The sequence below is a fragment of the Thunnus albacares genome, chromosome 18 (genome assembly GCF_914725855.1).
Source record: "Thunnus albacares chromosome 18, fThuAlb1.1, whole genome shotgun sequence".
Taxonomy (NCBI): domain Eukaryota; kingdom Metazoa; phylum Chordata; class Actinopteri; order Scombriformes; family Scombridae; genus Thunnus; species Thunnus albacares.
The window spans coordinates 16,801,088-16,945,266 of record NC_058123.1 but is presented as its reverse complement, the minus strand read 5'-3'; the positions used below and the strand labels follow the sequence as shown (position 1 = coordinate 16,945,266).

The window sequence follows — 144,179 nt, the reverse complement described above, 5'->3', positions numbered from 1 at the left end:
TTTTTTTTTTTTTTTACTGTTTTTCATAAAAAGCTCTTGTAATACATAACAAAATGCCAAAAGAAATTTGAAATTCAAATATATTTACATAAATGTTGCCCATTCATGTGAATAATGACACCAAACTGACTGGTTACTGTGTCAAAGGCAGCAGATATCATTGCGTCAAAGGTTACTTTTAACCTAAAATGAACAATAAGGTTGTTGGGAATTGTGAGGATATTTTTGACATGTTAATATGTCAAATGCTTAGCAATGTGTGGTTTGGAGACAACAAATGTAAGAGCTCTCTCAGCTCTTTTATGTGTTGTGATAATGAGGAGAGCTGATCATGTATGGTAAAATGATGGTTGAGCTCTGATATCCGTCCACTGCAGTACTGATGTCTACATGTGGCTCAATCCAGTACTTAAACAGGTTAACATAGTAGACTCGATGAGGCTTCCTCTTTTTTACCGTGCTGGGATATATGTTCACATAAAGTGATGCTCTTGAGCAAGTGGTCTGGGTAGGGATGCTCTCAGACCGACAGGCCTTCAGGCTTCCAGCTGTGGAGGAGCTCAAATGTAGAGAAGCTGGTAAATAGCATGATACTTCCTAAATGACACAGAAAACACAAATATTATCTTCATTCACTTCCACAGTAAACCTTTCAGGAGGCTAACATTTAGTCAAGACATCCATCTGCAAGACATCCAGTGGTAAAGAAGACTTCAAGGAGCTCGCACCGTCTGCTATGAACAACAAGATAAAGCCTGGCCCTTGGTTAGTCAGGATTACCTTTCATGCCCATATCAGAGAACAACATTACCGCTATGTGGATTATTGCCTAATATGTGAAATTTACCTATGATGGGGACATTCACATAAAAGTAGATGCATCAATAGCTGAACACTGACTGCTCATTTTCACCACTGGAGGGCGACCTGAGCCAAGTTTAGTGAGACGAACATGGCACCACAATATCAGTGGTGTGACCAATAAACTGTAGTATTGTATAAACTAATTATTTCAACCACTGTTTACAATTTATGTGCACCAGTCTACCTTTTTTTGAATAGCAAACATACAAATGAAGCTTTTTTTAGATAATAAAAAGATAAAATGTAAGAAATTAAGAAAATCTCTCATGAATACAATGTTAATTCAGTATAATTAATTACAATTATGTTTTTCCCCTAGTAGGCAATATGTCAAAATTATGATTTAGTGTTTCATATTTCAAAACCTGCATTTTGATTTCTGTGCTGTACAGCAAATTTGAATTGAACTTTAATTACTTTTAAACCCCAATAAAACAAAATTCGTGCAACAGCTCCACTGAAGTGAATATTACTACCCTTAATAGGAAAACAATTGAAAGAGTATCTTTTTATAAATACATTGGTTTCTGGCTTGATGACAAGCTGTGCTTCAAAAAACATATTAATGAACTGACAAAGTCCTTTAAAGCAAAACTGGCATTCTTTTTATGGAAATAAGGCATTCATTACCCAGAATTGCAGAAAGCAAATTGTTAAGTCAACCTTTTTATCCGTTATGGACTATGGTGATGTAATTTATATGCACTGTCCTGCCTCTACTCTTAAATCTCTTGATGCGGTCACTCTGTCCTAAGGTTCATAACTAGGGATGGCTTTAGAACACATTGTTGTATACTATACTATAGTATATATATGTATACTATACTAGAGAAAGCTGGGTGGCAGTAATTGGTAGTGACAAGAGAAAAGCACTGCTTTTTATTTATTTACATTTATTAGAAAACTTCTGGGGTATCTCAACGTGTCTTTTTAACTACAGATCATTGGCAAACTGCACTAGGTCCCAAGAATATTTGGTCCTCGAAAATCATCATATTAGTACTAAGATTGGGAAACTGGCTTTTAAATACTTTGCTCCACACAAGTGGAACAATCTGCAGAAGCTTGTAAAATTAGACAAACTAATCCTTTTTAATTCAAATCTCTTTTGACTGACATTGACATTTATTGTTTTTTATAAGTACTGTAATCATGGCGTCCTTGTAAAAGAGAGCTTGGGCTCAATGGTCCTCCCTGTTTACACAAAGGTCACATATATTTGTGAATCATCATTATAGCCAAGAGTCCTAATTTTTGGCACTGTGCTAAAACTAGACTATAAGTTATAAAGTTACTCATGATGTTTATTTTATCATTCTTTCAAAAACAAACAGAACAAAAACAGAAAAACAGTGTTCATGTTGAACTCTTTTCCTACCAAGTGTCTTGGATACTTTAAGTGGCAGGAATTTCTCCCTCCTCATTGGTTAAAGCCGCCGTGACGCAATATCTCCGCCAGCTGGAGTGTTGCTGAAGCGGCGGTGTGGAGACTGCTGTGTCTGTCCGGACATCAACGTCGGACCGGTTTCATATTACCCTTTATAATAGTTATACATCACCGGAATAACCCGTCCATTTTCACCCTAGATATTAGATAATATAACTGAACAATTAGCTTTTTTAATGCATCTTTGAAGTCCAAGCTGCGTCGAGCACTCGCATATTTTCTTTAAATAGTTTGGTTGTATAATTTTGGACCTTGCCACGTATTTATGAGATACCTACACAACAAAGTCACCTAGAAGAAGAGGATGGATATCGCATGGCGGCCGGTTTCAAGTAGGTGTGATTAAAGCGGATGCGCAAAAGCATGAGCGCTTGATTTTATGTGCTTTGGAGTCAGTTATTCACTCCTATGTTGATTCTATTGATTGAAATCGTTTGACTCACTTTGTCTGGGTTTAAGTCTGCCTATGTGTTTAGTGTGTGTGAGAGCAAGTGTGTGTGTGTGTGTGTGTGTGTGTATGAGGGAGATATAGATGCTCCTATCATAGATGCTTCTTTGACATGTGTGCACACAAAAATCTCTTGATTTTTTGCAAGTTGTCCTACTTCAGCCTGTTTGAATATTTAACTTTCGTTATGCAAACCAAAACACACACACACACACACAAGAATCTGACTAGACAGTACAGCTATCATTGATGACAGTCTTCTTCTCCGTCTGCTCATATTTCTTTTACTTTTTAGATTTAGGTCAAACATCACATCTGATCTGATCATGTTTAACAAGTACTGAGTTCTTACTGAAACTTTTCCTCACAAGAATATAGATCAATATGAGCTGTAAAGATGTCGTCTCATTACAGAGAGACCTCACTGATAACGAGCAGCAGCATCATGATCTGAGTCTGTTTCCAAGCAGATCATCGGTGGGCCTCAGACTCTCCCAGACAGAACCACGAGTCCCATCCCTCATGTGAGATGGCTGACTTGATGTGACAGACATTTCCCGGTGAAATAGTTCAGCTAATCACAACCATCTCAGTGTGCTCCAGTGCTCAGAGGACAGAGCTATTTGGCATAGATTTTTGTGCCGCAAGTTCAGGGCCTTCCTTCGGAGACAACACGCGAGAGTCGTATCCGCTTTGCAGGGAAACCGTTAGTCCTCTGCAGACAGTTAGTCAGTCACACTGGCCTACTTTCTTGTGGTATTGAACGGTTGAAATTAAGCGGACAGGATGAATCAAAATTCAACGCAAAGTGCCCCCTCGAGGATCATATCCCTCATATTACATTACTACATACTAGAGACATTAGCCTTAATAATCAAATGATAACTGATAAATGATTCAATGACAAGCTGGGAAGTGTCCTTGAGCAAGACACTGAGCACCAAATTCAGGGCCTGTGATTAAAAGCCTGCTGACTCTGCCTCTTGTGAGAAAGAGTCATGCAATTAACTTGACTTACTTGACTTAAGCTCTTTGCTCCTCTAGGGAGCATAGGCCATTGACAAATTGTTGACGCTTCTTTTGAGATCTCCCCAGTTGAGCCCACTCCTAGACATTTCTGCCTAGACACCTCGTCTCCAGCTGTTCCTCTTTTCCTTGTTCCTCGGGGGTGTTCGTCAGGTGATGTTTGTCGCAGGTTTTCCGAGGGTGTGTCCAATCCAATTCCACTTTCTCCTTCGAATTTCTAAGTCAGTGGGATCCTGGCTGGTTCTTTTCCACAGGTGCACATTGCTTACTTCTCTCCACCTGTCTCTCCACCAAATGCTTAGTATTCTCCTGAGGCAGGTGTTAATGAATGTTTGCAGCCTATTTGTTGTGTGTTTTGTTGTTTTCCGTGTCTCTGATCCATTCAGCATCACCTGCTACACATTGGAGATAAAGATGCATATTTTGGTATTGACTGATATGTGTTTTGAGCTCCAGATCTTCCTGAGCATGTTAAACACCACCTTTATGCAATTAAGCTTTTTTTCAGAAATAGCAGACCCCAAAATGCTTGATGGCTAATCACATTTAAATAAGAAATAATGTCATGTAATTGCATCATATCAGGAGGACTAGAAATAGACCAACTGTATGAAATGTATGCAATGTGTGGGTGTGCCAAAATTAAAACCTGGCTCAGGTGTTGCAGAAGGGGATTATACTCTATGTCTGCATTTGGCAGCATTTTTAAAAAAATAAAAATTAAAAAAATTGTTGTTGAATCAGTACTATGAAGAAGGTTCACCACAGCTACCTTTCAAAAATTATGAGTTTTATGGATAAATGATATCCTGTCTTTAAGCAGCATCATAGTTCAGTATTCTTTATTCTACCAGCTTTAAAAGGCAAGACAAGGAGAGTGCTCTGGTCCTCTGTAATGGCACATTCAGCTGTTGAGAGACTTTGTGCACAATATACTTAAATATCTAAAAAAGAGGTGTTATTTGGCTGCAATATGAAATTCTAAATCATCTCCTGGTTCTGTTTTAGTATTAACATTGCACCATAAACATAGATTAACCCAGTTTATTAGGGATTCATGATCAGAAGCTACTGTATTGCCTTGGGGTATTACTGCCTATGAGCGTGTTATTGAAGTGTTTACTCTTTGTTCCCATGGCAGGGATGTTGTTTACTGTAGCAATGTAGTGATAAAGAGGATTACCTCTTCATGGTCATCTGCAACAGATGTTTATATTGTTTACACATCATACCCAGACAGTAGCACAACAACACTGTCATAAGACTGATGTGTGCAAAAAAGTGAAAGACATCTGAAATATTTAATTTTATGAACATGATTTTTCAATCTAGTTTATATACACAACATAGCATCAAGACTATGTAACAGTATTGAAGGAGATATCAGTGGATGCTGTATGTTTTTTTTATTGCTGGTAATTTAAATCAATTGTTTAATTTGCATGCACTTTTCTCTCTTCTTCTCTGTGGTTGAATGTCATAACATTAAACTACCCGCACTTGCTGATGTTTAAATATTTCATGTGCAGAGTTTGCAGATGCTTTGTAATTACTTTTGTAAAACTTAATATATTTCATGAAAGGATGACTATCATTATTATGCAACTTGTGTTTACCTTTTTTATTTCAAGCTGGAGGTCTGTAAAATCAGAAGAAATGCCTAAATGTGATAGAACACTTTCAATTAAGTAAACTGATGTGAAAATGTATTTACTCTTAGCAGTGCCAGCGGAGCATCTCTGCAGTGCAGCTGCCCTAGTTACAGAGCAGCTGAGTAACTGTGATAGCCTGTGGTTGGACCAGGCAAAGAGAGGAGGAGTTTGTTAATGGTTGACTGAATTATGGAGGGTAGGCTGCGCTGAGGGCCAGAAGCCGACAACACAGTAGGAGTTTGACTGGAGGACCAGTGGTGTGAAGTGAGGGAGCAGACAGTGCTAGCCTGCAGTCGTGCTTTATGTTTTTCTATTTTGGTTTCTATTACATGTAATTTTTTCTCTGAAGACTCCCCTTACCTCTCTGACTAATCGTGTTGCATATTCAAAAGGTCTGGCACCTTAATACACAGAAATTGAAGGCAGCTAACCACTAAAATCTGTAACTGGGTCCCTGAGGCAATGAGCCTGTCTCAGCTTCTACAGCTAGAACGGTCACTGTATAATTTGACACCCACACAGGCAATGTTTACACCTTAATCTGTGTATGTGATGAGACCACATTTAGAAAGACCAGTGTGGCCAAATAACTGAGAGAAATCAAGGAGAAGGCCCACAGGGAGATCAATATAAACACTTCATATGCATACACCAACAACATGATTTATATGTATTATATGTCACGTTAAAACATATCTGCATCATCCAAATGTACAAATGGTGCATAATGGCACCTCCACTCTACAGTACACAAGTCTAACCTTTTCTGCAATCCCCTGTCCCTTCCCTTATACAATTGAGTCTAATACTTCTCTCAACTTTATTATTTCATGAACTTGAGCTTTTTACTTCTCATTAATATATTGTCATGGAGCAAGTTCAATGCATTTTCCATCACTCTGGATGACCAAACTGTATTCAGGCTGAATATACAGCAGTAGTAATAACTTAATGTTCCATGTACCTAGAAAACTTGTGAACATGTTTCTTCATCACTGATACCACATTCAAAGCATCTTTATCGCTCTTAAAAGTGAATCTATTCTATTCTGTCCTTGCAGGATTTAACTTCAGGATCATGGTGTCGGTTGCCATCATCCAGCTTCCACTAGTATGATTGGAACCACCAGTCTTTCAGGGGACACCCTGATAGCGTGCCACTTCCCTGTGGTTCAGCTTCCCACTTGGCAACTTCCCGTCCAGGCCCTGTGCAGCTCAGCCAAGAGGCCCAGTCGTCTGTGCTCAGTGGGCCTGACTCGAGCTGTGTCCCTCCCAGAGCGAGACTCACTCAACCGGGAGCACACCTTCACCGGTGGCCGGAGGCCTTTCTCTAGCAGCTACAGTAGTCTCAATGAGGACCGAACAGAGGAGGAGGGGGCCAGTGACAGCAGCGGGAGGTACGACTCCATCTCGTCGCCAGAGGAGACGAGTTCCCATCTGAAGAAGGAAAGCTGTAGTGCTAGAGGTGGTCTGCGGTCACACAACTCATTCCTTCCCAATACAGAGCTAGATGAGGAGGAGGAAGATGAAGATAGTGATGGAGATAATCTACACAGATATCATGAGGACTCATCTTTTGTGTTGCATGGAAATTCCAACTGGCCACTAAACAATGATACCAGAAATGATACAATATCCCACAAGGACATGGACAGTGAATGGGGCAATGAGGGGACTATGTTGGCGACTGAGAGCGACCAAGAGTGGCTCTCTAACCAGCCTAACCAGCTGGACTCGCTGCAAACTGAATGCCAGTGCTTTCATGTGACCAGATCTGGCATCATGATGCTGGCTTGTGGAGAGCAGGACTCAGACAGAATGGGGGATAACATGTCCTGCTGCATCCACAGCCAACACAAATGTTCCCCAGAGTTGTTCTCCAACACTCAAGCAGAGTATGTCAGTGACTCTTCTTGCAACAGTTCTGATGGCATCTTGGTTAACTTCTGCACCATCTATAACAAAAGCAACAACCCTGCCACGCCTCATGACCTCAGCAGCCCGGCAGTTCACCCCTCTCAGTCATCTGAGGGATCTGTATTCCTCAACCTCCAACCTGTTCCCCAGACTCCGACTGCAGATGTTCAACAGGATGACACGACAGTTTATGCGCCCCCAAAAGAGGAGGTTGACCTGGCGCCCTCGTCTTCCCATTGGTCTCCTCAGGGTCTCGACTCTAACTGCAATCTTTATTCCCTGGAGCCACTACCCCCGGGGCTCTCTTCTCTGGAGGTATCAGACCTGGCCGCCTGTCTACAAAGTCAGGCAACATTGGCCATAGGGACCAACCAGAAGTACTACAAGCTTGTGACTTGTGACCTTTCCTCCCAGTCACCCAGCCCAGCTTGGTCCAGCCTCACCAGCTGCCCTGAGGGTCAGGGCAGAAGTAGCCCTTTCGCTCCCTCTGAGCACCTGCTTGTCAATCATAAGAAAGACGGACAACACAAAGAAGTCAAGAAGGTAATCTTGGAATGAAACAGCCCTCCTCCTTCTGCTGAATTAGATGATGGGTATACCTAGCATAGACCTTTAGATGTAAAATACAGAAATAATATGAGTCTCATATAGTGGTATTTGAAAAATAAGGCTCGCATTTATGAATAGAAGAAAAAGAAAACAATACAATTGCATAAAATACACTAACAAAGGCGTTGTATGCACTGTTTTATTAAGGATGAGGATCATCATTCTTACAAGTGTAGAACAGGAAGTTACTGCGTTTGACCTAGAATTAGTTCTAGCACATAACCCCCTGGTAAAACCAGTACAGTTTTACACTTTGTTTTTGTAAGGATTAAACAAACAAGATCATTTTGTGTAAATTAATGAGTTTTAGAGTTTGAAGGCAGATTTTTTTTTTTTTACCTTTGGACCAGTGGCATTGCCAGAAATATTGTCATATGTGGGCTTTGTACATAATCGAGTGGCACAAGTATGCGTTACTGAGCCTGAGATAAGCCTGGGAATTCAGTTATGTCCTAATGTTAAATCATCTTATTAGATGGCCTCACAGTGCAAAATGGCAAGGCTTGGGTCTGGGGATGCAATAATGTCATCATAACGCACAGTGAATTCTCTTTGGAATGAAAATAGTGAACAATTGTGGAGGTGACTTGTCATAAGTAAACTTGATTCCTGACAATCTTCTTCTATGAGCTTGATTTGATGAGACTTGTTGTTGCCCACTCGCCACTATTCATACAATTAATTAATTCATCACTTGAATGGGTGGCACACAAACCCAGACCTACCTGTACCTATTTGTCCCCTTTGGACAGAGCCAGACTAGCTTTTCCCCTTTGCTCTCAGTCTTTATGCTAAGCTAACTGTCTGCTTGCTTTAAATTCATATTTAGCATTCAAATATGAGAGTGAGATCAGTCTTCTCATCTCAGCAAGAAAGCCAATAAGCTATTTAAGTTACACAAGTTTCCCAAATTGTCAAACAGTTCCTTTAATGAAGCTGTTTGTGCAACTTGTAAACCCTTTTAAAACGGTGCCTTATTAAAGAGTGGTATCAACATGTTGTGGGAAAATGCATATGAGATTTGGTTTTGTAAACTTAAACAGTTTCATGTTTTTTTCACCACCATCAGGAGAAAGAGGATCAACAAAAGGAAATAAAGTTCTCCTCTGCACAGTGCAGCACCGGGTTTGACAGCTCACAGTTTCAGACCTATGATTACCAGGTTGCCACCACCTCCACTGAGAAAGCCCTCTGCAGGAAGAAACATACTGACAGCATCCAAAACCACTCCCACACGCCTGGTTTGCTGTGCCCTAGACATTGTAGCCCACATAGCTGTAAATGCCAAGGTACAAGTGCTGCATCCACACAGCCATCTGTGACTTTGGACCAGGAACATTGTGCCACTGATGCTACTGAGAAGGGTAAGGCAATGTCTAAGAGAGAAGTGTGATGTTTTCTTTGTTGCTTGGTTTTATGAGTGGGAGGGTAAAATAAGCAAAGATACAACACCAGAAAAATGAAAGAACAGGAAACAGGAACAGGAAAAATGTTTTCTTGTCCTCTTCTTTCTTCTCAGGAGCATGTGCAGTTGAAAATCCAGTGGTACGCTACAGTAAAGCCCAGAGGCCAACCTCTCTGCCCATCCAGCCCTTTGTTCTGATTCCCAGTGAAAAACCCCAGGCCCAGACCCAGCACTTGGGCTGTCTTCTGGAGCAGTACATAAATCAAAAGAGCAGCAAGTCTGGTAGCTCCCAACCAAGCTTCAAGTTCAAGGGCAAAAGAAGTCAGTGTTTTTCTAATCTTCAGCTATCACCAATGGGCAGCCAATGCCCCATCTTCCTTGAGGCTCCTTCGAGCTCTGATAGCTGCTCCACCTGCACGCCAAGCCCAGAGCGCTTCAGCCGCAGACACACATGGAGCCAGTCCAGCAGAGGCCATGGACGCCCAAGTCCATGTACATCAAAGAGCAGCCGAGATCCAACTCACACCAGCCCAAAGCCCAGACTGGTTCAGATGCAAGATAAAACAAGCCCATACTCATGCAACACTCAGACTAACTCTTTTATAGATCTGACCTCAGCCCCAAATCCGTCCAAACTTGTTAAAATTCCTACCTACCAGGACCTTATCAACCTCACCCCTGAGCAGAGCCATGCCAACACTGAGCCCAAAACTCAAAGTCCAAATCAGACCCACAGCTCCTACCATTTAGTATTCTCTCACACACCACCCACTTTACCCCTAACCACTGACGCCCATCACCCAAACCTGCAGGTGTCCCTGTCTCCTCCAAAAACTCCACAACCTCAAAAGAAGTCCCTTCAGTATCGCGCTGCACCTGCAGCTGACTCCGGCTTTTTTCACGGTAGTTTTACAGCTGCCCTCTCCTCAGTTGCTCCTCTCTCCTCTTTGAGTTCTTTGCTCTCCTTGGCTGCTTCTGGGCTGCATCCACAGCAAACCCAGGATTCTGCTGGGAAGCAGAGTCAGAGTCAACACAGCGAATCTCTGATCCTGAGTGACAGGCCGCCCACAGAGTTCTGCCTCTCGCCTGATACATCTTATGAGTCTATGTCTATCAGCCATCTTCAGAGGAGAGGTGAGACTCAATTAATGATATGATATCAGTGTGCATAAAACATGTGAAGCTGAATGGAGGAAAAAATGACCAACTAGTGATTTAGTTCCTCCTTGATTGTCTATCTGGTGATGAGCTGTTCTGGAGAGCAGCATTAAAAACTCACTGTGCTGCAGCAGTGCCTTCAATACCCTGAAGGGGCTTCCACTCAAACATGACCTATTTTTAACTCTCCCTGCACAGGATTGGCTGAGCCTTCTGCTCTGTAGCCTATGTGTGTGCGACTGCAAGCTCCAAGAGAGGACAAGAAAGAGAATGATGCAGTAGAAACAGTGCTAATGATTTATAATACAGCTAATCATTTTGCTCTAGTGCTACCATATGGGCCTCTTGGTGCGAATTTAATTATATAAATGTGAACCTTTTGAGGTGGACGATCAAAGACAGAGACATTTGCAGCAGCAGTGAACAGTCAGTGTGGTGCAGCACTGCAGGCAGCTTCAACATGCATAAAGAATTTACCGTGACATTTGCAGAGGCTAGCCAGAGATGGAGACAGAAAGGCAGGGAGAAAAGCAAGTCAGTGAGGATCACTGCTGAAATGGAAATGGAGGACTCTTTCATCTTCAGTTCTCTTTCACATTTGCATTCCTCTAATGTGATAATGAACCCTGAAAGCCGTCTCTCATATTTTTATGTGTTTGACCCAGTTAGTGAGGTGAAAATCTTACAGTTACTGTTGTTTATTAATGTGTTCTGAAAGTTAAAAAAATTGTGTTTCTAATATAAATAAACATGTTTCAAGATTTTTCTCAAAATGAGTGTCTGTACCTTTAAACAAAGCGGATAGCATGAAGGAGATAGCAGCACAACAATGAAGAAAAATGATATTTCTAGAAAAATCTTGATTTAAGTTGATTTATCCTGAAAACAGATTATAAGTTATCACACACACATTAGCAGATATATTCCACTTAGAAAATATGACTTTCAGCAATGAGTAATACATAGAAATGTAATAAGATCTGTATTTCTGCAATGTAACATATACTGTCATATAAATATTTCTGTTTTTTGCATCAGCCAAAAGAATGTATAAGGCATTAATTACAACTTCAGCTCCATCCATCTGCTCCTTTGCTTGTCCAATGTCTCTAGGTCTGCTGAGGTCTGTAAGCAGGGCAGTGGATTTGATTATGGCTCATTTTGGCAGCAGCAGAGACCCTGAAGAAAAGGTATGAATTGGCAGAGTCAGGCACCTTGAATTATGGATCACAAATGAAAAGTGCCATTAAAATTACTTACAGTCTGGGATTGGACTTGATTAACTTGTATCAGCAGGAAAGATACTGTATTATATTATGTTTCCTCATGCCACAGATGCGTCTGGGTAACAGCTCTCGGAGTCCCACAATTGCTGGTCTGGTCCTGGAACACTTATGTCCAACGATCCAAAATATTTTAGAAGACGGTCTCAGGGATCATAAACTGGATCTCATCGTCGGGCAGCGCCGCAACCACTCCTGGAATGTGGTGGAAGTCTCTACTAGGATCGGTACATGCAATTAAAGTATAATGTAGTGATCATGATTCAAAGGAGCTGTCATGAATATATTTCTGGATCTGTTTGCCAAGCAGTACTAGATGGTTGTTTGGCTTGACGTACTGGTGGAGCAGCATTGTGCACACTGTGATCTCTTTGATTAATTCTTTTTTTATGTCTTTGTCCATTTCTGCTACAGGTCCGTCGACCAGGGTCCTGCACAGCCTGGTCTCTAAAATCAGACAATGTCCCCAGCTCACCAGCCACTGCATGAGACTGAGAGCCTTCATCATGGGCCTGCTTAAGTATGTACGAAATTACTTCTGATGACGCTAATGATGCTAAAGAATGCTAATACTATTACTGTACTTACAAGCATCATCTGCTAATGACTTGCTTTCTTTCAGCTTGAGAGCTTTGGAATTCTGGCTCAGTCACCTTCAGAGTCAAAAAGGTTAGTGCACATTCAATTTTATTTTATTTTTTTCTAAATAGCTGTTACAATTTTCCTTGAATGTAAACAAATAATTGATTGTCTGTCTTTCACCGTCTCTGTAGATGTGGTGACGACATACTACCATTCTTGGGGGTTCCTGTCCATGTCACTGGGTCGGTGTCAGCCCTTGTTTCAGGAGCTGCTACTTCTGCTGCAACCTCTGTCTGTGTTGCCCTTTGACCTCAACTTGCTCCTGGAGCCCCGACTGTTACGTAACAGGCAGCTGTGTTCTGAGGAGCAGGGTGTTTCTCCACCTCCACCGTGCTCTGCCCTCTTAGTGACCAGCTGGCCACAACTGCAAGCTGACAGAAAGGCGGACAACAGCCACAGCAGTCAGTCTAAGATTTCACACCAGACATGTATGCATCACCAAGAGTCTCCCAGTTCCCAGAATTCAAGTTGCTACAAGCAGGGATGTGGAGAGATGCATGTGAACAGGAGTCCATTTTTAGCCCCTATTCCAGAGTGGTGGCCAAAAGAGGCTGACCTCATGGATGGTGTGGTTGAAGGGGAGGACTGTAGCCACAATTATGCAGATACTTGGTCTCAAATAAGTATGGACAGCAGGCCAGAAGAGAGCAAGGGAGAGAAAGACAATGGGATCCCAAATGTGTCACCTTGTGTCCAGGTTGAGAGTCCTTGTCAGGGTGGTCTGCGCTGGGCCAAACTGTTTGGAGGAGCTGATTCTTCCACCAGGACAGAGGAAGTTTCTCAGAGTCACAGTGGAACACAAACCAGAAGGTAAGAAACAATACAGACTTTGTGGTTTGATTTTCACACTCAAACTTTAATTTGTATACTTCCCGAATCTTGAGTGGATTTCTTTTTTTTGTGAGAATGGGATCTAGATTGGAGGACTTGACACCGTAACTCTCTACTCATAACCAGAACCTCTCTGTCATTGGTTTTATAGGCACAGGCGACCATCACAGTGGCTGCATTTGGACAGATCGCAGCTTGGACTTTTGGCTCAATCCATCAGGTCCATGAAGCTAAGAGGAGCTCAGACTGACAAAGACAAGGACTGTTGAAAACTAAACCCTCTGTGCGTGGAGGACCGAGTGGAAACTATTTACTGTGATAACTGCATGATAGTACATAGTCCTGCAAAACACAGTGCTCGATCTCACTGCTGCACTGATCAGGAAGCACTTATTTTACAAGATTAACAGCTTTTGCAGTGGCCCTTAATCATCAAGCTTTCATGAGTTTAAAGGTGGACTGCTGCACCAGCTATTCATAAATCCATTTCTAAATTTGTATGAGCAACATCTTAGTACAGACTTTAGAAATGTGTAAATGGTTGCTAGGAAACTGAAGCAGCACAAGCTGTAACATAACTGCCAAAAATGACAGTTTTAGGGGCCAATCTATATTTTTAACTTAAGTGCTATTTTTTGTAAATGTAGGTATCACTTTGTTTTACTTATATGCATAAATGGAGAAATATTTGTTTCAGACTATTCATGCAGTCTAGAATTAGTGGAAAATATGAGATTACACTAATCTAACTGAGGCTATTTAGCTACATTATTAGCATACAATAACATTTTTCAGTTTGAGGTATATTCTGCTATTTTTGTGAAATGTAATTTAAAATCTTTTCAGTTTATCATTATTAAACAGCATGTTGATCAAGTGTCAGGTCAGATGTGTTTGACTCTTCAGTCAAAACTGGTCAGATATTAGCAAACTAACGTTTTGTCAGTTGGTTCAGTAGCTACTCAGCAGTTAACTGTGGCAGTTACTGGGTTGTATATTTAACACTAGTAATAATAATCTCTACGTAGGAAACTACTTTGTGTGGAGCATACAAATCTCTACTTATTGAACGGTCCGTGTACATTTTAACTGATTTCAGCACTAGAATGACACGTACATTATAAATAGGCAAAGCTTGAACTTATGAACAACTGGTGCCAAGACCCTCTGATCTTAAAATGTCTCTCTGATGTTTTATCAGTGAACATTTGTGTTCATATAAGGTGTGAGATGAGCTTCATGAATGAGATCAGGCAGGTGGCTGAGGACCATTTTGATTTCATTTTGATTTAACCTGGAAAAGTCTCATTGAAATTAAAAATCTCTTTTACAAGAACATCCTGGCCAAGACAGGCAGCAGCACAATAAACAGGGTTGAAGACATCAAAAACATAATGATTTACAATGAAAATAAAGAATAAATTACAGAATCAGAAAATATTAAAAATATTCATCAGTATTTGTTGCAAGTCATCAACATCAGGGATCAAACAGGGGTAATATGAGTCAGTCAAAACATCTACAGCCAGATGTGCCTGCCTCTAAGTCATCTAGAATTACTTTAAATGCATCCAGTGAGACCAACTTCTGAAGATTCAGGTAATTTTGCCATTGATTCCAAGCGGAGGGAGCAACATACTTAAACGCCCTTTTTCCCACTTGCTTGATGAATGAGGGCCAGTGCACCTATTTGCAACTGCACACCCACCAGAATAACCTTGAGTAGGTGCTTCTGTTACCTGTAACTCTCCTCTATATTTCCTGTAGGCGAATATCAATCATATATGTGAATATTGACCTGCTGTAGACTATGGGACACATTATCCATTTCTTATATGTAGCTGTCAGTCTTTCCACAGCTGTACCTTTCATTTCACCCCCGCAAGCAATACATTCTTATTAGTGCCAAATATGCCACACACCAGCCTTTTGTGGTGGATTGTCAGTGATTTTATTTCCAGTAAACTTGCTTTTTTGAGCAAACTCACAGCATGGATTTACCATAGGTGCATGAGTTAACAAGAATACAGGTAGGTGCTACAGTTTTACTAGATCTCCTAACTTCCTATTAATGTTTTTATAGCTGTAGAATTAGGTTTTGGAAATTTTCTGGCACATGAATTGTGTGGTATTGTCTGATATATACAGTAGTACGTCTTCCGGTGAATTTTGTTCAGTTGCACAAATACAAGCCACCTTGTGGCTGTTTCAGGTATTTAACTGTGTGTCAGGTACATTTTGATAGACCACTAGTAAGATAAGAGGGATGGGAAGAATAGAAAATGTGTTCTCTGCATTTGTTAATGGAGAATTTCTAATGTTCTGAAATATGTGAAGTCTGTGAAATTATTCCACCCAGCGTTGTTTTATCCTCAGTCTCTGAATGCTTCCTCTAATGCCCAGTGACAATCAACCTCTGTCAATAAAGATTTAACATATTGATTACCTGCCTTACTTTAATGTACCAACCATGTACAAAGGTTTACTCATGTGCCAAATATTGTTGCAGTTCAGCACAAATTGTTTTCATGGAAATGTGAGGACTTCAGATTCGACTCATGTCACAACTTCATAATGCTGGTAATCATTTTATTGAGGTGTTTTATGACTTTGCCTGAAGGGTTCTCTTGATGCTGCTCTTTTCCAGTGCATCCTTGGAAAGTTGACCAAAGGTATGTCCATACATGAATTGGTATCCTGTGGGATGGTGTAGAGTTAGACATGCTTTAACATGAACCTTATCTGTGGCAATTTGTTCAGTTACTTCCATAATTTAGCTGATCACATGATGACACTGACACAGACCTGGTATATGTCCTGTGAATGATGGCACCACACCCCTGTTTGATGGATAGATTGCGGGGATGGGAGGTATTGTACTGTCCTTCCACTCTGGAATGTGTTTGAAGGTGGGCTCAGCCTGCTGCTGCTTCCCAAACTGGATCAGCGCCCGGTTGGTAGTGATGGGGTAACCTTTGCCAATTAGGAAACGAGATTTCGGCACGTGCCCTGTAAATCCTGTGAAAAGACATCACTTAGACATCACATTTTTTGCCATGTTTATCCATGAAAAAACAAGTTTAAAAGCTGAATTACTCAATATTTTATACTAACCCAAATAAATAAATTTGGATTATAAAGAGGTGACAAATCCACGGTGAATATCATCCAACTCTGATGCTCTACACAGCATTTTATCCTCTTTAAGCTTATTGTTTTGGTTATGTGACAGATTTTACTGTATTTCCACTACAAACCCCACGTGGTGAACAAGATTGCAGCACCAGTTTATAACTGTTTAAGTCTTCTGTGTTGTACCTGAGATGAAATACTTGTGTGGGTTATCATCGTCCATGAAATATGGTTTTCCAAGGGGGATGAAGGGCTTCAACGGTTTGTAGATCACTTTATTGGAGATCGCTGTCAAAGGGGGTTTTGGCCTCTGGATCAAAGATGATGAAAAGATGACATTTGAGAGCCATTAAAACATGCATGACTCTGATATATGATCTCTATGATCTCTGCTAAAATGATCATATGACACGCATGTTTAAAAGCCGTAATAGAAAGGTTATGAAAGCAACAAAGATTCTACATAACAATACATAATTAATGCGAAAAACCCCAGAATTAATGTAAACCTGCTTACGTAATAGTGATATCAGCAACTTAGTGCAGGTGAATGGAAATCTGAGATTGATTGATTATGCTGCTTAAACATCTAAAAGAGTCATTCATGTGAATCTCAGAGACATAATTGGTGAATCTGTGTTTTGTTGTACTGGGAAGCTGTTCAGTCCTGCTTCTTAGTCTTTCTTCTAAAGGTGGATTAGCCTACATTACAGTGAACTGACACTGAGCTCCACCATGGATAATTAAACAAGAGTGAACCTATTCAGAGGTACCGTGTCAACATGTGCGTATGTGTGTGTGTGTGGGCAACACAGTGACAGAGTGGTAGAGCTGAGCATATGTGTGTGTGTGTGTGTGTGTGTGTGTGTGTGTGTGTGTGTGTGTAAGAGAGGAGATACTTCAAACTGTTGGTTGGTGTAGTTGACAATAACTGGCAGTTCTGATGATTTCCGTTGGATCCTTTCATGCCTTTCCTGTTGAAACTCAGACAACGCTTTATGACATGTTTCAGAGTAGCTGCAGGCAAAGTAGTTCCGCCTTTTTGGGATGAAGCCTAAAACAGCAACAAACAACATCAAAGGGTCAGTTTCTCCAAATTTCTAGAGAGGAGGGTTTTAGTTTGATATGCCAGGGTTTTGAGATGCGATTGAAAAGATAACACAGCATTGTAAGATAACATTTAAAAAATTTAACAGCTACATATCTTTCCAGAAACAGCGTCCTATTTTCTTTGACACATTGTATTTCGAAAGAAAAAGGTTCACAACGAGGTCTGTATATTATCCAGAATAGCTGTGACATTGTGTTTAGAGGGATATGTTGTTAATCCACAGATGAAACTCTATTCATCTGAATTGTACTGGCGAGGCATCAGAAATCTTGACAATAGATATATCTAAAAACCAGGAACTGACCCTTTGAAAAAGCTGCTGTACATGAACACAAAAAGGGACTTTACCTTGTAAATCACCACTGGAAACATTGCAGCAAGTGGTTGTATTACTGCATATTTTACACCAATTAGGATTTATCAACCACTGTACATAGTGTATATGTTTAGTTAGTTTCACCCTGAGTCCTTCTATGCAGCTGTTACTTAATAATTTAACAGTTTGGACACTGATTATTTGGTCTTGTGTTGCTGTGAAAACTGACATCAAAGTTCTTATTGACAGATTTCAGTTATAACTGACACATATTGTGGTTTAGCGTTCAGTTATTTCACATTAGGTAATCAACAGCTTGGGAATTAAAATGTTACCAAACTTTGTAGATGTGAAAATAAAAATAATTTTCCATGCGGTGTTCAGTTACTTTGTTGACCCCCTGTGTTAGTGTGTGATACCTACCTGTGAATCCTGGTATCACCTTCCTCATGTTACTTTCAGGGTTGCTTCTCAGTGTCAGACCAGGGTCACACTCTGTGGAGGGGATGTGACCTGTGTGGAGGACCAGGCGGTTGGAGTGGTTCACCTCAGGATTGGTGAGCAGTTCGGCTGTGAGCTGGCCGTAGGACTTCCCCACATTGTACTTCAGCTGCGGGCAATAGCCTGCGTACCTGAAAACAAGAGAGACAGAGTCTGGTGTAAAAAACAAAGTCATCGTGGGTTTTGTGCCTCAGCAGGTTTGGAGCTTGAAACAATAAGAAATTATTTAAATATACAGTAGATATGAGTTGACTTGATTTAACAGACAATTTTAGAGAAAATAAAGAGGATTTGAGGAAGGAATTGTGATTTATGGAGTTTGTAGTGTTGTTTTATGGGGACAAATGGACCCTTGTGGGTAAACACCTCAGCATTATAGTACTACTGTAATCTATTGCAGTGAACTATTCTGTAGGTCTTTTAATTGTGTGTACAAAACAGAAACACTTTAGAACGCAGCCATTTATGGTGACACCTTGAAATAAAAAAAAGTAGCAACCATTGGTTAAACACAACTCTGAAACAACTTAAATTTTTAAAAAAAGGGAAAAAGGAAGGGCAATTAGCTACATTATTAAAATTTCAATTCACATACAGTACATTAGTTACATTATAATCCTGTGCAATCAACGTTACATATAGTATGTCTTTGTAAAATCTTAAATATTAAAATATCATAATTTCTCACTGATTCTCGTGTGAGGAGGCTCGGACTTACCCTGGTATGTAATGTGGGTCGGGTGTCAGCAGAACTTTGCTAAATTTAGGGGCGTATTTCTCCATATTTATCCCCCTGAAGGCTCCAGCAGCTCGCCGTCCTGCGGTGTTTGCTGGTTGCTACAGACAGTCAAACACAAACAAACTGATGCATCGAAGCTCAGAGTCATGAAAGTGACGAGAGCAAGAAAACTTTTACTGCAAGGAAAAAATGCTATTGTTTCCTATTGCTGTACTTAATAATACAGTGTGGGAATTAAGTCTGTGCTGTAGTCTAATAGCTAGATATATTGATTATTAGAACATAAGTAACTGTTCTATCACTCAGTCACACATTTATGTTTATAAATTCATTGTCGCAGGAATACAGTAGTATATCACCACTGGGATTTAAGGTTTTGTTGATTCAGTTGCTTCCTACTAATATTTAACAGTAACATAAGAGCGACGTTTCCTCCTCAGAAAGGTTCCCAGAGTGATCAGAGGGTCTTGCTGTTATGTGTTAGGGTCTGTTATGTGACAGACGCATGAGCCACCTTTACATTGCATTATAATTTGCATAAAAATATAATTAATAATATATATATGTGTTTTTTAAATTTTTTTTTCAAATTAGGTGTATAAAAAAATGAATGAAGGAAACAACCAATTCAAACGTGAATATTACCATGACAACCCATGGACGTGGTATCAAAAAGGGCTACGTTCCTTGACCGGTTCTCACTGTTAAAAAATGTTATTTTTAAGATTTTGTTTTGAATATTTTATGTATGTATTTTTTATTTGTGATTGTGATGTGATTACTGTTAAAAATGGAGAGGGTGACTTTTTAAATAGATAGATAGAAAAATAGATAGATAGAAAGATATTCTTGAGAAATGCTCAACGACGACCCCTAGCGACCCCTGCAGTTTGTGGCATAATATAAGGAGGGGGAATGTTAACACAGACTTATGTACATATGGGTGGGCTTGTAAATAGAAATGTTTATGAAATTAAAAAAAGTAAAAGTAAATAAATGAAGAGTCCCCCAACCACGACCCCCTGAAAAGTTTTAATGACTTATTCTTCATTGTTATTCAGTCAACAGTTATACTGTACGTTATCATATAAAATCATGTCAATGTATTTTTTTCCCCTACATGTGTCAAAAGCCTCTCCCATTGCCAGAAATACATTTCTGGTGGTGAGATATATTCACTACTTCAATTAATTTTTTTGTATTGAAAGTATTATTTTTTTAATAAAATGAATTGAAGATATTAAGTCTATAAATACTGGAATTAACCTACTTTTTAAAATTATTATTCTTTTTATTGTAGAATATAACTCCTATCAGATCAATCTCCACAATACACAGGACATGAGCTCTCTATCCTGAAATGTGGAAAAAGATCAACAGAAACAACAAATACTATTCGTAGTTTCTTACAAATAACAAGTGGTGTGCTGGAAACATAAGTTTTAAACCTCAAATATACATGGATTGAGTGGGATGAGGAGTGGAGTTTTTACTTTTTTCTGTTTTCACTTTAATTTTCAATTGGCTGGTTTGTGGGTATGTGTGTTTGTGAATGGATGTATAGCCATGTGTATGAGTGTATAGAAAAAAGACAAAAAACAAGAATATAAGTCAGTAAATAAATCATTAAAGTGGAGGAACTGTTAAATCACAGATAATAATCATTGCGACTGCAGCAGACTGCAAAATGATTTCTTTAGTTTTGTGGTTCCATGATTGTGAATAGACTCGTGTGTTTGATCTGATGACTGTCAGTATTCACCTGGAGAATGCAGATCATATCAGCCCACAGGAATGTCCATTCTACACATTCCTATAGTCTCAGATATGTCTTGGTTTGTTCAAGTGACGAAACAGAGTATAGAGTTTCAGCTTCTTCTTACAGTCCCTATTCACACACATACCATCATACTGTATATCCACTGTAGGATTTTTACCATATTATGTTACCCTTCTCATACACTCTCTCAGGAATAAATGAGTTATGGCATGTAGGTCACAGAAATTAGTTTCCATCTCAACTTGTGGGAAACATTTCAAGGGCAGTTCTAAGACTTGTTTTATCTTTAATATGTTGTTACTCCCTTTACAATACCTCTGTTTTACAAAAGAACTATCTACAGTTTGTTTGTTAGAGTGCCATCTGTAATTACACAGAATAACCCGGGTTAAATTTATGTGACCGTGTCGAGGCTTGTTCTTGCTATGTCTTGGATTTTTTTTTATAGGTGTGAGGACAAATCAAACATTTCAAATAACACAGCAGATGAGTCACTCTTTTTCCAGTACTGGTGACAAGAAGGAGCGGGTATCGACATGCAGCTCTGTGCTGTGACAGGACAGATGACAGGGAGAGGCGTGGTGAAGGAATAGAGGCGGATCAAGGGGGATGTTTTGAATTCTCCAGCAATCACCAGCTCACCTCAGCTAATGACTATGTGGGCTGTCTTAACCGTTGTTCATTTTCCCGTTGCAGTTGCCATTCAGCCGCAGACGTGTGACAGACAGAGGGGGAAACCTTTGGAGATGAATCTCTACAGGAGCTTCGGGAACCTTATGGAGGCTTGGGTAACTGAGGGAAACCTGTGTTCTGACCCAGAATGGCTTGGAAATCATGATGAAGACTCTGCTGCATCTTCAACTGACATGGGGACAAATCTGCGCTCTGAATCGGTGGACTCTGGAGTGGAGACACCCAGCTCTGACACATCTTTTCCTGCTACATCCTGCTCCATCTCCACAGATAATGCAGAAATAGACACATTTACTCAGACTTCAACATCCCAGTCTCCTTTGCTCTCCTCTTCTGTGCCTCCCTTTTCTTCCTCTTCCTCCCCGCACATCTGTCCCAGCAGAGCCCAGGAAGGATCTACAGCCTTGCACCTAAAAGTGGAGCAAACCCTCCAGAGGGCTGACTGTGAACGACTAAAGGACAACCCAGAGCCTGTTACAGTTGATGAGGTGCTCAGGCGACGGCCTCGAACATCTTTTCTATCGAAACGGCAGACATCAAACTTGGCGAGAGGTCAGAGGTCACAGAGTTTAGGCCCAAGGAGGACAGTCAACCCATCAGTGCCAGTCAGGCAGATGTCAGAAATTCACAGACGGCCGCTGTCTTTGAGTTGTGGCAAGCAGGCAGCTCAGACAAGATCAGAGGTGAGATACTGTTTATGTTGCAAACCAAACTGTGTTCAAATTCAAAGAATTCAGCATTTTTTGTGGGGAAATGCTGAAGAAACACAAAGATTTCTACACAATGTCTGATCTCTGTCTGTGAAAATACAAAACGGATGTGCTTATTTGGAACCAGTTTCAGGGTTACATCAGCTTCACAGTAACATGTATAGTCTTGCTTGTAACTGGGAAAAGGGAAGCCTGAAAGAAAGTCGCACAAGGGAAACTACCATTAATGGGTTGCAACACTTACTCACAGAGTTGCTCTCACATTGAAAGTAGGACAGGCATGTCATTACTCACACAAAATCTCTTTTATGGCGACGACCTGTTATGGGTCCGTCTGCGGTGCAAGGGATCGTAAACCAGTCTGCCCAGGTGACTTTACGCTCACGTGCATGACAGGAATGGACGGAGACATGTGGGGGAAGCTGAGCAGTCTGCAGTGTTTTAGAGAAATATGACAGACATGTCATTAAGTAGATAGCGGAAAACAATTAGTCTCGATTTGAAATGTGATTTCAAACAACACCGGTGACCTGTTTCATATTTGTCATAACTAACTGTGTTTAGTGTGAAAGTCAGGTCATGCTGACCACAGAGGTGTTGAAAGAACTGGATTAATTGTTCAACTTGTATCTAATTATGTTCTCAATGTTGTTTTAGTCCTCGGGTATGTGAGAATACTGTACTGTAGCTTTTCTTGTGTAAGAGCCAGAGTTCTGAGGCTTTGAGGAATACATTTCTGAGAAGCATATAATGCCAAGTAGGCATTACCCAATTACAGTATATAATGTCATTATATCTATTATACATTCCTTATTCTGTTCAAAACTCATGTGATGTGTGCAAGCATGCACTGTCAGTCAGACTGATGTGGATATTCTGACTAAACAGCTTGAGGATTTCATTGTAACAACTTAATAATTTCAGAGAGTAATATGAGAAAAAATAATACAGCCTCTAGTCCATATCTTTTTTTTATTACAAATACCAATAATCAACATAAAATCAATTGACATTTGCTGGTTTCAGCTTCTCAAATTTGCTACTTTTCTTTGTTTTTCATTATTATTAATTGAACATCTTTGGAGTATTGATTGCTGATTTGAGGGCGGCACCTTGTCCTTTTTTGATGAAACTTAGCTTCCTTGCTGCTTCTGGGAGAATGTGATGGGTATTTTCCATTTCTCATTAAAAATTCGTCTGTCACTTGGGCACAACAATGCTTTGAGCTAAATGATAACATCAGCATGCGAACATGCTTGCAATGAAAATTCGAGCTGAATTCAGTCTAGACCAAAGTGGTGGACTGACCTACTGACCAAATTTGTCAACTACGGAGACCCATGTTGCACTGCTGTTAATAATATCACAGTAATTTTTGCATTTCTCAAACATTTGAGAGAAATGCAAAGCAGCAGTGAAGACAAACATGGACTTTCAAGTTGAGTAAACATATAACCATTGTATTTTTATTTGTACCCTTCATGGTAGCACTTTTCTTGCTTAATGATCCATCCAGGACCTTGGTGAGGAGGCGAGGACAGCATTGAGTCCTGGGCTCAACTACTTGGAGCAGGTATGCCAAATGTTGGAGGAAATTGCCAGGCAACAGATGCACAACCGTGCTTTACAGATGGAGATGGATGCCCTGCAGGAACATCAAGACACACAGGTGAGCCAAGACATTCAAGCATCACATCTTTGCAAGACAATTTAGAGGTTGACACAGATTCCACAATGTGCTGATTTTTATGACACGGCCCTGTCAAGCTGGTGATGACAAGTGTCGTCTTGCAGCCCCAGGGTTCATATGAATTAAGCTATAAAAACAATGTCATTCTCATCACTTGACTCTCTTTAAGGCTCCTGACACCTGTCAGGGTGTCTCTAAAGCCCTCGAAGAAAACATCTCCTCCTGTCAAAGTCTTGAGAATGAAGGTGACGAGCAAGTTTCCTGTGAACCCCATCAACAGAAAGATTATCCTTACAGAAATTTTCGTCAGAGATCAGCTTCATACACGTCTATTGAAACACTGCATTCAAGTGAGTCATCTTCCACCCGTCTTTCCATTCTCAGCTTATGTTTTTGTATATTTATTTTATTTTATATGGGCATGGATTGGCAGGATGTTCTTGTGTTTAGCTATATTATTGTGTGTGTGCTTGGTGCAGGGAAATTGAAAGCAGACTGCAAAGGGCAGCACCTGAGTACAGATGACCTGCTGAAAAAGACAGAGGAAGACGGTGAAAAGCAGGTAGAATACATTCAAATATAACACATATTGTACCAAATAAACACAATCAAAATACCAGCCAAGGAATATTCGTCATTTTGGTCCACAAATGTTTCAATGTTTCTTTCAGGAGTGTAAAAAGGGAGAGACGAATAAAACGAACAAGAACTGGAGGTTAAAAATTGGGTCTTTGAGAAGAGATGATTCTGGTTTGAAAGATACAAAGAGGTGAGATATTGTATTTATAAATGTAACCTCTAGGGGAGCAGTATTATTAATCTCATATGATGCATGATGCTCTGAGGAAACGTGTGTGTAGCTCCGACATGGCAGCCAGTCACACTGATGCAGTGGTCTAGAGTTACAGTAATTCTCAGTAGATGCAGGGGTTTTGGTGGGAGTTCATTTTTAGTCTGTGCATCCGTTCCCCTTGAACATTCTGTCCTTTTTTCATGAAACTCGGCCTCCATACTGCTTCCTGTTTTCTACAATGGCTTGCCTCAACTCTGTTTGATGATTTTATTATTTATACAGCCAACAGATGCAGTCATCTGAGAAAAACTCCACCCGGCGACGGTTGAGCAAGCTGTTCAGGAGACGAAGGAAAACTCTGCCTGCATGAATGGACCACACTGTATTTCTTGTGATGTTTGGACATTTTGGTTTCAGTTCTGAAGAGGAGAAAACTCTCTTTTAAATAGGCGAAGCACTCTCACTGCTTTCATGCTGACTTCCTATTCAGCCTGTGTGATGTATCAAATCTGCCATGTTTATTTATTGTCAGCTGTACATTTGCAATCTTTTATTTATACTGATAAAATATGTTACTTTCTAAAATACTCTGACAGGGAATGAAATAAACATATAGTTTCTCTGTAATTTGTAATTAATAGCAGTGCAAAGCTTGATTAGAAAACTTCAAACTGGTATCTGTATTTTTTCCTGGTCAAAGCTGCAAGTTTGTAAAGAATACTGGTATGAACTCTACAGTATTACAAGTCAAATAAAATAAAATGTCGAAATATAGCAAAAAAAATGCCCATTACAAGTTTCCAGAGCTGAGTGTGGAAAGTCTTCAAGTTGCTTGTTTTGTTTAACCAACAATACAAAATCCAAAAGATATTCAATTTATAATCATACAAAAGCAGTTACACATTTTAGAAACTGGAATGAATGTTGCTTGATAAATAACCTAAACTGTTGATTGTTTATAAAAATTTTCAGTTGATTGACCCTGCCTAAATGAAAGTAACCCTCGGTGTTTGAAGCATTAAAGGAACAGTGTGTAGGATTTAGTGGCATCTAGTGGTGAGGTTGCAGATTACAATCAACTGAATATCCCTCCCCCTTCCAAGGATGTAGGAGAACCTATGGTGGCCACGAAACTCATGAAAAATGTTAAAGGCCCTGTCTAGAGCAAGTTGGTTGGTTTGTCCATTCTGGGCTACTGTAGAAACATGGCGATGCAACATGGTGGCCTCTGTGGGGCTCATTCTAAGGTAATGAAAACACAATGATTCTTATTTTCAGTTGATTATACACTGATTAAAACATATAAATATTATATTCCACTTCGGCCATGTCTGTTCCACTAGATGCCACTAAATTCTACAAACTGCACCTTTGAAGCCATTGAATTTACATCTTAACTGGAATAGAAAAAAGTACATTAAGGTTTGGCCTCATGGTAATTGGTAGGTTTTAAGAGGTTTTAAAAACCCAAATCTTTAAAACCACCCTTAAATTGTGCTGAAAAACTATTAAACAATACCTCAATATATTTTAATTAATTATTTAATCCATTAACTTTCCCCTTACAATTGATATTTTAAGGTAAAATAATTAAGGAACTCAGGCTCATACTAGTCCAAACGGATTCTGCAGCCATAATCACTGTAAATTAACATATAACAAGTGCAGGCCACACAGAGGTACTTTTATCATTTATTTAATCTTTATTCACCTAGGTTGGGGGGATAGACCTCCCCTGGCATTCCCATGTAAAGAGATGTCAATGACAAACACGTCCAACCAAACGAGAGAGGGTGAATAGGATTCCAGTCCATACATAAAATACATTTATTTACTATTTATTGAACCACCAGCATCCATAAGTCCCACACAGCATCCGTCTGTGCTATTAAATATATAGAGATAACATCTGTGGAGGGATTTATTTACTGTATGTGTGAGAAAGGAGGGACTGGCAGAGAAAGGAGAGCTTATAGACGAGAAGAGTGGTGGGGGAGCAGCGTCGAGTCACGCCTGCAGTGTCCCCCCTTGTCTACATGATGCCACAGGAGGACAAGGGGTTGGCGATCTGGCAGGTGCAGGCTGACTGGCAGTATTGGCGCACAGTCTGGTAGCAGCTGCGATCTGCGTCCCCGCCCCACTGCACGGGCCCGTTGGGGTCCGAGGGCAAGCGGCTCAGGATGCTGGTGTTGATGGCCAGAGCAGCCAGGCCATAGTCAGTGAACAGCACTGTCTCGCGCCGGCACGTGGGGCAGGAGATGAACTTGTACTTGGGACAGGACTCGTAGAGGATCTGCAGGCACTCCTCACACACCGAGTGTAGGCAGGAGAGGATGCGCGGACGCTTGCCGGCGAAGTTGTAGGTGTGACCGCAGGTAGGGCAGTCCAGGGGCTCGCAGGGCATGACGGGCCCCGACGAGGAGGAGGAGGATGTGGAGGAGGAGGTGGAGGAGGAGCGCAGCACGTACTGGTTGACTATGACGTCTTCCATCTTATAGTGGAACTGGTGGTAGCAGATCTCGTTGGCACTGGTTTTGCGCTGCGCCAGGAAGCTCTGCTCCCTGCGCGTCATGGGGGCCGGGGAAGACACCATAGGTCGGGGAGAGCCCGTTATGTCCAGGTTCAGGTCGCTGCAGGCCTGGTTGACGATAATCTCACCCTCACCTCCACCGTCCCACGCCACTCTGGGGGGCGGGGCATAGCGCGGCTGGGTGACGGGCACAGGGCACTCTCTGGGGAACTTCTCCGACTGGATGATCTTGACGGTGTCCATGGGGATGGTGACGGGCTGACGCCTGAGGCAGGACATTCGCACGTTGTTGGAGGCGGAAGAGAGAGGGGTTGTGGCTCTAAACAGCGCTGGACGCCCCTGCCTGGTTCTGGACTTGGGGACAAGGTTGGGCTCTTTCTCTAAAGTCAGCCATTTGAGGGAACATGAGGACGGATGGTTGCCTCCATGTTTCCCTCAGAGATCCCCCCCTTGTTTGGCGTTACTGTCAACCTGAGTCCTTATGAGGGGATGACAGATAGAGCAGCTTAGCCAGAGCACCTTATTCTGTCACAGCTGATATGTACAGATGATTCAACAGTCCAGCTTAAAGTATTTGACCAGTGTTGACTACTAAAAGGTAGTTTTTTTGTTGTTTTAACTCACTTACGCTGATATTCCTGTGCTGTCTTTAATGGCTATTTTCATAAACTTATATTCACACAAAAGGACAGACAGAACTGTAGCACAAAGTTATGTTCTCACTCAGTGATAACACCAATAAATAATCTCATATGCACACAGATGCACACATATATACATACACTACAGGTTGGTGGATATCTGCATTCACAGAGTGGGGGGATTGAGTGCAGGTAGTTCAGAAAGGTCCAGGAGGTATTGTCTTAAACTATATCCTGTAGACTGCAAAGGGAAACTCTTGCCTTCTTAAACTAGCCTTTTATATGTGTTTCTCGCTTAAACGCCCGCTTGACTTCCTGTTTTCGGCTGCGTGTGAGTTACACCTCGACTTGAGTGCGTGAGAAAGAATGAGTAACCTCCAGTCTTTCTCTTTCTTTTGTCCAATTTGGTCAGGTGACCCTGTTTGACCCTCTCAGTGGATTGTTGATAAGAAGGTGGGAGGAGGTCTTTTTTTGGGAGGTGTCGTGTAATGCTCCAGAAGGCTGTTGGAATGACTCCTTCGCTCCAAGGCTCCTGAATTCCTCAGAGGTGGGAGTTAAGGTTGTTTTTTTTTTTTGACTTTCAGACAGTCCTCCCAACTGAGCAGAAGAAGTGATAAAAGTCTGAAGTATGCCTCTGTGCTTGTCTCCCTTTTTCAGTTTCTCAGACTCATAAAGTGTCCTCAGGATTCCTTTGGTCCATCTACCTGCGAAAACAGAAAAAAATAGGGATATATAAATATTCTAGATAAAGTAGATTTTGACACATTTAATATGGAAAATAAATGGAATACAAGTAAAAAGGCAAATTGGCTGTGAGATTTTTGTTTTCTGTAATGACAAAACTCGCTGTTCACATACTCGTTAATGTTGTATTTCCGTGTATTTTCAATTCCTCAGTGGTTTTTTTTTAATGGAAATGAATCAGCCTCATACAGTAGAATTCACTAATCCCAGCTGTATAAAGTGTCTTTGTCTTTATCTGATAAGCAGCAAGACTCACTGGGGTGGTGGTGGTGGTGGTGGGGTGGGGGAGTTTATAATCTATTTCCTTTTGCGTCTTGGCCTCGATCCAGGTGTGTTTCTTTGAGGGGTAGATAATTATCATGTTGCCACTTGCTCCGGGGCATAGCACAGCACAGACACTACGCCTTTCTTTTGACTAAACACAATCAGCGTGCTACAAAGTCTGAAGATTATGGTGATATGTGTGGTGTATTTAGGCATAAGAACACAGCACACCCACTGCTCTTCTCAAGTCTGAGCACACCCATTCAGAACACTTAATACCTAGTCTATGACATTGCAGATAAGGACAAACAGAGATTGCAAGTTCCTGGAGCTGCTGTCTCCTATTGCCTTTTTTTTTTTTGTTGGTAAAAATACAGCAAAATACTGAATGTTATGAACAACATTAGTGATGTCCTTTGTTATGGTGCATATACTAATGCAATACACAGTTTTATATAGATATGTAATGACAAGGAAATATGCATAATTCAAGCTGACAGAATTTTCCTCCAATGTCGCTTTTCACTTTTCTAAATAAACAATATACAAATTGATGATTTATTTCCAAAAATTCAGAGAAATAGTTAATGTTACATGACTAACAAACAAACAAACAAACAAGGAACTGCCACACTGTCTGGGCAGAGCAGATGATTGTGATACTATTGCGATGTTGTTTGTCATATTTCATGCTTCCTGTCAACACTCAGTCATCTTCCGAGTTGCGTCAATTTGACTCTAACGTGTGGGAACGGGTTACAATCTGTACTGTACTGTATGGAGGGTTTGTGTCATACTGTGTGTGGGTTTTATCAAAAAGAACAAGTGTATGGTTGAACATTTTTAGCTCGACCAAAACAATAGCTGCCAAACGGCAGAAGAGGGAGGATGACACATCGTTCATTCTCCACACGGCTGTCGACAGCAATGATTCATTAGAAGAGGGAAAAAAACAAGGAGGAGGTGACTTACATGGTGAGGAAGAAAAGAGAGAGAGAGAGAGAAAAGAGAGGAGAGGGTGCACAGCACTGGTCCTTGTTTCTATTTATGGTTTGTTTATCTATGCACCTCTCAGTGGTTTCCTGCCCCCAACCTCTGCTGAAGATTCACACTGAATGAGAGAGATGGACCTAACAGGCGGAAGTGCTTTCACATGATGCATGTGAGCCATATTTTGGGCAAGCAGGTAGACATTTGTTTTTTCCCCTTTATCCTTTCTCGATGAGTCTTTCGACATATTTGCACACTCCACATTCAAACACACCGAGCTGTTAACAAGAATCACTCACAATCTCACCAAATGTGTCCCTCTAGCAGCTGCAGCGCTGCAACACTTCCCAAAATAGCCTCTGTTTCTTTCTCATCCTCCTGCACACACAGTAGGTATTCATACACATTTGATAAGGCTGAGCGTTAGCCACAAGATAACATTAAAAAAAAAAAAAAAATCCATCTAAAATTCATCTATACCTTTATAGCGATAATGTGATGATATTTAGGAGGGCATAAAACAAGAAGAAGAAGAATCTTCTTAACAGTAAGTAGTTAACAGTAACTCTGCCTGTAAGATCATGAAAATACATCTTTACTGTATCACAGTATTATGATAACCGATAATATTATGATAATATTATGAAATCTGAGACAATATCCAGTTTTATGTCATGAAACAAACGCTGAGCCATATGACTGAAATTATTATCATGATATTAATAAGATTAATTGTTTGATATTGATATGTATCCTTATGGCAAATGTTTTGCAAAATCACATAAAAAATGGATGAAATTGATGTTCAATGAATAACATGCGTCAAAACTATTCACAAATAGAAAAAGAAAACCTTCAGCAACTAATTTTGTCACAAGTTTTTAAGTAAAACTTCCTAAGAATCATGAATTTGGAAACTATAAGAAACAATAGCATCATATGGTCATGTTGTGATAATCATGGATGGGTATAAAAACCTCAAATTCTTTTGTTTGTTTGTTTGTTTGTTTGTAAAATGTGTCTATGGCACTGTGTATCTAAAACTGTCTGGCATCGAACATCTTGCCAGGTTCTTAGTCTTGTTTACTTATTCTTTGATCAGATATTCAATGATTCAAATAACAATGTTGACACCTTTAGACTGTATTTTATGGAGGCAAAGTTTTGCTTGTGTTTAGACAAAACTTAGCATTTGAGAATTTAGGCTTCATTTAGTTAAATAAAAAGAGTTTGTATTCATCAAAGTTAAGTATCGATTTTGGTATCAGAAATCATATCAGCAATATCCCCAGATTATACCATATTATACTGATGTTTCACAGCCCTGTACACAGTTATATACATGTGCAAGAGTGTGACTTTAGGTCTGAATTCAAACTATACCAAGTGATGTTTTGAATTAGAGCTAGACCAATAAATCAGCCTGCCAGATATATCAGCTGATGTTATTGCAGATGTATATGTGTATATTCATATTGCATATATACTGTAGAGGCAGATAAGAGGAAGTCACAGTACAGAAATGCCAAATATATGTTGGAGGAAAATCAGAAATAGTGTCGCTGTTTGTACACCAGAGGAAACTGATTTAAATTTTATTTTTCAGCTGCTGGGTACAGACAAATCTAAGGGACACATATAAAAAATGTCTATTTATTTTATACGTTTATGTTAAAAAAACAGTCAGCCAATAAATCATAATCTGATTTCTTTTCTAATATTGCTAATGATATTGGCCAAAATTCAAATAATGGGATCCGCCTCACACAGATACTAGATGTCCAGACTCATTTTCTGGTTATAACAGTTTGTGAAAATGCACCGGTGTGATAGCAGCAGGGGTCGAGCTGATAAAGCATCCAGGCTGCATGAGGAGCCTTTGAGCCTGGGGGAGATGAAGTAGCTAAAATTACCTTCTAATTTGGTGACAGTGCTATGAAAAGGGCTGATAACGGATGCAGGCTGCCTGCTGATGGGCCAGCTTTGGCGCAGCCTTCTCATAATCGACGGAGTCCTCTCCGGTTATGTAAGGAGCTCATCTCCGACCCAGCAAACATATTAACAGAGTGTAAACTGCTGCAGCTCTCCAACAGTCTTTACATTTTTGCATGTGTGTGTGTCTCTATGTGTGTGTGTGTGTGTGTGTGTGTGCATAGCTCTGGGTCCTCTCCCTGCAGAGGAATTATTACACTAATGAAATCATGGCAGGCATTTGACCTCGTCATCACGATCAAGCGGAGGAAGAGGAGAGCTGACCACAGAGATGTCAGATGAGTCTCGCTCAGCATCAAATTCCTCATACCATTGAACACACACAGAGTTGCATACACACTATATCAAGACACACACACACAGACATCCAAGAACATTCTCACCCTCAGACGACTCCCCATCACGTACACGGCACCACCCTTTACATTCCAGTGGACACGCAAACAAACACATAGCAGACTGATATGAGATAGTACATTTTTAGATGTGTATACTATCAGTCATGGTAGGTTTATTCCTGACTGATTAAACTGATACACACACCTGAAAAGAGGGAGAAAAACACACACAGCTCTAACTCCGAGAACATTCCTGTCATCTCATATAACTCATTTCATATCGTCTCTTTCATACACACACACACACACACACACACACACACACACACACATTCACACATAGGTCTGTCGATTACCTCATGATCACACTGGATAGATTCCACCTGTGCCGATAGGAGAGCAGGAGAAGGGCACCATGTTCTGAATGAGTCATACCGTAGTGATCATGCGCATCAGTATCCGCCTGTCTCTCTCTTCTTCTCTCAATGAAAATCTGTCTGTCTCTATCCATCTCTCCTTCTCGCTGTCCATCCATCTATCTATCTATCTATATGAGCCATCTGTTGGCCTGGAGAGCACAGAGGCTGCAGGTCTTTGTGCCCCTACACCACATACCAGCAGTGTGTTAGGTATGCCAGCTATGTTGAGATGTGTATCCACATTCATGCCTCGGCTGGTGAAAAAAGCATCAGCACATCTCTTCTCGGACCTGTATGGGATATTATGTTGTGTTTTGATTGCATAACATGTTACGACCTTAGCGTGATCTGAGGACAAATCCCCAGATTTACTGTATGTTTTCTGGCTGCAGCTTGCAGAGATTCAATGAAGTATGAAAATGCAGTGCAGGAGGATTTACTTTAGTAGCATGTTTTGCTATTTGAAATGTGTATTAACTTTGGTATGAAGATGTTTGTTTTTAATGTTCCTCGCATTTTATATTTGTTTATCATAAAGATTTATGTCATGATAATTAAGGCTGAAATTACACCTTTAAATGCCTTTATTTTTCTGTTAAATTTCTACCATGGATTTTGCTTACAATTCCATAGTACATTCACATATAACTTACAGGTATAGTGGGTTGATGTAAGACAATTAAAATGTCAAGATTTATATGCATGTATTTTTTACCCAGGATTCAGCTACAGAGCTGATGTTTGACTCTAAAGGGCTGACTGTTATATTTACAGTCGATCCATCAGGCTGTGATCACATGCAAGTATTCCATAGGTTTCTGTATGATGACAGTCTGATGTCTGTGTTTCTGTATGGGCAGAAAGTGCTTGTTGAGTATGAGAAGGAGGTGTTGTTTTTAATAATTCAGCCCGCTGTCATTCATGGCAGACATCGGCCATTTTGCCTCGCAATTCATTACAGCCAAGTGCTCTTTGTTCTCGTCTGTGTAGCTCCCACGGCAACATGGCAGAGCTGCACACGGGCAGGAAAATAAAAGCAATAACCATCATCGCTCCACCTGACACAGACCTCATTGAAGATTTATGAGGGAAAGGTTCAGCAAATGCCCAGCTCTTCAATAATTATTGATTAAGGTGATTTATTTATTTTTTAAAGGAGGCTATCTCAGCACAGGGTTAAGGTGGACGGCATTGTTGACGTTCTGCAAGCTGAGGCTTAAGAGGTGATGAGATAGAGGTGAACTGGCCAAAATATTTGGACTGTGTGAGATGGAGCAGCTTTAGCATGTGGGAGGGGTGTGTTCAGGAGCAGCAGTTATGCAATCGCAGCATGGCGTACTCAACACTCTCACTGCAGCGCCAATATATGGCCAATATGTAGATGCCTTAGTGCTGCTGACAGCTACAGAACAGGCCGTTCCTTCCCTGTCCCTATCACCCCCACCCCAACTCTCTCCCCTCCTTCCTCCTGCCCCCACTGTCTGTCTGTGCAGAGGTCTGTCAAATGTCATAACCACTGGAGACATGACACCCACAAGATACCATCTACACCTCAAATGACACATCATCAGGGTCTATTCACAGTTCCTAAGCCTTGTTTGTGATCGATGCAGATAAGTAGTTGCGCAGGTGTGTCTCTGTGAGTAGACATGTGCGTCTCCATTCATGCATCTTCGGGTTTGTGTATCTGCAAAATGGACGGCCATGATGCAACAACCATGTAAATCCCAGCTTAACGTAACAGAAGCAAAAGGCAAACAGGCATCTCTGTCTATTTGATTCTCACACAAAAGAGAGCTAGAAAGAGTGGGATATTGTTAGGAAACCCACACACAGGAGCCACACCTCGCAGATCTGGAACATACAGATGCACATGCAGAAAATACAGCACACGAAACAGATGCGAAGCCTTTTCTCATCCTCACCTGTCTGCTTACGCACTTGTTTCGCTCCAGTCCTTCCTTGCCTCCTCGCTCCTGTTCCAGTTATTGAGATATTGTCGCCGTCGACGTTGTTGATGCTGAAGATAAACCAAACCTCTCAGTCTCTTTTTCTCACTAGATGGGAGGATGCTCTCTTCTGTCCATTTGATTTCTAGCAGGATGAACAACAAGCGGCAGGGAAGGGAGGAAAAGATGGGGGAGATGTAAGATGGAGGAAGCTGTTGCAAGGTGGATGCGTCATGTCTCGGGCAGCTTTCATCTCTTGTTCCTCTCCTCCTCCTCCTCGCCTCTGTGGTACCTTTTGTCCTTCACTCTCCCACCCTTGCTCCTTCTCCTCTGAGCTGTGGCTGAGCGTCTCCCTTTGGTATCTCTTTCTCCATCCCTCTCTGTCTCACCCTCCTGCTGAGCCTGTCAAATTATTCAGCTTATTCTGTGCAGTGACCTGAGCTTCTGTGCTGTTCGTTCTCTTTTTCTTCTGTTGTTTTTTTTCTGCTCGTCTCTTTCTTCTGCTTCAGGTGGACGTTTATCTCTCTTCTTCTTCCTTCCCTCTTCTCTGCTGTTATCTCTCCTCTTGTCTCAGCCGCCGTTCATTACTCTTCTTTCTCCTCCTCCGTCTGCTCCAGTCAGTGCACCTCACAGTCAGACATGCGCAGTGTTTTCACACATACATGCACACATACACACACACACACTCTCTCTCCCTCTCTGTCTCTGTGCTTCTGGCTCCCTCCTTATGCATGTTGCTTGTTTTGCCTGCTTGCTCACCCCCTCCCCTCCCTCTCTCTCTCTCTCTCTCTCTCTCTCTCTCGCTCTCTCTCTCTCCGGCCTTCCTCTTTCTCTCTCTCTGGCCTTCCTCTTTCTCTCTCTCTCTCTTTATCCCTATCTCACATACTCGCTCTTTTCTCTCTCGTTTGCGCTCTCCCGCTGCAGCACACACTGCAGTGCCTCTGCAGGCAGGATCACGTTTTCTAGTTGCCAGAGAAAATATTTCAGCCAATGAGAAACATTAACAATGCTCCCCACCCCCCACCCCACCCCCGACTAAACACACATATGCATACACACGCACACGCACATGCACATGCATACACAAATATGCACACATCCTTCCGAAACATAAAAGATTTGCACCCAGAGCCATGAATAATACTTAACACACACACACACACATACCAGCCAGGCACACAGGAAATACAGGAAGCTGGTGCAAATAGATCTAATCTACAGAGTGCGGCACAGCTTGGAAGGGAAAACAAAGCATAAATTCACAAATTAGTTTTCTATCAGGCTGCTGACTGGAGGCTTCAGGAAAACAGATCCCTCATATTCAACACTGACCACATCTCATTCATGTTTACAGAAATGGATTCCTCACAAACCGAGCCTCAAGGAGAAAATGTTTATAACACAGCAGCGAGGTGCAAAATTTTACACTGTTGAGTTTTTATAAATTCACCCAGAAACTTGAAGGAAGCATCCTAAGCTCCTGCCACAGATCTGCACATGCAGTGATGTTGCATAACGAGGATTTTAATAAGTTTTGTATCTGCTCAAGCTTTCATGCTGACCAATATAAATAATCCTCAGATCCACGCAAAAAAAAAGCAGTGATTTTGTATTTCAATCAATGTAAGAGGGTTACGCTTACATAATGTGAGCATCAAATGCATCATGTAATGAGATGCATAAGAGCAATAAGTCACTGAGTATAACAGAAAATCTGAACACCAAATAGCTCTTGTTAAAAGGAGTTTTAGCACTGAGTATATTGCATGTATTAGTTCCATATACTTGATCTTCTGTAGATCTTCAGACTTCTGAGAAGTAAGAAGTTTGAGAAAGAGCTGTGGTCAACACATCATTGCTGCAATAAAAGTTACTCAAACTCAGACTATGTTGTGTGCACTTTTGCAACTTTGGTGTGAAACTGGAAGTACATGTCACATTCAATGTCAAGCCCCTGAAAATGTGGCTTCAAATCTTAAAGATTATCTTCAAAGAATTAAATATTCATGAATGTTTGTAACAATGAATTATATAGAAGGCATTACAGTAATGTGATCACTTTTTTCCAGGAAAAAGTAGTGTGAGGGCTTACAATTTATGATTCTGTTTATGGGTTGAGCTTGTTTGCTGTCTTGATGGAGGGCTGATGTCAGTTTAATCTCTGTGCCTTCAGTGGACAGACTGGTCCCTGATGTGTTATCTTTGCACAGCAGCTGGAAATGTGCGGAAAACAATAGTCTTTGCAAGAGGAGAAATACGCCTGCCAGTAACTCCAAAGTCATTTTATTTCAATGCTGTGTGTTCTTAGCTGCCCTGCTAACATTAGCTAATGGTTAACCTGCCAGTTAGTAAATACATCCCAACTGTAGACTGGCTGCTTTTAAACCACAATGTCTCCTTAAACCACAATGTTTCTCATCTTTTAAATACAGATGTTGCGTGTGGTTTTGGAGTTGTTAAAAGACACCTTTGATGGAGCTGATGGCTGATGGTTTGAGGGACAGAGGTCTGGCAATGTTAGCAAAATGTAGAAAAATTCTTATTGGTGCACTGGTGCATGACATCATATTTTTCTAATTGAGTCCTGCCAGCGAGAAGAGCACAAACACAAATACAGAAATCTTTCATGTGAGTTAACCAAACCTGATTGAACTTTGATGGAAAGTTATGCGTTCGTACTTACAGTTAGAGGCTGACTGAGAGGCCCTTTAATTAGCTTTTTAACTCTAGCTTCAAGTCTTAAATGTACAACTTTGTTACAAATTAAAAATGAGTTGTACTCAATAGCAATGTTTTGATTTTTTAATAAAACTTACTAGATGATTGTAGCTCAAAAATGAATTCTCCAATAAAATAAACAAAAACAACGCCCTTAGCATGATTGGATACGTCCTGGGTGTGTCCAGTGATTACATCTTGTTCTTTTTCAGCTAGCTAACATTAACAAATGAAACACCGGTCACCAGCCAAATGGTGGTAGCATTTAATCTGTTCATAGATAGTAATGTAGCTTGTAGACTATCAAAGACAAATAACAGCTAATCCACTTAATACAATATATCAGCACAGAAGAAGCATTCAGCATCCAGCTGCATCCAGTCTTGCTGCGAATCATTGATCTGAACTAGACTTTGGATTTTCTCTATGTGAAATTCTAGCTCCTAGAAATCCTACAAGTATAAGTCACTCATAAAAATACTGGTGTACAACCTGTGGAAAAGCACTTTTTTCACAGTGTGAGAGACATAAAAAGCACTTTCAGCAGGGCAGAGCGTCTGTTTAAAAATAGACCAAGAACTAGAATGCTGTTATTATAAACTTTCTGCAAATGTCAAGAGACCAAAACATTATATACATGTGTGCAGGCGAGCTTTATGACCAAGTGCACTCAACTGGCCATAAACTGAGGTTTAAGGCGAAGTCAAGGTCCTTGGAGTGAGCATGTTGTTTTCTCTTATAAGAATTTTTCCACTGCTGTCTTTAGAGTTGAAGTGCAGTTCAGTTGTAGCTATAAGAAATTGAAGACATACAGTATGTAATTGTAGCTTCTAGGACAATAAGACTTGTCACATGAAAAGAGTGCCAGACATGCCCTAAGGCAGACTTCATTCAACAAGGTCTAATTTCTACTTTACATTCTTCCATAAGCCTATTGTCAGACGATGGACAGACTGAGGAGGAAGGGAAATATTTTGTCGTTTAAGAAAACATTTAGGTATACTTGGTATTTTGGCATGGTATTTTTTAACATGTGTAAAATCCCTCTTGCAAGGCAAAACCAAGACCAAAACATGCAATAACGTGTGTGTATTAATTTGATTTTGGGGACCATAACAAAAGCATAGATCTACAGGTGGAATATTTTAAAGTACGAGGAATATCAAAAATGACACTATCACTGATGGCAATAGTACTACATGCTGATACTCCCCACCCCCACACACCTGACCTGGGGCAACATATGAATGGGCTAAACTAACATTAAGTGTGGTTATTTTCACAAGGATATCTACATTTTAAAAAAGTGCATATCATCTGAGTAATTTGAAAAGTACTATAATCACATAGAAATTATGTGTATAAGATTATTTTTAAAAAGTCATCTTTTTTGTAAAGGTGCAATATGCGACATTCAGCCCCACTAGATGTCAGCAAACAACTATTTGCTATGTAAAGATATAGTGGAGTAATGGCGTCCTGAGCAGTGAATGAAGTCACACTCTTGTGTGTGTTGTAATCTGAACCTTTCTAATCTTTGTTTTGGAAGCCAGTCCAGCCACGCGTAGGTGTTAGTGCATGTGAATGTGCATGTTAGTGGATGTGAGTCCCTCCCTGTTCTCCCCACGTCTGTCTTAATATACTGTATAAAAAAATAATTGTATGACATTTTTTTCAGGATTTGAATGTTGCTTGTGTTGAATTTTTTGAAAGTGATGTTTTATTCAGACAACAATGCACAATTTCACTTCCAGTATTATTTCATCACTGCTTATAGGGGTTCTCACAGTTTTACATACCCATGTATAGTTTCATGAAATCTAGTCCTGCCACAAGCCATTGTAAACTTAGTATGTTGCATATTTAAACGCACAATATGTAATTTCTGCCACTAGGGGTCTCTCAATCAAAACAATAACAAAAGATGTAGTGTGATGATGGTGTGAAGTAATGTGGGATCATGGGAGTTGCTGTCTTCAGTGTTAAACAACCAACTTCTCTAGGATAGGATTACCTCAGTGTTCACCATTCAGGATGTTTTTACCGGGAGCCAAATTATCCGCAGAGGTCTCCTCCTCTCCAAAACAAACAGATTTGGTGATTAAAACCTGTAAAAACACTGAATAAAGCAATTTCACATTAAAAATCAGTGTTTCTCCGACGCTGTTCGGTGGACACAGTATGTCTGATAGGGGCTGTGAGCTGAGCTGCTGCTAATGTTTGCTCAGCTTGTTTCTCTGATAACTTAAGATCTAGACGTTCAGCAGGTTTTTACCATGAGTCTAATTACCTGCAGAGGTCTCTTCCTCTTCAAACAAACGTACACCAGGAAAAAACTGTAAACAGTGAGTAAAGCAGTTTCACATTAAAAATCAGTGTTTCTCTGATGCTTTTTTGCGGAAAGAGGACGTCCAGGAAGGGTTGCTAGCCGAGCTGCTGCTAACTTGCTTGTTTCTCTGATAACTTAAGATCCAGACATCTAATGACTTAAATCCTTAATCCAGTTCAAAGATATAGTTAAAAATGACCAAGATCTAAAAAGTTTATCAAAAAAATGTGGCTTAAAACTGAATAAAAGTCAATATATGACAGTATGCATATGCGTATACTCTGGTAGACGCCATTGTAGTGGACAACCACAATGTCAACACATGCATCATCATCATCATTTTTCAGATTCAGATATTTAGGGTTGCATCTCACCAAAACCATTTTTTGAATGGTTTTGGTTAGATGCAACCCTAAAAATCTAAAAAGAGGTGTAGATTAAACACGACAAACAAATAGTGTTATCACATGTATGTCATTTTACTCTTATCCCCAATTTTAAAAGGACATTTTGTTGACATGTTTGTCTGTCTTAATGGTTCTTTATTGTATTTTACCTCTTCATCGAAATATTTTGAAAGACGTTACATGCTGAAAATTACTACATCCACTGTGGCCACTGTGGCGTGAGACAGCTCAACCTCTTCCTCAAAAAGACTCCACAGTTAAAAGCCAACCCAACACTGCAAGCTTACAAAGAACATTAAGTACATGTGAAAAGGACCTAAAACTTCTTCATCATATAAAATTACTTTATCATTATTAAAAATGCCATCAAAACTTTCATTTTATTTAAGCTCCTCTTCTTCCAACAATGACTCACTGTCATACTAGAATACATCACAATCACCAATTTTCAAGGAATTCAAAACATGTCTGGTTTCATTATTCCTCAGAATGAGTAAGGTGGCTGACAGATGGTGTTTGGCATGCAGCACTAAAACAAAAATGTCTCATCTGACTGTTGAGAGTGAGACAAGCCTCCGTGACGGTTGACCTTTGAATGTTACCTTACTCACCACGCAGGCCAGCACAATATCAGCACCAGACAAGAGATATAAGGTAATATGCAGCTGGTGGAGAATAACTGAGTCAGGGATAAAAGAGATAAAACTGCAGGGAACAAAGGAAGGAAGTCCAAGGCAGAAATCATAAATCATTCAACAGTAGTGCATATATTCAAGGCTTACATTAGTGCTGTTCACTTACGTACATTAACCACAGAAGAGCAAGATAATGCATCATAATGGGAATGACTCACAGGTCTCACACAGTATATTAAAAAGTGATCATGTTTGTTTGTTATTCAGCGTTTATTTATGAAGTCAATAAAAGATAGCACAATATACAGTAAGAGCTGATTTTACCAGAAATTTAATGTGTGATTAAATAAACATCAAACCAGCAAAGAACAACAGTGACCCACTAGAGGGAAGTAAAGAGAGTCAGATGGTGCTTTATGCAATTCACAGCCCTTCTTTCCTGAGATGCTTTTATTCATTAACACCTAAAACAACATACAGTAAGCTGCACAGATTTAAGATATGATAGCAGTCATGGACTTTGAGCACACACAACGTGAAAAATGAGGTTTAGGTTGAATGAGGTAGCACATACCGTAATTATCTTCTATCTTGTCACACATCTATTATGTGTTACAGGTAATTTACTGGTATTTGTTTATCCCTTGATCTCTCTTTTCTCATGTGTTTAGGCTCTAAAACACATAGCCAACCTTGTCCTTTCTCATTACACTTACACTCATAAAAGCAACAATACAGACAAGGAAGAAACTCATGCTTAACACTGGAAGACCTACAAATGTGAAGGGTTCAGAACAATGTGTACAGATGTGTGAATGAATGTGTACTGTGTTAATATATTACAATACAGCTTACTGTGTTACTTCAGAGAAAAAGAACAGAAATGAAAATGATAGAAAATGACATCCCACAAACACTCTTGTAAGAGTCTTGTGTAAAGTAATGAAATATATTGGGAGTTTTAGATAGACTTTATAAAAATATAATTTTACAGCATGACCTGGAGGAGTTCAGTAGCCACACACAACATATATACAATAATAGTTTTTACAGGTTGCTAAATTTTATACAAATTTCCCTGAAATTTTCTGAGTAACTTGCAGGTATTTAACTGTTAACTTTTAGGACATTTTACTGAGAGGGTTATGCAATTTGTTACAAATTATAAGAAAACACAGAAAAAATGAGTAACCACTCATTGCATTTGGGTTAATGTGTAGTTGTTAATTTGCAAAAAAAAAATCTTAATAAATTAGACTCTTTCTTTAACTGACAGAAAATATATAGTTTTCAGTGTGTAGTTTTGTGTGTCAAACACTATACTAGCATATTAGTAGCTGCTGTGTAACTGTTAATTCTTAGGATATTTTTTGAAAGAGTTGTGTATTTGGTAGTATACAGGAAATGTGCTCATTTTAGAGTTTTTTTTAAGAAACAACCCAATTTGCTAGTATGTAGTTTGACACACAAAACTACATACTGAAAACTCAGTATTTTCTGTCAGTTAAAGAGTCTAATTTATTAATGTTTTTAAGCAAATGAATAACTATGTATGAACCCAAATAAAATGAACTTACCAACTAAACCAACTCAACACTTTCATCTGTTTTTTCTTTCTAAATATTCCAGAAAAAACACCCTCTCTGTAAAAATCTCTGTTAAATACCTGCAAATTACTTAATTTACAGGATATTAGAATAAAAGGGACATGTAAAATAAAGCGTTACTTAATGACACAGAGTAGGAGGATATACATGTGCATTATCTTATTATAGAGGGTTGTGGGCTACAGTTCTTTGGTCATAAATTACATTCGTAAGTGCTGTCACTTAAATATAAATTATCCCAGAGCAATTGGAGTCAGTCAGTATTCTTTAAGCATAAAAACCATGACAGAAGACAGCCACGCCCAGGAGAATGATGGCGTTGGCGTTGACAATGTTCCTCCATAGAGGCTTCTCTGTGGTGTCTGTGAGCTTCTTCTGCAGCTCTGCCTGCTCCTCTGCACTCAGCTTCGGGGCCTTTTTGTCCTCCAGGCCACAGAAGCACATCAAGGCCTTCTTGCACAAGCCTGGCTCCTCCTCTGGTTCTGTGATGGAAGAGACAAAGGGAATGAGGAAGGTCTGCTTGTGCATGTGTACAGTACATGTGTGAATGCATCTATATTTCCACTGTGTATGTGCTTACCCTCCATGCCCATATAGTCGGAATCATTGTTATCAACCCAGTCTTCTTTTTCAAGGTCCACCCTCTCCTCCGTACAGTTCCTCAGGCTCCAGCACAGCCTATACAACTACACAAACAACACGACACATGGGTGGAAACAAATTATTTATAAAGATGGTTATGGCATTGTCTTCCACTGAGTGGTCATATTTGGGGAAATTAATGATTTATCCAGCCTTATCTCACAGAGGCCACATACATGCTTGTCGTCGATTGGTTTGGTGACGAGAGAGACTCCCAGGATGATGATACAGGAGATGACAAACAGGATGATGGAAAAGTAGAGATAGTGAACTCCACATATGATGGTGGGACAGTTACTGGGGTTAACACAGCTACCTGTCCCATAAGCAAACTCAGCAATCATCCTGGACAGGCCTATAAGCAGGCCAATCATGAGGCCATAAAACGCACCCTGAGGAAAGAGAGAAGTAGGAAACACTGTCAGTTTAGACATAAACACATAGACTTGAAGGTTCACACTGACCATTAGAAGATCCCATTTCAAATACGCTTACAATGTAAGTGATGGGGGCCAAAATCCCAGTTCAGTTTACCTGAAGATATTATTAGGCGTCAGCCATCTTGTTTTAGGGCAGACTTGAAAAACTGTGAAAGAGTCTACAGCCATGCTAGCAGTACTCTGAGGCAATAGGCACAGCTGTGCTTTGAGCTGAATGCTAACACTAGCATACTGAAAACATGCTCATAATGAAAATGCTAACATGCTGGTGTTTAGCAGGTTTAATGTTCACCATATTCACTATCTTAGTTAGCTTGTCAGCATGCTAACATTTGCAAATTAGCACTGTACACAAAGAACACCGGAGGGTACTGAGAATGCCATTAGTTTTACTGGCATTTTATCATACATTAAAGTATTAGACAAACTGAAACTGAAATAGTGGATGATTAACAACAATAAACCAGAGTTTCAGGATGCAGCAGGAGCATTGGAGGGAGAGGTCAGTTGAGGCAATAATGACAGCAGCATTAGTAAGAGTGAGTTTTTCAAATCTTAAGAACTTTCTTACAGACTTGTTTGAATGTGAGCTGTCATTGTATGAATCTGCTGATAACTGAAACTGATCAGCTGATGGCGTGCATGACTTCTGGGTTTTTCCTCAGTTAATGTGACAACCATAAGAGTGAGAAGCAGATTAACATAGGGTACATGTTCACACCACACTTTTTTTTTTTTTTTTTTTTTTAAAAAAAGGCCCTTTGACCTTAACAGCACTTTTCCAGATCGTATAACATATGTCCATGTTGCTTTTTAACTGTCTCTAACTTCTTTACCGTCAGAAGACACACTATTACACAAGAACTCAGAGGACGCAGTAAAAGTAAAGGTTACCAAAGAAAGACCTTTGGCCTGTAATTACTTAAGATCCTTATAATGAACTGCATCTGACCTCACTCAAAACTTCCATGTTTTTAAATGTAACAGGCATTATCATTTGCAATGTCCAGCATTACACAAGAGTAAAAGATGATGTGGGAACTTACAGACTCATTAACACGTTTGCAGAAGATGGCAAGCATGAAGACAGCTGCAACGGGTGGTGTGAGGTAGCTGGTGATGGACTGGATGTAGTCAAAGAGCTGACCACTCTGGGCTGACTGTACCACAGGGATCCATGCAATACTCACACCAATCAGAACCAAAATGAACACCCTATACACAAACAAACACACATGTGGAGATAGTAGCAGGCACATAGGAATTTTAACAATCATCAGAAATCATATCAAACAAAACACCACTCAACACTCTGTGTAGATTCATGACCAAAACTTTGTGTACGCACAAAGCCAGAAATATGCATACTCATTTTTTTGTGCCGAATTTGCATGCCATTTCACTGATTGTGTTGCACTGGTGAGGTTCTCCGACAGCATAACAGCTGTCATTACGTGCCGCTACTACGCATGGCTGTGCGGCTCCTCATAACATCCATATCATTAATTTATCACATGGACTATAAACCATTGTCAGTAGTGACACCTCAGAAATGTAATAAATGATTTGGTTGTAGCACTCTTATCTAAACTGAGGTATGACACATCTAAAGATAAAATAAATAAAATGTTGACTCCTATGTTAATGATAAAGAATGATAAAATTAATCACATAAAGTAATAAATCAATGTTGCATTTATAAATGTGACACTATCAGTGCTGCTGGTTATCAACCAAAACTAACAATGTTTTACTAAAACATTCTGTTACTCTTCTTATATTTCATCTCCACCTCATCACATCACCCTCAGATTGCTTTAGAAAAACATGTGTATGCCTGGTCTGAAGAATACGTGAAGTGCGCACATTCTGTGTTTATAAATCCCAGTTTATGTGCGGGAAATGGCATATGCATTGTTTTTGTACGTACACATCGTTTATGCATCTGGCCCCAGACGTGTTTTACCTGCCAGCGATCATGAGTTCCTTTTCACTGGCGGTGCGGCGAATCTTAGTGTAGATGTCCATGGTGAAGAGAGTGCTGGCACTGTTGAAGATGGAGGTGAGGGAGCTCATCAGAGAGGCCAGCATCACAGACAGCATGAGTCCTCGTAGACCTGAAATAGATAGAATAACAGATTTAAAGAGGGGCGAAAAAGGCAGATAAGCTCATAAGACAAAGGTCTTCAGCCACCCACCATCGGGCATAAGATCCACCACCAGTTTGGGATAAGCGATGTTGGTGCAGCCCACACTGGCCCCGCAGTATTTTACACATTCATCAGGGTCCACACATGCCACCACATCTGGAATAAGATCAGCAGGATGTTAAGAATGATTTAAATCCACCATTATCTCTGTGGTAAGATGAGTTGCATCAGCAAACACAAGTCACATGATGAGCTTCAGCAACTAGAACACACTCACCAGCGTAGAGGATCCTGCTGATCATCCCGGGGAACACCATGAGGAACATAGGCAACAGCTTCAAGTAGCCACATAAGATGCAGCCAGCCTTAACGTGAGATAAATTCTTGGCTGAGAGGCAGCGCTGGACAATCACCTACAGAAAGACAACATGCCACAGTTGAGGGAAAAAAAGTGCATTGACACAATAAATGGTAAAAGTGATGGGTATATGGATGGAAAAATGGTTGAAGTTAAAATTCTATTTAAAAGTTCAACATAAAATATTTGCAAGACAATAAAACATTAAAGTTAAAGAAGCCAAATTGGGAATGCTTGCTGATAAGTATTCTCTTTTGCTACCTGAACAGGCATAAAGTAGACTGATCACATTGTGTTAATGTGTGTGTTGAATGTCAACAGTTCAATTAGCATCTAGTTCTTCACCTCAAGGATAAGGCTGGTGATATCCTATATTTTGTTATTGTCAACAAATCCATTGAAAAGACCAAAGCCAATACTGTGTCCGTCCGTCTCTTAGTACTTTACAACTTCCCCAGTCTTTCTGTTGCGCAGCCCTAGGTCCAATTGTTCCTACCAAGTATCAACTATCACAGCTTGAGGCTGAGGCCAATGCTCAAGCCAGCTCCAGGACTTACACTGTGTCGGACTATTGTTGCAATATTTTGGTAAGTTTAATGTTACTTGATTACAATACCTGCCTGGTTAGCACAATTTAGCTAAAGTAGCTAATATAACCAAAGTGTGCACGACTCGATGTTCCCAGTAAGATGGTGTTTGCTTTGGTCCAAGGAAGTGGTGCATGTTTCCAGAGCATGAAAGGCAACTCCCCACCCATTTATTTGGAAGGTTGCAGGCTATCGGTGTATGGTGTGGCACCAGTGTGAATCAATGATGTGTTTTTAATAGTCTTTGGTCAACAATGGAGGTCTATGGCACAGTGGACTAAGCTACATCTTGCTTTGGTTACACAGGCAATACTTGGTAGTAGGATCAATTCACTGTTGGTCTCGGACTTTCATGGGTTTTGTTGACAGTAAATAAAACAAGATATCACTAGACATATACTCTTATCTGTGTCATTGGGTTTGTCACACCAAGGTCTAAATAAAAGCGTGTCTGTGCTGTCTGGCAAAAACAAAGCAAGATATAGGTGCATAAATGTGTGTACAAATATGTAGGGATTAACTGAATGAGTCTGTGTTTATGACCACTGATAGTTGATAGCACCAGTAACAGTGGTCACACAAATGCCTAACAGTGCTGCCCATTTGCTTGACTGACCTGATCAGTGCACCAGTACCAGGTGGCCTGAATGGTGAGTCCAAACACCAGGCCAGGCCATGGCAGGTCTCCTGTGATCGGATCCCTAAAAATATGGAAAGAGTCTGCCCGAGGCTCGTAGCAGCTTTCACTGATGTTACCCGTGATGGCAGGGACGGCGGTCATGTAGCGGTCCATGAAGTTTTCATAACCTCCCACCTCATGGAAAGCTGTGGACAAGTGTGTAAGTTAGACTAATTTACAGTGATTTGTCCCCTTGTAACAACCAATATAAAAGCAAAACAGCAAAAGAATAAAAAAAGAAAAAAACACATTACCAAAGCCCATAAGGATGAATGATCCAACAATCATGATGACAGTCTGTAAGGTGTCTGTGTAGATCACTGCAGCCAGTCCACCTGAAATACAACATGTGATGCCATCAATTTATATATTCTGCATTCAAAATCATTGCCTGTAATGTACATAACTGAACTTAATGGAGAGAATACAATCAAAATAACTGTGTGCATGATCCAATTTATTACACCAAATTAGGTATTCAGTGTTAAGTGGTGTTATGTAAGTGCTTTTCCACTGCTCATCCTGTAACACTAAAGTACAGGTGTGGATGCATTGTTACAAAACAGCAACAGAAGGCCAATTCCTGCTTATCACAGTCCATGGGTAATTAACCACAATAATAAACCACAGATAAAGTAACCAGGGAGAGGGAGTGTGTATGTCTCGTCTCTACTTATAGCCCTGAGAAGACTCAGGTGACTCATGGTGACATTCATAAAGTTGATAAGACCTCTTACTTTGGTAAACAGGTACAATGTTCCGTGATTTCAGTGGAAAAGGAAGTGAGTGTATCCAAAGTGGACAGACCTGTGACGGTGTACAGCGCAGTAATCATTAGTAGCAGGACAACAGCTAGGTAGATGTTCAACCCAAGAGCCTGATTGATAAAAATGGCGCCAGAGAACATATCTGCCTGAGTGGAGCAGAGAGGAGAAAATGTGTCATTTCAATCAATTGCATGCGACACTGGTAAAATGTTGAAACAGAAATATGGCATGAGAGTTAAGATGCGACTTACTGAGATCTTGGTGAACACATACAGGAAGAGGGATAGCACAGAGAGATAGATGCGAATACGCTGTCCTCCAAACCTCTTCTTCAGATACTCAGGCATTGTGACCACCTAAACACATCCACATGAGAGTTTTACTTTGTTATGTGTTTGTTTTACTTACTTTTGTTACCTCCCAGTTGATTGGGAGTTCATTGCTCAGTGGGGGAGCTCTTAAAGGGGACATATCATGCACATTTCCAGGTCTATATTTATATTCTGGGGCTCTGCTGCAATATATTTGCATGATTTACAGTTTTTTTTCCTGTCTCAAATAGGCTGTTTTAGCTCCTGTCTCTTTAAGCCCCCCTCCTAATGAGCCCATTCTGTTTTGATTGGTTAGGAGCTGCCTCTCTGATCAGGACACTATGTAAACAAGCTATAGTAGTAGTTTAGATTTCACTTCTTTTTCTAGTTCTTTACTCAAAATGGAAACATCTCAAAAACAACTTTACATGTTTGAGCCGAAATCCAAAGCAACAAAGGCTAAAGATGGACAAGGATGGCCATTTATGGGCGTGCCCGAACAATGTGACATCATCACAAGGAGGAAGGCCGAGGCCTGGGTTTTGACTTTCAGGGAGAATGTTTACATACGTAAGTAAGTTTTGGAATTTTGCCCATGTTTAAGATAGAGATCCGACATTATAACAGTATGAAAATAACAGAGCTGTTTACCCCAGCTTTAATGTAGATGGGCACAAAGAGCCATCCCAGAATGACGACCACTATGAGAGCCTGAAACAAAAGAGCACAAACATGAATAATCAGTGCTGCTATTTGCTAAGAAGTACCTAAAGATGAAGTTGACTTCTGTGTTTGTTGTGGGTAATCTACAGATTTATCAGCTTACCTAACCGAGAAAACTGATAATATCTGTGTCACAGGTTAGAAACACATTTATGTAAGAAATGATAATGATATAATTGGCACATCAGACTACTTTGATTACTCACATTCCATTCAAATCCACCAATGGCTATTCCTGCAGCTGCAGCAGTCCCAGCTATTCCTACAAAATGTCCACTGCCAATGTTGCTGGCAAACAGTGACGCTCCGATCTGTGGAGTGTATGGTTATATTTGTAAAAACATACATATATAATTTCTAAGTCTCACAACTTTTTTTTTGGAGTGAATTTCATTACAAGAAAGAATGACAAATATAATCATTATAACAAAGAAGATTCCAGCTGACTATGCATTTATGATATGCCATGTTGTCAGTATAATGAATAAGCACACAATTATTAATATGTTATTACTCTATAAAATGCTGATGTTAACACAAAAGGCTCATGAAACACTGCATCACACCTTTTACCAGTTATCACAAAACAATAAAAACTTGTTATCATGAGCCGTAATGCTACTTTATTGCTTCAAGGTTACTGTAGTTAAGAAGATTAAGAAAGAACTCAATCTCAATAAGCATGAAAGTAAGTGTTTGTCTGTTATTCTGAGCAGCTAGATGCTAGATACTCACTGGCCACCACACCATACTCCTCCCCGCAAGGAAGAAGCCACCAACTGTGGATCGGTTGGTGCGGACCATAGCCTGTAACAGAGGGGGACATTTTAGATTATCCTTGAATGCATTTGCAGACTCTCACACACTATTCCAACAGTCACTGCATATTTGTTAATGATTGCATACTAACAGTGAACAAAAGAGTGGAAGAACATCACAAAATCTCTGCATACAATTCATCATTATCACTGACTGCACACATACAGCAAATCTTATTTAAATAAATATTTGCAACCTGAAATGTAAAATGTGTCTCATTTACTTCAAAGTGCTGCTGTAAAGATGCTACAAACAACTGAGATGCCTCTTATCTTAGCAAATATAATTATTATTTTGAATTCTCCAAAATATAAATCATTACATTTTCCTTTTGTGGCTCAATACAAACAGAATTCGGTTTAATTTCTAAGACCGAAAACTAAACTACAACTCTCACAACCATATAACATAACATAATATAACAAGGATTTAGATAATGGTCAACGAAAAGGTTGAACAACTCACCCATACTCCGACAGCCAAGACAACCACAAAATAAATCACAATGACGGATATATCTGCTGCATTGTTAAGGGCCACGGTGGTTGTGCCGTTTCTCGCATTGGTCCTTATAAAGGAGAATCCAAAATAATCATGAGACATTTTGCTGAGAGGGTGACCAGAGAACAGGAGTGTTGGTGAAGTCGCTCCTCTTTGACTGACGCACCTGTCAAAGACACTTAATGTACCTTTGGTCCTGCAGGCAGGTGGAGGTGGGTTTATGTGAGAGTGGGAAAGATGGGGCGCAGAGAGAGAGAGTGAGAGAGAGAGAGAGAGAGAGAGAGAGAGAGAGAGAGAGAGAGAGAGAGACAGAGAGAGAGAGAGACAGATAGAGAGAGAGAGAGATAGATAGAGAGAAACAAAGGGGTGTGTTCATCTAACAAATATTGTGAGTGTATTGTGTGTGTAGATATTGTGTTTGATTGAAAATGTACTGTAAATAGTTGATTCATGAATATGGATTTGAAAATGAATGTGCTAAAATGTTTAACCTTTCAGCAAATAATGTTGTTAATGATCAACCAACAAGGAAATATGTTGAGCAAAGAAACAGAGGAGTTCTCGTAAAACAAAGGACCTACAGATAAACTCCATCAGCAGTGCAAATCAGTTCACTACAATTCAATTCCAACACTTACAATCAAGTTATAAACAATTTCAGTAAATTAGAAAAGTTTCATCAAACAGCAATTAAGAAATTAAGATATTTCACAACTGAATAGCTGCCTCCTTGTAGAAGATCGTGTTACCATGAAACCTCTGTTACATAGTCCCCAATTGCCCTCTCACTGCCCTCTCGCACTGACTTTGACACCTCTGTCAATGAGTAAAATGGCAATATGCACGGTTGTTGATAACAAATCCCACTGATATTTGGAGCATCAGACGAAATGATGTTAACACCATAGCAGAGTAATCAAGGAAATACTGAATCATAAATATAAATAGATTACTAATTTTAAAATATTAAGTTCTGCCAACAAGGAAATATTTTCTCATTCACTGGAAGTCTATGTCAAACAAAAAATCCCCGACATCACCCCACTCACAACAACAACTTAACTCTTTATCCTCATAACACTCAAGTGTTTATCTGTGTATTAATTATTAATCAAAGGCCAGTATTTTGGGAAGGGTGCAACAAAAAATAAAAAAATAAAACAATAAATACCGTACAGGTATAAAGGAAGCAGCAGCCACTAGGTGTCTCTATAGGACAGTGAAACTAATCTGAAATAAGGCGACTTAAAGCTTGTAAATAAGGTAAAGATATTTAAGGGTACAAATCTCACTCAAAAAGTGAGTCAAAAAGCCCATTCACACAGGTATCTTCACTTTTGCCTGATCAGGCCTCTTCTCAAGACTGACAGCTCTCTCTCACTCTCCTGATAGTTTTGCTGCAGCTGTTTGGGTGGGACAATTTATAATTTTACCATTTTTATGACTTCCATGTGACATCATATAATTCCTAGCATCGCTGCACCCAACCTTGACTAAAGGTCTAATTAGCAAGAGGAATTAAAAACACCTGTGTGGGTGTTCAAAGGCCTTTAATAATATATTTGCTCTGCAAGAAAATACCAGTGAAACATGATGTGTGTACTGTCTGCACGGACATGCATTTAACAGGTGTTGGCATTGGGAAATTAACATAAAATTGTTTGTTAAAAGTCTTGTTATAAACAGCAACCCAGAAGAACACATTGGTTACTGAAATATTAAATTTTCACTGGTTCAATAAAGAAAATGAACACTTTTCATGATATGAGAGTGATAATTAGTATTTTACTCTTTGTTTCATTTGGTCATATGGAGGGTTTATAGATTGTGTGGTAGTTAATGTAATGATAGACAGGGCAAACATCCACTGAGCAGGACCACACCTGTAACACACTGCACAGTTACAGGTTGGAGATTAAACGCCCAAAAACACCCATTGAGATTTTAATTGAGCCATATCTGTACACACAAGCTAAACAATACATCTTAGAAATGTGAAATATCCAAATCATGAAACAAAGTAGTCGTGAGTCCACAAAACCTCAGTGGGACAGGTGATGGATACAAAAAACAATTAAACTAGATACAAGGAGTAGCATCACACTGAGCCAGAGCCCTCATTACTTTATTTAGACATCCTAATCATAACCTGCTGTAATTAAGAATGCAATTTAGTAATTAACCAATGTGTTAATAGCCTTGAGTAAACATCAACCAAAAAATACTGCTATCTAATTTGCATTAAATTAACAGTGATTTGTTTATTGAAGGCTGTTGTATTGAATTCCATTAAGTGTATCTTATAAACTCACTTAAGCCTTACTGAGCCCACTGTTGTAAGCCCAGAATCCAATTTACTTTCAACATTTGCGTCATTCCTCACCACCTATGTCCCAGTGTTACCAGACCGCTTCGACCCAGTGAGTTGGCTGCTTGCAGCTTTATTTATCATTATAATGCTGACACCGGTGTCCAAGGTTATAGTGCTCTGTCACGGCCAGAAGCTGTGAGGAAGGAGGAAAGGAGAAACTAGAGAGAGAGGAATGAAAATGTGTTTGCTTTTGTTAATGAACTTGCATTAAGGAAATTAATTGGATACATGATAGTTATACTGTATGGTAGAAATATAAAACCAACCAATAACTGGATTGCACAAAAATGCCATCTCAAGCATTATCCCCAAATCAGAAAGAAAAAAATGTAGATGCAACATAATTTGTTTATTCCCCAGGGGAGGAAATTAAACGCACTTGTGGTTTCACATTTATTCAGAAATCAGCCTCAAGAAGAAGTAAGGAAAAAGGTGAGAAGGTATAATACTTGTGTAAACATTGTTATTTGTGTTCACATCAAACATGTCAAACCATTACAGTGACAGAGCAACTACCACCACAGCATTCTACCTAAATGCCTGGATGGTGAGGAGAGGGAGCAATATAAAGGAGTGATGGGATGGGAGAGTTATCAGACTGGTACTGTTACAAATGGCTGCTTAAAATCTCTAAATGGGGACAATCAATATTCACTTGAATGAGAATCAATCACTGGAATGAGGCCAGTGCTCTGCGTTGATTAAGGCTCAGTCACACTCGTTGATTTCAGCCCTGATTTTAAACCCAAGAGGAGACTCTGGCCTTCTAATAGCTCCTGACAGGTCCAGATTTTTTCTGATGTTTTTTGATTTTGCGTGTCCCAGTTTACTTCTGTGTTCACCAAAACTGGAATCTGAGTATAATAATCCTGGCAAGAGCTGGTTGGTGTTTAAAACACAAACACAGAGTCGATCACATCCCAGGGTAGCAAGACCACAAACAAACACTGACTGATTAGTGCAAGGCATCGATCTCTTACAGGAGTTCAGTGCCTATACAGTAGTAGTCTACATAAAAATGTGTGAATATATTGCAGTTGTCTTTGGCAAACAGAGCAGCAATTGAGGCTCCTGTGGTCAACACAGAAACAATTGTGTCTTATGAGCTTCTCCCTGTGTCTACATATCTGTATGATTCAGGAAGTTCTGGCAGAGGGGCCCATGGACTGAATCAGCTAAACATGCCTGCAGGCCTGGCCTTCAAGGCAGACCTATAGACAGTATTTATCTCATGACTTCAGCACCAGTAGTGAGTGCTACACATTGTGCTTTGGTTTTATTATAACAGCAGCCTATTCAGAGTAAAAGCCAACAAACTGAGATGATTCTTTTCACAATGTCTAAGTTTGCTTATTTGTCTGTTTTATTTCCCAGTATGTAACTTGTGAATGCAGTCATGTGCATTCAGCTCTCAAATTTTGAACACACGCACACACACACACACACACACACACACACACACACACACACACACACACACACACACACACACACACACACACATTGGTAATTTAAACAAGACATTCCATATTTGATTTGGTCGCACACCTATCAAAGAATCAATGGAGCTGTATTTGCTGAGTGCTGAAATTGTTCAAATGAGAATGTGGTTAAATTGTATTAGCATGTACAATAATGGACCCCTGTTTAGCATAGAATATGACCAGAATAGGTTAGTATCACATCTTACCTTATCAGAAAGTGCAGTAAAAACACACTGTAAAACAGCTAAAACAAGGGAAAAAAACTTGTACTTTGGTTATTTTACAGCAAATGAACAGGTTTCAAATTTACATTAATCTTGATGTTGGTGACCCCTCTGGTGATAAGCTGTCACTGTTCTGGTGGTGAGCACCTAGTGCATGCACTTATTACAACATATTACAATAACAAATTTCAATCAATCATTGGTATACAACTAATAAATGATAACAAAACATAATATACCCAATGACTTTCTCTCTTTGGAAAGGGCATCTATAGAGGGCAACAAGTACATTTAGTGCATTTAGTTGCTAAATGCATAAACATACTTTCAACCTTATTTTTAAACATATTTTTGTAAAACTATGTCATAATGTTATTGGTTTGTTGCATTACCTTGCTTTTTGACTGTGTATCCAGTTAAGACAATAAATAATCATGTTTGGGTTGTTGAACTGAGTGACAACTGCTTTTATTAATCATATGGTTATTTACACAATAATACTTAAACTAGGTAACTAGGTATTAAATAAAATATTTAATTCCTTAGTGGCTCATATGCATACAGTATCTGGATGAATCAAAAGAATAAGAAGAGCCTGGCTCAACAAAAACTAGAGATAAGTCTTTTAAATCACATCCTGATTTGAGAAGGCTCACTTTCAAAGTAGCAAATATGTATCAATAGATTGACTAAATTATTGGATTTATCTACTGTGTGACCAACTAATAGTAGAGAGTAGAGTTCACTTGTAGGTCAGCATAACTCATGTACAGTAGTTCAAGAGTTGTAATCACAACACAATGTCTGGGCACAGCTCCATGTCCAGTAACAGAGGGGCATTGTAACCGCAAGTCATGACAAAGACTGAAGGGTTTTCACCCAGGGAGCTGTTGATGTCATACAGGGTAGTTGACACGGGTGAAGGGAGCGCTTCAGGGTGATCAGCTGGAAATTGCACATGGGCCATGCAGCAGTCATTAGAGGTGAAGCCCCCCTGTACGTCAAAACCATAATACGATGCCCCCCTTCCTCTGATCACACTGGGGTTCTCGTGAGCAGAACTGTGGGAGCTGGGACTTAGCAGATGTCATTGTGTGTCTAATGCTCTTCTTCAGCCCCCATTGGTATGTGCTGGGACTCGGTCCTTCATCAACTAACAACTACTCTCCGTCAGCTGTGGCCGTAACAGAAAAGGGTGGAATCAACTCATTAAAGCGGCGATTTCCACTGAAGGGTGAGAAACTAAAGTGGAATAGACTTTTTCACAGCAGTCATTCTGACATATCAAACACAGGTGTGACTGCCAACATTGTTATTAGCTGCATTTCACTGCAGTAATTGCTGAAGCAGAGATATCATTAATGTCATTTTGTTAGGTGTTAGTTCCACCTGTGCTTTTCCTGAAACAACAAGCCAAAATGTCTGCTGAGAAAAAGTCCTGTGAATCTGATTTGATCTGCGAACAAAAATGCTCTGATGCTGGCCTGGCTGTCAAAATCCAGGTAAGATTTATTAAGAAAAAAATAAAGTAAAGTACAAATTTCACTGAGTTTTGAGTGAAAAAAGTGAATCAGTCAAACATAAAATTTAAAGAAACCCATCTTACTCTTGGGTTTATTGCCAATATATTACCTTGTGTCTTAAAAACTCTGGCAGTTGAGGCAAAGTTTAACTTGAAAGTTTCATTTGCACAACAGATACTAATGAGAAACATGCAGTAGAGACATGCAGCTGATGCGCTTGACAATGTTATCTTTTCTTTTTTTTTTTTTTTAATTGGCGCAAAGACAAAACACTAAATCAACATATTAAACTCAAAAAGCTGAGCTGCAGGTCTTGCTCCACAGTATTTTATGTAATGTTCTACTGGTTGTGTATGTTGCATATTCTTTTCTTGCCCTGTGAGCCAAAGCCAATTTTCCACTCTGGGGGACAATAAAGTTGTATTCCATTCCTCTCTATTCTAAATAGTGACTTGACAGATACAACAAAGATAGAAAAAGAGATAAAATATGCAAGAACAGACAAAGAACAATGGGCTGATGTGTAGAACATGTAACATATACAGTACATACATTCCCAACATAACATAAACAAAACAAACCAGACAAAGTTGAAACTACAACAGTAGTTATAATAGACATAATAGTATTAGGCTAAAATAATAGCAACATATAAAACAGTTACTTGACAATATGATCTCAATATAATTCAACTTAGCTCTTTTCCCCGTGTTGTTACTGTTTGGGGTTCACTGCCTTAGAGTGTGTAACAAAGAAGATGGGTCTTGTGAGATAATTTCTGTAAGGTTGTGATGAACTTGGAAGTCCAAAATATCGTGATCAGAGTTGTTAGTGAAGTATTGTATTGTATTAGACAAATATTGTAGTCCACCTTCATGAGCAGTGTAGTCTCAGAGCGACAAAGAGCTGGGAGAGATTATCAAGAGGCAGACAAACATTGGATTGCATTACAAATAGTATACTTAGCTAAATCTTAATGTTACCTTTCCTGGTGTTGTCTGCTCTGCACAGATGAAGAACTATGAAAAAATATCACTTTTTCTGTTTTAGTTTTTTAGCACCATACAAGAAACTTTTAAGGAATATGGTATCCACAAGGTGGCACAGTAGTACAGCACTGCCAGTATGGTGCGTCACTGATTTTAAGGTGTGAAGGCGTGAAGACACTTTAAGAGCTCTGGTAGCACAAAAATAAGATGACATTACAAGATACACTTAGTTTGAGGTCTATAATTATGTACAGTATATGTCAATCTTGATTCATTCAATCAAGTATTGCCATATCTATGTTTAAATGGCAGGTCAGGGGTTACCTTTCAGAGGATGTACTGTTGTGCGGCAACTCAGCATCAGAGAAAGTAAGAGAGATATTCTGAATATCTTTATGCACTCTGCTTCCCTGTGTGTCAAATTCTCCAATCTTTTTCTTTCTGGGAACTGCCTTTAAGAAATGTGGACTGTGTTATATTTGAGAACATGTACCTCAACATGTACCACAACAACAGATGGGGTGAGATTGCACTTTAAGAGTTTGTAGCTTTAGCCTGCAAGTTTCTGTCTGGCTGTAGTCTGCCTGCTAATTAGTCCCAAGAGGGTCCAGAAAGGTTCAGTTAAATTTACAGGGATTTTTTCCCCCTGTCCTCTGTTTTGTTGCTATGAAGGAAATTAATTCCCCATAAGTGGAAACAAGTGGAAAACACTGCCGAACGTCTTTATGCAGAAATATCAAACAGAGTCAACTGTCAGGTGGTCAAGAAACATGCAACACATCTTCCTGGTGTTAGAAGTGTCTAATGCTAACAGTAAGAGAAAATCTTTGTTTCCATAACAACACTAGTTACCTCCAAGAAAAGCCCACGAATGAGTGACTGAAAGACTGAAGCGTGGAGCCAGGAGTGAAGCCAGGACTGCCATAATTAACATGCATGGACTAACAGCAGAAAGTTGAAGTTTAGCTCATGCTTTATTGAAAGTATTCTCAAACAACACATTTAACTTTACAAGAAAAAACAACAACTAACCAATGAGTTTGCCATATATTGTATCTCAGTAACTTTCTAAACTCCAAAAAAGAGCAGTATAACATACCCTACAAAACAGGGTAAAACTATGTTCCCACATCTTTTTATTCCATGCAGCTAAAATCAACAGTGTCAACAAAGGAAAAAGTAAACTTCATCATAGTCAGGAGACCATTTACTGCTTTGTCATACCAGTCAGAGTATAAGAGATAACTTGTGTAATGGTTTTGCCAAAGTCACCCTGATTCAGTCTGTTAACTACAGTATCTTAAACGAAATTCACTCATGTTCTCTAAACAGGAACTTCTTCTATGCCTCCTCCTTTTAAAGCTCTACCCCACCTCTTTTTTCTTTGGGAAATATCACCTAATTTGAGAATTATTTTCAAGGTGTCTGATACAACCTTTTAAACCAAGGCAGTGCTTCTATTGAACCTAAAACATACAGTATGTACCCAAACTTGCTTTTCACCTGCCATTGAATGAATGGTGAATTTCTTACCATTAGTGAAATACTATATAACCTCCACTGTAGCAACATGTGTTACGCGTTATGATGTGGATTATACATAAATGTTGAATAGTTTGATTAACCAAGCACCCTGAATTTAATGTGCTCTGAATGCTTGGTTTTATGATTTTAGTTATAATTTCAATTATCTATGCATTCATATAAGATCTTTCTGGTCTTTCTTAACAGGTCTTTCTGTAACAACCAGGGTGTATCTAAATGATCACATATAGGCTGCATTGTGTTTGCACACTTAATCACAAAATCTAGTTTCATAATAACAAAGTTTCCTCTGTCAATATGCTGCACTTTTGCAAGATACATACATGTTTTTTTCACATCGTAAGACATCAAAGTTCAATGGAAGCTGCTCCATTTCCTGAACATGGAGGTGAAAATAGTGATATCAATCAAAAATAAATCAAAAATTTAATAAGAATATAATATTTCCCCTGAACAATCTGTTTATCAGAAAACCTACTTTTGAATGGAAAGTTATTTAAACTTGGTTCAGTTTGTTGTTCTGTGCATTAAAACATGGTGTTACGTCATTAAAATACTTGATCATTTTACATTGAAAGACAAATGGCCAATGCAAAGGCTGCATGACTACATTAACATGTTGGGGGCCCCTGTAGCAAACCTGATCCCCCTTATTCCTCTCATTGTCTGTGGATTGTCTACAGGATGTTTCCTGTCACCATCAAGTACCTATATCAATTCAAGTCAAGTCAGTTTTATATAGTTGCGCCAAATAACAACAGGGCACTTTTCACATAGAACAGGTCTAGACTGTACTCTTTGCACCCATCAGTGCAAACAGCAGACTTTACATGGCAGCTTAATTGTAATTTTTCTCCAATCAATACCTCTAATCAGTGCACCTTGTAAGAACAAAATAACACAAACCAAAATAATAAGATTAGGTGGTAATTCTCATTGTGTTTGCCTTTTTTTAACTTTTTGATTTGTCATTGCAGGAAGTGCACAGGTGGAACTAATTCTGTTAACACTGGCTTAACGATGGCCTCCCAAAAGATGGGATGTTGAGCGAGCACGAACAATAAGGAATGCAGCTGTCATTATTTTATTAGTTACACCTGTGCTATTTCTGCTATGATATATCAAAATGTCTGCTGTAAAAAAGGCCTATTTGTAATAATCAGTTATATTACCATGAACCATCTGGCACACTGTAAACCTTCGTGGAGCTTTTGTGGTCCCTGGGGGCCTGAGACCCCAGTATATTAGTCCACTTTGTTGGTAATCCAGCCTAAAAAACCCTGTAATCCATAAATTCAGGCAAGAGAGAAATTGTTTGGTTAATTGTTTGGTCTAAAATGTCAGAAAATAGTAAAATATTTCACCATTTTCAATATAATTCCAAGATGACATCTTTATATTGCTTCTTTTGTTTGGCAAATAGTCCAAAAATCAAAAATCATGTTCAGTTTATTATCACATAAGACAAAAAAGCAGCAAATCCACATGAATATTTAGCATTTTTCCTTGAAAAATGAATTAAATGATAGTCAAGTTATTGATCTGCAGTCTCTCCTTTACAGGTGACTAAATGACCTTTGAAAATAGCATTTCAAGAAAGAGATATTCAGTGTCATACACAAAAGGTGAATATAATAGAAACTGACAGAATTTTGGTTTTTTGTGTGTAAACTGATCTGTGACTTGAGTGAGGGCTGTAGGGAGTGTTGGAGATGTGGGTGGGATAGTTGTGGATCAGAATTGGGCTGTGGTGGGAAAAGGACAGGTGATAATGCTGAAGGTGGAGCTAATTAAGGTGCTTAACAGCAGAGAAAGTGGTGAATAGGTTGAGTACCATGCCTTCTCCCTAATGTGTGCTTAGAAAGCCTCAGGCTCCCTGTGACCCTCAACAGGATAAGCAGTTTAGAGAATGGATGGAGGGATGAGTGTAGCCCATACTGAAGAAGTATGAAGTTGCTCAAAATGGAAATGCACCAATAAGCGACTTCAAAACTGTAGTTAAAGGGGAACTGCTCTGATTTCACACATCAAAGGCTGTTTACAGGTCATGGGGAGTGCTACTACATATGTGAAAAAGTTATATAAAGCCTTTTGTTGCCCCAGAGGGAGCTGTGGCAAGTCTGGTAAATTTATCAGCAAAAAATATAGGGGTGTAGAGTTAAAAAGAAGTGAGGTTACCAGACTTCAGCAGCCTACTCTGCATCTCTGCTTGAGGCTAGCGGCTCAAGGCTACATTAGCCTCTACTAGCTTAACACACCAGACTCTACAACTGAACTGTCCATGGTTGAGTTGTATTGTGGGTAATGTAGGCGCCAGGTTTTGTCAAGAATAAGAAATGTGTGGATTAAAAAAAATATGATATCTCTGGTTCTGGTGCATCAATTTTGAGACTATTTGTCTCAAAAAGTCCATTGTAAGACTGACGATGCTGAGTGCAATGATGAATTGTTGCATTACTCTTTTAATAAATGTTGTACTTACTGACATTCACCTTTGGTAGTAAGATACCAATAAAAGAATGTAACTAAGAATGTTTGATTATTCCCTGCTCTCTGATGTTTGATACTCAGGGCTTTGGAGCAAAATAGAAAACATTTATGAATTATGGAAAAAAATACAGATTGCACTTAAGGCCAGAAAAGGCCTTTACAGACAAATCTGTTGTGTAATTAAGTATCTATTTTTAAAGACTTACCTGGTGATTACCTTCAAGAAAGCAGATTTCCAATGGAGATTTAAATTGGATTTTTGATCAAGAAAAATAAGCTTTGTTTAATTAACAAAAACATAATTACTATATTAAAAGCTGTGTTTTGGAGCATATGGGAACCACAGATCTGATTTTGAAATTTGAAGTTATGTTGTGAAAAAATAACTTGGAAGCATGGGAAAATCTGTTTTTTCCAGCTCTACTATATAATCCATGTGAATATGTCAGGAGAAGAAAGAAATGGATGGGAAGCAACGAGTAAACAAAGTTTATTTGTTTCAAGTGGGAGTCTGTAATAAATGCATTTTTTATTATTATTACAAGAGGATAAATCAGGACTTCGATGATGAAAAAGGTCAGGTTAGATCATGTTAGTGATAAAGCATTAGAGGCATTTTTAGACTGGTGTAATAAAGTATGGCAGGAGGGCAGATTGCCCAGAATTTAGAAGCCCGTAAGGCTATTAATTATAGGTGGACTGCTCCTCTGAATCGCATCTTTGTGATCTTTGTGAAGTAATGGAACATATGACAACGAAAGGACTTACAGAGCTTGGAAATGAATCATGTATTTAAGTGGGGTCACGAAATGGATGGTCACCATGGAAATAGCGATAAATAGAAGACAAATTGGGAAATAGTTGCAGCTGTGTTCCTGATGTGGATGAAAATTAGGATTTATATGGTTTAGTTATTTATCAAAAAGAAATTATTCACAATTCAAAACTTATTTTATTTACCTGGACATAGGATTTTTATTCTGGTCACCCTGTTCAGGAGAGAGTATGAAGAATTTTGATTGCTAATGTTAAATATTTGTAGTTGACCAAAAAGGGCTCCTACAGTTCAAATAACATTGCTGCCAGTTCTGCAAAGGGGGGTAGTATACCTCATCCCTCTTAAACCGGTCAATGAAATTTTGGAAACACTGCAGTGGAGAAACAATAAAAATAGTGAAACTCTCTCTGTCCTTCATCAGAGGTACAATTAAATTGTGTATAAGTCCTCTCTCTTCTTCTGCAATGGTTTAATGGCACCCGACTGGTGAATCTGGGGACGTGCTACCAATTGTTCAACTCCTAATATTTGTACAACAGTAGTGGATGGAAACACGCATTTTCTTTTGACGATTTTATGGAAACTCTGTTAAAATTTGTGCTATTGGATAGAAAATTGGCTTATGAGGCCCATGGTCATTATGTCATCTGTTCAAAAATGATTAAAAATGAATGTGTATTAATCCACTGCTTAAAATAGTCCACAACAATTTCACTATTTACTCCTGTTAGAGTAACATTTGATAAATACTAAAGTGCTCACCTGTGTAAAGAACCTAATAAGCCTCTTTTTAATAACTTTATGACTGAAACTATGTATTTGTGCCATCTTTGGTATGAACCAGTGGGCTTGGGTAGAGAAGTCAGAAAGTATTCAGAGATGGACAAACACATTGATGGAAAAATATAGAATGACACCAGCCTTATCCTTTAGAGTGATGCATTGATTCAGTTGTTTCCCAATTTGCAATACAGCTAAATTAACCAAACAAAAAGTAGTATTAAGTTCTTCATCTGGATGGCCCACACAGTTTCTAGAAGGGCAACAATTAAAAGGGTGTTATGACTTTGACTAGGAAATCTGTGATTAATGTAGAGCAACTTTTGCCTCACAGCTTTAACCCCTCCCTGTGCTGTATAAGCTTAACAAGGGCAGGCCAGTGATTTGATTTTAAGCACATGCAAGTCAATATGTCAGTCAGTCATGAAAATGATTTACTAGAGGACCACAGCAAATCAGGGTCATGCTCATGTGAAAGTGATGTGACAAGTGATGCTTGGAGCCTCAAATGCTGTCAATAAGGGAAATACAGTGTGTGTTTGTGAAATTTATATAGCACAGCAAATGACAGGTGGAGTCACTAAAGTCAGTATATTTGTACTCACCCTGATAATGACTGCAGGCCATTTGGCCAACATCCACACACCTAAAAAGTGTTTGTAGGTACAGTAATTGCCACTGACCAGCCACAAATTATGGCAATTACGTAGCTAGCATTTAGGAAATGTGAACAGACAACATGTTGTTCCTCCACAGTTCTTAGAGCTGTAGAAGTATTGGATTTCACTAGAGAGCAAGCTGTTCATAAAATCACTGTGCCAAGACAAGGCTTTTTACAGCCTTTGCTTAACAAAGAGCAGACTGGACTTAAAGTGCAGGCATCATGAGGCTGGAGAGACCCAGTGGAAGTTAGGTGCTTTTTATTTGCCACCACTACAAGAAATCAGTAGGCCTCAGCTTCACCTCCTGAACAAGCTTAACAACCACATGTCATGCTGTCCTGAACTGATAAGCAGATAACTTGACCAAAACTAACCACAGAAAATAAGGTACTTTCAGGACACATGAGGTGATATTTCTGAACCCATTATCTACTACCACAGTAACTTGTGCATAACAGTGACACAGTATTATCTAATCTGCTGTTTAGTTCATTTCCAGTATGTTAAAGCAATACAGTAGTGCTCCAGCATTCCGGTAATCAGTGTTCCTATTGCCCATATTGGGTGTGTTGGTGTGACTGCAAATACACTTTGAGCCTCTTTGTCTGTTTGGACAGTCTATCCATTATGTATAGTCCAGCCCAACACTGCAGATGGCACTGAGGTTGGACTCAGGCCTGAGGGTGTTAGTTTATGTATTTGCTTGTGTTTGCTTGCAAGTGGTCTTGTTTATTGTAGAGAAAACAGTTTAAGGTATGACAGGGCAAAAATGTCTGTAAATTTACAATGTTAATTAGTGTAAAGTAGAGCTGCAACGATTAGTCAGTTAATAGATTGGTTGATTGACAGAAATTTAGTCGGCCACTTTTTTAATAATCAAATAATCATTTCAGTCCTTTTTTAAAGCAAAAAGGCCAAATATTTGCTGCCTCCCTCTTCTCAAATGTGAGAATTTTATGCTTTTCTTTGTCATACATGATAGTAAACTGAATATCTTTGGGTTGTAGATTGTTGGTTGGAAAAAACAAGAGATCTGAACATGTCAACTTGGGCTGTGGGAAATTTTAACGGCTGTTTTTCAATATTTATGGACATTTTATAGACCAAATGAGTAACTGATTAATCAAGAAAATACACAGTAGATTAATTGATAATGAAAGTAATTGGTAGTTGCAGCCCTAGTATAAAGTTAGAGTCCTGGCCCCTAAAGAGCCTGGTTTGATCATGCCTAATGCTCAGTACCATAAAATATGGAAACTGTTACATGATGGTGTACCACTAGTTTTCCATTGGTTTCTTTTTCTAACATTACTCAGCTGTTCACACCTCAAGTGAGCTCTGAAGTCTAAGTGCCTGCTCACACCAGAAATCGGCTCCAGGAAATTTGCGTGTCCTCATAAAATAAGTGATGCTGGATGGCACATATTTATGTTTTCAAAGTTGAAAAAAAGTTTAACTCTATGAGTAAGCAACCCTCTGCAAGTGAATCCACTGATCATAGGGATTCAATTGAAATGAATAGATTTTGGTCAGATATCTATAAATGCTGGTGTGACCGAGCCCTAACCCTCTTATTTGTATGATTCAGTCTATATTGGCCTGCCATCCCACCCAACCTCTACTGCTGAGTTAAAAATCAGTCGCAGTCATACCCTTTGCTTCAGTAGAGGAATGTTGGCACGTTTTTATCTGATACCCAAAAGCACCATGAGATGGACTTGATCAAGGCTTTAGGCATCACCAAAGGCCTGGTAAGATAGGCCATTGTTTTCAGTACATCCAGGCTTCAGCAAGGAGGGCTTGGTTTGGTTTTGCTCATCAGAGCAGCATAACAAATTCTTGAAATCCACTGCAGTTATCTTGCTAGGCCATACATTCTACTGCTGTATACAGAGGAGGCCCACATCAGAACAAATGGCATTTTCTGAGAAGCTGATGGAGATGTTATGTTCATTGTATTTGCCAATAGAGGAAGGCTATAGAGTGTTCACTGTCTGCAGGGCTGGCAGTCTTCTGGCATATATGGCTGGCACAAGAGGAGAGCTAACAAAATGACAACAGAGCCTGCAGAGAGGGTCTTGAATTGGCAGTGGATAAAAAGAAATGATTTCTGCACAACACACATCACTGTGATTGTAACATTCATGCACGTATAAACCAGGAGGCAACAGTAGACCTAGATTTTAAACCAATATGGCCATTCATTTTTGACCTGACACACCAGATGGTTTGTTACACAAAACCATCTCAGAAGTCGTCCTTGGAAACTGTTTGGAAAAGGACAGGCACTTTCAAAAAATACTTGGCAGGTGATTGGATGAATCATCTGTCTATTACCGTCTATCATCGTCTTACCTTGGAGGCAGCTGGATTCGCGAGATCAAGAGATCACATGAGAATCCTCTTTGGACGCTGATTGGCCCAAATCACTGGTGGTTTGGACACAAGCACATAGCTTGAATCCTGACATAAGATGGATTCTTGCGTGATGTCGTGATCTTATGAATCCAGCTGCCTCGCAAGGTAAATTCATTTTAGGTGTTTATCCTCATCGGATTACTACCATAGGATGCTTTCCTGTGGATTGTTAGATATTTTTAGCTTTAGGGTTGGCAATGCCAGTCTGTTGGTCAACTAGTCAGTTGGTCCACCACTTTGGTCCTGAACTGAAATATCTGAAATTTTGTATGGACATTCATGGTTCCCAAATGATGATGATGATTCTACTGACTTTGATGATTGATCCCCTGACATTTCCTCACCACTAAGTTCACATTGATGTCCCCTGCAGGATGAATTTTAATAACTTTGGCGATCCCGAGACTTTTCATCTAGCACTACCAACAGCCCAAAATTTTAACCAATCCAATACTTTGGTTTATTATTTCAAAACTAAGGACAGTCCCATCAGCCATAGGTGTGCTTTGTGTTTAGTGCTAATTACTACCTATTAGCATGCTAACACACTAAACTGGTAAATGTTATACCAGCTTAGTATGTTAGGGGCATGTTAGCATACTATTGTTACATGGTTGTAGACTCTTAGTCTGGTTATAATTTGAGAAATAATAGTTGATTCTTGAACTTGTTCTAAGCAATTGCCAGCAGTGCTTCTGAATATGGTTATTGCTCATAAAACTACTAATATAATATTGACTACACTTCCAAGACATGTAATGTGTTTTTAGCACAGCTTCCTTTAAAAAAGCCACTAATCTGGACCATCACGTTGAGAAATAAACAAACAAACAAAAAGCTTAAATTAAGATTATTCAATATTGGTAATACTGAATTTCTTAGTCTTTCACTGGCCTGGCTGCAACTGGACTTGTACCTAACAAGTCCAGTTTCTAGATAGATAAAACTACACACAGTGATAGCAGGGAGTGCCAAAGAAAGGCTTAACAACATTATATAATGGATGTCAGACGGGTCAAGGGACGGTTTTGTGTAGAGAACAGTGGCTCTAACTGACTCGAAGACAGATGGTTCACAGCCAGATGTCAGGGAGGGGTTGATGATATCAGTCAGGAAGTAGAGCAGATCAGCAGCGACGGTCTGGGAGAGAGAGAGAGAAGGGAGTGGGTTCAGGAGGGCAGAAGTTAAGTCTGCTCATGGGAATTGTTTTTAGGACTTCATTTAGGACTGGTTGAGGGAGACATTAAGCTCATGTTAGAGGGGTCAGAGGAGGAGACAGTGACCAGAGGGCAGCCTGGAGGATGAGCCTCAGCTGTCATCACTCTTTTTGTAAAATGAACAGAGGAGGGAGGAGTAAGTTGAGCAGGGCTGAGATGAGAGGAGCGGATAGAGACAAGCTTCTGTGGGTCAGAGGCAGAAGGGTGGAACGTAAAGCCCGTAAATGGCAGATTTGCCAGCAGATAGAGGCAGAGAAAGAGGAGATGAGTTACTAAAACTCCTCCAAGAAAGACAGACTTGTGGAATTTTCTCCCAGCTGCCCGAAGGCTTGTGCATTTGAGTCACCAGGCAGTTTACAGCCAAGGAGCAAGTGGGAGGAGATAGACAAGCTTTGAGGAGAGGGGAGAAGGTCCAGGGAGGGGAACTGAGGACATGAGGAAGCAGAGAAATCACAAGATATACCTAATGGGGGGAATGTGAGGAAACCAGTTTGGGGGGGAGGGGCGGGGGGCTAATATGGAGAGGTATGTAAGTGCTGGTCAACAACATGAAAAAGGTCAAGAAGCAGCATGGAGACCCATCTTTTCTATCCTTCTATTCTTTTTAACTGTTTGAATGATTAAGGAGGACTAGAAATAGACTGGGATGGTGGGACATGCCAGGGATAATAGATATTTATTGTTTCAGAACTGTCATCATAGGGCCAAGAATTTTCTATTTGTGCCCACAGTTGTTTGTGAAGTACTTACATAATTTAGAAATGCCCTCAAACCCTTCTCCTTATTAGATCGATTTCTTGATATTGATGACAAATCTGAGGTTGGCCTGGCCCTAGTTTGAATCTCACATCTATGGACAAAGCTCTTTTGATGCTTCCAAAATCTAAAAGTAAAGAAAGAAGTATTTGTGAACTCGGCTCCCAAACATTACAGCAACATGTTTTTCACCTGTAGTTCATATCAGGACAGATTGCATCATGAGCTATCTTTATATTTGTGTTTTATTCCCTTTTTACCCAATTCCTCTATATCTCAGTGTCAGGTTAGCAGTTTGGTTGTGTGTCCTTGTTTGACGTTTTTTTCTTTTTTTATCTTTTTTAAATGGCAGATTTACTTTGCCAACTTTCTCCCACAGCATTATGTCACATGAACCCTGTTAAACATAATGTTAACCACGATGTTACTAAAGATATCCCAAAATGTTGAGAACATGGACCATTTCTGCACCAAATAAATACACAAAATTGCTTTTTTAATCATTGCTCATTGTCATATTTTTTGAAGCAAAGTTTCTGCATGTTCCTCGTAATCCTGGCAACGTCCGCAGTCTTATTCCTTTACCTCACTTTTACTGGGTCATTCTGGAGTTTCATGGTACAAACAACCTACGTAGTCATTTAATTTGGAGGACTTGTTAGTCTGTTACAGTATTAATGGAAATCATTAGTGAGTGTTTTTTGCAGTACATGTTGTTCTTATGCATTTTGACTTTTACCGTATGAGTAAATATTCTTACTGAAACTGTACGTTGTCTGTTTGTCTGTGTATCAGTGTCACATGTATGAACTTCTCTGCATTTATTGCACTTGGTCACAGTTTAATGTGATTCTGTGAGTCATACATATTTTACTACTGCGTGCACAGCTTACATATAGTCTGGTTGATGTCCTTGTACATGTTTTCAGCTTGAATTCAGTTGTTTTCAGTGTAAGGCTTGTTCACATTTTCTTCTTTGTATAATACATTTTCTGCAGTAAAATACTGTTACTCAGATGTAATCCAGTTAAATGATATTATTATAGTTTTGCCCTGTTTAAATTGGGAATTGAATGTTATCAGGGAGACAGTATTGGCCAGATTATCTAGAATATTTGTGCTCAGTCTTTACTATAACAGTGAAAATAAATTCAGTCTTCTGCATTTAGTGTTTGTGTTAATTCCTTGCAATTTCATTCATTAATTGACTCCTGTGTGAATTACTCCCAGGTGGTGAATTTTCAGTCTTATCAGTTTAACATCAGTAGTTCAGCACCACCTTGTGACAAAACAGTCTGGACAAAAACCCTGTCCCCACTGCTGACCAATTTGTCCATAAAATTTCACTCAAAGTCACTTCCTGATCTATTTGAATGATTAAATAGAGGAATTCCTCTTTTTTTATTTTGTTTTAGCTGCTATTTCCCCATCCTGTAACTCAGTCATTTTTTATTGTTGGCACCAACTCCTACAACATGACAGTCACAAGGCATGATTTCAGCAGAGCTCTCCCTTCTCAGCAGTGGATTTTATTTATGTTCATCTCTCAAACAAATTCCCACTGTTGCTTAAATCAATCCACAAAAGATTACCCCCGTGACTTGGAGACGTTTTTTCACACAGTGATGTAAATAAAGCTAAAAAAAATAACAGGAAAAAAAATCATCAGCCACACTGTACTGCAATGTTATATGTCTGATGTACTGAAAGCCTTATTACTGTATTTACACGTGAAAAATATTCATAACCCATGAGTATAACAGATAGGTAACAGGCTGGCCTGGTGGTTAGAAACATCATCATGTTACTTATCTCCTCTGAACATGTTCATAAACACCTACTCACTGTTTATGCAGTAGTTAAGATTTGCCAAAACTTCACTGCATAAATATTGCATAAAATAAAACTAATTTTTATGATTAATGTGCGATTTAACTGTTTAAAGACTGAAAAATGCAAATAAGCAAACAAAAGAAACCCCCTATACCCTTCAGCAGAATTTTAGGGTCAGTTGGGGTTTATACACTAATTAGAGTGGAATCTGTACATCGCAGCATTGTAAAGATTCACTCAGGAGTAACTTAATTGCATACTTTATGTCCAAATTATTCTTGCCCCAGCAGCTACGTTGTATACCGGGGACAAACACTTTTTATGTCATGATTTTGGACACTGTGGATAGAAGCAAGGATTTTGGACGCTATGTTCCACTCCAGGTTGCAAATCATTTGACGCAGTGTAATTACGAAAGTATAAGACAGATTATGTTTATGGCAACAGGAGTCCATTGTCTATGAACATTCCCATCCCAAACACATTGTAAGCACTTTTGACACGACCACCCAAAAACACATTTACTACACCATGAAAATTTGCATAAGTTGTTTTATTCATAGTTATTGTCCTTTTTATATTTCTTTTTAAATTGTTTTGTCTTTTGTTGAAGTGGACATCCCATAAAGTCAAGCCTGAAGCCCTTAGCTGAGTTGTTTGCGCGTCACCCTCTTAACTGAAAAGAAAGGGTAAGAGGAGGAGTGGAGTGGGGTTTTCCTCCTTCTCTTTCTCTCGCTCTCTCTTTATCTCACTTACAGTATCCCAACTCAACTTTTATTTTCATTTGCTTGAACAAAGAGTGTACCTTACAGTATATTTACACATCATACTGACTGACTGTTTACAATTTTCACTTAGATAATGCAAGGAAGATTGAATTTTCCCGGTTTGCTTCTTCGTTTTTAGATTTTTCTACAGTCTTGTTCTCCTTTGATTCACTATCTCTTCTCATGCTAGCTTTGTAGTGAGGTTTTCCTTCTCATCATTGCAATCATCACCACCACTATCATCATCATCTTTTTTTTTTGTTTATCATTATCATAACATTATCATCACTGTTATATATTGATATAACTCTTTTCAATAGATTCCTCTCTGACAACTGTACAATCGTACACAGTGTTTGACTTTTATATATATTTTTGGGAATATATTATTTAAACCTAAGAAAAGAGGAACATAATCCCAAAGAAAATATATTAGTATCCCAAAGTAACAAAATCATGCATGTTTTAATGTATTTGTCCATAAAAACAAAACAGAACAAAAAATTAACATAATCGATGGGATCTGGTTTTATTTACAAACTGATCTTGGCACTGTTTTTGTTGTCTCTTGCTGGAAACTGGAATGATCATAAAGAATACTTTTGACTCTACCAAACATAACACTCTCCTGGTATTATAAGTCAGTGACCCGCTATAAAAAGCAGGTTTGAGAGACATGATCTTTTTTTTTTTTAAAGCACAAAAAAGATAAAGGAAAGAGAGGAAAAGAACAACATTAGAGAGTAGGGTGGGGAAAAACAGAAATAGTGTGTAGAAAACATATTTCACTTCAGTTTTAGACTGTGGCAGTTTCCTCTTTTTAGGCAGAAACCCTGTGACATCATGTCTACTGACAATTTATTTTTTCCCCAAAAATACAGGCTCTCCCTATGTCTCATCCGGTGCGCTCATTGTTTACCATTGTTAGGGTGAAAATCCAAAAAGAGAACATTGATTTATGTCAAAATTCTTCTTGTAAAGCAGCATTAATTTTCTCAGGCAAACAAAATAAAGGAGACAAAATTAACCGAAAACCACCAGTAAAGACCTACTACTCAGTCTCAGGTTTGGCAGGCAGGTAGGGGTAGCTGTCTAAAATTTCCAGTGTTGTCTTGTCAAACAAGTGCTTGACTGTTGATCCATAGATTTTGTGTGTGAGCAAACATAATGATGTGTGTGTATGTGTGTGTGCGTGTGTGTGCATGTGTTTGGGTGTCTCTGCATACTCATATTCAGTGCAAACACATTGGGTAAAAATCCCATCTTGACCATCAGCTCTGTTGTTTCAACTGAAACAGCTGAATCTACAGTATCATCCATCCCTGACCATCTTACTACCTCATTTCCTTTGCAGTTCTCTGTTGCAACTCTTCAAAGAGATAAACCATCAGGCAGACTGACATGCCTTTTGTTTATCCAGCCTGATGGCAGGCCAACTGCTGCCAAGCAGCCTGCTTCACCATCCCCCACCCCCACCCCCCCAACCCAACATCAGGTCCTAGCACAGCCCAATGTACTTGAGATTGTTCTGGATGATCACGTCCGTGACAGCGTCGAACACAAACTGGATGTTGCTGGTGTCAGTGGCACAGGTGAAGTGCGAATAGATCTCCTTGGTCTCCTTGTTGCGGTTGAGGTCCTCAAACTGCCGTTGTACATAGACAGCTGCCTCCTCATAGGTGTTCTGACCTTTGTAGTCAGGGAAGCACACTGTCAGAGGAATGCGTTTGATCTTCTCAGCCAACAGGTCCTTCTTGTTGAGGAAGAGGATGAGCGACGTGTTGGTGAACCAGTTGTTGTTGCAGATGGAGTCGAACAGGCGCAAGCTCTCGGCCATGCGGCTCTGTGTGGATGTGGAGAGAAAAAAGGAAATAAAAAAAAGAGGATCAGACCGCGAGGATTTCAGAGCTAAGAAAGAGTAGTATTTACTTTGAGGGAACAGCACAAATCAATCCAATTCATTACACAATCAGACCTCATTCACACAAGCAAGATCATGTGATTTGGCACAACGGAAGAGAAAAAAACTGGAGCATTTAAGGTCATGGCAAGATATTAGGGTGAAAATGAAGACAGTAAGATAAGAGGAGGTCTAAAGTCATGGAGCACATGTCACATATATCCACTTGACTAGCCAAAGGTACGCGTTCTTTGTTATGTCAACATAGACTTGAGACTCAGACAGATGAAGGCCTGTGTTTGAACTCTCACATTCTCCACTGAAACAGCTACTTCTTTTTTTTACCACCTCTCACTTTCTCCAAGTCAAAAAATGTGAAACTATCAGTCATACAGAATAGGTTTGGTCTTAATTTTATTTAATTATTATTATACAGAAACATCTCACTCTGTTGTGAGGTATAATTGTAAATATTACAATAATTGTTTTATCTGATATTTTGGATGAATCATGTGCAAGCAGCGACAAAGACCATGTCGACAGGCTGTTTACACTGAAGACAGACTGCTCTAACCTTATATAGTCTATCATAACAGAATCACTCTGCAACTGGGACTCGCTTGTATAAAGAAAACAACAACAACTTTTACTTCTTCCATTTAACTCATGCTACAGTACAGTGCTACTGTTAATGATTCATTTAGATGCTTAAAATCTACTTTTTTTTAAAACTTAATTTAATGGAAATAAATGTCTGTACTCTTCTAAATGTTGGTGCATTGTCATTTACAGCCAAAAGGACCGACATTCGGTGTCACATTTCTTTCTCCAAAATTCCTGTAGGCTGAAGTAAAATTCTTGGATGGATTTCACAACTGTATAACGGAAATCAGTGATGGCTGCCATGTCCTGTAGTCAAATTAGTTAGTCATAAGATACAGTAAGAGGAGAGCACAGATGAGTAACAGCAAGACTTGCATCAGAAACAAAAATATGAACAGTGTGACTGGATCATCAGCATTCAACCACAAGTTAAACACTGTGCCATAATTCAAACATGTTTTTTTAATGTAACTTGTTTATTATTTAGCTTTTTTGCATGTGCTCCCACCATATGCAAGACAGGACATTATAAAATATATATTTAAATGGGAATTCAAGTCATTTTAAAAATATTTTGTGTTAAAATATACCCTATTTACAGTAAATAACAGTGGTAAATTATGTTGGTTTTCGTACAGAAGAGGAAAGTCTGTGTATGTATGCCTCTGTGCACTTCCCCGCAGTTTGTGCTCATGTGACGTTTAATGTATAAGAGAAAAGAAAGAAAAAGAAAGTTAATCTGTTCATGGCAGCTGCTGGCGTGTGGCGAGTGGCCAGTAGCTTGTGACTGGGAGGTTGTCAGATGGAAGACTGTTGTTTAAAAGGTTACAGAAACAACATGATGCTCTGAGCAAATCACAAGATCTGCACAGCATGAAAAAAATGATACTGAGGGGAATAGTGAAGGATTAGACAATCATAGTGCAGATTCAAAGTAAACCCTGGTTATTCAGTGGTGTAAGTGCACTATTTTTGGAAAATGATGAAAAGACTACAGTTATGAGAAACCAAAAGTTGCATGTAACCCTTAGATGCAGCCCAAAAAAATGCTTTTACGGCAGCTAAGTTAAGAAGAAAAAAAAACATGTTGGATTATTCATATCCATTAAAGCTGCCTCTTTATGATAAATTATCATGGGAGTATTAAAATGCTTTCACTTAAAAATAATGCCTTAATATAGATTAGTCGCAAAACAAACTAGTACTAGCTTTTAATAGAAGAAAGTTTTTCCAGGCAGTTTGTCAAATTTGACAGAGCAGCGCATAATAAAGACATCTCTGATGGATAAAAAACATTCCCAAAAATAAAATGGAAGTAAATTAAGGTCTGACCCCCAAATATTGCAAACAAGGTATTGGATACTGTATGCATTTTCTCCAAAAAGACCTTTTTGTCTTATCAGTCAGTGACCCCAGGTTTTCACTGAAGGGTTAAAACGGCTCTTTCCATTTTTAGCCATATGTCTTCCTTTTCACTCCCATTTTCTCACATGTTACCCGATTAGATTGAAACATAATCTCTCCTTTCTGTAAAAGTATGTATCCTCGGGGACTAAGGCTGGCCCCTAAACATAGTACACTACACAAAGTCTGACATGCTGTTTGACCTCAGTCCTCCTCTCTCCAGGGTGTCAAAACAGGAGCTGCTGCTATGAGAGCGGGACAGGAGACAGCCCAGGGAGTCTCTAGTGTCTTCACCTGGCCACTACAGCGCTTGTACAGTAAGAGTTTCTTAATGTGGGAGCGGGAGGAGGGGAAGAGCAGCGCCCAGGAGCACTAAAGCATGCAGACCCCCCCCTTCCTTTGCCTCCCACCGTCACACAGACACGCACACTCACATACGTACCCACACACACACACACACACTGCTTTCCCCTTCACCTCCTCCTGTCAGAGTACTCCAGAGGCGCAGGCCTTAATTAAGCTTAAGTATTAATGAGGAAGTTCATCCCAGTGTCACTGCTTTGTTTCCCATAAATACAAATCACTTAAGTGTGAAAGCCACCCCATCCTAATTCATTAAGGTTCATTTTAAAAGTCACTGCCTTACAAGAAGGGGCGCTCTGCACTTATCTACCCAGATGATTTTTTATGTCACCATGCTTTTTCTGCTGTACCTGAAAATTACATTATTCAGGCTGCTCCCTCTCCTTTCCCCCCCTGCTTTTAATTACTAATGTCTCTGTTACTGTGAGCAGCAACACTGCAGGGTTTAGACGTGAAAACAAACAAACACTTTACAGCTCTACATATCTTTCTTGTGCTAGATTCTCATCGGGATCACATTTTTCATTATGTGCTAATCACATATAAACTAACTAAACTATTTTGTGTATTTGTGTGGTTATGACATGAATAATGCAATGTCTGCCGTCCTAAAACGATCACAAATAAAAGCTTTGTTATACCATGATGCATAAAGAGAGACTTGTATGGATGGGCTAACTTAATACATGTGACCTGGATAGTTGTGTGCAGCACTAAACCTTCAGATTGTGAAGTGGAGGTCACCGTGGATCATTCTTGTAACACTCAACATTGAGTCAATACACTTGCACACCACAGTGCATTGCTATTACCATTTAGTAATACAATAGCTATAGTATAGGGGATACATTGAAACCTACGTAAGCGTGTATAGCCTGGTAAGGAAAATATTGGCAAAAAAAACATGATATGATTTTTTTTTTCAATTTGTGTGTCCTTGAAGAGTCTCATTCTGTTTCCTAGAAAGCTATTTTTCAAAACACCATTATGTCATATGAAGCGAATCAATTACATGATAGTAATGCCTTTGATAACCCATTAGTCGGTTAAGATTCTGCGGCTGAGCGAGGGAATATTCCTGAATACATGTAGCAGCCTGACACCTGCCTGTGTGTTTGTGAAGGGACTGTCGGTGTGATTTAGAAAGTCACTGTTCAGGGAAAATGTAATTTTACATTCAGTTCAGTTCATGCGTCATCTTCGCTGTGGCTCAAAAGGAAAAGTGCACATGACAAACTCTGACATAAAAACATGAAACGCCTTACATTAATTCATTTCCAGTCTTCTTTCATGTGACAGGTCATTAAATCCTGTTTGAAAGATTAATAAAATAATAATTGAAACAATAGACATAGAGCTGACACTGCATTCAGTGTCCGCCTTGATGTTTGGCCAACACAAGCTTAAACAAGAGCTAACCTCTCATCTACGCTCTTCATTTTCACCTCACATGCGCACAGAATTCACTGCAGTTGCTCAGCCTCAGCTATTACATATAAAACTGCACTACACATTCATAGCACACACACAGGCGCACAATACATGCATGCATTCACATATACGCCTCATATCTATTCTCTCCAGCACTGCTGTTTGCTGTACAACTCCCCCTCCCTTCCCCTCCCTTCCTCTCCCCTTCCCTTCCCTAGTCACAGCTCACTGTCAACAGCGCAGGATTAGGAGCATTTGACTGGCCTGTTGCTAAGCAACAGTAACCATGGCAACTGATTCATTATGAAGACAGGGATGGGACAGGGGAAAATGCATCAGGGAATGGGTTGATGGGTAAATGTTGTACTGTAATTATTATGGTGTATTTTCTGTCTTGTGTGAGCTGGTGCGTTGAAACTGAACTGGTGTCATTCTGGTTGGACGAAGTTTGTTTTCTGCTTTTGTGACACTGAATCAAGGCTTTGAAGGTTAATATCACTAAGATGAACACAGGACACGACAAGCCATCATTATAAAAACAACACGCTTTCCTCTAATGAGGACCTTCAAAGCAAATCAAACGGTTTTGTACATGTATACAGACTGGTTTCAGTGCCATTAATCAGAGATCACCATACAGTTTATGTGCGCACTTAAAATCTGATGCAAAAATTTAAAGTTGAAACTGAATTTTCCAACAAACAGCAAGCTTTGGTTCATCACCTTTGGCTGTGTGATTCAACTTCCACAATCAGTCCTGCTGTCATTAGATAAGACATAATTCATAGAGCCTCTATTCAAAAATGCTCATCATCAAGCATTACACAGCATTGATTCACAGAAATGCAGTACTTGCAAGTTAGACTAAGAAACAGATGAGTCAGAGTTGCACTTGAACTGAAATTGATGAGTCACCTTTTGTCCGTAAAGTTGAGTCAGTGACTGTGTTGTGATTAAGGATTGTTTCATGTCACAGTTTTGTTTTCATAAGAAGTTTTTTTTTATTTGGGTTGAAGTCTCTTTACCAGAAGTCAGTTTTCACTGAGACAAAGAATAAAAATTACTGATGCTGGAGGGAAATGACCTCTACTGCTAGACAGTTAAAACTAATTAAAATCACAGCTCCCCTTAACATTTAATTGTAAAAGCATCATTAATTAGCAATAATTATATATACTGAATAGCAGCTTTACTGCTAATTGAGATTTCTAAGATGTTACTTCATGGGAGGCTAGAACCAATACATAGAACCAGTACACTTTTCTTCTGCATAGGTCATGCATTCACTGTGCATCCAGCTGTTAAATCTAGTTTTTCTACTGTACTACCTAATAAATACAAAATTGTGGCCTTTTAGTAGGTATTTGAGGGTATAGTAATGCATAATACATTATAGTAATGTATTTTGCAAAATTTTGAGGCAAGGATGTGGTCAAATGTTTTGTTCTTTATCAAGAATCTACACAGCTGTCTTGTTTTCTTACTGATTAGATGAAAAATATGACGTCGTTTTCTCAGAAATATGTACATTTCCCTTGAGATCAGTCTGCCTAATATTCTGTTGTGTACTAGACGCCTTTTTTCTCTAGTTGATCATCAGTGTCTGTTTTCTGGAACATGTCAACTTGTTGCCTTGTCTTTAATTGGAGCATGCTAGCTGACTGTTTTTTTTTGCTATCAGCACAACTGTCTGAGTGTTAGTAGCATATTTTGTGTAGTAGTCTGTAAGTATTATATAGTGACTTGTTTATTCTAAGCCAGATGTTTTCAAAGTGGGAGGCAGGCCTCCCCAGGGGGGCTCCAAACAGTTTCAGGGGAGGCTCAGTGAAGAGAAGTGAAAAAATATTACATTAGGAGATCACAAAAAGAGATCACATAGAATAGCCCACATGTGTGTGATTTGGTTAAAGAGATAGTTCAGAGATACAGTAGTTTTGGAGATTTTTACTGTTTTTTTCCCCACTTTCCTATAGTCAGAAACAAATAAATGCCTTCAGACCTTTTTTATGTATTTGATGTAGTCTGAAGTATGTCAAACAGCAATATCAGGCTATCTTGGCTCAATTGTTGAGTGTCTATGGGATCAAATAACACAATCATGATCCCATAGGCATCCAGGAATTGAGCAAAACTAAGCATGTAAACTAAGGGGGGACTTTTTCCGAGCTTTGTCTGAGGGGAGGCCCACAGTCTCAGATTTTAAAACCCCTGTTCTAAACGGTTGATATGTTGTTGGTATATTTGCCTAGTTACTAATAGTATTTTTGCACATATTTTACTTTTATTTTCTCTTCTAGAGTAGCTTGTCAGAATAATTAATTATCTCTTTGCATCTCATTCGGGGTCAGCTTAATTAACCCATCCTTCACCCTCTCATTGTACTGACCTTCATTTCATGGAGCACCTAACCTTAATCATAACTGATGCATAACTCAATGTAACAGAAATCAATTTGGGTTTCACTGCAGTTATATCCATCAGCTGGTTTGTGATGTAAAAATTGTAACCTGAGACACAGATAGAAACATTCTTCTCTTTCTCACATTGCAGATGCATTGAGCATGTAAAGGCTAGACTATGTGTTAGGTAACAGCTGTTCAGCAGTGTTGTTTCAGTTGGCAGTGGTTATGGAAGTGGGCGGCTCCAGGTTGCAGGAATCTGCTGTAGAGCCTTCTATAGATGTTGAAGGAACCACAGAGACATACCTGCACTCAATCCAGTAACATTTAGACAAGGTGTACAGTGAACATGATATTTTGAGTTGCTATTGCATCATTCTGTCTGCCAGATGGTCCTGTAGATTTATGAGGGTGATGCCTGATTTCTTGCATGGCCACCATTCGTATGCTAGTGCATCATAACTACAACATCACATCCTAATGAGATAAGTTCACTGTTTCCATGCTAGTGTATGAGTACCCTTTTAATGACGAGTTCAAATTTACAAATTCATTCGGCATTATTGTGGTGTGATTGCATCAAACTAAATACACAGCTGATGGATACTGTGATATTCAGTTTAAAATATGTGTGTGTGGATTATCCCTGTAGGTCATGCTTTAACAAGCCCTGAGTTCTGACACACTTCTGCAAATTTCTGCCATATTTATGTTCTACTCATCCATTAAATATTGTGCATGAATATAACCATACTTTAGTAGAGAAATATGAATAAGAAAATGGGGACACACATACACTGTTGCATCTGTTATAAGACCACCTACTTAATAATGAAATAGCTAATTACATAAGGTTCAGCTTACTACAGTTCTGGCTTCACCTATAAAATGTTCATTTTTCCTGCATCTTGGATTTGATGCTAATTTAACTACAGACATGTTTGTGTTAATGGTGCCCTGTGTAATTTTCTTGTAAACTTATGTGAAGCTTTTCTAACAATATGCAATTGAGAGAGACAGATAGATGGTAGACCATGGAAAAATAATTTAGCTAAGGAAAATTGTTGGCACACAACTTTGGCAACTGAACTGCCCATTAAAGGATATTGCTGGAAATTTTCTACATGTCACCCAGTGCAATAGTGTAGGTCATTGACATGTTTTTAATAGTTTTTGGACACACACGCAATACTTTTAAGCAGGATCAATTCATTGTTGGTTTGGTTCTGCACATGAGATTTGTTGACAATAAGAAAAATATAGAAAATCAGCAGCCATATCCTTTAATGAACATGCACATGGCCATAACTTTGACTGTAACCGTTTAGAAATGGTTACAGTCAAAGGTTGAGTCATTTATGGTACTCTTTCAGTTGCATGATCTAACAGTGGTTGTCACCTCTCAGAAAGATGGTTAAGTGATAGGCCTGGCCTCTCGCTGATTGCATGCAGGGATAGGCTCTAAAAGCCCTCATAATGAAAAGGTTAAGTGGCTTAGATGCAAGGAAATGAAAGAGCATGTCTACATGTGAACAGCATTGATCTTGTGATGAAGAACAACACGGAGCATGTGTGCTCATCTCAAACACACCAGCTGTGACTTCAACATACAGACAATGATGACATATCTAAAATAATATACATATATATATATGTATATAAACTGAACAGAATGTATCAGATCAGTTGATGTTTGATGAATCTCTGTGTCAGTGCAGCTAAGGGGAACACAAAGACAGGCTTTTTGAAAGAGTTTCATCTGAATCACATAAGGCAGCATGTCACAGCCAGCTAGCATTAATGTCAGTATATCTGATTGATTTATTCAAATCTAATTCACAAGTTGAACATGGACCAACTGAAAACACCCTGTTGGTATGTTCAAACAGATCTTTAACTTAGCTTGAAAACATAAAGGCAGCAAACCAACCTCAAAAATATCAGTATTAGCATCTTGCATCATGCATCTTGCACCAAGGAGTGTGCTGCATGCCTCTTTGATAAAGGATGGTTGCTCTCATTTCAGGACGTCTTTCTGGTACTTTTGAACCTTTGCTTTGTTCTTCCTCCCCCCTATGTGGAAATCATAAAAGTTGTTTTTTTCTGGCACCTGTGAACTCCCATTGCTACACAGTGCCTTCACAACCTGCTAATTCTCACAGGTACAGCCTCACACTTCATTCTGTGAACTCAATTAACACCATACTGCATCTTTCTCCTCAGACTTTATTTTTAACCTATAAAACTAATTGATTTCATGTTCCAACCTGGCACAGTGTACAACCTGTTTTATCAGGGTAACCCATGAATTATCAGGCCAATTCAGCTAAAGGAATGAAGTGGAGTTATTTCTCGTCAAGACTGTATGAAGACATGAAGGTGAACATGGATACTGGAGCGTCTTCGGGAAAAAATGTAATGCTTGTGGAAACAGAAAATAACTGGCCCCTCATAACTGATCTAGACCAAGAAAGTAAAATAGTATCTATTGTTGACCTTCCATTATCAAATAGGCAGTTAAACAAGCAATAACGACCCAACCATTCCAAAACACTCTGATAAGGAAATGGACATGCTATGGATAGGAAATCGTTCAAATTCCAAAACCATGAAGAGGAGATAACTAACACTGACTGCTCTTTTCATTCAGACAGATTAAAAATAGCTTTGTTTGTTAAGACATTAAGGCAGAGTGAATGCATTTCATCCATTTCTACAAAGTCAGTCCACTCATGCCCCCAGCTAAAGAACTTTGGATAAGGACCATAAAATTTGGATAAGGCCTTCCAAATTGTTTATTAAACAAAACTGAATGGATTGTAGAAGAATTGTGGTATGTCATTTAGTCATATCATTTAGAATGAGAGTAAAAGGATGAAAAGAACGCACAGAATGGTCTCGGATGCTGTGTAGGGATTTTATTGCCCTTTGCAATTCTATCTTAAAAACTTGAGCTTGTTGCAGTGGGAAAATTAGATGATAAGAAGACAAACATGGTTGGCTTTCTGTTAAATTTCCATTACCAATCCTTCAATTCAAAGAGCCTGCTCTCCACACAGAAAAGCTCATACTCATACATACAATCTCTGACCTAAATTTGGGTAGACCTTTATAAGTTTTACATATTTGCATCCTGCACTTTAAGACCTGACCTTTGTAGCTTTTTCTCAATCTCTCTCTCTCTCTCTCTCTCTCTCAAAAAAAGCTAGTAAGTGGACTTTGAGTCAAGATTATTTTGTCAGACTACTGTTTCCAAGGTCAAGAATGAACTTTACTCTGCACGTATTTGTTCAAGTTCTGTTTTCCTACTTGAAGTGATAAGCTGTATAGCAACTTGGTGGTTAAGTAATCTATCAGTGAGCTAAAGACTGTGCAATTGTTCCCACCAAGTTGTCTCCATTAGACAGCTGTGTGTCCATGTGTTGAGCAAGTTGCTGTCATTAATTTGATCATATTTGAAAGTAAACATAAGTAATTTAAAATGAAAAAGTTGGACATAATGGACATACTGGATTTACTAACCGTGGCAATATAAACCTTGGAAAACAATTATATTTTTAACTCCTAATTTTTGCAGCTGGAATAAAATTTTCAGCAGTTCCCTTTGTTAAAAATACCAAACTCTCACCTCAATCAGAAGTATTAACACAGTTTCCAAAAATGATTTCTTTCAAACAGCTGCTATTTTAAAAAAAATGTTGACAAGGGCAAATGTAATCCCTGTATATGTGTAACCACAGTGTGGTGGTTGTGTTGAAGACAGGATATACAGAGAGGAAGTGACACTGCAGAACAGGCTTGTGTTCTCACAGCCATTGTATAGAAAATCACTTGAAGTGAAACTTGTATATCATGTGATTCACTTGTTTGATAGTTTTAATACCTCTTAGCATTTGCCTTTATTCACTATATGAAAAACAACAGATATGGTGAATATTTTAAAATATATATATTTTTAAATGTACTGTCTTTTCCTTTGAACAGTTAATATTTGAAAGTAATTGCATAGAACATAATCTATTTACCAAGTTAGTCAGATTATCAGTAATATCTATTTCACAGGGAGAGATATTGTCACCACTTAGATTATCTAATCCCACGCTAGGAAATAAATATTGCATCCCTTCTCATAAATGGTGTAAAAACTTAATAAGAGAGAATATTTATAGATTTACTGTGAATTGGATTGATATCTGCCTTGTCCTTCTTCAAACATGTTAGTGTGCACATACGTATGTGTGCATATGCGTACATTCATTGTGAGTGAAAATATGAAAAATGAGTGTGAAGGCACTTTAAAACAGACTTTTCTTACCGTCTGGTTGTCCTCGTAGAGTTTGAGGTCATAGCCACTTAGCTCGACACAGAAAATGATTGCGGTCACGCCCTCGAAACAGTGGATCCACTTCTTTCTCTCTGAACGCTGCCCACCCACGTCTACCATCTTGAAGGTGAGCTCCTTGAAGGTGAACTTGTTCTCTACAATGCCGGTGGTCATGTCGCGGGATCGTAGGATGTCCTCTACAGTAGGGATATACTCAGGTGCGGAGATGCGGTCCAGGTCATTCAGGTAGTAGGCAGTGTTGTCCTCTAAGTGGTACTCATTGGATCGTTGAAAGCACTCCTGGACCCCTGAGTCAGCCCACAGACGTTTCATGACCCCCAGCAACTCTGGAGTGATCTCTCCCTTGCTCTCAGCCGGCCCTGTGAGGGCAAAGAGCTGCACAGCGTCATAGGCGCGATCAGCATTGTGAAAGTCGATCTTAAGGGTGGTGAGGGCACGGATGATGCGCGTGAGCGAGTCGATGGCATTGTACAGGATGAGGGGCTTGTACTCCTTGCAGGCCTCCAGGTTGAAGCCTCCGCTGTGAATGATCTTCATCTGTTTGACAATGGTGCTCTTGCCAGAGTTGCTGGTGCCCAGCAACAATAGTTTGATCTCACGCCGCTGCCGCTGACTCTCTGAGCGCAAGTGGCGGTCGATTCGCCGCGAGCGCCGCGCTGCTTCCTTCTCCTCCGAGCTCTGACGGCATCCCATGGTCCTCCACCACGTGGTAAGCACAAAGGAACTCGTGCTGCTGCTTGATGGGAAAGCAAATTATAATGAAGTGGTGACAGCAAAAGGAGCTGGTGGAAGAGTTGGTGGAGAGGGTTATCACTAAAGACAGGAGCTTGTTGGGGAAAAGGCAGACAAAACTTCACAACAGCTCAATTTAACACTAGACAGGAGAGCCACCTCGCAGAGGAGTGACTCAGGAGTATTTCATTCTTTTTGTTCAGGGGCAGTCTGTGAGTCCTGTGTGGGCAGAACCCAGACTTGTGGGATGCCCACACAGCGCCTGGCACTGAGGTTGGACTGCCTGCTGAAGCCAAGGGAGCTGGGGTTCATAGCAGGGGCTCCCCCTGAGGAAGAGCTCTGGAGGAAGGCTGAGGAACGTTCACGTATGTCAGCAGAGAAAGTGTTTGGGCTTGATGAGTGCGAATAGGAAAACCCCCTCACTCTCCTCCCACATGGCTCTTGTGGTGCGTCGCCCTTGTTTGGCTACTGCAACCATCCACCTCAGTTCGATATTTGGCCTGTTTCGCTTGCTCTTCCTGATAAATTCTTTTCTGTTTCTTCTGCGGTGTGATTTCTCCCAGACAACTGAAGGCCTCTGAGCCTGCCAACACATAAACAGAAGAGAGAAATGAATAGCAGTTTCAAGACAAAAAAGACCAGTTTCATCACTTTCAGTCCCATCATTAATCTGTATGTTAAATGAATAGTTCAACAGTTGGAAAATATACCTATTTGCTTTCTCTGTGAGAGTGGGATGTGAAGAATGATACCACTTTCGTGGGTGTGTTAAGTATGGACCTGGGGCCAGGAAGGAAATTAGCCTACCTTAGCATAAAGACTGGAAGCAAGAGGAAACAGCTAGCCTGGCTAACAATACCTGAATGTAGTCACTTCCTGGAGTCTTGTTGCCACAAGTTGCCTGGTGTGTTACTATTGTGCCTGTATAAAGACCTATACCAGAACCTGTGCTCATCTATTGAATCTAGCAACCCACGGTATAGCCATAGGAACTCTGCACCACAAATTGTCGTTTTTGCAATTCTATTTGTGTACAGATTAAACAAACAAGATACAATGTGTAAATTAATGAGCCTCAGAGGTGCTTGTAGGTGTATTTTTGAACTCTGGAGAGAGCAAAGTTAGCTGTTTGTTCCTGCTTCCAGTTTTTATGCTAAGCTAGGCTAATTACCTCCTGGCTCTAGCACCACATGAACACACAGACATGACAGTGATATCAATCTTCTTATTTCACACTTGGAAAGAAAACTAATAAGCAAACTGTTGAACTATTACATAAAAATACCAAATGTAATACTTTACCTTTCTTCTTCAAATGGAAAATGACTGACTGGCCATAAAAGCATATACAGTCGCATGCATACGAACCTGCACACTTCCCATTCAACCATTGCCATGCTACCTTTATATTGTGTACACAGTTTTCTGCTCCTAACAGTCACACACCCCAACCCTCTCCATCTGCAGTCCTGTGTTACCATAGACTGAGCCAAGGTAGATCTCAGCTCACCACGCCTACCCATTTAACACCACCGCACACACACATACAGTCATTACATACACAATCAAGGTCAAACATACTCATTGAAACAGGCTTAGGAAAACAAACTCCACAATTTGAAAGGAAGCCGATGCAGGATAAACAAGATAAATGCGTTTCCTTGTAACCAATAGCATCTTCCGCTCTTCACGCTACAGCCCAGTACTTCTGGTCGTCCTCATTTTGGTCTGCCTTTCTCTCTTAGAGCTGTTCAGCAAAACAACATCAGGTGAAATGCTTATTTACTATCTCAGTGGAAAATAACAGGCTCAAGCCAGCAGGTGCCTCTCATGCTTTCATACCGCTGTAAAGCCTCTTCTCCTTAACCAGACATCTGCGTTGATATCCTTCAAATGCTACACTGTGATCAGAAACAGAATAAAGATATATCTGGGAATATTTGGTTTTATTCTGCTCCTACTTTTATATATTATCTCTTCAGGAGGTAGCACTTATACTTTATTAAAACAAATACTGAATTCTAATAAGTTTTGGGACATTAATAAAATACTGTCTTAAAGTATGTGATAGATTTAAAGCAAAAGGAATTTGGTGCAGTGAATGCCTGTGGGATTCTGTGATAAATAGATGCACATTGAAACAGACTGCATGCTATTGGCTGAGTAACAAATGTGAAATCATACTGTGGCCTAGTTTTGTTGGCGAAACTATACTCTGCAGACCTGTCAGATAGAGAGAGAGAGCGCGGAGAGAGAGAGAGAGGGCGAGAGAGCATTTGTCAAAGCTCAGTGAGTGAGGTCCACTCTTCAAAAGACTGAAAGGACAAACAGAGCAGAACAAAGCCATAACAAAGCATCACAACACAAACAGAGTGGAGAGCATTGTTTCCTGGCTTCAGGCACCTGACTACCCTCTCAAAATGGCATAGCCAGCCAAACCGGTTAATGCACATCACTGATTTCGAGAGCCTATGAAACACATTAAAGCTGCGTGTGAAGTCTTTTCAATTTGCTATTTCAGAAAATATGCAGCACTCGCATTTCTTCACTTTTTGAAGTTATGCCACTTTAGATAATTGCGAAGGAAGTAGTGTGCCGGCAGTGGAAAATCAGTGTATATTATTATCACATTAAATTCTTATTAATAATATTCCCCATGCTATTACACTGCATACAAAGAAGCAGTCTGTTGCTTACCTACATCCTAACAACTAGAGCATAACACAGCAGGATGAAATGCCTGGAACTTTGAAAATTTTCAACAAAAAATAAACAAAAATTAATTAAGCAAGCGCCTACAGAATGAAGACATGCATAATTTTTTTTTTTATAACAAATTACATAGTCTAATTCAAAGTTGAAATAGCCCTGAATGCAAGCAACAACAAATGGATTCCTGACTTATATATAATCACTGATAAGTCTAACAAAACAAGGTTCCACATGATGCCTGCAGTGTCACCATCTTTACTCAATAAGGACACATTTCCCAGCTTACCTCCTATGGTAACTCATATCTATCCATATATACTCCCAACCATCTTTCAAAAAAAAGTGTTTCAGTTCGATGACACCTGTGCTATCACACACTGTGCTGGCTCTGGTACAAAGAAGAGGCGTGTCACTTTAAGAGTAAGTGAGCGGAGGCAGAGCCATGGGGGCCATGGAGAGAGGCCAGTATCTTGATGTATCATGAGAGCTGAGGTAATGTGATAGACAAGATGAGACCGAACCCTTTCACTCTGCTGTCTTTCCTTCACAGCTCCTGCTGTACACGGCCCCTCAGCTCTCCCTCCATCACTCTCCCAGGTGCTTACCTCCTATTATTAATTTACCATGGTGCAAATAATTACAATCATGCCTTTTTATTAGAGATGATTACATGTAGCCACAATGTGTTTCTATTGTGTAACGTTCTCTTTCCTGCTGCAGCTGTTGAGGCCACAAAAATGCTATTAAAATTAGGGTCAATCACATTAGATTGAGTGGTGATTTTAATCCATCAGAGGCTCAATGTTACTGCTCAGGCACAAAATTTGTTAAAAGACAAATGTGTTACACTGTATTTACAGATGCCATAATAGTTTGGACAAACTGTGAACACACACACACACACACACACACAGATAGAAATATCAAACTGAAAATTAAACACACACAGGAAGTATGTGTGTTTAAATAATGTGGATCATTTCTAGCTTTCTAGTCCGAGAGGATGAGAAACCAGTTAAATCGTTTAAGTGGTTAATAATCAAGTGTCATAATGATTTTATTCAGACAACCCTTAAAAATATAACTTTAAAAAAAGAAGAAATAAAAGATAAGTTGGCTGGTGTAGTCTCATCTGTTTGTAGGCTCAGTGAACACATCACCCGGTGAATGGTGACAATAAACTGAGAGTTCCAGGTCAGTAGAGCTATTGTAAAAGCATATAACATTCAACTTTATCTCATAGCAGCCATTTGAAAAAGCCAAGCAAGCATGTTAAATCCATTATGTGTTGGTGTGAAATCAATCTCACTGTGCCACTGAAGACGCATGATTTAAATCAAATTAAATTAAACTGCCTATGATGTCAGTAGAAGAATGGGAAAACCAGGTGATGCTTTGGCGCTTTGGTGTAATGTGTAACGATGGGATTGATAGATGTGTTCGAGGCCCGCTTGTGCTCAGGTGTGCGAAGAAGAACAGATGCAGGGAAATGTTTTACTTTTATGAATGAAAAGCAAAAATGTGTGATGCTAAAAAAGAAAAGGTGAAAGGCACAGGTGCGCTTTTTAGTCATCTTTCAATGGTTTATGAATGAGGTGTGCAGGTGTGTGTGTCAGTGCTGTGGTCAGCAGGCTTGCGTTTCATGAGGGGATCGGATGAGATGTTCCAGTTAGAGTAAACCTGCGGTGGACAGGCAGCAGGAGGAATATTGTACTTTACAACATCTGTGTCATAAATAAATTGTTGTCTTCAGCAGGGGACCAGAAAGCAATCATATTTCCATTTATCAACCACTTAACCACTACGCATTTACATCAAAACTAACTAAATCGAGAAAATAGCCCATTCATCACAGCTAAGCAAGGCCAAGGACTTTTGAGCAGCAACCTGGGGACTGGCACCTGCGTTGAAAAAGAGACTGAAAACACTGCTGCTGCTACATTCATTATTCTCATTAGGATTATACAAAAAGACACATGTATGGCCAATTTAAGTGTGACTATTCAGAACAGTATGGTGCTAAGGAAATGTGACTCTCTGATGACCGTACGGTAATTCATATCCATATGCCCAACGGGTTAGCCGGCCTATTGAATTTTGTGTGTCACCATCATTCATGCATTTTCACAACAGGCCTTGCACTGTGTAATAAATAATATGTATAAATACTAATAAAAAGTGCAATGTTATCTCAGTCTAACTGATCTTAATGATGGATGCTTGCATTACATAAAGAAGCATTCCAGCAGCACCAAAAGTCCCTCCAGCTAACTAACATTATAGTACATGCACACAGAAAAAAAATGCTCACATGCCTAATGATCAGCTGCACAGTGCTTATGCATTCTCATCCAAAGGCAGCTGTTTAAGTAGCTGGAAGGTAGCCTCTTGCATCTGACTAGTTTTCCCCTGGCTGCATGACAAGAAGAGGCTATTGAAAGACTTAAGGCTGTCTGGTCAGTATCCATATACAGTGTCAGAGTCTTACTGGAATCTAGCAAAGTGATTTTTAACAATAATATCCAAAACCCCAGGAGTGAAACAGTAGCTAATCCCCAGATCTGTACTAAGTCCTGCTATTGTGTCAAGATTAAGCAGTTAGAGTGAAACTGTGATCAAACCTTTGGGCCGTGTCGGATATTTATTAGCTCTGTGGCGGTTGTCAAAACTAACCGTATGCGATTTTTCAGTTCTGGATTCTTTGTTTTGATGAAATACCAACTGTGCTGTGAGTGACTAAGAGGTGTATAGAAATCAGCGGATAAAAATATGTTGTAGTAAAATAAAAAAAAATGAAAATACAGCCTTGTGAGATCACTGGGACAGAAAGTTGCCTAGCCGAGCAGAGAAGGCCTCTAAGCGAGACAAGACGCTCTACTGGAGAGACATTATTAATTTATTTGTTGGCACACAGGCTGTGAATAAGCAATGCATTAGTGGAGTGATCAATGTGCATGCTTTCTTCAACTACTGTTGTCTTCCACAATTTATACAACCACAAGGTTACAGATGAGACAGTTCGGTATAGACAGGGCTTAGTTTAAGAGTTTAAGTAAAAGAAGGGATTTTGACCAGCAGTGGATAACAAAACAAAGAGGAATGCATGGAAGGTTTAATTCCCAAATGAAGGCATATATAACTGAAAATCTGCTAAACGGATGTTCGGGCAGACTAATCCTCTTTCAGGTAGACATGATTGTTGGCATTTTTCCCACACAGGGCAGTGATTTGAAATGTAACAGGGAAAAAAAGACAGAAGACTTACAGAGAAACAGCATGACTGTGAATTTGCATTATGATGAAGTGAAATGATAAAAAAAAAAAATGCACTGAAGTGGATTTGCACACCTGTAACCTGATCCTGAGGTGGAGGGAAGGGTGACATTCACAGTTTTTATAGATCATTGCTGATGAAACTGTTGATGTTACAGCGGAGCATCGGTGCTACACACACGATTTCCATGGACGTTAGCATTTCTCTGAAAAGGGATGGGAATTTTAAACTCTGGTAATGACACTGTTGACAGTTGAAACACATAAGAATATCATTCGCAACTGCAAAAACGGTAAACACAAGGACAGCAGTCCTTTTGAAAGTGCAGCTCTAAGTTTCATTTCAGTGTGCTGCCAACAAAAAAAAAAATCACAAAATGATGTCTTTGTGAGGGTAAAATATTGAATATTGATATATATTAGTACTGCATGGTTGGTCAGTGATAAAGCAATCATAGTCTTGAGGCTGTAATCACGGCAGGTTTGTAAATATTTAATCAGGAGCAGATATGTTCTAGCTGCTCTGGCCTTCTCAATAAAGCTCTGCAACCATAAATATTCCCATGACTTCTCATTTTCAATTTGAATATTTTGAAAGAAATAAAACTCCACAAAAGCATTCTTCATTGCTCTGTGACTGAAAACTGAAGCAAATGGAACAACTAACAGATTCATCAAACAATTTTACAGTTTGCTTGAACTGAAACAATTTCATGTTTTGAAATAAATAAAACCAACTGAATTAGGAGCAAAATGACAAAAATTTAAGTCTTATAAAAAAGTTATCAGGCTATCATAAAATGGACACAGTGGGTCAGTAACATCAGCTGAAATCAAGAAATTACAGCCTGACATACGTAAAAGTACAGTCTCTATGAACAAGAAATCTTGTATTTTACTTTTACTCTTGTAATTTTAGATTGAAGACATGAGGTTTCAATCTTTGCAGTATTATGCTAAATACTGTGGACCACAGCATATTTGTGGTTGATAGACTACACATGACTCAAATCAAGTCTTTAAAGCTCAAACTCACTTTTAGCTACTCTAGTTTTAGATGCCAAGAAAGTCTTGGTGCAAGGTAAATACCCATATGAAAGAAATCTTAGAATTATACGGTATGTTGTAATAACTACCATGTGTGCACATGATAAGGGTCACTGACAGTCATCCTCCTCATACTAATTTATCACCATACATCTATATGGTTAGTGTATGAGACGCATTTCATACAAAATCTGTTACATTATATTAGCAACACAACTAGGCACAGCTGAGAAACTGACCATAGAGTTGAATCAACATCTCTGTGACAGTGTCAACAAAAGTTATATTATAAAAGTTATTAAATCCATTATAAACTTGACAACGGAAGGATTTGTGGCAAGGTTATTGTATTTGATTGGTTGTCGGTGTCAATATTGACCAATTTGACAGAGCGTTGGCTAAATAATGAAGAATTAAAATAGATAGAACAGTAAACAGCTTTTTTTTAAGGGCTGCCGCTTTGATCCAGACAAACCAGGATATTTCTCATCACTCAAAAAAGTTGATGACATAATATTAAAACTTCTCAGTCAACTCTAAACTTAAAGTGAGTTATGTGAATCTGAAAAAATATATTGAAATTGGCCCTGTGGAAACAAAGAAAATACTTTACAGACAGCACTATTGACAAAATAGCCAGGAGAAAAAGTTATAAAACCTTACTTTTTTCATATAAGTATGTTTTTTAAACATACTTGCTTCTTTGTGTGCTCTGCATTGTGCATACAGCAGGACTACTGCGTCAGAGTGGAGCCGAGAGGAGTCTTGAATCAGTTCTGCTAGAGCTCATTGAAGGCCTGCTGGAGATGTTACCAGTTTGGCAAGGTTTCCAAGAATTTTTACATTTCTCAGCTAATACAAGAGAGTTACAGTAAGAGTTCCTGATAAAATGGAACTGGCTACTTCAACGATCATAATCTTAATCTGTCAAAATCCTTTTTCCACCCTTAAACGGGGGAATCTTAAACAAATAAAATAGGGATGTTGTTCTTTTACGACTTCCAATACGTCTGATAATCTTTTTACCACACTGAATTTACTGTACTGTATGACTAGATGCTCACAAATGGGTAATGACGTTTTGAGCTGATTAGTAATAGTAGCAAACAGGTTAGATGTTTCGTTCCAGTTCCAAAAGCCAAAGATATAAAGTGAGACTGACATAAAACGACAATAACTCTTTACTGTAATTAGTATTGAATCACATGTAAAGTGAAGTGGTACACGCTAAAAAGAAAATCCAGCCACACAACACAGATCATGAACATGAATGTGTTAAGAGAGAGATTTGTGACTTGCCGGAGGACAAGCGGAAGCTGTGAGATATGGATGGGTTATATGTATGGCACAACACTGAATGGTGTTTGTGTGCAATTCATACACTGGATATGCTGCAGCTATAACATTGTGGAATCTGGGACAAAAAGCAGACAGTCAATTTCATGCTTCTAGCAGCAGAATGATAGATCAATGTCACCCCAATGCCAGTTGCTAGCACAGATCCTGTAGATAATGCTATATCATGTGATTCTCTTGAAAAAATATACTGTGTGTATTGTTGCTAGTAAAAAGCAAAACGCATGCTTTGCTGTGCATATCTCAGTGGAATGGGATAAATGAAGTACTCAAACCTAGAGGGGCCTCTTCTCTGTGATGAGTCAGAGCTTTGTGGTTGTCCAATTCTACGTCAGAATCATATGAGATATAGGACGCAGGCCGCACGATATTGAGCACCATTCTCAATACTTTATACAACATTTACTTTCTGATCCTTGTGTAAATATGTCAGACTAGCCTTCATTTTCTTGTAATAATCCAATCCATAATCCCACACTAATTATGACCACTTGTATGTCATCTGTTCCTGAGAATTGATTGGACTGTTGAGTGAAAACTGAGCAAGCAAGAACAAGGATAGCTGGTTGACCGCATTTACTGAAGACACATTTAAATGGGCTGTCAAAGAGTCTCAAGAATGAGCCTGTCAGCAACTGCACGCTTGGGATTTCTTTACCAGACGACTCCTGGGCGGAGGTGTCTGAGAGCCTCTAATGGAAGATTGCAGCTTTGCTTCAAATTGTGTCAGGTGATGCTGTATCTACAGGGTTACCCAGGATTCTTGTAACAAGAGGTGAAGCAGTGAGGTTTTGTTTGATTGTTTTGAGGTAAATCAGCGCCCTTTTGTTCAGTCATTAAAATTGAAGCATTTACTGTATTATGATCAAAGCTCTTGAGGTATACATATAATCAGTTCAAAAGGTTATTTGTGCTTAGAGTACAGCTGTTGATAATAATAATAATAATGAAATGCAATTAGATTAACTCAGAAACTTCCCAGATCTGTTCTGTACCTCATTGAAAATGCTGTAATCAATCATTTTTTATATTTGCACGGAATCAAAAATGAATTGATTTTTTGTCTAATGTGAAAAAGCTGCTCCTTGTGCTTAAATTAGGGAGAATTATCATCCAAGTCTGCAGCCCTACAGAGTGTTTGAGCTTCTTTTAGCTCATTGTTTTGGTTTAATGCCCACACATGGACTGTACATTTGAGCTACAGACACTCTCATCAGTACAAAGTCTTTTTATTGGGCAAACATGTTCTGATAAACACAATGTATGCTACATGCTCAGCACCAAATGGCGGACAGACAAAGTTAGCAACTAGCTGGAGAGGAAAGTTGAACATTAATCAGCTAAACAGCCAGATATTTATCTCCAGAGTTGGTGGACATCAAAGTGGAGCTAAAAGGAGAATAAATATTGGACATACAGAAAATTTGTCAAGTGGCCAGAAACACAACTTCAAATGCTTGCTACTGTTGTTCCATGTCTGCTGGATGTGATTTTAGCTCATACATATGTCCTATAACATGCATGAAAGCATGCCATATTTTCCCGTGATATATTCATTATGAATTTACCAAATCATCTGGGAGTTGAAGCTAAATCCAACATAAGCTGGTAAACTGATTAGTGTGTCAAAAGGTCTATATATAATATAATATTCAAACCTGGTACATGCAGTTCTTAATTTAGTTCTCACAATTGTTTGTTCAACATTTCGTGTTATCACTTCCTGTTATGCTGTACTGAATGCAGACTTCAGAGAAAGATGCCTGTATACTGTACACATGTGAGGACACTACTCATTCATTACGGAAAACAATGATGGGCAGTGTTCTCCTTTCTACTCCTCCAAAACAGTGGGCCGTTTAGTGGGTGGAGACGGGGTAGGGGTAGGGGCAGGGGAGGAGGAGGAGGAGGAGGAGGAGGAGGAGAGGGGTCTCTGTATGCTAGATGCTTTTTCGCGATAATGCTCTGTTTAACGTTCCTGATCTCGATGGCTGTGTTCCCCCTTCTCCAATCCAGTGGGTCACACTGAGTCACAAGGCCAGCCAGTGATGACAATGGCATGTTTGTGCACAGGCTGAGCTAGGGGTAGGCTGTCTGATGTGAAGGGATAAGATGGCACAAGGTGGACACTAGAGTCTTGCGCGTGTGTGTGGTAGTGTATATCTATGCATATGTCAGCCACTGGATATGTGTCTGTTACATAGTTTTGCTGCTGGTGCATAGTTAACAGATATTTTTTCCGCAAAAAGAATTTCTCTCACAGTAGCGTATATCACATAGATCAACGCAATTCACGTTAGTAATATAAGCACTCTAATCTGCATTCAAACACTTACTCCAGCGTAATATTCATTTGGGTCATGACAGATAAGATAAACGCTTTCTGCAACAGAAGGAAATTGTGGGTAACAGACACTTTCAGGCTTCTACAGCCCACAGACATTATCTGCAGTTGGTGATTTGATAACTGAGACAGGAAAAGGAAAATACTTCATGCTGCTGTTGATGCAACAATATAATGAACACCTGATGAACCATACAAAATAAAAACTAAAGGGACAATATATCAGTGAAATAAACTACTTAAAGAAATATTAAAAAGTGAAATATCCCATCTGTTGCAGCGGGGCGGTTGCACCTGCAGAGACTATGCAAGATTTACAGCAAATGATGTAATCATTTTCCAATAAAGCTAAATCTATTTTTTAAATATATATTCTTGGTTTATTACCAAGCCCTTATCACATAACAATACCAGTGCAGTTTGTATTGTGTTGACAGGATGAATGTGTGGGCACAGCAGCGATATGAGAAAAATTATGAGAAAGTGTCACCTGTTCAAACAGAAAGACAATCTGTACTGCATGTTAAACACTGAAAATCTGAATGGAAATCAGAATTGACTTCTCTACAAGACCACAGCGCAAACAATATCATAATCTATTATTTATTGTAAAAACGTACTGGTAAAAGCAGATATGAAGGATGCCAGTGGACTGTATAAGTCTCCTACGTACACCACCAGCTTCATTCATTCCACTTTCAGGTATTTTCTTGGAACTGCAGACCTGCACACCCTTATCAAAACAAGCTAATTGCTCTGCGCTCACGCTTTATTTTTGGTTGTATTCCAAAAGGCCTGCAATAATATCACAAAATGCATACGTGCGTCCATCCATGCATACACACACACACACACACAGACACACGCCCCTTTCATTTCTTTCAGTACAGACCAACATCCCTCACCAGTGGGTAAGCAGGCCATAGCACTCCCTCATCATCTCCCCCCCCACCCTCCCCCCTCCCTCCTTCTCTACCACCTCCTTGTTGTCATATGACCGCTGTTATGTGTGTGCAATGGAACACAAAGTTGCTCTGTTAGTCCCCTCTGCTCTGCCCTCTCAGATTTGAGTGCTGGAAGTAAGGCCCTCTCACTCGCTGGCCTCAGGAAAACAGACAGGCTCCTGTGTGTGACTACCAGCAAAGATTAGAAAGGAGGGCAAAGAGAAAAAGAGGGATGAATTGAGCTGATGTTGTTTTATGTAACACCAAAAGATAACTTAATCCTTACTCATTCATTGAGCCCCGCCCTGAGATTGTGTTTGATCCAACTGACAGCCTTTCTTGAGGATGCTTTACTGCCACTGGAAACCCAAATCCACAATAACCTTCTAACTATGTAATTTAGGGTCTTATGTACACACAAGTATCTAAAACATATTGGAGATTAGTTTCAATCCAAATTCGATATAGTGTCATTTAAGTTTTTGTAAACTTTCCTGCTATCGGGTTTGAATTGGGCGTGGTTATGCTCGGACATTTATTACGAGAATTACGTAATTAATTCAGTGAACCAATCATTTCATGTTCCTCCCCCCTCCCTTGGTGTTCTCAGTAATGTGCTGTGAAACAGAGAGAAAGCAGCCCCATAACACACAGCTCACGAAACTCAGATCAAACCGTGAAACCAAGCAGTGCTGATCAGATATGAATCAAGATTCTGTTACTGCATTGCCTATTTCTCGCCTCAAATGTTTTCAGAAACACATTTTAGTGTGTTGTTTAGCTGTAATACGAGAAAGTTTGTGACCTGGCCACCATGTTGAAAACGGGCAAGCCAAAACCAACCACTGACCAACTCGCAGTACCTGCCAGCAGCCAGGGAGATGTCAATCAAAATGTGATCTGCCATGCCAACACAGTCTTGAGAAATGGTCTAAACCGCAAATTGAGCTGTTTTTGAAACTAGATTTTCTAATAGTTATGAACGTATATTTTCAGTCAGATTTTTGTGGATGCTTAATGATACACTCAACTTTGACATCATATATGCGTCTTTACTATTCAAACCAAATTTACAGAGGCTTTAAGTAATTTATTAGTCCTCTCTACATACATCAGCAAGAGAAATGGCTGCCAAACAGTTACTTACAGCCGTTTGTGTGGAGATGACACTTTGTCCCAGTACCTGGCAAGGATTAAAGACCCAAAACAAACACAAACGCTGAGCCAGCTGAATCAGAGCAATGCCCTGTCTGAAAATACAGAGTGACAAAGCAACTGAGAGACCTGCACCTTAGAGAGACATATTCCCTCTACAGATTCATAGGATGATTCATTGCCTATACATAGTGTTAAAGATAAAAATTTCCATGTGAATTCTCACAACTACTAAAGCAAATGCATAAGAGTTATGTGATAATTCTGCTGCTCCCTCTCCAGGACATAAATGACATCTTAGATTAATCATTTTATTAAGTAGGCTGCCCAGGGAACTACTCTTGGCCCCTTCAGTACTAAATTGTAATAGAGCTGAGTTTAATTGTCCGCGTCGGCGGTGTGCTCACCTACAAGGTTAAAGATGGCTAAAAGTGCACCGGATGGTGACATTGGCCTCCTCAGAGCAAGAGCAGCCACCTTAACAGCCACTGTCACTTTAAAACCAAGTCTGTTCCTGCTGTCCCCTGCCATTATGTCACCCAGTGGAGTGGATGTAGCAAGTAACAAAAGAGGTGGAAGGAGGTCAACTCAGCATAGGTTTTGTCACACTATTGCTCCCGTTTTTATATACAGAAAGGTCACTTGAGTGGCAGCACATTGCATACTACCATTTCAAGAAAAAGAGAGAAATGAAAGCATCGGTGCTGCGTGGAGGAGGCCTTGTGCTTCATTTATGCAATGTGCATTCTGATTTATGAATTCATGTTGAGGGTTGTGTATTTCGCTTAGTAAAAATACTTCATCACAACACAACGGAAGCAAATCCTATTTCTTCCAACATTATAATCAAACCTTCTGCATGAAGGTAATGGCGACATTTTTCAGTGTGTGTTTGTGTGTGAAACTTGATGACGACAACATTACATAAGCATGTGATTAGCCTATATATTTCACACTGGACCTCATTGTCCATCCTTTAAAATTAAAGTCATCGCTGACATTTCTTAACATGTTGCAGAGGAGAAGTGAAAATTTTACAGCTGAAGTGAAAAAGGAATCTGATGTTGGTGCAGTTTCCAGAGCTGATTAGAGCTTTTCTCACAGTGGATGTGACCTTGGTTTGTGTTCTAAAGGTGTCCAACCAAAGAGACTGTAGTAGTTGATATTGAGAGGATCATCAAAGACACTCTGTCTGCAAAATCAGAGATGCAAGCTCCTCACCTTTTGGTGAAATTGGCCGTTTTGAGATCAAAATAGGTCACCTACGAGACTCATGCAGATCTGAGGAGAATTGGTTCATTTTAACTCCAGCAATACAAATCCTTGGTTTGGAGCACATCATTCCAATTATGTGGTTTGGAGCCTTCTATCATGTAAACCCTGAGAACCTCTAATGCGCGTCTTGCAGGGCGTCTCATGCGTGACCATGACAACAGCAAAACAACAAACAACAGCAAAATGACAAACAGTTTGATTTCTATAAGTGCTAAGTCAGTAGTTCTCATGTCGCTGCATATCTGTTTACCTCAAAACTCACACCAGAATATGGGTAAGATGAAGTGTTACACAGCAATAACGGACTCTTTAGTTTATTTGATACATATTTCCTCTTTGGTAATAGCATTATCTTTTCAGTTTTGTAATTCTATTATAGATAACAAAGACAAATGTTTGAATTCACGTTTGCATTTATGTTACTTGTCATATGTTATTATGCATATAGACTAGATACAAGCTTTTTATGAATTTTACTAACATGCCTGATAGTGGAAGGGTGTTAATAAAGAAAGAACTATGAGCAAACTCCCAACATCCTCTTCTTGTTTTTGTCTTGTTGATGTTATCAGCTCCTGCTTGTATGTGTTTCATGAAGGGTTGTTTTACCTCATAATGGCTGTCAGAATTAGTTTTCAGACAGATGCAAATATACGGAAAAATAACTAGAAATGAGCAAGTAAAGCGAGCATAATTCAAATTTTTCTCTCTGACTGAGAGACAGTCTTGTGACTGTAGTTGTGGCAGCCTTTTTCTATCCTTGCAATGTTTTCACCTTTTTTTACCCCTTACCTATTTGCATCCCTGAAAATATTGCATGCATGCAAAACATTTACTGTTGTACACCCAGTTCTGATTCAGGCTGAGATATTATTGCCCACAGTAACCTATATAGCAACAACATGGCATGCATCCTCTCTTGTGATAGTATCATGAAGAATGAAGAATCTGCAGACTTTGGTGACCACCTTAAATCACTTATCATCTTAAAGCCTTAATGAAACCAGTATTGCCCTGACTTAAATCAATTTCAATTTACAGTGTTTTTACTCATCTGCTACTTGAAAAATACAGATATTCATTTTATTTGTCATCAATACTCATAATGAAAAAACATGGCATATATGCTGCAAAAATGACTTAATCTGCATTCCTAAATGTTAAACATTTATTTGAATAGGATACACTTACAGTAGATACAGCTACCCATAAAGGCTTATTGCAATCTATCAGCGTCACACTACGACAGCGATCAATATTCCGATCCAGTTTTTGCTTTTTCTCACAACCCCCAACCAGGCATTACATTACAGGGGGGGGGTCAGCAAAAGTATCAATCTTATTATCCTGATCCATTTTGGAATCAGTAGAGCTCAAGATATCAAGGTATGGTTGGATTTATCCACCATTTTTTCCCTGATACACTGATGTCTGATGGCCTCTGTGTGAGCTGCTGCTGCCGGTGGAACTATCACAGACACATCCAGCATTCTTTCTGTGTCACATGCTCCGAAAAGCGCTGTCTTTCTACTGCCGTGAAATTATCACGGTCTTTTCCCCCTCTTTTTCATCCAATCTGTTCCAAATCTTCTCTTTCCTTCTTTCTCTCTCTTGCTCTCTACTGCATCAACCTCCGCCCCTCTGCCCCATCTGCCTCCCTACTGTTAAACCCCCCTAGCCCCTCGACCCCTCCCTGCACTGGTTTTCTCTCTTTCTCTCTCTCTCTCTATCTCTCTCTCTCTCTCTCTCTCTCTCTCTCTTTCTCAGGCATGTACCACAAACACACATACAGTGCACGCAAATACACATGCTCTCCTGATGCTACACAACTGTTCCCAACCCCCATTGAAAAAAAAGCTACAATAATGCCCTGTTAAAAAATATCAGATTGTTGAAACAGAAAATGTCACAAATCATCCTGTTTTGCCTGCTGAGTAATGAACGTGCTCCGCTCTCTCTCCCTCTCTCTCTCTCTCTCTCTCTCCCTCTCTCTCTCTCTCCCTCTTTGCCCCTCTCCCTGTTAAAATTTACATTCATAAACACACATAAACAGCCAGACACAAATAAATCCAGTTTGACATTATTAATTAACGTCAATGTAAATTTCCCCATAGAACAGCAGACAGCAAGCTTCACTGGCAAATCCTACAACGTTACTGTGCTGCTGTCGGGCCACAATTTGCCCGCTTATCCCAGTGCCTGCAGAGCCAAGCTCAGTGGGATTTGTACACCTCCCACTGCACATTCACATTCAATGTCTCGTAAAGCCAGCCGTAAGTACTGAACACCTGATTGTGTGTGATGCTGCTTTTACTCTCTCGTATCCCTCTTTCCATTTCATAGCTTATGGCCTGGACAGAGCACAGAGACATACATGCAAACATACACACACACACACACACACACACACACACACACACACACACACACACACACACACACACACATCTTTGATGCATCATCCACTTGTCCTACAAACAGTAATTACACAAACTAAGCACTGCGTTCAGATAAAAGCGTTCTGTAAGGACCGAGGATGCTCTGGGGAGATGATGAGTCAAATATAAGCAAGCATAAGATAGCACCGTCTGTTGGCACAGAGCTAGCAGGGTGGAGGAGGGGACTGGACAAGCTGCCTGCCTTGGTGCCATCTCTGAACATCACCTTCCCCATTTCATCAGGAAAACACACTCGTACCACATAGAACAGAAGAACAGAATGCTTATAATGAAATAGCGTCCTGCTCCTCCTCTGTGTCCAAAGCAGGCCAGCCTTGTGATTACAAAAAAAAAAAAAAAGAAGAAGCTGTGTGTCTGTTTGAGAGTAGTCAGGCTTACCGTGTTCACAAGCCAGCATCCATTTACAAAGGATACTGCAGACAAGCCCTTGCAGGGAGAGAAAGGCTCTGAGCAATCCACCTTTAGTCCTGCTGCTTCATCTTCATATCTTCTTCATATTCACAGGGTCTCTCTCACACATACACGTACATCTCTCTCTCTCTCTCTCTTTCTTCGCCCCTCTTTCTCTTTTCTTATTAACGTCTGTGTTCTATATCCTCTCTTGTTTGCTCCAAGGCAGTTGAGACACTGCAGCGATGGGGGTGGAGGGCGTGTATATATGTGTGTGTGTGTTTGAGTGTGTCAGAGACAGAGAGGCAGAGAGAGGGAGTGCAGGACAGAAATAGAGGGAGGAGTCAGCAGGGATAGAGAGAGAAGGGGGAAATGGTCAGGATTAAATCATGAGAGGAACAGAGAGAGAGAGAGAGAGAGAGACAGAGAGGGGGAAAAAACAGGCTTTGATGGAGGAGCTACAGCATCCAGTGTATCTTTATTTCATGCTATAATGATAAAATATCTTTTGACTATTAAAGCATCCGAGCCCTACTGGCTAGAATGGAGGTGATACAGTGAGTAGATGTGTTTCTTGAGGTATTGTGTGCTTGCTGACAGGCCAGCAGCAGGATTGGTTGTGATTTCATTGATGACTGAAAAAACATACAAGATAGGGAGAGAGGGAAGGAGGAGGAGGGCACCAAAGAGGAGAGGAGAGGAAGGGAGGGGAGGGGAGAAATGACGACAAAGGAATGGGAGGGGGATTGGACGATGGTGTAATGTGCTGTTTCCGTGCCAACTGTTTCTGTGACAGTGGGACCACTTCCTTTATTGCTATTGGCTATAAGCAAGAATTGATAGAGGCTCAGGCAAATGAGGCAGCATGCCACGGGGTGTGAATGGGTGGTTCTTTTTATGTGTTTCTTCCCCTTCTTGATAATCTCTGGGAAGATCCAAAAAAAGAAAAAAAAAGAATGTGTTTTGCTTGATTGCAGCTACAGAGAACACATGCATGAGCACACTGAAACATAATGATCGCAGCGCCGCATGATGCGAAGTATCGCTTTGTCATTATGGATGCCACCAGTGTGTTAAAAGACTCCACCCTTCCTCCTGACACACACACACATACACAAACACACACTGTCCAGCAGGAAAAAATCCCCAGATCAGGTTGCTCAGGGTGTGTAGTATAATGTAATTGCCAGGACACCAACCCCGGTGTCATGAACTGTGAGATAATTAATCGGCTATAGGCCAGTGGAAGAGCACATCTGGTGGGGGTGAACAACTTTGCCTCTGCCTGACCTGTCATCTGGCCCTTTTAATCCAGTCAGGCAGGCAGGTGGTGTATTGTCCCCATTCTTTCTCCGTCACTTTCTCTCTCTCACCGCGTCTCTTTATCCCCATTCAACGTATATCATTAATTATCTTTGAACATCCACTCATCTTAACAAACAGTCTCTTCCTCTTTAACTGTCATTTAATTCTGCAGAAATGTATCAGCTCTCAGTTTCAACGTTAGTGCAGATGGAAATGTTTGATCTTCTTAAAAATAAAACTGAGGAAATAACAGACACTACAGTCAATAGTGCAATAACAAACTGTTAAAACACCTGCCACAAAACCACCAAAACCCCACACTGGGACGTCCCTTCTGCATCAATCAAATATAAATAACTGACAGTCAACAGGACACAGAAAACAAGATACAAAGAAAGTGCCAGTTCAGAGGAGACAGCGCATACATAAGTTTTGGTCCTGAAATATGTCAGTGTTTCCACTGAGGCTCAATAGCTGTTGTTGACATTTCACATGAAAAACGTCAAACCTGTGACTATAAACGCTGATGATATCAGGTGTGAAAGAGGAATTACCACAATGTGTGATTCAATGTAATTAAAAAGAATTCAATCTCTGTCCTCTCTTGTATCATCACGCATCAAGTTGGCTGATAGAAATACAAAGTAGATATTAATCAAGTTTCTGATACAGTAGGTGATGATGATGATATTCCATATTGTCAAATAACAACCAGTTTCTTTCTTGAAAGGTTTTCCCTCAGCAATTACAGACCCTTTAGACAAGGCTGACTTGACATGACTAGAATATTTTTTGTGAGATTGTGATGTCATGATGTGACCTTTGAATCTGATGTTTGCTGATAAAAGTGAGCCAGCAGCTCAGTCTTCGCTTCCTTCAGGTGGAAGCTATTTCCAAAATAACCTTTTTTTATGATTTGGACTGTAAGAAACATGATCCACGCCTTCATCTTGTTACATTTAAAGTACTGTTGTTCCCTCTATTCCCATTTAAATCAGATTCCTGTTTGCAAAACTGCAGCAACGAGGCTTTTTGCCAAATAAAGACCAGAGGATCATTTTACCCCATTAAGCAGATGCACACTGGTTGCCTGTTAGTTTCAGAATTGATTTCAAGATTTCACTATCAAAGCACAGCAGTTTTGGTCTCCTGGTTACACACAGTATCATACTTAACACCTCATGAGCTGCAGCACAACCTGGTCCTGGAGGTGACCAAGTTTTTGCTGTCTGAGATCCCACAAGATCTGCTGAGACACATTACATCTGAAAGACTCTTTTAAATCACTCTCAGTAAAGCATTTTATATTGTTCTTTGTAATGTGATTTGTAGAATTTGTTCTTTTTGTTCTACTTATTGATGTACTGGTTTCTTTGTTTTGTAAATTACTACGCCAATATGCCCTTATTCCATGTCTTTTGTTTCTCATGATGTTCCCTGCCAGTGCCTTATGACCCTTCTGTCTCCTTCAACATATCTCCATCCCTTTCACTCTCCATAACCCTCACCATTCCTTTTTGTCTCTCCCAGATTGTCTCTGTGCCTCTCCCAGCTTCCTGTCTCCCTAATCCTTAATCCTGTGGAAATCGGTCAGGCAGAATGAGCTAGCTTTGATCAGGCTCTCATATCAGGCGTGCTAACAGTGTCAGCACACCCGGATCCCACAGAACCCTGGAGCCCAGGGGGAGAGCTTCAAACAGGCGTTCACCCCTTGACTCTGCTTGAGAGGAAGGGGAAAGAGAGGCTGCGGAGTTCCTGTCTCAACCACCATCTACAAACTCCAACACGTTTCTTTTTTTTTTTTTAATTTATCAAACATTTGCATCATCATTTAACAATGTTTATCTGCAATGACAACTTTTGGATAGACTTGAACTAAAACTTGCTGCAGGAAAAGAGGCCAGCATAAAGCCATTCGCGGCTGAGAACAGCGTATCGTACAGAAAAGTGAAAGTTGCTTCTGCTTTTGTCAGTGGTGTCCTTGACAGCAAGCATGGAATCTGTGTCACTGGTGTTTTTATTATTGTGATCCACGTCCAGGGATAATACCTGGCTGAGTGGGAGGCATGTCACAAAACACCTGGCAATCTTGTGGCATAAGTGCATCATGCAGGAGGAAAATTAGCCTTCCTCAAAGGTCAGCTTTGCACAGAGCATCTAACAATCTCAGAAAAAAGAACCACAAACTGTATTCTGCCAAAGCGATTTCTGCTTCAAGCCCATGTTTTACTCCAAACATCCGACCCTGAGGATATGTTTGGAGTGGTCACTGCAATACAATAAAAACAAACATGCTGCTTTTACTTCAGGCTGGTGTTTGAAGTGGCAACCTTTTTAAAAAAAAAAAAAAAAAAAAAAAAAAAGAAGTGCATTACTGACTGGATTGAGTGCCATGAGGTACAGCAGTGATGAAAAGTTATAAGAGCAACACTGCAAATATCAAAATACCCAATTAATTAATCGCTGCATTCTCTTAATATTTCATTCCCACCAAAACACACAGTGTGTACAGATTGTACTCTTAGTGTTAAGGTTGTTAGATTAGGATGCTTGTAAAGAGTAATTTACAGAGCAATGGCCTTGCAAAACTAACAGAAATAGTACAGTACATAAAGGTTTTCCCTTCTCACAACCACATGACCTGGAGGTTGGAGCTCTCTGCAGATCTACAACAATACTGACAGTGTACTCAGTCTACCCATTTAATCAGTTCAGAAGTGTAATCAGGTGCTTTAAATCAGCTAGAGAAATGAAGCATTTAGCAGGGCTGCTCTGTGTACAGGATGTGCAACCACTGATATGAGATATGAGCTCCATTCCTCAACTGAAGATAGTAAAGGACTCTCTTTTGCGATAATATCACTGCGGTCATTATTCTGAACTATAAAATGTTAAAGTGAAGTGTGTGTATTTCCTATTATACCCGCAACATGCTTATGCGTGAAGTAGTAGATAAATATACTCCTCCTGTTGACCTAGATAAACGTGTAGAAGCTTAAGTTTTGAATTGAAGTTATGCCAACGTTATTTCAGTCCAAAACCAGAAACAGCACCCCAGTCTTGGGAAAATCCTCCTGCATCCCACCACCATCACTTAGCAAGTCCTCCACAAAATAAATCCAGCCCTAAAAGTAAGTGCTTGCTACTATGATGCAACTTGCTAACATAAAATCATGTTAACTATTATAACTATTTCAATCTTCTAAGTTTTATCAGTGAGGATCTTTGTACACCCCGGCTGTTACCAGGCTCTTCAAATTATCCAAACAAGACTTCTTACATCACTGAATAATGGTGAATACGAAGTTGAACATGAAAATCAAATGTGGCAAGAGTGGAAAAGTGGAAATACCTGAACAAATTGGTAATGAATATAAATGCTTTTTTTCATTTTTTACAAGTGCCTGGTCTTGCATGACTGGCTCTGGTGTGTGTGTCTCCTCTGCTGTTCTCAAAATAAAGACTGACATCTAGTGGCCAACCCTATGTACTGCCTTGCCAATTGATGACTGATTTTTAGGTCAGTCATACAGTATATTTACTTAGTGATGGCTAAACCCCATGCTTATCTTTGGTGCACTTAATACACAGTAGTGAGTCATCCCCTTATCTACTTTTTTATATGCCATATACGGATATTTACATTAGAGGCAGGATCTTTCTGGAGTCGTTATGTAGCTGACATCAATATAAGACTTGTGCACAACTAGCTGAGTTTTTAAAATGTATGTCATCATATTGCATTTGTATAAATAATAATAATACCAAAATTCAGGCCAGCAATCCCTAACTGATTCAAGGAAAATATTTCTGTAACGCATGTAATTGCTGTAACGCAAGAAAGGATAAATATAATTATCTATCTACTTTCTAAACATCCTTTATCATCTTTACACTATGTCTTAATATTCTTTGTACAGGAATCTAAGTCATAGTTGAAGACATGGTGGGAGCCAGAATAGTGAATGTGTTTTTCAACTGCATACCCTCTGTCTTCAGTATTTGGTTGAGACTATCAGCTGATGTTTAAACCACCAGTGAAATCCAATTTGTGGCTTTCTATTTTGTGTAGCTATCTACTCGGCTACTTCCACGAACTTCTTTTGGATCCATCTGAAATATGTGGCCACAGCCACAATTAAATGTCCCTGCTGGCATCTTTGATATTTCTTGTTGTGAAGTTGTGACTTCTAAGAATGTACACAAAGACTTTCCACAGATATATGTACAGTAAAAGAGGCCTATGCTCTATTCAGAGGTTTTACTTCAGTTCATAAAGTGACACAACATGATTATCATGTGCACTAAATTACATAATTAAGGGGTTCTGTGAAATCTGAAGTAGTGTTACTTTCCTGGCACTCGTTACTACAAAATCACAGAACATTTAACTGCTCATTGGCTTACTGAATGTTGCTAATAGTGGGCAGCAGGTTAGCAAGTCGTTCATAATTTCCTCAAGTGTTATTTTGCCTCTTTGCATCTCTTTTTTGAGAATATTTTTAAATTATTTTTAAACATAGATAGACATGGGACAAAGAAAAAAAATGAAATATTCTCTTAACCCCACCCACTCCGACCCTCTCCTCAGACTCCTCCAGGAAAAACAATACAAACTACTGGTAACAAATAGTAATAATTCATAGCACATTAACAATTCATACTGAGAATTCATGCCAGAAAGTAATCAACTAACATAGAAACACAAGATAAGAAAAGGAAGACAAAGGACAAGAAGACGAAAAACAGAACAACAGATAAGAACAAAACAAACAAACAAACCACAAACCTCAAAAACATACACATATGCATAACCATGGACATATGTGCATACACCCATGCTTCTCTAAGTGTGTGTGTGTGTGTGTGGGGGGGGGGGGGGGGGGGGGGGATCCTTCTAAGGGATCACAACGATCCATTTCTACTAAGGGATCCCATATTTCCTGAAATGACTCCTGTTTGTTTCGCAGTAGTATATATGTATTTTTTTCTAATACCATACAAGACGCCATCTCCTTAATCCACTTACCCATAGTTTTATTTCTAAACAAGCCTCTTTGCATCTCCTGATAAAAAAAAAAACTTTCCAGCAGGAATCTATAAAGATTTGATAGGGCAAAGAGTGTTTTCAAATGGACCCTGAAGCAGAATGTACAAAAAGTACAGACGAGCCATTTTTTTTTATTTGTAGAAGGCTAAACTGTCACTGACATCAGGTAACACCAGTTTTGTGTCACAAACTGAGTGCAGGTTAATGGATGCTACACAAAAAAATCTTTGCTGCCCTTGAATGGCTTTTGGCTACTTCTGCTCCTGTATCTGAAAATGTGGCTCTTTTGTTGAGGACAGATTGTACATAATCTGTAAGAAACGCAGCTCTTTGGAGACTCTTGTAATCCCTGCATTCTTTGGCTAGAGGGAATCCTGTTGACCCCTTTCTAAACCCTAATGCCATCTCTATCTACAGGAAAGACACTGTCTCGTCTGGCATCAGCTAAGCCCTAACAGGAAAGTTTTCTATTGTCAAGCACGATTATTTATTCCACTGGACTTAAAGGTATGTAAAACTTATCTCAGATCAATACACATATTTAACTGTGGAAATGAAGTAAAGGAAAAGCAAGGGTTTTTCTTTGTGAGTTAGACAGATGGTAAATTACTATAAAATCTTTCTTATAAAATCAGTTTTATGCCCACAGCCCCGTGTATTGACAAGACTAGTATATGTGTATTATACAAAGAGATCTAAAAAGGAAAATGATTGCACATGATTAGCTGACAATTAGCTTCCTTTATACTGCACATGACTATATCATAAAATGGAGGACCTCAATATTGAAAATGTGTAGTAAAATATGTGAATCTGTACCTAGATTTGAACGTAAGTGCTGAGACTTGTCAACATTTAATCTGGTGTTTAAATGTGTAGTAACTCAATTTTCATAAAATTCTATGTTCATGCCCCAACATACTCTCAAATCAGCATCTCTCCACATTTATGTCACAAGTCTCTGCACACATTGTAAAATGAGGGTATATTTTCACAAATCTCATGTCAGGTCAAGTCCTGACTTTGTTTCCATATGCGACGCAGCTGTGGTTTTTAGTTGTCTGGCCTTTGTGGCCTTAACTATGTCATTTTGACCAACTCCATATGGGCTCATGCTCCGCTACTGTCAAGCATGCATCACTGCAACCCAAGGCTTCTTTTTATTTACACTGCGCCATGGTTTTTATTTAACACACCAGAGTAAGTAGTAAGTTCATTCATCCCACACTTAAGTCCAGAGGAAGATATTTCAGTATACTAGCCACAGTTCCATCAAATTCTGCATGAATACCATATTAAGAGCCTCAAGTGGGTGATTCAAAATGATTTTGTAGACATGATCTTTTGTCCAATGTTGCTGTTAGGTAAAAATTTCCCCCTGACCAACGCTTTAGCCCATGACAATGTATCCTATTGTTCACTATCATGCCAACATTTCCACTTGAACACAAGAAACATTTAAAGCTAGTTGGCAGATAGCCATTAAATGTATTGACCAGTCCTTTGGACACTGCTCATTTAACCCCACCTCCAGGTTAAATTGTCAATTATATAAACATAAAATAAAAACTAATGGCTAAATTTGGTTGAAATTTTCTGTAGGTTTTCATAGTCCCTGGAGGATGAACCCTAATGCTTGTGGCGACCCCCTGACCTTTCCTTTTTTTAACAAACACCAAACTCAAATGGCACATTTTGCTCTGATCACCAAGGTTGATATAATTCAACCTGATGGGGACATCAATGTCTGTAGAAAAATTTAATGGGAATCAGTCCAACTGTCATTGAGACATGTCACTCAAACCCACAAATGTCAACCTCATACTGTAACTAGAGGAGAAGCCAGCTGATCACCAGTGTCACTACGATCTACCCTCCTGGGACCATGAATATACCAAATTTCATGGTAAATGTCATGTTGTTATTTAAGATATTTAAATTTGGACTAAAGCGGTGAACCGACCAACTGATCAACTCACATTACCATCCCTGGAGCCATACTGCTAGCATGGCTAAAAATCATTATGCTATTTCTTCCGGGTTGTAGTGTAGCCTCTAGGGGTGCCAGTGGGGATTTATTTCAATTGGCGTATAGAGGAATCATGTTTGTATACTTATTTCAAATAAAGTTGTAGGCACAGCTGCATAATTGGTCGTATGTACATTATGTTAACAATCAGGACATGTCCAAATAACAGCACAGTGATTGGCAAAAAGAGCTCTCACTTAAAGCTTTAGAAGTGCAAGAGAAAATGAGGGAACTGGAATTTCGAGTGATCAAAAAATTCTACACAACAGCCAACATTTTATCTTTATCTTAACTTGGTGTGTGTGTCCTATACAAGAATGTGTCTCATTGCTCAATCCAGCAATTTGTGCGATCACTGCCAATTGCCATTACCAGGCTAATGAGGGCTCTGCTCTGTTTGACTAATGGCAGCACTGGAACACTTGTTTACCTTTCTATCCATCATCTCCAGAGTCCATCATTTGCTGGATCCAGCATTTTTGTTAGCACACTGATCAAACATTTATTCATACGTATATCAATCAAAATATTAAAAAGGAAAAAAAATAGGTAGGCTTAACATTTGGTTTTAATTGATTGGCTTATTGCAACACAATAATATCTTCTATTTACTTTTTTTTTTTTTTTTGGTCTTACTGTGTTTTCCTGTTTAATTGTGTCTTACTGTATCTTATTGCCAGTAATAGACGATGAAATCCCCATTTCAGACCCTGGAGCATGAACTAATTTAAAACGACGTGTTACAGATTTTAATCAATAAATTATCCAGAAGAATCTGCAAACCACCTTTTATGATAGAGCCCCCTGAGTCTATTCATCACCGATTGTTTTTTTTTTTTTTTTGGCAAGATAATATTTGAAAAGACCGAAAGCACATTTTTGTAAACCCAAGTATTCACTTTTAATTTGTTCACAAAATGATATTTTTGCAGCCCGTTTCTCATTTTAACAATTAATGTTATTAGTCTGATTTTGTAGGTTTTTTCAGTATTTAGTCTTGTCAACGTATCAAATTATGTTTCGTGATGATATGAAATAATTTGGCAGTGAATGAAATGTCGTCATGTTTACAGCCTACATAACTTACATGCTATAATGGAGAAACCGTTGCAAGCGTTTTATGTGCACAGAAGCGTCTCGGCGCGCGTCCTACTTTAAACTCTACAGCAGGGCGACTGTGCGCGCTCCCGCGACTCTCGCTATAGAAAACAAAGCTGAACGTCTTCCATAACAGCTAGGGGTGCAGACCTGAGGAATATCCGACTTTATACTGGACACATCGTGCTGAATATGGATTTACAGTGGGTGTAGCATCGTTGGAAGACCGAGCCTTCTCGGCTGGGGTGACGGGAGGACATTAGCAAAAAACGACGAAAATAACATCAGTGTGTTTTTTTTCTCGGGGTGCTTTGTCTTGTCCACCTAACGATAGCAAACCATCATTCCCATTTCAATTGCAAGATATTCAGCTGGTGGTTACTAGCTGCCGCCGCCGGGATGTGTCACCATGTTGTCACCTAAAAGTAACTGCTAGGACGTCGGATTGTGAAGGAAAAGCAGAAAACGTCTCCCGAGGTCCCAACGGGTTGTCACTGGGACCTGAATCTGTCGCGGAGCCCACTGTTTTCGGCGATATGGCGGAGCAGGGCTACTCATCCTGGTGAGTGCGCACAGACGTCGCGCTACCTACCAGCAGCAGCTACCCAACGTTAGCTGCTGCTACTGACAAGTCTGGTTCATACATGACGCTAAATCAATGAATTTACATGTCTGGCAATTCACAGACACACTTTGCTTTTCACGTCGACGTTTTCTGGTGCATTTATCACAGTCTAGAGAGCAAAATGTCACTCAGACAGTATACCCCCCCACCCCCTGCAGCTCTGATAATGCTAACAGCTAACTTCAGCTAGCAGCGGCTAATCAGCTCCACCAGCTGATGCTGTGCTAACCGTGCTAAGCTTATTGGGTTAGCCAGTTGGTGATTGATTCTGTCGTTCATATTATCAGCGCTGACTGTATGAAAAAAAACATAGTATTTTTTTGCACAGTGAGGACAACGTTGTACGACGGCGTCAAGCTGATTAGTGGGGGTTAGCTGTGCCAACAAATTAGCGTTAGCTGATATAAAATGGCTAGCATTCATCGTCGAGCCGCTGCTGCACACAATAACAAAGGCTCTGCCGTGGAGCTAACCTAGCTAACTGGCATCGCAGTCATGTTCCTAAAATGCCAGTTTCAGGTTGAGCTTGGCATTGTGACACACGACAGGTTGTCATAAATCATCGTTATATCATCGTTGCAGAAGCCGGGTTAACATTATAATTGCATGTTAGTACATGGTAAGATAAAACGAAACCAGACAACAGATGATGTGATCACTGAAATGCGTTGTTCCCATGAATGAAAATGACCTGACTTTGTTGAGGCCTAGCTAATTAATTTGAGCTAAATTATGCTTGTTTGATCCCAGCAACACGGGCTGAGTCTCTGTAATGATAAATTATTAGAACAGCATCCTCTTCTTGTATGAATATTCAGCACTAATGACTCTAAGAGCAGACTAGGTTCATTGAAGGAAATGCTGTGTTTAAATTGTGCCAGCTGAGTGACTTTGTGTCATTGTTGTTTTAATAAACATCCTGTCACAAAGCTATATATTTAGGGAGGAGAGGGCCAACCACTACAAAATTTCCATTTAAATGTAGGATTAGGCCAAAACTTTTATTATCAGCACAGTCAATTCATTGATTATTGATTCACTTATTATTCTTATATCTTATATCTAATTAATCTGGCATATTGATACAGGAGTTTGTTCTGTAAGGTCAGGAACTGTTATGATTTTCTTTATAACTATGAATATTAAGCATGTAGAAAACAAGTAGTTTAATCTGGAATTTTAATCTGATAACCATTGTTTAGGAAGTATATATCTAGTAGGTTTAGATGTTTCCTCCCAGAGTTCTCCTTTAATATTTATGAAGTTTAGTTAATAGTAGTTTAGTAATGTTGATTTTTAAGAGTTTTATCCCAAGAGAGGCTCAGTGGCTTGTCTGAGGTAGTCACTGAAAAACAATGACCTGGTGCCTGCTTACGTTGTAATGTATTGTGAATGAATTTATTGGGAATAATATGTGATGGAAATCTTTTCGTACATGTGTTTGTTTGTTTTGCAATTCAAATTTGAAATAAGAGGGCTATGTCTAAAATCCACAACAGAGTTGATCAAAACTGAATTTGATGTTCTCTATTTTTCATTGCAAAAGTGTGCAGGCAGTACCTTTCTTACAGGACGGCTTCTATCTTTGTATGTTTGCTTGAGTCCTATTCAGATGAAAATATTTTACAAAGGATGATTGGTAATCAAATGTTTGCCATGCTTCATGATAACTAAGCTTGTTGATGGATAAGGACGTACAACGGAATGGTTGTGACCATTGTTACAATGAAATCAAACTGCTTGTGCTAAGCTGATAGAACTCAGTTACAGGAAACCAGCTCTATGGACACAAAAACTTAAAAGATGCACTTTAAGGCCTCATTTACATCTAGTATCGACATGTGATCTATATCTGGATACATGATTAAAAAAAAGAACTGCATCTTCCAGCAGCTTCAAAATTGTCTTATATATGTATTGTATCATTTTAGCTCCCAGTCTTTTGTGTTACATTAGGCATAACATGTCTTGGACCATTTTTCGCATTGAGTACATTGACATAAAATTAAGATCAATTGTTTAATCGCCTGTTAGGACAACCAACATGCTTATTTCCCAAAATGTTGTTCTTTCCTTCAAAATCGCCCAATGCCAACCTAGAGAAAAAAAATCCTATTTGAATGAAATTTGAGTGTGTAGTTGCTTGTGTTAATGTAATAAGTAAAAGCAGTCATATAGTTTGTTTACGTTGGCAACAGTTTTACTTTGCAACCAAACTGATAAGTCACATTTGCTTTTATCACTACAGCGTGCATTCACTCAGACAAACAGTGTGGTAAAAATTTTCACACACGTTTTTACGCTGCACCTTAACATACAGTCATCTGCAATTTTACAGTGGTGTCACATAACTGGTTACTTTTCCGTATTTGCCCGTAAATTTGAATCTGTTTCAGGTGAGACATGAAGTTGTGAACAATTATGTGCCTTTATAGCTGTGCAGGCTGTAAGACAAGACTGAAGCTGCCGGAGTGTAGGGAAACTCTAGAAACACAGAATTTGGCTTGGTTGAGAAATGTGGATTGTGTCGTTTCTGTTGGGTTGACAGTGCTATAATGAAGTAAAACAACTACAAAAATTATACTTGATGCTCTGCTATGTTTTCTGTAATTTAAATGTACATATTGCAGCTTTCAATCAGGCTAAACCCAGTAGCACAAGCACAGTCAATCTTCAGCAAACATAAGAATCATTTGAAAATGTTATTTCTGCCAGTTTTGTCTGTTTTTGTTATTCTGCCTTTGCCTCTGTCGCTGTTCAGCAGGAGAGGAGCAGCTAGACTAACTCCATACTACATTACATCCTGAACCGTTGAATACACCGAAATTAACCTTTTGTCTTACCTGCCAAGGGGACTGTTAAATGAAAAAATCCACCGGCGAAGTATATATTTTTTGTGTCACATATACCTACTCCTCTCCACATAATATCTATTTAATTAACTGTAGCTAGCAGTAGACCTGTGGCAAGTGACAGTTTAGCGGAGAGCTAGGAATGCTCGAGACGGTCTGTGGCTGGCGATCCTTCACATCAGACTGTCTCAAGTGCTCCTGTAGTTTCGCGGCACTGTTAAGACATGCGTAAAAAACGCATATGGTGCATGTGTCTACACTGTATAGGGACAAACATGAGTAATTTCCTCTGAGCCATCATGCCAGATATTTCATTACATTGCTATTTTGGCACAAACATTTACCCACCAGTGCAGCTGATAGCTTTCTGAGATTTACTCGTCAATCAGAAAAACTAGCTGCATGTGGCGCTTGGCAGGTGTTTATTTCGGATCCTGAATGCAACCCCAACTCCCATCAGAAATACAAACACCTACGGAGACTTATGTCACCTCTCACATAATCAAAGACCAGTTCTGCTCTATGAGCATTTAAAAAAAAAAACAACAAAAAAAAAAACACCAATTTTGCAAAGCACCCACAGGTGTCATTAATGTACTTTGTTGTATTATGACTAAAGCAGGTATTTGAAGACACAGACCTGTAATGATATATGTGTATACAGGCATTTGGATAGGGTGCTGTGCTCAGCAGCGTTGGCAAACTTGCATGTTCCATTGTTTGCCATTAGTTTTACAGTTGTTATATTGTTGTCTGTACTGTACTAGATAAATTACTAATATGTAAGCACCAGTGCGCCTTGTTTAGCCTTGTGATAGCCAACTGGCTAATATAAACTTCTGAAGATGTCTTGTTTGAAAGCTGGCAAGTTGTAGTTTGATGCTACTTTTAACAGCCATTACAGCAGCAGCAGCTAGCTTTGCTGGCTTGATCGATAACCGTCAGTACATTACTCTGTTACCATCACACTGGTGCATCCATGTGTCACTGGAGTTTTTCTCTCCTAGTTTCTCTTCCTCACTTTCAGTTTTGGGGTTTATCACAGGGCATACTGTGTAATTCAGCACTTACCAACCATCACATTTTAGGTGAAATTGTGCCTCCTGAACTACACACAGTGATATACAGTCACACAGACGTGTTAGGTGAGAGCAGACCTATATGTGTGTCATATAGTATTTAATTTTTCTTGTCTGTCCAGGCACATGTTAAAAACTGTGTGCCACTTTTCTATCTACCTTTATATCTTGCATAGTTTTAAGGAATGGAAAAAAATGTCTTTAACCTTTTTAAATTTTGCCATCACAAGGAGACATTATCAAATATTGGCCCTCGTTCTGTGTAATTTTTATGGTAACTTTTGCTGAAGCCATTGTTTTTGCCCAGATTGCCATGTGCCTTTTTGTATGATTGTTGAACAGCCAAAGCATCCTATCTATATCATCTTCAGGGGACATTATAAGAGTGTGATTATGTGGCAAGTTCATATAACAGATGTCCGAGGAACGTTTAGACTATGATTGAGAAAGAGAGGACTTTCTGATGTGGCAAGGCAGGAAAGAGGGAACCATTACAACTATGACAGCAAACAAAGGTAAATATGATGTCTTATGCTATTCCTTGTGAGAAAATTACTGGTGTGCTGTGGTCAAACTACACCACAACTTTAGTTTTTTGAGTGGCGCAGTAATATAGAAATGCTTGAGGGCATAATGATGGGTATGCAAACTTGTCTGTTTACAGGAAGTGTCAAATTGAAATGGTCTCCTGAAGAATAACAAGGAATGACTATCAGGAGAATGCTGGCTTCGCCAAAGTACGAGGCTCTCTCATCCCTTTACTGTGAATCAGAGACCGTCCTTTGCATGGTGACTTATAATACTGGTGTAGCTCTAGTATAATCACGTCTAGTAGAATTCAAATAAAGACATGTTACCTGCAAGGTCTTGAAACACAAGCAAACAATCATAGAAGTAAAGTAGAAGATAACACTTATCTATAAAACATATGTGAACAAAGGCATCAACTGGCTTTCAGCTCTCAGTTCAGTATGGGTCTGATATTGCTCAGCTTGTATTGGTGTAACATTTAAACCTTTCAACCAAACATTTTCCTATACACAGAGATTTTTGATTGTGATGATTGTAGAGTGTAGGTGTAGGTCGTGTTTTCCTGTGTTAATGCAGCAGCAACCCCGTATATCAAACCAAAAGTCGAGAATGTGGCTTGATGATATGCACAGTGTTTCCTAGACGTACTTTAGTTTATTCTTGGTAAATAGTTTTTAGTCTATAATATACTAAAGAATATCAAATATAATGGCAAATACCCACAGGAAGCTGTAACCAGCAATGTTTCTTGTGGTATTTTTACCTGATGAATGACTTATATGGTTAATTGTTCATCAAAGTGGATTCATTTTCAGTAATTTGACTGATCATTAAATAGCTTGTTTTAGCATAAATGTTTCACAGTTCATTCTGTTGATTGTATGGAAGAATGATTTGTAGGTGATGCTGTCCATGTGTGAAGAAAGTCTTATTTATATTCAGTAACACTCAGTAATCCCTGTTCACTCTGGGATTCAAGGATAATCTGAGCACATTTCAACAGTTTTTTGTAGTGTCTTTGTGACGCCTCATTGAGGCTACCTTTTACACACATCACTGCAGTTTAATTTAGGTGCCTTGCAAAATGTTCGCAGTCTATTGTGGTTCTTACAAATGTGGCTGAAGTTGCATGTTTTGTTTATGTTCTTCTGTATTTGCCAACAACAATAAGAGATTTTATTGTTTTATTTCTGTTGTCCCATATCAAATTGACCTTTTTTTTTTTTACATACTGACACCATGGTGTTGTCCCTTTCTCTGAAGTCACCTGCTGTAGTGTATAACCAACTATTTTTAAGATTACTGTAGGATATCATCCAGAAATTAATTTCTGGTACCACAAAAGTTTCTAAATCACTTCGATATGCGCTATTAATGTAACTATCAAATAAATAACTATCAGATAATAATAAAAAAATATATATCAAACATTGGCTGCATATCCATCGACTACATCCACAAGGCCAAAAGTGTCTTTTTATTTTCTCTTTGGCCTTTTTATTAATGTTTTTTTTTTTTAAATGGTATTCTACCTCTAGAAATAAGGTTTAATGCTTTTCTGTTATTAAGATCTAATCCAAAAATCCTATTATTTAGACTATCTGCAATATAAATCCGAGTTAAGCTCTGCCTTTGTAGACACAGACTAATCAACAAATCATTCACACATCTCATTAAGTACGGGATGTTTAAAATGTTGACTTCTGTTTACTTAATTGACAGTAATATCTTGTGTTAAGCAGCAGTTGATTAATGTGGTAAGAACAAAAATGACAGTAAACACTGTCCCACATGCACATTTAGGTCTCCTGATATTATAGTATGACTATTGACACAACTAATGCTGCACTATCAGCATTAGAGCACACATTGACCTGTCTGAATCTGACGGATTACTGAAGCACCTGTTGCCTGCGTCCAAAGATTAGCCTTCAGAACATAAAGGCCTGAATCTTTCTCATATGGAGAGACAATATCCTAACTTGTCTTGAATATTGAAGCCGAGGCTTTCAGTCACCTAAATTCTAACAACATCATGCTGCAGGTTGTGAGCTGAGACGTGGACCATGTAATGGTAACATCACAGACAAACCCAAAGCAGGACCTCACACACTCTCCACATCAATCTTTTCAATGTTGATCTCTTATCAACACAAATTCAAACAAAATAAATTCCATAGAAGGGTGTAAACACACACCAGAGCAGAAATGCGGGGGAGGTGTACTTATTTCAATGGAGGCAAAAAGGTCACAGTTGACCAAAAATTACATTCTTGTTTCTGAAGGATTTAGCCCATAACATTCATAATTGGATCAGAAAATGGAAAGAGATAAATGATAATTCCCTCTTGGAGGTCCAGAGGCAACTCCACCCAGTGGCTACTGCAAGCTTGTGTATACTACAGCACAAGTAAACACAATACAAATACATGTGTGATAGCTATGTGCTAGGGGCTCACATTTTCTCATTTGGAGTGATGTATCTGTGTGTGTGTGTGTGTGTGTGTACGAGGACAGACCCGAGTAATTATGTCTGGTCTCTCAAACAGCCACGCCTCACAGGCAGAGGCAGCATTTGCAAAAGTCTTCATTGTCACTTGGTGACCTAGCCCTTAGTGGTCAAGTCATGCATGCAGTTGGCTTGATGGAAGTCGGTATTGGAATTGTGTTATTTGAAAACCTAGTCTGTCAGCGAACAAGGACGTCTTATGGCACTTTGGGCTGCCATCCAGCCCTCAACAGTCCGGGATTGTATTTTGTTTTTAAATGTTCCATTCATCTATCTCACCCATGTTCTACAGGCTTCTGTGCGCAGAATTCAGACGAACCAGTTCGATACTAGAATATGAATTAGGTCTGTGGTAAATTCAACTAGCTGTCTATCTGCGTGCTGTGTTGACAGTGAGGCAGTGACATCATTAGTGTCTGTGTGTAGAAGAACAAGGTCAGTTTCTTAATCACTTTCTCAACACTTGAAGCCGAACTGTTGGTTATACATTTAACCCATTTAGGTCAAAGGAGAAACTCATATGAGTAGGGTGTCATATTTGAATTGGCTACAATGTTAGGCATTTATTATGACCTACATCTTGGGTCAAGTAAACCCGGCCCTATTGTAGTTTGACGCATCTGTAAAGACGATGCCTGCGGAGAGTGTTTTTCAGTCATTAAGTAGAGCCCTGTATTGGACAAACAAGAACAGGGCAAAGCTACAAGTTGCAGCATTGTCCCGGTGTCCTGTTTCCACAGTGAACTACATGTTACCCCTCCCCTCATAGACTCCCTGTAGTCATTCCCCTACTACTGAATGAATGAAAGAGACAGGAGATTCTTGCTTCTTTTTTTTTTTCCTCCCTAAACATCACAATGAAGCCTGTGAATTCCTGTGTCACATGTACATCAGAATGAATAATGATTTGAAGCGCTGAGTCTTTTTATGCGAGGGCTGTTTTCTCTGCCAGTGCTCGGAAGAAAACTAGTAATGCAGCCCAGTGATACTGAACTGAAACAGTATTCACTGAATGCCAACAGAACAGGACAGTTTTCAGTTGCAGGGCCTGATATTTCAGCAGGGCACTCGATACATAATTATACATATTACTTTCTTTAGTGCCTTGTTAGTGTATCTTATCAACATGAATTAATCTGTTTTGACTAAACCAAATCCATTACTTTATGAGCCCTATTCATACCACGATGGTGATAACATGTCATCCTCTGTGTTCATGCCCCGCAGCCAAGGCTTACCTGTAAAGGTATTATACCATTTATATCTTGGCTGTACCAGCGATCACATAGACATTCAAATCTGTTCATGTCAGTTTATTAGACAAAACATAAATTTAAGTGAATAAGTTTTGCTGGCATTGCCAACACAAACTGAAATTTGAAATACAGTCTGCATGATTCATGTCCGAAAGGATTGTTTATATTAACTGTATGTTGCTGTTACGGCCCTGGCTAAAGGGGAAGTAACAGCAACATAGTAGTTAATATAAATAAACATGTATCAAACACTGTATTTCAAATTTCAGTTTGTGTTGGTAGTGTCAGCAAAAACATGGAGCTTTTGCTTCGCAGTTACTGATTAAGAATAGAGTTGCTTTTAGTGAATATTTGTTGGTTTTTTTTTAGCTTTAAACGTAACAAGTGTCCTGTTGAGTGTCATTCAGTCAGTGTTGGCAGGCTCTACTTGTGACCATTGTTCCTCTTTTCTGTGTTTTGACATCCTCAGTATACCATAGCTGTGTTTCTCCTCCACTAATTCACTACTACCTATACTATATAGATATTACCAGTTAAATGTTTGGTCACACTTTCTCATTCAAGGGAATTGGAAGGTGTGTCCAAACTTTTGACTCTATAGTGAACTGTAAATTCAGATTTCAGACATGCATGAGTAAAGCACGACCGATGTTGGATTTTCGAGGCCGATATCAATATGAGAGTTTGAAAAACAATGACACAGTATATTGATACAACATATCTCCAATAAGCAAATATCAGCCAGTTAAAGTGTCACACGACCAATTTTGCATTTATCACACTCGACACATTGCGCAGTGGGATTGTTATAACATGTAGTGCACTTGCCATGCACAATATGTTTTTTCATTGAATTGTGTGTGGGTTTTTTTTGAGAGCACTATAGAGAATTCAGGTGGGTAAATGTAGTGCAGTAGGTAGCATATAGGGAGCGATTTTTGGATGCAGCCCATGATTGTTTTCATACCGCTGAAAGGCAATATTAAGAGCATCTGCACATAAGTATGTTAAACAAGAAGAGTATAGATCTCCGCCAGCTGTGTCTACCTTACAGTCAAGATGGCAGTGAAGATAACAAAACATCATTCATCTAGTATCATGCCTTACTTGAGTGGATCATGACATATCGGGTATGGAATTAATCTGCAGATGCTCCGGTTCAACATGAGACCAAACTTTTCTATGGATGTCAGTTTTTGAGCCACGACAAAGGCCATAAATGTGGCCTGCAACAGACTAGGTAACCTTGTTTTTAGCATGGTGAATGGTGTTGTAAAATAGGCTTTTCAGAAATTCTGAATCACTGTAACCACGAGAGGTCCTTGAGCATACAGTCATAAATGTGCACAAAAAATATTAGGCTGATGGGTCCAGTAGTATATGAGATTAGCTGCAGACAAACACTCACACACACACACACACGACCAAACGCATGATCTCCTCTAGGCATACACCCAGCGGAGATAATAAAACTAATTAGCCAAAGAGATTGATATACTGATAGCTAATAGATTCCAGACAGTGATAGTTGCATCGGTGCGTTTTAAGACACTGATGACATTTGGGGGAACTTAAATGCAGCTTCTGATGCCATTACCTCTGTAAAGCATTGATGATGATGACATTATTGGGGACAGAGCATGTTTTTGTAACTCCAGGCTGCATTCCTCTCCCATGGCCAGAGAGTTTGACAGGAGACAGGCAGGTCAGGATTGGGGTCAAATCTGCACCTCTCAACTGAAGGTGGCTCTTCACAGTACCAGCTTTGTGTTTGCCCCAGAAAAAAAAAGCCTGCATTATAAGGTTGCATGTCATGTCTAGACTATGTGAAAGCCCCAGATCACTGATATGGAAACAATTTGGTGCTCAAATGCAGCATTGGTCTGCAAACTAGAAGCCTGGTCACACATTTGTCTGAGACGGAGACACTGCTGCTTTATGTCGAAATTATAGCATTAGAAACACTCAGGAGGTTGATGTGGAAAGTGATTCAGTCATACTCATCGTTCATCAAGACAGCGCAGTTTCTCTTTCTTAGACAGGAAGTTAGATGCCAACCATCTTATGTATATGATTTGATATATCTTCAGGTTAATACGAAGTGTAGGGATACTCTTAAACAGCAGCTCTGAACACAAGACTTTCATTGTGTTGTCCTTGATCAGCTCCTCTTAAATTTATCAGGCCAAGAGGTATTTAGATTTTTACAGGGAACATTCAGTAACCTTTTTTTTGCAGTGTTATTCTAGTGGCATCATCTCAGTAATTTCTTGCTGAAGGCCCAGACTGGTGTGCTGTATTTTGTAATGTTAAATATTTGTTTGCTATTCTAGGTAGTATAGAAGAGACAGATCTTTTTGCAGGAATGCTGTTTGCATGGTTTCTATTTTGAATCTTGGCAGATGCATTGCTCAGGCATTATAATGCTTATGTTGAAATTTTAGCTGTTGTTAGCTATTGTGTGCATCTGTGTGTTGTTTCAGGATAGGATCTTGTGTTGTCTTGAGTATATTGTATTACACAACTAATGCATATCATCATATACATTTTAGTACAAAGTCTAATTTATAATAACTAGTACTCACTTTGAGTAAGTAGCTCAACTTTATGAAGTGCCTTTAAAAGAATAAAAGAAGCAAGGTGTTGTGCAAAAGACATGTAAAACAATGTGTATAACAAAACCTACTACAATATATAATAGAACAATTAGAAACACATTTTACCAAAGTGCTCTTGCTTGTATTAAAAGTTTTTAAAACCTTTTTAAAACTAAGGCAATTTGATGCTTGTTTTCAAACTGTGGGTGAGTCCTGTGCTCCCAAATTACATCGATAGGCTCAGTTAAAATTCAGAAGAAACCAAAAGATCACAACCTTACCACAGTTGTGAGCCGTATGGATCACATTTGCCTTATTGATTTTCATAATCAATAGCTTGTTTGTCCTCAGTTCTTTTTTTAAACACAACAAAATTTGCAATGCGTATTTTACTATCGAGTTGTTTCACCCTCATTTCTACTTGCTTTGTTGTGTGTAATTATAAGGGCCGGTGTTCTCAGGGGAGCAGAATATGTTCAACTCTCTGCTACACAGCAGCATTTTATGTAGCGTGCAGTAACAGTATGTTGTGCGGTGATACAACATTTATTCCAGATGTTTCTCACATTATATTAAGTGTTCTCTTAGATGGTCAACAAGAGGGATTTTAAATCCTTCAAATCTCATAATTTAGACCATTGTGATTATAGTGCATCAGTTATATTGAACTGTGCTGACCCAGTTCCTGTATATGATGCACAGGTCAGTTGACCTTTGTATAAAATGGATCTACTGCCTTGTTTGTTAACACTTGCTGTGGTATACATGCTTTTAAATTTTAAGATTTCTTGAAATTTGCGTCACCCCACAATTGTGATTGTCAAAGGCCCTGTTTACACCTGGTATTAACATGCGTCTCGGGTGATCCGATCACAAGTGGACAGCTTGAAGTATGTCTGTTTACACCTGAGTGACCACTTGTGATCGGATCACACTTCCCCGCTCTACATGCAAATAAAGACGTACATCATTTCCGTTTTCAAAGATCAAATTCGTTCATTATTCGTCCAAAGCTGTGTTCAACTTGTTTGATAAAAAGGATATATATAAGGATATATATAAATATTCCGCGTCGAGAGAGAGAGATGCAGCGATCTCCCCACAGCTGCGTGTGCATTTACGCGCAAGACACAGCAGCATAACTTCATTGATTATTTATATCTCTGACACGCTGAAAGGGTTGGTCAGGATCTGGTGTCAATTAATTTTCTGTGTTCTTCTACACATGCAATAGGTCTATTTATTTATATTAACTGCATCTGTTACACACACAGTCCGGTTCATACAGTGAGACTATTTGGAGTAAAGCAGCGTCCTCCTGATAAATCCTGAGCTCCATTATGTCGAGCAGCGCAGCAAAACTAAAAACTGTCGTGATTTGACAGGACAGAAGAAACTATCCAGCTATGTTAAGCTTCTAAAATATTTTTTTAGACAGACAAGCGAAAAATTAATGGTTTAATTTCTATTTTAACTGTCGATTTGAAGAGGGAAACCGGTTAGGGGAACGAGAAAAACAGGAAAAAATGAGAGGTGGATTACGTTTTTAATGCACATGAAAAACAAAATAATTTATTTATCCTGTTACAGGACAAGTTGAACAGCTTTGAACGGAGGGTCTTGTGTTTAGTCTGCCGGAAAATAAGAGGACGTCAGCTGAGTAGGCGGTCCTTCAATGTGGCCCAGGACGCATCGCGTTTACACTAGTAAATGAATGTGGCCACATGTGGTCCAGACCACCTCCGAATGTGGTCTGAGTGATCGGATCTCAATCCGTCCTCAATGCGTCTTGGGTGCGTTTACACCTGTATTTACAGCTGTCCACTTGTGATCGGATCACCCGAGACAGATGTTAATACCAGGTGTAAACAGGGCCAAAATACTTTTGCCTGTCTACTTTGGGAGGGGAGATGTGACTTGTGTGCCTGCAGAGATTCAAATTGGTGGCGATAAAATCATCATAACCAATGTGAGATTGTCGAAAGTGCAGAAATGATTGACTGAAATTACAGCTGCATACTTCTCTCCATTTGTCATTTTCCACAGTATGGTGGTATAAAATGTGGATTTTGATTTCAGACCGATGGTTTGTATGCCTCTATGGCTGTGCACTCTTCAGCTGAATGGATTATAAAGGAGAAAGAGAAAGAGGAGGATCACCTTTATTCCCAGAGAAAGGGATATTTGCACAGTTCTCTACTGTTAAATAATTCCAAGGTTGTTTGCTGCTCAGATTTCTTGTTTCATAATCCAAGTTTAAATAGATTTATGTAGCATCAGGTCCATCCTGAGTCACTGTATTTTGTTCACAGTTAGAAATCATTAATGTGCAGTCCATAATCATACAGCAGTATCCTGTATCCTTTGTTTAAAAACCTCATTACAAAAATTAAAGTCAAAGAAGCTTACCAAAAAATCACGCAGAGAAAAATAAAGATGTTATCTGATGGATAACAGGAAATCTGATCACATCAGATTGGGTTTGAACTCAAACAACAAATGTGTTTTATTCACGTCAACTTGTAATGAATCAGCAATATGGTAAAAAATTACAGTCATAATGGGAACTGTGTTTTTTTGCGTAGCAGATAAAAAAACATGCCATGCACTTGCGTCTCCTGTATGAAACAAAAGGTGGTTGCATTTTTTTAAAAACTAAATTTATATGTTTACATGTTTGTGTTCTTCTCTCTCTTCTCTTTAGGGCGTACTCCCTAGTTGACTCCAGCCAGGTGTCCACCTTCCTCATCTCCATCCTTCTCATCGTCTATGGCAGCTTCAGGTGAGTGTCACTAAATAAGTAATTATCTGTCAAGAGGATAGCGGACAGTGACTTGCAGAACACATCTTGCTTGTCGCATAAACAAGACCTATAGCCTAAAGCATACTTTCTTAAATAATAGTTTATACTGCAAACTCTTCTGCCCCATAATAATAACAAGCCTTGGCCCTGTAGGGTCAAGTTACATTTTCTCATTTTGGTCCAAGTCTGCAAGAATTTAAAGAACCTAAAGAAAACATCTTTTGTTTGGTATGTTATGGTTAATATGTCAGAAAGCCATTCAGTTGATTTATATACCCATTTCCCAGGATTCAATCTAGTGCAAATGTACATCTTCTGGTAAATGTGAGTGAGAAATACTTGTTTCTGCAGTGTTAAGCGCTCTCACAGCCCAAGTGTACCCCATGAGCAGTGGGTGTAACCTGATTTTGGTGCATTATGTGCACCGAAAAAATCTCCAGTCCTACGCCTAATGGTGTTTTGATGGATTTAGTTGCATTAGGAAATTGGCCAAAAAGCATTTGTTCTAGAGGAGCCTTATTAGCAAGTAAATGGCTCAATGTAGTTTTTTTTCCCCCTCAGGCTGAATTGATGTTTTGCACATCCATTTGTTATTGATTAAGATATATAATCAATCAAGTTGCTCTCTTTCAGAAAAACGGTACTGTACCTACCTCTGTTGACACAAATCTGTCATCCAGATATAAGAGGTAGAGAGGCGAGTGCCAGTACGATGCTCCGTCCTCACTTCATGATGCAGGCAAACTGTGATAGCAGGAGAAAACCCATCAGGGCTGGAGCACATTATGGTTGTTGGGTGGATTGTAGTTATTATTTGGAAGTCAAGACCAATCAGATCAAATTGTACTGAGATCATTGTAGTCTGTAGCTGCTGCTGTCAGGAGATAAAATCATTTACAGTGTAATGTTGAAGGATTCTAGTCTTTGCACTCTAAACAAGACATCACCAGTCACAGGCCTTTTTAACAGCAGACATTTTGACTTTTAATAGCAGGAAAAGCACAGGTGTTACTAATACTATTCAAGGCTACATCCACACTAATACGTTTTTGTTTTAAAACGTATAACTTTTGCTACATTTATGCCTAGCGTGCACACTACTCGGTTGTTTTCGAAACCCTAAAATGGAGACTTTTGAAAACACTGCTGACCTTGTATTAGTTTGAAAACTCCAGGAATGCGTTTTAGTCTGGACGGGCGGAAACAGAGACTTTTGAAAACGCTGACGCAGATGCCCACGTTCACTTTCTGATTTGCTTTTATCGGTCACAACGTGTCCTTCCCTGATTCGTCACAGCCTTATCATGTGGTGACTCCCAATCTATGTTTTCTGCCGCCTGTGTCACTTTCAGTAACAGTTCCACCTTGTCATCGATCCAAACAAAGAAATCTCAGGTCTTACTTTTTGCCATCGCTGTTCTTCCTCCGTAGTATTTTCTACAACTAAGCAACCGACAGCAGAGTAGACAATCTACTTCCTGTTGAAACCAGCACATGTATTCCTAGTGTACGTGAATAGTCATGTGATATGCGTTTTCAGGCATAGTTAGTATGGACGGAAATTATTTCTGAAATGGTGCTAAAACTCCTGTGTTAATAGAGATCGTTTTAAAGTGAAAGTGTATTAGTGTGGACATAGTCCAAGTTTCCCAGTAAGCCGTGACAGTGAGCCAGTACACATAATACCAGACACTGAAACTGAAGCAGCTAAATGGAATTCAGCCTAATTAACTTTATTATTTAAACTTGTGTTTTTCCTACTGTGACATGTCAAAACGCATGAAAAAAGCCCGTAAGATGGAAATATGCACGTCGCCTAACTTTTTATAAGCATATTTTATTTTTACGACAGATTTTATGACGACTTTCAGCACCGTTGATGTCAGATATGAGCAGGAAAAAAACTGCGAGTAAATGGAAATATTGTGTGAGCGCACATGAGTGAGACACTTTCAGGTTTCATTATATAGCCACAGTTCAGCTGAAGTTCACAGACCTCCACCTCTCTGCAAAGTTTAGCCTTTCTTTCACCATTTCACCCAAATGTGGCTTTTCCCGCTGTTTATTTTCCTTGTTAACAAATTAATTAAACTCAATTCTACGCTGCGATTTCAACTTAGAAGAAAGAAAGAGGTTTTTTTTTTTATGTTTTATCAGACTTCAAAGGGAAAAAAATGAGTCATCTCATGCCCAAGAGACGTTACTTTTCAGGAGTTTTTGTCTGTAGTTCAGTCACTGTTGATATGAGGCAGCCTAATTTTACTGTGTGCATGCTTTTGAGATCCTGATTACTGATGTCTAACACCCAACCCACTCTCCTGCTCTTTGCCCCCTCCTGCTCTTTCTTCCCTCCCTCCTGCAGGTCATTAAACATGGATTGTGAGAACCAGGAGAAGGATAAAGATGGTAACCCCACGACGGGGTCTTTCAATAACAGCAACACAAACAACAGTGAGTGTTACTCACATGGCAAGTCTACTCAAAGCACTTTTCACTCACTATTTTTACTTTTACCCATGTTTTTAAAGCGATAACTTCTGAGTTGATTGTTTCTTGTTTCGCAGGTATTCAAACTATAGACTCCACACAGGCACTGTTCCTGCCCATAGGGGCCTCTGTGTCTCTGCTAGTCATGTTCTTCTTCTTTGACTCAGTTCAGGTGGTCTTCACCATCTGCACTGCAGGTAACTATTGCGATTGAACATAACATTAAATTAGTTTTTACGAGTTAGTGTTATAAGGCTTTCACATGTTTATTCAGTAATTAAACACGGGGGAGAAGGCCTCTTTGCTGCATCGATGATTTAAACTGTAAAGATCATTAGCTGCCCCATTAAAGCTGACGGAAAACGACTGGAACAAGCCGTCTAGGTGTACTAATCTTTTGGTCTTTTGCTGCATTTCTTTTTTTCTCTTGTCCTCAGTTCTTGCAACAATTGCATTTGCATTCCTCTTGTTGCCAATGTGCCAGTATCTGACCAGACCCTGCTCCCCACAGAACAAGTAAGAAAGTCATGTGGATTCTTTGTGTCTTTTAAATCCTGTCTGTTGGTCAACCCGCTGCATGCTTCTCCTTCTGTTTGTCTTTTAATAAATATCAATTACACTCTGTGATTCAGCCTAGCAGAATTGTTCAATAATGGTCACGTCTCAGTAAAATGTGGATTTCACTTTACTTTGAACATTAAAACCAAAAATTATCTGCATAGCTCACTTCCATTAGGGGTAAGAAGGAAAATATATGTGTGCTTTGGGTGAAATAGCCCTTTAACTTTTTATTTTTTATTTTTTAACACCAGTAAGACTGAAATTGAGTTGTGGGGAGATTGGGGCAACCTGTTTTATATTTATTGGTTTATGTTACAAGTTACATGCTGTTGAAGGTTACAGCATTTTTGATAAATGAAAAATGGGTCAGACTTTGTTTTTTCTTAATTGTTAGATGTGTCCAACACATTCAGTCTGATTTAACTTATTTCCTCCAATGAAGTTGGAAGTTGTGCAGCTGTTTGCTGTGTTTAATACTTTGGATTTTGTCGAGTGAAAGCCGTTTGACTCAGATGTCTGGACTTCATCACAATAATAAAACACAAGGAGTCACTGAAAACACAACCCACCCACTCAATAACCAATATGAACACCTCCTCTCTAGTTACAAATTCCTATCCAGTTTCAGTAAACCTTTGTCTGCTTTACAGAGCCAGTAATAACTCCACCTCCAACCCAAATCCCCTTTCCTGCTCAGTTTGGTTGTTGTTAATTTGTGTATCTTGACATGTGCACAGATAAAGGCTGTACAGGCTACATCTATGTATCTAAATCTAAAATATAAATGTTTGTGTATGTGTGTCACTTTTTCTTATGATTATTCTGTGTGATTTTTGTCACTGTATCTCAACTTTGTCTTATTGCAGGATTTCGTTTGGCTGCTGTGGGCGTTTCACTCTGGCCGAGCTCCTGTCCTTCTCCCTCTCTGTTATGTTGGTGCTCATCTGGGTGCTGACTGGACACTGGCTTCTCATGGACGGTGCGTCACTCTGTCATGACTGTTGTGTCAGTGTGTCTGCAGCAAAGGTTTTTCATTCACCAGAGTTCAGTACACATGATAAAAATTTCTCTGAATGGTAGAGCAGTTTGTGATTCACATTACTTACGTCGCAATAATTAGGAATATCAAAAGAATCTGCCCAGAATCATCTCCTAATCATGAAAGTAGGCAACTGTTAGACAAGTCACTTTTATTTGTATAGCACTTTTCATTTACTGCTTAACATCAGCATAAAAGCAATTGATTAACATGATAAAATTGTTGAAAGCAAAGTTTAAAAATACAGAATACAATTAAAAATGATCACCAAATCAAGCACACACACACATTTATAATAATAATAAAAATGGAAAAAATAAAAAATGATAAAAAGTTGAAAAACAGTTGTCCAGCCGCATACACTCAGGTAAGAAATAGGCTTGTCATAAACCTGAGAAAACAGAAAGGTTTTAAGTTTTCTTTTAAATGTTGGAACAGTAGTGACTGATCTCAGGTCATCTGGTAGTTTGTACCAACCAGCAGGACCAAAGTAACTAAAAGCTTCCTCTGAGGACCTGAATCTTATTCCAGGTACAGTTAGACGACATCCACCAGTTGACCTGAGGGGTCTGGTTGGACTGTAGTCAGTGAGCAGGTCAGTGATATACTGGGGGGCCAAACCATTAAGTGCTTTATAGTCTATTAGCAGATTTTTGAAGTTGATCCTGTGCTTTACTGGCATCTGGTTAATAGATTTAAGAACTGGTGTAATATGTTCGTATTTGCGTGTTCATGACAATTAATAGACGTTTGTGGGGTGGAGTGCTGTTAGCATAGCTGCTAACTGTGCTACTTGTAGGAAAAATACCATTCCAATCATCTATAAAAGAGTCTGGACAAAATTCAGCTTTAACCTTCTCCTGGGGAAGAAGGAACTTAACATGACTCATACAGTCTGAAGCTTTTAGCAACACTATTTTCAGGCTTTTACTGGAGAGCACTGCATACTAACACAGGAAAAATATTCTCACGTTGTTAGTCAACTGCTGTAGAAAATAAAACTGGCATTTAAGCAAACTGCTCTTCATCAAAGTTGGTGTCTCTAGTGAAACATTGACAAAGCAGAGGAGCGTGTGTGGGTGTGTGCAGATCTTTTTATTTGACCCAGTTGACTTCAGTCATTTTAAACATATTACTAGCGTCTTCTATGATGTGAACAATGTAGCATTTTATCATCAAAAATGGAAAAAAAAAAACACTTGCACAGATAAAACTGGTAGCAGCTGCATTAAATTGAGAATTGATTTTGAATGGAAAACTGATTTAGAATTGATCCCAAGAATCAAAATTAGATGGTAAAAATCATAAAAGATTTCCACACAAGCTTGACTCTGTGTCCCTGCTGTGGAACCAGTAAAATAATGTTAGAATAAATGCAACAGTGTCCGCAGTACTTTTACTGTGCACAGTGCAGCCATTATAATAAACATAATGTATAGTCTGATATACTCTAATCTCAACACCATCTTGTGTCGTATCAGGTCGTACCTCGCACACCCAAAAGTGAAGTAGGACATAAGCAGGGAAATTCCTTCAGAATAGTCTAATTAATTAACCCTGTGTGCACAGTAATTAATGTTTCTTAAATAAACTATTGCTATTTCTGCCCTTTTCTGCTAAAATGTTTTTAACTATTGTGTGTTTTTTTCCTCCCCGCAGCTTTAGCCATGGGCTTGTGTGTCGCCATGATAGCCTTCGTACGGCTTCCCAGTCTGAAGGTGTCTTGCCTGCTGCTGTCAGGACTGCTCATTTATGATGTGTTCTGGGTGAGAAATGACACCATCCCAAATTTCACCAGCATCACCACTGACACACACACACACACACACACACACACACACTGCCATGAGCTTAAAAACCACTAATAATATCCTTCTACTCATGAAAGCCTTTACATTTGTTCTTAACACCCCTGAGCTGGTACCTCCATGCCAGCTTAAGTAATTTGCTGCCGAGGAAGTGATTCATTTCACATTTAACTGCAGCAGCTTGTTTGGAAGAAAGTGGGTAGTTAGCACTGATAGCTGTGATTGCCGCTGTCGCTGAAGAAATCAAAGAGAACTACCTACAAAAACACAACCTTCATAAACAGGAAATTCAAGGAAATTAATCAGATTAAACACCAAAAAGAAGGCAAGCACGCTAGAATGGACTGCAGCTGTCACCCTGAGCCCAAACTATGAATGTCATAATTTCCGTTGAGAAAACTTATAAAGCTAGTTGTCCTTCTCTGCCACCGGTGGATTTAGCTGCGGTTTATTAGTCTCAGCTGCCATTGTCATTACTTTGGATCAGCACAAAACACAAAAGCAACGGTCACTTAACAATAAAAGTGTCACCACAGTCGAGGAGAACCGGTGTCTCATGAATGATCATTTTAATATGTGCGTGTGTATCAGTTGGTTAGTGAGTGAGACAGGAAGGAATGCTTGATTTTTAATGAAACCACTGAACAATGATGATCAGTTTAGATCTCAATCTGTGGTTCCCCTCAGGGAGAATCTAGAGCACATGGCTACGTCAGATGTATTATCTGTTTTATTCATATAATAATAAGTTGCTTGTATTACTTTTTATAAAGAGTAATACATATGGGTAAAATTGTCATCTTCTACGAAATATGTTTCACTCCAGATTCAAACATCTTCATCCACATGTTGAAAAAAACAGATTTCTGTGAGGTTTTCCTTTCACAAAGAAATGTCACCAATAATGTTAAAACTGAACAAAAGCAATTTATAACACACACATACAAATTAAAACAAAACCAAATCATAACTGACACTTCACAACAAGACGACCGTCACTTTTCCAACACCTGTTCTCGGAAAAATACAACACACTTTCACACTCATCCTGTTGGGAAAGTTTCCCTGAGATACTATTAATCCAAGGAGAAGAGAGTCCTCATCCTTGAAGCCTCTTCTCTCGTAAAAGTGAAATACTTCCATTAAAGCAGAATATAAATCCCACATTTGTGTATCTCGTTTATCAGTCACATACTCACACTCTCTCTCGTCAGGCTCTTGGAAGCAGTCAACATTATTTTCTCTGGTTAGCATTTTTCAGACTGTCTGTTTGAGCTCCTCATCATCTGTGACAGCAGTAATTCTTGGCTGCTTGACAGACGATTTGGACCCCAATCCGTTTCTGCAGTAAAGACTCATTTTCACTCGTCATGAATTTATTTCTCCCATGGCAGAAAACATATTACACAAGCCTTCAGGTGCTCCTGTAAGTTAAACTGAGCTGATGAAACACTTTAAGGGCTGACTGACTCTAAAATACACACTCTAAACAGACTTAACTACACTTGCTAGCCTAGCAACATTAAGGCTACAAACAGTCCATAATGGTGCTACACCAGTCCTCTCTCCATTCAGACATGATCTCTGATCTTGTGGACATGAAATTGTCTATTCCTCAGATAGAAGTCAATCCTTGCTTGTTCAAATGTAATTTCTGGAATAAAATATCTTGTATTCGGGCTAGTACGGTACATTTTCTGCTCTCATCTACAACATATTTGGTGTCAAGCAACCTGACACTTTTTGCTTTCCAACCACCATCTGACCATTTATAATCAGAATAATACTATTATAGACAAATATTAGATGCATAATTATTTGTTGGGATTACATGCTTTTTATAACATAAGTTGTTTGAAGCAGTGAGTGAGTTTACTGTGAAATTAGAAATTAGATAAAGCAGCAGCAGAACTATTTAAATACCAAACTTTTTACAGCTTCTCAAAAGTGAGAATTTTCCTGCTTTTCTTCATATGATTTTAAATTGAATACATGTTTTACAGCAGTTAGTCAGATAAAATAAGTAATAACCTGGCCGGTTAAATTACTCTTTTGCATTTCCCACTAGGTGTTCTTCTCAGCTTACATCTTCAATAGTAATGTGATGGTCAAAGTTGCCACCCAACCTGCTGAAAATCCCATAGACGTTCTGTCCAGGAAGCTCCACCTGGGGCCAGGGATGGGCCGTGATGTTCCCCGCCTCTCCTTACCCGGCAAACTGGTCTTTCCCAGGTAAGACTGACCCTAACCATGAAAGAAGTGTGTGTGTGTGTTTGTGTTCCTGATCTTTACATCAAGGATCTTTCACTCTGGGGCTATTGACCAACCTGTTTTATGCGTTTTTGTGCTGTGAAACCTGAGCTTTCACTTCCACACTGAACTCTTCCTTTATTAAGTCATTGCAGCTGCTCACTTCATCACTCTCTGCTCTGGTGTCTGTAATTGAGTTTTTAGCACCTCTATTGACATGGCTCTTGAAATCAGTCCATCTCTTCGGTACAGAGTGACCACTTTTGACATGAAATTTGATTCAGATATTTAAGGTCAGCAGAAGATTAATCCTAACGTTTTTCTTTGTGATCCCCTAACTTTTTATTTAGTGCAACAAACAAGACAAAATTCCATTTGTTCATCCTTCTAAATATCTGTAAAACCCCCTAAATACAATTAAAAGTTGTCATTAACCTCAAATTAATTAAAATTTGACTCCTCATCAGGACCTAGGTTTGCATAGTAAGTATAGATAAACAAATGACATACATGTTCTACACTACACGGTAGTTACAAACTCATTTCAATATCTTTTCCTCTTCTTGCAGTTCCACAGGAAGTCACTTCTCAATGCTGGGAATAGGAGATATCGTGATGCCGGGGCTACTGTTATGCTTTGTTCTGCGTTATGACAACTACAAGAAGCAAGCAAACGGGGAAGTCCCAGGCCCTGGTAACATGTCCGGACGCATGCAGCGCGTCTCCTATTTCCACTGCACTCTCATCGGATACTTTGTGGGTAAGCGATGAATATCGATGAATGGATGGATGTTAAAGGTCGAGATGTGTTTTATTTCAGTGTGAGGTGGTTTTAGATGTTTATTTTCTAAACTTCTAAGCATCTAAACAGAATTTTTCAGGTATAATCTTTCAGAATGTTGATGTTGAATCTCAGGTTTCCCATCTTTTTCCTTTTCAGTAGCTTGTTATAACATTAACATGTGGTTGATGTGTTTCTTCAGGTCTGCTGACTGCCACTGTGGCCTCCAGGATCCATCGTGCTGCTCAGCCAGCTCTGCTCTACCTGGTGCCCTTCACCCTGCTGCCTCTGCTCACTATGGCCTACCTGAAGGTACACTGAGCGCGAGGGACACAAACAGTCACGTATTTGCAAGAGATGAAAGTTCAGCTGAGGCAGTTTTGCATAATTTAGCAGTTTCCTTGAATGCTATAATTGAACCAAAGACCATTGTATAGTTCTTTTCTCAAAAGGAGAGAAGGATAAATATTTCAGGTCGACTGATCCGATTTCCTCAGTAAAATTTCACCTGCAGTTTCTATTTTTTTTTTTTTTTTTTACATTTTGGCTCACCAGTGCAGCTGATCTAATTCTTCATTCAAATGATGTAATCTACTCATACGATCTACAAATGGAAACCTCCCGCTAAAAGTGCATAAGATTTTTGTTGTTGCCTTTTTTTCCCTCTTAATTTTAGATTAGGCAGTTTAATCAGTACATAGCAAGTCATCAATGACAACAGATGCAATGATTGGCCACAATTTTGACAATTGAGAAATCGTTTACCATTTTTCAAGCAAAAATGCCAAATATTTCCTAGTTCCAGCATCTGGATTGTGAGGATTTGCAGTGTTTCTTTGTTTTATGTGATATTTTTGGACTGTTAGTGAAGGAAAACAATCAATTTGAAGATGTCACCTTGGGCTTTAGGACATTTTTCATTATTTATATATAATTTTTATGTCCAAATGATTAACCGGTTGATCGAGAACATAATCTGCAGATTAATCTGTAATGATAATGATTATAATAAGTTAGTTGATGTCCTATCAATGACCTATATAGATTGTCTGGGAAATAATTATTCAAATTTCAAGTTTATAGACCTAAAAACAAAGTTTGCAGCAAGTAGTATGAAAGAATATCTACAAAGGAGTACAAATGAGAGAGATTCTTATTGTTTTGTGGTTCACAGGGGGATTTGCGACGCATGTGGTCCGAGCCCTTCCACGCCAAGACCAGCAGCTCCCGCTTCCTGGAGGTATGATGCTCCCTGGGAATAACCGACCAGCGCGGGGGAGGACTGCAGATCCTTACCCTTAATTAGAGGGAAGGAGAGAGGGCGCACTCACAGTGAGGCCATGTTGTCATCACTTGTTCATGCTTTCCGCCAATCTTCTGTGAAAACCCTCAGAAGGACACCAGTGTGTGGATCACAACGCCCCAACACGACTCATCTTTGGTCCCTACATCCTCCCCGTTTCATCTCCGCTTCCTCTTTTCTGTTTATTTCCTCTTCATTATAGCACATCCTGCCTGTGCTGTTTTTGTTCCACATCCCCCCCCTCTTTTTTTTTTTTTTTTTTCCTTTTTCCCCCCACTTCATCCCTCTTCTATAGTTGGTCTCATGTGCCACTCCCCCCTCCCATGGCCCGTTCCATTTCGTCAGGCCTCTTCTCTCTGCGTTTTCCTTCTTTCTCTGCGTCTTTAATTTCCTCTTGCATCTCTGTTTGTCACCGACTCAGATGAACTCGAGAGCCAGGCCTCCCCCCTTTTTGTGGACTTACGGTTGTGAGACATGGCTGGGGTTTATATATATTTTTTTAGCATTGTCGTGGTCATTATTATTATTAATATTATTATTATGGAACGAGTTAAACAAACGGAGAAGAGGCGGAGTGTTGCAGAGGCACAGGACAGTGCTCGGGAGCGACAGCGACACAGAAAAGGAGAAGAGTCTTCCCCTTCCATCCGTCTCCCTCTCCCCCCCCCACCCCACCCCTGCCCCCTGCTTTCTTCATCTGTCCATCATCCCACCACAATGTCTTCTCCCCAGCGCTCCCGCCCTCCTCGGACACTCCCTGCGAGCCCCACCCTCCTCCTCTCTGTTCATCTGCTGTCCCCATTCCCCACCCTCCACAGATAACTATGTATTTTATTTAGAAAAGTTTTATTCTTGGCATATACAGAAATGATGCATTATAAATTGTTAAGCCGCCCCTGATGTTGCAAAGGGGCAGCTTCTATTTGTATATATGTGTACACATGTATTTGCGGTATCTTGAGTTTGTATTTGTGTTTGGGAGTATGTTGAATAGGGTGGGAAACTAACGCCAGCCAGCAGCCGAACTTTGGTAAATTTCGGCTGCCAGTTGTGGCGAGTCGACCGGCGAGCATCCATCATTCGGAGGTTGTTTTCTAAAGTTTGTTAGCTTGTGTGATGGAAACATAGCTGGTGGACTTTTGGAAAAAAATAAAAACAAAAAAAAAACATAAGTGGCTGGTTGATGAAAAAGTTAGTTTCCTGCTCTAGTGTTAAAGTATGCGTGCGTGCGCGCGTGTGTGTGTGTGTGTGTGCGAGTGAGAGCGAGACAGATGAGTGAACAGTTGTTTTGTTTTACTTGGTTTTAATTTGACATCATGAACATGTTGAAAACAGTGACAATAGTCAGGTTTCCATTGACCTGGGCGTGTTGGATCAAACTGTCGTAAACACATGACATGTCTAATGGAAACAGTTTGTGTCTAATCTTGTAAAATAATTTGCTGAAAACAAACAAGCGTCAGTTCATCTTTTTATCAGTCTTTCTGCTGATAGGTGGAAATGTACACAGTGTTTTTTTTTTTTTTTTTCAAATAAATGAATGTTGAATTAATTTGAAGGTATGCTATGTTACTTTCATCATGAAACCACGTCATGCATCATGCTGGGTTTTCTACTGAATTTCTGTTGTGCACCCAAAATTATGTTCATGGAATCACTAAACTTTTTAGCTTCCACAAGTCCATAAATGTCTGAGAAGGTTGATATTAGATCAGTTTTTATATATTTTGACAAAAGACAAGTCAATGGAAACAAACAGCACATCTTTACTTCGTCTGAACTTTATAAATGTCAGTGTTTCACCTTGGTCGATGAAGACCTGACTATTGTGAAATTTTGGACTCAAAGCCTAAGAGATGAGGGTCAGTAGGATATGAAGACGTTCTGTGGTTAGATCCACGTGTAATTACAGATATAGGGTTGTCTGGGTGGATGGTTAAGTGTGTGTGTGTGTGTGTGTGTGTGTGTGTGTGTGAGTGATCAGATAACATAGTCTGTTTGGACCCGGGGAGGGGAGAAAATCACTTTATGCCCTTCAGAAAACGAAAAATGGAAATTAGAAATTAAAGCTAACCCATAGGATGTTTTTACTGTCACAGTTTGGTACCCGACAGTCTTACAGTCTTTTTTTTTTCTTTTGTCCTTCCACTGTTTTGTGGTGCTTGTCAGTTAATATCTAATGTATACTGGAAAAAGTGAGAGTGATCGCACGGCAGGAAGTCGGAGAGATATACGGACGACTCGGTTTGCTGGCTTTTTATTTTTGTTCTGTTGGTTTTTTACTATCTGGACGTGCATGTTAAGTGTAAAGTGTATCATTTCTCAGACTGCATTAACAGGGCTACTGCAGTTTTGAATCTCTGCTGGCCGACACCAAGGCACTGGACCTATGAGCTGGCCTACACTGAGCAGTGTCAGCAGGTGGGACTAAGGCGTCAGGTCAGAAAGACTGCGATTGGTCAGCTCTGACTGATTCACAAAGGCTGAATTTTAGGACCTGAATTCAGGTTGGGACATCCGGCCTGCCTCTCGTCCAAACTTGGACTTAATGGAACCACAGACTCCCTTCACCTCTTCATGGACATGGCGAGAAAATACATAGATTTATATACATATATATACGTATATGTGTATATATACATATATAAATAACTGATGAAGATCATGGTGGTAACAACAAAAAAAGTTTCATTTTTTTTATAGAAAATGGATTTCTTTTTACCCCCTTCTTTGTAAAGTTTTTTTTTTCTTTAGTGCTTTAGTTTTTTTTAATTTTCTTTCCACCTCTTCTCCCCTCCAGCAGAGGATTCCAGCTCTGTTGGTGCATCGATATTACGGCTGAATGGATTCTGTATAGAAAAATGGTGAATAAATAAATTAAGAACTGTGTAGTGAAACATGAATCCTGAAGCGCTCGATCTAAAACACCTTGTCTCCTTTTAACCCCCCTCCCCTCCACCCTCTCCCGTTCTTTCCCTCCTCGTTCAGGATTCTGCTGTAAATAAACATGACTCTAACTGTAACACCGGTGTGTCCACACTTCTTTTGGTGTTTATTAAAAGGGTTAATCCAGTGGTTTGGAATTGTACTTTCATGTACAGCATTGGGGGGAATACAAGATGCAGATTTTTAAAATATGGTCACAATGGGAGCAGCAAAGGTTGAGATATCCTGACTTTTAGTCTCTAGTAAGCATCAAGCTCCAGAAATGCTGGATCCTACATTTCCCATAATGCACCTGAATGGCATCTTTGGAATTCTAAACCTCCAGTTTGCAATGAAGGCTTTCTGTTTTAAAATTTTAAGTGTCCAGAGCAGGTTATTTTTTCAAACTTTGTAAAAAAAGAAGACATCATACAACAGTTTTTACAACCTGAGAAGTACTGATCATGATCAATAAACTGAACTTAATGTGTAAATGAAGTGAGGTGGCCCTTTCAAGGTTTATTTGCATCTGTTCAGGAGGTTCTTAAAATCAGTATTTTGCTCCTAAAAGTAAGAAACTTTGTTAAAGAGCCTGTATACTGAATCTCACACTTTGGAAATGCTTTTGCCTCTTTGTCCGAGGTCAATTTTGATTGTCAGAAATTCCAATTATTCTGTAATCCAGTTATTGATAGATCAGACATTTTTCAGTTTCATTTAGTGACAATGTACATAAATTACACATTTAGTTTATTTTTTAAGTGAAAAGAAAAAAATAAAACGCCTGCAGCGAACAGACATTAAAGTTAGCCAAATGTTAAACTTTTACTTTTTAGTTTATGAACTTAAACAGTAAAAATTAAACAGTAATTGAGGCGTGTCAAAAAGTTTGGGCACCTTACAAAGTTACACATTGAAGTGAGTTAATTCCAGCGAATGAAACTCTTCTTCTCTTCTAAATCTTTCGCCAAAACCTGCATCTTCATCTGACTACAAGAACAGAATAGTGGCATTTTATTTTATAGTGCTCTCTGTAATATCCACAGAGCTGCCAAAAACTCAGTATATAGTTACCGGAATCACTTGTGGCTCTTACAAGCTTTAATTAACTCTCAAGTAGCTTCATTGGCTGAAAGGAATTTTAAATTTAAAATATGTAGTAAATAGTAGGCTCTTCTAAAGTGGTTTGAAATGAGCATGTATTCTTATTTTTTGTCACTGTGACATCTCATTAGAGACAACTGTGCAAAGAAAGATAATGTCAAAACTGCACAAAATGTACAAAAAGTAATTCCTGAGTCAAGTCTGGTTTAAAAGGAAGAAATAATTTCTTACAAAACCACAGCCAATGGGTTGTTTTGAATCTATTGTTTGTTCTACTTTCAAATTAAATAAATTTGTTATATCTCATTTAAACCAGCCAGGATTGTGTGCATTTGAAATTGGAACCAATGTATCTCTTGTGTAATTTTGTGGGAGAAATATTATGCTCTTAACGAATTTGTAGAAACCAAAAAACATTACCTAGCAGCCTTAATGTGGTATTTGAGGGTAATGCTATGAGCTGGCAATTTGCATAAATCAGTGTTCAGTCTTCTCCAGCAGATGGCGACACAGTACAAATATCTGAAAACACTCTCAGGGAAATCACAGTTATGAAAGGCCTGGTGTAGTTTTTGGACTCAAACACACCACAATTAATATGTTTTGACTTTATATATAGACATCACAGTCAACATTACAAACTCATCTTCCAGAATAACCATCTTTAAACATCACTGCTGTGTCTTTACAGCTAAATGTACCCGAACACAGACAAACCACAACTGTATAAAGTTCATATTTTTACATTGAGACTTTAGGAAGTTGCAGAATCAGAACAATAAAAGAAAGAAATCATTCCTTGATTGGGCAGTTAACTGAAATGAAAGGCATGCTCTCATCAAAGTGAGGTAATTGGTTCCTGCAGGCCACCGGGGAGAGATCTCGTGAGCATTCATGGGAAAATGGCTGCCTCAATGACAGACCAAAGACGCTGAGTCAAGAGTTTATAGAGATGCTGCTGCAGAATGGGGATACCATCCAGAAATGCTGAGTTCTTCTCTCTGCGCTTGTGTTGTACTCGTCTGTAGTGGATATGAAGGCTTTTGTCTGTCTGATCCACTTCAGTTGCTCAGTGATAACAGGTCTGTGGACAATAGGTGTATTAGAATGACAAATGTAGGATAAATGCTTGTGTACGAGCAGACACAGGAATGGAGGAAAGCATAAAGAAGGACGCTAAAATGAGCAGCCAGTTAAATGAAAAGACGCCATGAATACTGATCTTAATTTTGATGATTGTTTCCTATTGTGAAGTTCAACTGAGGTGCATTCTGTGCTCAAAGGAAAAGCTTCGGCTCCAAATTTCAATATTTTGTTCTTGTAACTGAAAAGAGAAACTCTAAGAGACAGACAGACGGACAGCCTGACCTACTGACTGACTGGCCGTCTCACTGGCTGGATGGATGGATGAGGTGGAAGGTGGGGGGATGAGGAGCAGGACACTGGGTGGGATGGTTAGAGGGGGGTTGGGGTTGGGGAAGGTCGGTGAGGTCAAGGCAGGCAGGGTCCACCCCTCTTCACCTATTGGCCAGACTGGCCGACGAGTCCTCTGCAGCTTTGAAGCCCTGAAGTGGACAGAATTCCACCACGGCCATGGGGATTGTAGCATGTCATTTGTAGGAAATTCTGGCGAGATGGTCCTAAAAACGGAGAGGTTGGCCCACGCTTGGAATGCAGGGTTTTGTATTTAGAGGAGCTCAAAAGGTCCACTAGTATTGATCCTGAAATTAGGCAGGCAGGTGATAGGGAAGCTGCAATTAGCCATCACAACTGCTGCAGGAATGATCTATTCGGCTTAAATTTAGAGGGATAGGAACTCCACAATTAACAGTTTAAGAGCAAGATTTTTTATTTGCATTTTAGAGAGCATTTTTCTAATATTACGTGAAACTGAACATGAAATAAACAAACAAAAAAAAGAGCATTAATCCTGTGCGCTTTGGGTTTTTTTACTGTTTATTCCCATCAGCATAAAAGGTGGGTCAGTCAGTACAAATTTGTGCTGTGCAGCCAAACACTGTTAAAACCTGCATGTCATTATCTTAAATTTTAGTGGAGTTCCCAAAGTTGCTAAATATACCAAATATGGTGTAAATTTGGGGGAAAATTTGTATAAAATGATGCAAAAGATATCTAGAATATTTCCATTTTAGGGAATGGTGCAGCCTCTTCTTTATGAATATTTCACTTTGAATAAACCTCATAAAACATCAACGAGGAGTCAGAATAAACCATTAGAGAATATATATGATTCAAATCATGATGCATTTGTTCGATCTTAAAGCTACATAAGAAAAAAAAAACGGGGAAAGTGTATGTTTAAGAGGTCGCCTGCACTTGCAGGATCCCGTACCTGCACAACACATTTTAACACATACAGTGATATTACATCTTATGAAAGTGGCAGACATTTATTCCCAGTGAAGGTATAACTGGGAAAAGCTCATAATAAATTTCAGAGTCAGTAGCACATGAAGTCAGCCAGTGCAGGTAATTTAAAATGTGCTGGTATTTACTGGCGGTGGCCCCTGCTCATGTTAATGGCAGAGAGGTTCCTTCCCCTTCTTCTTCTGCTCTCTTCCAACCAGGCATTCCAGGCTTGTTTAAATAAGGCCTGCCTGCCTGGGCGCGGGTGGATTCCCCTCTGGCCCTTTGCCCTTTGACCTAAAGTGCATTCCATATGTAAAGTGAGGAATTCCTCTGAAGTTCAGTTAATGGGGTTGACTTTTTTTTTTTTTTTTCATCCTTTGGACTCTGCTCAGGCACTCGCCCGGTGGAAAGGGGGAAAAACAATCTCGGTGTACACTTCACCGGGGGGCTGTGAGTTATAGATGAGGTTTGTTGTTTATCGTCGGTGGTTAAAAATCAATGTCTCCCAACAGGAGATCAGCATTTGGAGCTTCAATAAACTTCTGCAGTGATCCTCTGGGATCATGACTAATTGATTTAATGGTGGATGTTGTGGAGTGGAAGTGTGTCGATTTGAGGAAGTGGAGTTTGTTCACTTCTTTTATTGGTTGCTGCTCGGATCTTCTTTTTGGTGCAGGAATACAGCGACAAAAAATATCAGTTAAATTATCACTGCACACCGTGGTAAATACATATGAGTAGGACACATGTAAACAAGATTGAAATCACAAGTTAGTATGTGCAGTTTAAAGATTAAACTGATGCAAAAAAAAAAGATTAAAAACAGAAGGATTAAAATTTAAACAATTTCCATAACTTGATTTTGTAAAAATACACATTTTAATCTTTGTATTTGTTACTTATTGTTAGACCACACTGCTGCATGTGTAAAAACAAAATTATAACAGTGAAATCAACCACTTTTCTTCCTTAAAATATTTTTCCGTCTCCTTCTTGGTGTCTTCCCACTTATATCAGAGCAGCTCCTTCCTTGTCAGTCCAGACTTAAAACTCACCTGTCCTCTCTGTCCTACAATATATAACTCACAGTAACCGTCTGGTTGGTTCAACACTTATGTTTGTTTGAATCCCCTTTTTGCACTCTCTTGGTTTTGTTCTAAATGTTTTATTTTTGCCATTTATTAAAAATTGTCTTTCATATAATGCACCAGTTGTACTGTTTGTTAGTTCTGCTGTTGTTTTAACTGTTGTAAAGCCAATTGAGTTGTTGATGTGACTTTCTGGCCTCATTTAAACTCAGTATGTAGCAAAGTATTGAAGTGGCAACAATTTCCTGTGTCACAACCTACAAACTGAGTTTGCACATTTGAAAGGTGACAAAATACGGACATTACTATCTAAACACCCTTTTTTACAGTTACTGTTACACCAAATAAGAAATTAAATCATGATTAATATGTTGTATGAGATATGTATGAACAATATTCCTGTTTTATTTACCAAAACGTAATTCACAGACAAAGAAATGTACAGTATGTTATGTGTTAGTGTTGCTTAATATGTTTCAGGTTGAACCTCCTATGAATAAACTCTAATAAAACTTCAATAACAGAAATCAGAATAGACTAATGTGGGATTTGGGAGGAGTTGTGCTGCTTAAAAGGTATAGTCGACACTAATCACAGATATAGAGCATATTGAAATCTATTGTAAATAACTATTTTTACAGCTCTGAGACTTTTGAAACATCTCATCAGTTCATAAGCAATTCTTGTAAAATTGGGAAAAGTCATGAAGCATCAAAGCAACACTAATATTTTTTTGAGGTGTTAAAGATGTTACGCTTCAAGTCAAAGAAGTAAAGAAATGTCTCGTTTGGTGACTTCTTGTTTTACACATCCTCTGCTCCCTTAAATAACAAAACACGAACATTTTCTAAGTCTCACAGGTAGAATCGAGAGCACATCCCAAAGCGCCCGAATGAAGATGTGGAGATGGATCATGGGACGAGGTTCCTCTGCTGTTGTGCTTTAGGAGCCCTGTGTACTGTTGGAGACGCAGTAAAAGACTGTGCCACCCACACAGCTGGAATGTCATGCATGCAGTCCATAGAATCTGTTTCAAGAGGGAGGCAGGAGGGGGGGGGGGGGGGGAGGGAGGGAGGGGGGGCTGGGGGGGGGGGGGGGGAGAGGAGGGGAGGGGAGCCCTGTTTGGAAGAGACATGGTGCACAGGGGCTTGGTGCTCGAGGTGGGGTCTACTACTCCTACTACTACTACTACTACTACTACTACTTCATGAAAAAGATGAAGCAGAAAACACATTTCCCACCACCCCCCCTCCACTTCCACACACTGCCAAAACTTCTCCATTAACCTTTTTTTTTTTTTTCTTGGGTGGGAAATTATCAATGACGATCCATCACGGTTGTTTGGTCTCCGGCCGATGAGAGAGGGGAAATCTGAAGAGAGACGTGAGATGGAGGGATGGGGGTTGGGAGAGGTTAAAGGGCAGAGGAAGAAAGGAGGTACATTTTCGGAGGATGGGAGGTTGGAAAAAAAAAGAGGGAACAATAACTCCCATGTTTAAAAGGCTTTTTCTCAGCCCCCATGACACCTCACACAGGCAGCAGTTTAAAGTCAGACCGTGCAGCAGGGAGTGGTTGTTTGTGGCACTTTACCCCTCAGGCTCATTTTTAGAAGAACCATTTTCCAAAGCATGAATTTTTTTGCCTCTGTTTTTTTTTTCTTTTCTCTGTTTACCTCATCTACTTCCAACAAGGTACACTTCATAATCCTCCATGTAGTGAAAAATGTTTTTTTTTCAGAACTGTATAGCTCCTCCTATATTTTCCTACAGATTAAACCTACATGTCTGAGCTGCTGCTGTCTTTGTTTTTTTTTAATTTGCAGAAAAACCTTTAAATGCAACCAAACAGAAACACTTTTGCAAAATATAATTGTTCAATCCCTTCATTACAATTTATTTTAAATATATGTTCAAATTTGCTCATTTGTTGGTTTAACATTAGTTCTTTATGCTACAGGAATATACATGAAATGTGGTAAGAAAGCACTCACAGTATTTCATGAGCAGATATCTCAGGAATTGTATTACTACTTATGTAAATAAATATTCAGATTGTAGGCCTGTTTTCAGCTAAAGTTGCATTTTTAACAACAGGAAAATATACTTAATGTCATAACTTTTGCAATTACTGTGATGGTTATTTGATTATTTCTAAATTGTTTCAGTTGTGCACTATGTTTGAATTTGGGAAACTCCTTTTAAAAAAAGCCAAATGTGGCATTTAAGCCAGAAAACATGTGTTTGAAATAATCACATTAAATTGTTTTAGTGTCTTTCTAGTGTGGATTTCTGCACATTTCAGAATTAATCATTAATCATTTTCAATGTTTTGCCATCAGTTAATTTCTACTTATTCAAAATCAGTGAGGTTTTTCTTATTTAAAGAATGATTAACATTAAATTTGAATTAAAAACAATTGAACTTCATGTATTAACACATCCTTAAATACATATAAACCACTAGATAATAACAA

General features: G+C 39.3%; 7 protein-coding genes across 11 annotated transcripts; 3 read left to right on the top strand and 4 right to left on the bottom strand.

Annotated features, from left to right (window-relative positions):
- The first annotated feature begins 2,344 nt into the window (after window positions 1-2,344).
- On the top strand, window positions 2,345-15,724 carry LOC122968946 (iporin). Its single transcript, XM_044334494.1, has 10 exons — window positions 2,345-2,643; window positions 6,499-7,897; window positions 9,033-9,327; window positions 9,483-10,502; window positions 11,640-11,716; window positions 11,862-12,036; window positions 12,224-12,329; window positions 12,432-12,478; window positions 12,583-13,261; window positions 13,434-15,724. The coding sequence occupies exons 2-10, from the start codon at window positions 6,551-6,553 to the stop codon at window positions 13,549-13,551; spliced, it is 3,864 nt and encodes a 1,287-aa protein (XP_044190429.1). The 5' UTR covers window positions 2,345-2,643; window positions 6,499-6,550; the 3' UTR covers window positions 13,552-15,724.
- A 130-nt stretch (window positions 15,725-15,854) lies between these two features.
- Window positions 15,855-19,226, bottom strand: fam166b (family with sequence similarity 166 member B). Its single transcript, XM_044334495.1, has 6 exons — window positions 19,061-19,226; window positions 18,265-18,473; window positions 17,314-17,468; window positions 16,601-16,724; window positions 16,088-16,300; window positions 15,855-15,979 (listed from the first exon to the last, which is right to left on the bottom strand). The coding sequence occupies exons 1-6, from the start codon at window positions 19,123-19,125 to the stop codon at window positions 15,885-15,887; spliced, it is 861 nt and encodes a 286-aa protein (XP_044190430.1). The 5' UTR covers window positions 19,126-19,226; the 3' UTR covers window positions 15,855-15,884.
- A 2,343-nt stretch (window positions 19,227-21,569) lies between these two features.
- si:dkey-106l3.7 lies at window positions 21,570-25,531 on the top strand. 2 transcript variants are annotated; one of them, XM_044333936.1, is made up of 6 exons: window positions 21,570-22,237; window positions 23,781-23,933; window positions 24,124-24,304; window positions 24,434-24,516; window positions 24,626-24,723; window positions 25,030-25,531. In XM_044333936.1, the coding sequence occupies exons 1-6, from the start codon at window positions 21,608-21,610 to the stop codon at window positions 25,115-25,117; spliced, it is 1,233 nt and encodes a 410-aa protein (XP_044189871.1). In that variant the 5' UTR covers window positions 21,570-21,607; the 3' UTR covers window positions 25,118-25,531. The 2 variants fall into 2 exon arrangements, with proteins under 2 accessions (XP_044189871.1, XP_044189870.1); XM_044333935.1 differs by having other exon boundaries at window positions 24,124-24,516.
- An 896-nt stretch (window positions 25,532-26,427) lies between these two features.
- On the bottom strand, window positions 26,428-27,767 carry rnf208 (ring finger protein 208). The gene has a single exon (XM_044334460.1). The coding sequence runs from the start codon at window positions 27,554-27,556 to the stop codon at window positions 26,780-26,782; it is 777 nt and encodes a 258-aa protein (XP_044190395.1). The 5' UTR covers window positions 27,557-27,767; the 3' UTR covers window positions 26,428-26,779.
- Window positions 27,768-41,063: 13,296 nt separating this feature from the next.
- Window positions 41,064-50,488, bottom strand: slc5a1 (solute carrier family 5 member 1). The gene is made up of 15 exons (XM_044334685.1): window positions 50,252-50,488; window positions 49,703-49,774; window positions 49,174-49,278; window positions 48,896-48,955; window positions 48,185-48,289; window positions 47,974-48,079; window positions 47,421-47,501; window positions 47,104-47,312; window positions 45,820-45,955; window positions 45,591-45,698; window positions 45,359-45,509; window positions 44,439-44,607; window positions 43,129-43,344; window positions 42,891-42,996; window positions 41,064-42,792 (listed from the first exon to the last, which is right to left on the bottom strand). The coding sequence occupies exons 1-15, from the start codon at window positions 50,387-50,389 to the stop codon at window positions 42,578-42,580; spliced, it is 1,977 nt and encodes a 658-aa protein (XP_044190620.1). The 5' UTR covers window positions 50,390-50,488; the 3' UTR covers window positions 41,064-42,577.
- An 18,531-nt stretch (window positions 50,489-69,019) lies between these two features.
- gnaz (guanine nucleotide binding protein (G protein), alpha z polypeptide) lies at window positions 69,020-100,529 on the bottom strand. 2 transcript variants are annotated; one of them, XM_044334379.1, is made up of 3 exons: window positions 100,245-100,529; window positions 82,540-83,884; window positions 69,020-71,967 (listed from the first exon to the last, which is right to left on the bottom strand). In XM_044334379.1, exons 2-3 carry the CDS (start codon window positions 83,260-83,262, stop codon window positions 71,623-71,625), a joined length of 1,068 nt encoding a protein of 355 aa, XP_044190314.1. In that variant the 5' UTR covers window positions 83,263-83,884; window positions 100,245-100,529; the 3' UTR covers window positions 69,020-71,622. The 2 variants fall into 2 exon arrangements, with proteins under 2 accessions (XP_044190314.1, XP_044190315.1); XM_044334380.1 differs by lacking the exon at window positions 100,245-100,529 and adding an exon at window positions 84,604-84,833.
- A 9,281-nt stretch (window positions 100,530-109,810) lies between these two features.
- sppl3 (signal peptide peptidase 3) lies at window positions 109,811-137,242 on the top strand. Of its 3 annotated transcripts, none has more exons than XM_044333980.1 (11): window positions 109,811-110,300; window positions 123,892-123,969; window positions 126,353-126,459; window positions 126,555-126,674; window positions 126,915-126,993; window positions 127,905-128,017; window positions 129,737-129,843; window positions 131,954-132,117; window positions 132,705-132,895; window positions 133,119-133,228; window positions 134,091-137,242. In XM_044333980.1, exons 1-11 carry the CDS (start codon window positions 110,275-110,277, stop codon window positions 134,160-134,162), a joined length of 1,167 nt encoding a protein of 388 aa, XP_044189915.1. In that variant the 5' UTR covers window positions 109,811-110,274; the 3' UTR covers window positions 134,163-137,242. The 3 variants fall into 3 exon arrangements, with proteins under 3 accessions (XP_044189915.1, XP_044189916.1, XP_044189919.1); XM_044333981.1 differs by having other exon boundaries at window positions 109,812-110,300; window positions 126,353-126,441; XM_044333984.1 differs by lacking the exon at window positions 109,811-110,300 and adding an exon at window positions 110,848-110,982.
- Window positions 137,243-144,179: the final 6,937 nt, after the last annotated feature.

Coding starts and splice junctions, on each gene's coding strand:
- rnf208 (XM_044334460.1), bottom strand. CDS start 27,556: ATGTCCTGCCTCAGGCGTCAGCCCGTCACCATCCCCATGGACACCGTC.
- LOC122968946 (XM_044334494.1), top strand. CDS start 6,551: ATGATTGGAACCACCAGTCTTTCAGGGGACACCCTGATAGCGTGCCAC. Junction 10,503..11,639: donor CAGCCATCTTCAGAGGAGAG/GTGAGACTCAAT, acceptor CAATGTCTCTAG/GTCTGCTGAGGTCTGTAAGC. Junction 11,717..11,861: donor GCAGAGACCCTGAAGAAAAG/GTATGAATTGGC, acceptor CTCATGCCACAG/ATGCGTCTGGGTAACAGCTC.
- si:dkey-106l3.7 (XM_044333935.1), top strand. CDS start 21,608: ATGAATCTCTACAGGAGCTTCGGGAACCTTATGGAGGCTTGGGTAACT. Junction 22,238..23,780: donor CAGCTCAGACAAGATCAGAG/GTGAGATACTGT, acceptor TGATCCATCCAG/GACCTTGGTGAGGAGGCGAG. Junction 23,934..24,123: donor AGGAACATCAAGACACACAG/GTGAGCCAAGAC, acceptor ACTCTCTTTAAG/GCTCCTGACACCTGTCAGGG.
- gnaz (XM_044334379.1), bottom strand. CDS start 83,262: ATGGGATGCCGTCAGAGCTCGGAGGAGAAGGAAGCAGCGCGGCGCTCG. Junction 71,968..82,539: donor TCTACGAGGACAACCAGACG/GTAAGAAAAGTC, acceptor ACATCCACACAG/AGCCGCATGGCCGAGAGCTT.
- sppl3 (XM_044333980.1), top strand. CDS start 110,275: ATGGCGGAGCAGGGCTACTCATCCTG. Junction 126,460..126,554: donor CAGTGAGTGTTACTCACATG/GCAAGTCTACTC, acceptor CTTGTTTCGCAG/GTATTCAAACTATAGACTCC. Junction 128,018..129,736: donor ACACTGGCTTCTCATGGACG/GTGCGTCACTCT, acceptor TCCTCCCCGCAG/CTTTAGCCATGGGCTTGTGT.
- slc5a1 (XM_044334685.1), bottom strand. CDS start 50,389: ATGTCTCATGATTATTTTGGATTCTCCTTTATAAGGACCAATGCGAGA. Junction 45,956..47,103: donor GGTACTGGTGCACTGATCAG/GTCAGTCAAGCA, acceptor GTCTTTCTGTAG/GTGATTGTCCAGCGCTGCCT. Junction 45,510..45,590: donor GGTGGATCTTATGCCCGATG/GTGGGTGGCTGA, acceptor TATCTATTTCAG/GTCTACGAGGACTCATGCTG.
- fam166b (XM_044334495.1), bottom strand. CDS start 19,125: ATGGAGAAATACGCCCCTAAATTTAGCAAAGTTCTGCTGACACCCGAC. Junction 17,469..18,264: donor GGTGATACCAGGATTCACAG/GTAGGTATCACA, acceptor TTGCTGTTTTAG/GCTTCATCCCAAAAAGGCGG. Junction 16,301..16,600: donor ACACAAGTATTTCATCTCAG/GTACAACACAGA, acceptor GTCTTTTCACAG/GATTTACAGGGCACGTGCCG.